The 103,949-nt window shown below is 40.6% G+C and overlaps 14 protein-coding genes, 2 non-coding genes and 4 pseudogenes across 20 annotated transcripts; 7 read left to right on the top strand and 13 right to left on the bottom strand.

The window, feature by feature from the left end:
- The first annotated feature begins 6,409 nt into the window (after positions 1-6,409).
- On the top strand, positions 6,410-7,277 carry LOC135625804 (actin-93-like; annotated as a pseudogene). The gene is made up of 2 exons (XR_010492164.1): positions 6,410-6,551; positions 6,636-7,277. The product of XR_010492164.1 is annotated as an actin-93-like (transcript).
- Positions 7,278-7,827: 550 nt separating this feature from the next.
- Positions 7,828-11,974, bottom strand: LOC135625534 (uncharacterized). Its single transcript, XM_065130464.1, has 6 exons — positions 11,848-11,974; positions 11,709-11,763; positions 11,538-11,588; positions 9,562-9,653; positions 9,409-9,486; positions 7,828-8,192 (listed from the first exon to the last, which is right to left on the bottom strand). Exons 1-6 carry the CDS (start codon positions 11,901-11,903, stop codon positions 8,042-8,044), a joined length of 483 nt encoding a protein of 160 aa, XP_064986536.1. The 5' UTR covers positions 11,904-11,974; the 3' UTR covers positions 7,828-8,041.
- Positions 11,975-13,091: 1,117 nt separating this feature from the next.
- Positions 13,092-15,934, bottom strand: LOC135625358 (transcription factor MYB59-like). The gene is made up of 3 exons (XM_065130063.1): positions 14,044-15,934; positions 13,819-13,948; positions 13,092-13,737 (listed from the first exon to the last, which is right to left on the bottom strand). Exons 1-3 carry the CDS (start codon positions 14,156-14,158, stop codon positions 13,302-13,304), a joined length of 681 nt encoding a protein of 226 aa, XP_064986135.1. The 5' UTR covers positions 14,159-15,934; the 3' UTR covers positions 13,092-13,301.
- A 109-nt stretch (positions 15,935-16,043) lies between these two features.
- Positions 16,044-23,889, bottom strand: LOC135625357 (uncharacterized). Of its 3 annotated transcripts, XM_065130061.1 has the most exons (10): positions 23,716-23,889; positions 23,234-23,292; positions 21,410-22,992; positions 21,049-21,275; positions 20,629-20,961; positions 19,843-20,089; positions 17,403-17,531; positions 17,108-17,323; positions 16,880-17,003; positions 16,044-16,482 (listed from the first exon to the last, which is right to left on the bottom strand). In XM_065130061.1, exons 3-10 carry the CDS (start codon positions 22,958-22,960, stop codon positions 16,244-16,246), a joined length of 3,066 nt encoding a protein of 1,021 aa, XP_064986133.1. In that variant the 5' UTR covers positions 22,961-22,992; positions 23,234-23,292; positions 23,716-23,889; the 3' UTR covers positions 16,044-16,243. The 3 variants fall into 3 exon arrangements, with proteins under 3 accessions (XP_064986133.1, XP_064986134.1, XP_064986132.1); XM_065130062.1 differs by lacking the exon at positions 23,234-23,292 and having other exon boundaries at positions 21,410-22,989; XM_065130060.1 differs by lacking the exon at positions 23,234-23,292 and having other exon boundaries at positions 23,716-23,888.
- Positions 23,890-27,571: 3,682 nt separating this feature from the next.
- On the top strand, positions 27,572-28,246 carry LOC135625359 (uncharacterized). Its single transcript, XM_065130064.1, has one exon. It carries the CDS (start codon positions 27,685-27,687, stop codon positions 28,243-28,245), a length of 561 nt encoding a protein of 186 aa, XP_064986136.1. The 5' UTR covers positions 27,572-27,684; the 3' UTR covers position 28,246.
- A 191-nt stretch (positions 28,247-28,437) lies between these two features.
- On the top strand, positions 28,438-30,273 carry LOC103969936 (probable ADP-ribosylation factor GTPase-activating protein AGD6). Its single transcript, XM_009383569.3, has 3 exons — positions 28,438-29,451; positions 29,579-29,668; positions 29,736-30,273. The coding sequence occupies exons 1-3, from the start codon at positions 28,438-28,440 to the stop codon at positions 30,129-30,131; spliced, it is 1,500 nt and encodes a 499-aa protein (XP_009381844.3). The 3' UTR covers positions 30,132-30,273.
- A 975-nt stretch (positions 30,274-31,248) lies between these two features.
- Positions 31,249-33,635, bottom strand: LOC135625356 (uncharacterized). Its single transcript, XM_065130059.1, has 2 exons — positions 33,452-33,635; positions 31,249-33,144 (listed from the first exon to the last, which is right to left on the bottom strand). Exon 2 carries the CDS (start codon positions 32,922-32,924, stop codon positions 31,389-31,391), a length of 1,536 nt encoding a protein of 511 aa, XP_064986131.1. The 5' UTR covers positions 32,925-33,144; positions 33,452-33,635; the 3' UTR covers positions 31,249-31,388.
- A 1,373-nt stretch (positions 33,636-35,008) lies between these two features.
- LOC135625803 (uncharacterized) lies at positions 35,009-35,631 on the bottom strand (annotated as a pseudogene).
- LOC103969306 (pumilio homolog 2) lies at positions 35,565-44,513 on the bottom strand. Its single transcript, XM_009382802.3, has 10 exons — positions 44,256-44,513; positions 43,439-44,122; positions 41,522-43,083; positions 40,617-40,758; positions 40,395-40,502; positions 38,396-38,608; positions 38,194-38,304; positions 37,088-37,282; positions 36,233-36,407; positions 35,565-35,989 (listed from the first exon to the last, which is right to left on the bottom strand). The coding sequence occupies exons 2-10, from the start codon at positions 44,081-44,083 to the stop codon at positions 35,925-35,927; spliced, it is 3,216 nt and encodes a 1,071-aa protein (XP_009381077.2). The 5' UTR covers positions 44,084-44,122; positions 44,256-44,513; the 3' UTR covers positions 35,565-35,924.
- Positions 44,311-46,909, top strand: LOC103969935 (glycerol-3-phosphate acyltransferase 5-like; annotated as a pseudogene).
- An 8,251-nt stretch (positions 46,910-55,160) lies between these two features.
- On the top strand, positions 55,161-61,513 carry LOC135625354 (protein IWS1 homolog 1-like). Its single transcript, XM_065130056.1, has 11 exons — positions 55,161-55,297; positions 55,406-55,889; positions 57,099-57,218; positions 58,134-58,354; positions 58,520-58,649; positions 58,854-58,916; positions 59,002-59,079; positions 59,410-59,501; positions 59,620-59,685; positions 59,817-59,970; positions 60,819-61,513. Exons 1-11 carry the CDS (start codon positions 55,278-55,280, stop codon positions 60,915-60,917), a joined length of 1,527 nt encoding a protein of 508 aa, XP_064986128.1. The 5' UTR covers positions 55,161-55,277; the 3' UTR covers positions 60,918-61,513.
- A 2,202-nt stretch (positions 61,514-63,715) lies between these two features.
- On the top strand, positions 63,716-65,338 carry LOC135625355 (expansin-A7-like). Its single transcript, XM_065130057.1, has 3 exons — positions 63,716-63,918; positions 64,004-64,322; positions 64,643-65,338. Exons 1-3 carry the CDS (start codon positions 63,771-63,773, stop codon positions 64,950-64,952), a joined length of 777 nt encoding a protein of 258 aa, XP_064986129.1. The 5' UTR covers positions 63,716-63,770; the 3' UTR covers positions 64,953-65,338.
- Positions 65,339-65,602: 264 nt separating this feature from the next.
- LOC103969303 (transcription factor MYB3R-3) lies at positions 65,603-74,975 on the bottom strand. Of its 2 annotated transcripts, none has more exons than XM_009382798.3 (9): positions 74,807-74,975; positions 74,343-74,535; positions 72,311-72,362; positions 71,399-71,456; positions 70,246-70,340; positions 70,052-70,155; positions 68,540-68,668; positions 66,388-67,535; positions 65,603-65,984 (listed from the first exon to the last, which is right to left on the bottom strand). In XM_009382798.3, exons 2-8 carry the CDS (start codon positions 74,510-74,512, stop codon positions 66,440-66,442), a joined length of 1,704 nt encoding a protein of 567 aa, XP_009381073.2. In that variant the 5' UTR covers positions 74,513-74,535; positions 74,807-74,975; the 3' UTR covers positions 65,603-65,984; positions 66,388-66,439. The 2 variants fall into 2 exon arrangements, with proteins under 2 accessions (XP_009381073.2, XP_009381074.2); XM_009382799.3 differs by having other exon boundaries at positions 74,343-74,528; positions 74,807-74,966.
- Positions 74,976-75,880: 905 nt separating this feature from the next.
- LOC135625954 (mitochondrial import inner membrane translocase subunit Tim9-like) lies at positions 75,881-78,874 on the bottom strand (annotated as a pseudogene).
- A 1,232-nt stretch (positions 78,875-80,106) lies between these two features.
- Positions 80,107-80,179, bottom strand: TRNAK-CUU (transfer RNA lysine (anticodon CUU)). Its single transcript has one exon. It is a non-coding gene; the product is annotated as a tRNA-Lys (tRNA).
- A 101-nt stretch (positions 80,180-80,280) lies between these two features.
- Positions 80,281-80,353, bottom strand: TRNAK-CUU (transfer RNA lysine (anticodon CUU)). The gene has a single exon. It is a non-coding gene; the product is annotated as a tRNA-Lys (tRNA).
- Positions 80,354-80,878: 525 nt separating this feature from the next.
- On the bottom strand, positions 80,879-85,041 carry LOC103969301 (very-long-chain enoyl-CoA reductase). The gene is made up of 4 exons (XM_009382796.3): positions 84,778-85,041; positions 84,456-84,495; positions 81,450-82,204; positions 80,879-81,270 (listed from the first exon to the last, which is right to left on the bottom strand). The coding sequence occupies exons 1-4, from the start codon at positions 84,844-84,846 to the stop codon at positions 81,202-81,204; spliced, it is 933 nt and encodes a 310-aa protein (XP_009381071.2). The 5' UTR covers positions 84,847-85,041; the 3' UTR covers positions 80,879-81,201.
- Positions 85,042-88,032: 2,991 nt separating this feature from the next.
- LOC103969300 (uncharacterized) lies at positions 88,033-89,507 on the bottom strand. The gene has a single exon (XM_009382794.3). It carries the CDS (start codon positions 89,011-89,013, stop codon positions 88,126-88,128), a length of 888 nt encoding a protein of 295 aa, XP_009381069.2. The 5' UTR covers positions 89,014-89,507; the 3' UTR covers positions 88,033-88,125.
- Positions 89,508-92,577: 3,070 nt separating this feature from the next.
- On the top strand, positions 92,578-93,823 carry LOC103969934 (WUSCHEL-related homeobox 5). The gene is made up of 2 exons (XM_009383568.2): positions 92,578-92,914; positions 93,456-93,823. The coding sequence occupies exons 1-2, from the start codon at positions 92,578-92,580 to the stop codon at positions 93,821-93,823; spliced, it is 705 nt and encodes a 234-aa protein (XP_009381843.2).
- Positions 93,824-94,084: 261 nt separating this feature from the next.
- On the bottom strand, positions 94,085-100,060 carry LOC135625353 (D-xylose-proton symporter-like 3, chloroplastic). Its single transcript, XM_065130055.1, has 14 exons — positions 99,777-100,060; positions 99,595-99,689; positions 99,430-99,508; positions 99,275-99,334; positions 99,113-99,179; positions 98,898-99,022; positions 97,712-97,813; positions 97,241-97,618; positions 97,109-97,156; positions 96,933-96,995; positions 95,544-95,624; positions 95,247-95,345; positions 94,855-94,992; positions 94,085-94,401 (listed from the first exon to the last, which is right to left on the bottom strand). Exons 1-14 carry the CDS (start codon positions 99,978-99,980, stop codon positions 94,267-94,269), a joined length of 1,674 nt encoding a protein of 557 aa, XP_064986127.1. The 5' UTR covers positions 99,981-100,060; the 3' UTR covers positions 94,085-94,266.
- Between the last annotated feature and the right edge of the window lie 3,889 nt (positions 100,061-103,949).

Genomic DNA, 103,949 nt, shown 5'->3' with positions numbered 1-103,949 from the left:
GTATATGTTTTATATATTGAATGCATGATATTTCCTGATATTGTAGTTTATCTTTTAGTCTTATCTAGATTAAAATATATTATCTGAATTTTTTTAGATTCTTTAATCTAAAATTTAAAATATGTTATTCTAAAAGGTTTAAAATTTGTTTGATTAGATTATGTTAATATTATTCATATATTGAAAGTATGATTTCTAATTCATGTTAAATTGAGAATGTTATTTCTTTGTATTAAATCTTATCTCCTAATCTTATCTTTTAATTTGTTGTTATGTTTTTTTTATATAAAATTATTTGTGAAGATATATTGTCATAATTTGATATGAAATCGGATAGGAATTAGGTTGAAATAGCTTGCAGGCCAGGCCCAACCCATTAGTTAGGCCGAGTCCGTAGGCCAAGCTTTAGCTCGTAGGCTAACCCAACCCAGCCCAACATGGACAGTCATGTGTGACTCACATGACTAGTCCATAGGCCAAGGATCGACCCAACCTAGTGCGGTACATGTACAGTCATGTGCAATGCATATGACCAGTATGTGGGCTAGCCCAACCTAGCCTAGTATTATAAAATTATTAGTGTTAGGATCGGAGCGACACTAAGAGGAGGGGGGGGGGGGTGAATTAGTACAGCGGTAAAATAACGTTGGTTTAAAAACTTTCGTACCATAAAAACCAATATCGATGAAAACCGATTTGGAAGCTTGATAACTTAGAAGCATAGTGACTAAGTAAAGAAGTTTGCAGTATGTAAATGGCAAGATTAGGATGCAAACCAGAGAACACAGTAGTTTTAAAGTGGTTCGGTCAAAATGACCTATATCCACTTGCGAAGCCTTCGAAGAGGCTCCCAACTTCCACTAGCAAATCTCTTTGAAGGGAAAGGACTAATACCCCTCTTACAACCTTTACAAGTGGTTCACACTCTTACAATTCTTTTTCAACAAGGAGGGAGGTGAACACTCAAGCAATTTGAAAACTATACTTGCTAAGACTTTGCTAAGACTCTTTTCTCAATCTCTTGCTTCTCAAATGTTGTTATCTCAGCTGAGAATAGAGGGGTATTTATAGGCCCCAAGAGGATTCAAATTTGGGCTCCAAAATTTGAATTCTCTTGAGTTTCCGAGGTTGGCGGTGCCACCGCCGGATCTCTCGGGTGCTGGGCGGTGCCACCGCTCAGATCTCGGGTTCTAGGCGGTGCCACCGCCTACACTATTTCAGCCCACTAGTTGGGCTCCAAACATGGCCCAAACTAGTCCGAACTCGGGCCCAATTGGCCCCTACTTGGGTTATAGGATTAACACCTAATCCTAACCCTAATTAACGTGCTAACTACGAATTTAAAGACAATTTATAAGCTATTACAAAGTCCGTAAGTCAAGACTTCTTCTGGCGAGCTTCCGGCGAACTTCCGACGGTCTTCCGATAAACTCTCGGAAACCATTCTGCGGACTCCCGGCAAGCTCCTAGACTTCACGATTTGATCTTGGTGAGTTCCAACGAGCTTCTTCGGCAAGCTCCGATCTTTCTTGGCGAACTCCGCGAACTTCCCACGAACTTTCGGTGAGCTTCCGAAAAACCCTTCGGCAAGCTCCCTACTCATTCTCGGCTAGTTCCGACAGCGTTCCTGACGAACCTTCGGACTTCCGTCGAACTCTTGAACTCCCAACGAATCCTTCGTGCTTGACTCCGCTCTTTGTTTCGCTTTATGTCTTCATCGTTATCGTAGTTAATCCTGCACATGCAAGCCAAAACTCTACTCCGATCTAGATAGTTATTACAACGCGAATTGACATTCTGTTGCCCGGCACGTCATTGGTTGGCGCTTCGTCCGATTCTTCAGCGCATCATCCTCTCTTGCGGCTTGTTGCCCAATCGGTGGTTGACCTCCGCAACCCCGATATCCTTGGCGTAATTCCGCTCTCCTTGGCCCAATGCCCGACGTCCAAAGCCTTCTGCCATCCAATATCCTAACGTGATCTCCTCCGGCGCAACGTCAATTCCTCCTGCAACAACTGTCTAATCCTAATCGAGTAGACCTGCATCACTCAAAATGTAGTTAAACATTTAAACACAATCAATTATTTTCATCATCAAAATTCGAGATTCAACAATATCCCCCTTTTTGATGATGACAACTAATTGATGACTAACGGGGTTAACCTTAACTCCCCCTATCAATATGTCATTGATAGAACACTTGGATTATCCCAAATCCAAGTAACATTCATCACATATTATGAAAAACATTTAATCCATCATGCAAATATATAAAATATTCAATTCAATGCATGAAGTCATCAATATACTTCTCCTCTTATGTCATCAACAAAAAGGAGAAGTAGCTCTAGCTATTTTAAAAGATATGCAAGTTTTTGCAACTTGAAGCTAGATTTTTATCAAAACATATAAGCACAAAAGCATAGCAAGATTTTTTAAGTTCAATCATAACAATTCAACACTTGAATTTTTGTGCAAGATTGCACTTTGCTTTTCTTTGCGAGTAACAATATTTATGATGTTTGATATAGCAAATTTCTTCATTACAATGATCGAGCTAGCAAATTCTTCATTCAAGTGTGCAAGCTAGCAATAACTTTCTCCCCTTTTGTCAATGTCAAAAAGAAGGAGAGGAACCAATGATTTAGACTTTTACATCAACTTTGCATCAATCAATATTTCAATCATCACATGATGCATACAAGACAATAATGCAAAGAAATCATTTCATGAAGAATACCAATGTGAAAATTCACCAGGGATCACATGAAACAATCGTAAATCATGATATCATTATGCGATACATCATGATATGATAATTTATCATATTAATGAAAGATATCAAATATTAAACATGATATGATAATAGTCTCAAAAAATTTAATTTGCGATACATGTGATACATTGTGATACACTAAAAACTTTATAGCGATGCTTTTAAGGATATCAATATATTTTTGATACAAAGCATGGCAAGAGCAATTTTGTTGCAAGTTTTCTAAGTTTTGCACTTTTTACTTCTTTCGATAGGTAATATCTTTTTCTCTTTTTGAGAAGTACAAGCTTGCAATTTTTACTTCTTTTGCAATATACAAGTTTCTAAATTTTACATCTTGAGCTAGCAATATTTCTCAAAATGTGTAGCTTAGCACTCATTGCTTCTCTTGATATTTGCAAGCTAGCTAGCAAAATTTGCTCCCCCTATGTCATTGTCAAATAGAGGGGAATAACAATACAATTAGTGTAATTCATTTCCCTTTACTATAATATTCAAATCATGACAAGGGTTAAGTGTCAATCTTATTTGTGCATCATTATATTTTCAAATTAAAATATGTATATTTTTAAAAACCTTATATTTTATTCATGCACGATATTGAATAAATCGATCGACATTACGAGGATATCATATATGATACTAAAATTTTTAACTATTTATTAACATTTTGATCATGATACCAAATAATCATCATTTAGAGCATTCATGATACAAAACATTAAATCAACATTTATCATTTTAGCAACAACTCATAGCATTTTAAATCATGATTTATATCATATGCAATACATCATATCATAATTAGAAAGCACAAGTATTGCATGCATCATTGCAAATCATAAATGTTTCATATCATGATGGTATCAATTTTGTCAAATTATATCCTACTATGCATGATCAAAACTTCTCCCCGTTTTATCATTGAAAACAAGAAAGAAGTAGGGAAGAGCATAAAAGTGTAAAATATTTCAATCATTTCAAGGCATTTATATCATAGATACAAAGAAATCATAAGAGCATTTGAATACCAAAAGACATGATTCATTTTATCAAATCTCTTCCTTTTATAAATAACAAAAATTGTAGATGTACAAAGAAGAGATTGTGATTAAAAAAGAATCTCAAGTAGTGAATCCAAGAAATCAAGATCATAATTTGAATACAAACTCATTCAAATTCAAATCGTTAAATTTATCAAAATCTCAACATTACTTTCAAGAGATTCAAAATGGTATACATAAATTTATCATAATAATCATCCAGATCAATAAGATAGAGAAAAATAAATTTTCAAGGAAAAAATATTTTTCTGTTTTTAGTTGTTTCAATTCATATGATTTTATTTCATTTATGCCAAATAAAAACATGGTTTCAAAATGTTTAATATTTTCATTACACAATTTCATCATTATGCATCATCATATTTTCAAATTCGAACATGCACAATTTCAAAACTATATCTTTCATTTTTCATGCATGATACAAATAACTCAATCATCAATATGGGCATATCATACATGATATTCAAGCATTCATGATATATCATTTTGGCAACATGATCATAGCTATTCAAATGATAGTATCTAAATATCAAAATTCATTACATCCTATCATGCATAATCATTAACTTCTTATTTGTATTTCATGCATTATTTTGTTTCAGGAATACCAAGAAGAGTTATTGGGTGATGAGATAAGTATTTTATAAGTACAAGGAATTGCATAAAAATTATATCATGAAAAGATAATAACAGAAGACACGTTTTCTTTTGAAAAATCTCCTCTTAAATAATCAAGGGAAAATCTTAGGAGATCATGATATAGATAAAATTCATACATTCTTATAAGAGAACAAGATATTAATTCAACCATATAAAATATCTCAATTCATTATGAAACATAAAAAGAATTGTGGTTCCGAAAAATCATGATTCATTTAGGAAAATTTTCTCTTTAGTGCAATGATACCAATCATAATTCATTTGGATAGTAGATGCTAAAAAGGAATATTGAGGATACAAGATCTTGATTTTTATAGAGTAAATCTCAAGTTATAAATCTTGAAAAATCAAGATAAAGCTCATTCAAATTCAAATCATCAAATCAAAATCATTTTCAAGATATTCATAATAAGATGATAAAATAGATTCATCAAACCAAGAATTTTCAAGAAAAATACTTTTATCTATTTAGTTGTTTCATATAAGCATGCCTTTGTCCTTTTTGTGCCAAATATATATATATATATATATATATATATATATATATATATATATATATATATATATATATATATATCATCAATCATTTAGGATCGAAAAATAAATTTCTTTATAAAAACCATCAAGATCATTATGTATAATTTTTAAAATCTCATGCATAAAATGGTATCAAAACATTTAATCTTTTTATTCCATCATTTTGCATTGGTTTTATTGAACATAATTTTGAATGATTCTTATAGATAACTAAAACTTCTTTAGTTTTAATTTATATAATTGACTTTATCTTAGCATGCTCAAATTTTATTCATATGTCAAAACCATACATCATGTTTGAAAACCAAATATAAGGTTCATAAAAAATCAACAAGCCTTTCATTCAAAATCCATGCATCAAAATAAATATGGAAATCATCAAAATATACATTCTTGCTTCTCAAGCATATACATAAGATTAATCTTACTAGGTGTATAAGCATTAGATTTATATCTAACATTTTATTGCATTAACATAACACATGCAATTTTTAAGAAAATTAATCCTAAACTAAATTAAAAATAACTCATGAAAGTATTATATAATTTCGAAATAAATTAGGGGGATTTCGATTACCTCGTTGTTGAAAGTGGTTGAGGCGTAGTTTGCCATCTCGCCTTTCTTGATTTTCTCCTTGTCTTCATAAGAGCTCAATTCATCCCAATTTTTGTTCTTCTTGCGTTCAAAGCAAGTAGTTCGATTCTTTTTGCTTTTTAATTTTTGTTTCATTTATAGTTTAAGTTCACCATCACTTGAGCTTATGCTCGAGTGGTCTTCATGTGTTCTATGTCCCAAATCCTTCCTGTCCTTTGGAAGGTTTTTCTCGAGTTTCCTTTTTGTCACATTGTTCATTTCGTAGGTCATTAGAGACCCAATAAGTTCTTCAAGAGGGAATGTTTTAAGGTCCTTGGCCTCTTGAATATCCGTAACTTTTGGATCCCAACTTTTTGGAAGGGATCTTAAAATTTTAGTGACTAGATCAGAGTCTAGTCAAAAGCAAACTTTCCTCTATCGCTAGATAGAGTCACTTGGATGTTTCTTCGAGTTAATATTACTATGTTCTTCGATAAATATTTTTAACTTATGATTTGATTAATAAATAAATTATAATAAATATTTATAAATTATGAATAAAATAATATTTATTTATTAGCTTTGAATGTGTGAAAAGATGTAATATTGTAAAAAAAAAAAAATCAAGATGTGACAAATACCATTAAGGTATTCCCTATTTGATATGATTAGAAAACTCAAAGGAATACTTGGTGTGGATGGGCCTTTGTATTTTAGGATCAATCAGAAAATATAAATAATTGAAAGAATGATAGTTGATCTCATATACTTCATGAACATTATGTATTTTAGCATCCTATACTGCTCACCGAAGCCCCTCTTAACCCAAAGGCAAACAGAGAAAAAATGGCCCAGATTATGTTCGAGAGATTTAATGTACCGGCTATGTATGTTGCTGTTCAGGCCGTCCTTGCACTCTATGCCAGTAACCGGACAACCGGTGAGTATCGTGCTTGCATGATGGAGTTGGTGGTCGATCCATTTTTGCCTCTTCGACTAAGGTGCTTATGCTAAATATTGGCAGGTATCGTGATTGATTCTGGTGATGGCGTGAGCCATACCGTTCCTATTTATGAAGGATGTGCTTTACCTCATGCCATTCTTCGGTTGGATCTCGCTGGTCGTGGCGTTACCGATTGGCTGATGAAGATCCTTACGGAGAGAGGTTATTCGTTCACTACGACTGCAGAATGGGAAATTGCGAGGGACATCAAGGAGAAGCTTGCCTATGTCGCTCTTGATTACGAACAGAAGCTGAAGACCGCCAAGACTAGCTCGGCCGCAGAGAAAAGCTATGAGCTTCCTGACGGGCAGGTTCTCACGATCGGGGCTGAGAGATTCAGGTGCCCGGAGGTTCTCTTCCGGCCATCCTTGATTGGCATGGAAGCCGCCGGAATCCACGAGACAACATACGACTCCATTATGAAGTGTGATGTCGATATTAGGAAAGATTTTTACGGCAACATTGTGCTCAGTGGCGGATCAACAATGTTCCCCGGCATTGCTGTTCGCTCGCATGAGAAAGGAGATCGAGGCACTTACACCGAGCAACATGAAGATAAAGGTGGTCGCCCCACCTGAACGAAAATACAGCGTCTGGATGGGAGGCTCCATCCTTGCTTCCCTCTGTACATATATATATATATATATATATATATATATATAACAATCGCATGTTTGACATTTGCAGATGTCAACCGAATGTGGCCCAGCAATATATATATAACATTTGCAGATGTTATATATATATATAACAATCGAATGTGGCCCAGCAATCGTCCACCGGAAGTGCTTCTAAGCTTTTGGTACGTGCTGCCTCTTTAGGGAGTTCTTTTGGGGCGCTCATAAGCTTAGACTTGCTTGGAGTGATAGGCTTGCTAAATTGGTGGTGGAGCTGCTCGAGACGCCTTTTGTGTACCATCGATTTGGGCATTTAGGTATGAAAAATTAAGAAATTATGAACCATCGATTTCTTCATAATTTTAATTGTTTTTTATATTATTTTAAAATAAGTTCATAAACTTTTATACTTCACACTTTTATTGGTGAAGAATAAAACCGTAGAGCCAAATACCCATCTACAGAAGATATTGGTGAAGAATCTCATCCGCTGGGATTCTCTACTGCAACTTTTATTACTGCAACAGTTACATAACTTGATGGGTAATGCAAGTAATTCAAAATAGAAAGACTGTAAACAAACTAAAGACACCATCTTTAACCATTGACTCGTACCTTCTGGCTATAGATTCAAGAAATTATTGATCCTACACATTCATGTTTTCAGCATACTCCAGTGTTGAGGATGGCAATCTTTGATATCTGCCGGGCCAATTTTGTGTCACCATATCGGCGAGTTGCAAAAATACCGCAATAAATACAAGAATGGCATCCAAAATGTTGAGCTGCCAACACATTGAAACAGAATGATCAGTTTTCTGATCCAGAGTTTGCTTTCTCTTTAGGAGATGCCCACTGTTGGCTTGCTCGAGACTTTGCCCACGGATCAAGAGGGGCTCTCTCAGGTGGTTGTGGCTTCGGAGGTTTGGCCTCTCGGAGCTCATTCTCCCTATCAACGAACCTGTCACGAGGTTATGAATTAATCAATCAAAATCCACACGGTCTAATCTAATGGTAAAAGATGTATTTATGATGCTGGGTTATATGTTATGTAGCTAAGTTTACACAACCGAAACAAGTTATACCATTTACGATAGAGTTAGTCTCTGTCGATAGCTTTATCTAATACCAAAATTAGATATGCACCCAGCATGCAAATATCAGATCTGCCTGTATGGTTACGGACATCTGTAGATATGCACGAGGTGTAGCTAACTTGCTATCAGTAAAAGCTATATTTAACCAACGAGAGGCATCAGGAATATGAACATCCATAGAACTTCCAGAATCTAGTTTGCCATAACTACAAAATCAATTGATGAATGAATACACAATGTATTATATTTAATAGATTGTGCTGAACTTTTGATCATATCATAGACATCAACTGATCAACTCAAGCTCATGCAACTATTGCTCAGAGGTCGTCAAGTTAGTTTTGCAAAATTGTTAGGAAAAAGACATGAGGAGAAGATATACCTTTTGAGTAATAAAATTTCTTCCCATACAACAAAAAATAATAAGACAAATTTCATAGTCTAAAGTATGTCAACACAGTAACATAACCTATAATGTAATGAGAAAGCATCTCGTAATAGACAACGAGAAAATGTGATCAGGCTTGCGTAGCCAAAGGGACCGCTGATACATACGCTGACAAAAACATCACAAATGGGTGACACATCATGACTACTTGCAATTCTGGTGAATGTACAATTATTTTGGCATTCCTTGGTTATATATAACACGAGGCACTAGGCAAACACATTACCATAGATAAACCTATAAAATGGTCTTTGTTACGGGTTGTAAAAGGAATAACTTTAGCAGTTTAGAGAAATAAAATACATAAGCAAGGACATGTAAATTGGCATATGGACCCCGCCAGAATATTAAGATTTGAAAGGAAAATAACAGATGTAAAAGATACCATTGAGGCTTCATCAGAACTACAGTTTAACTTATAGACTATTAAATGTACTGGTCAAATGAAAGTTGATTAAACCTGGCATAGATCTTTGAACGATAACAAAAGAAGATGAAGAGATAGAAGTTCCATATGTTGTGAGCATTAACAACACGAGTATAAAACAAGTACATTCTCAACACTATAAATTGTGTCGTCAATATCACACTACAAACCTCCCAGAAGGGCAAACCAAGAAAGAGAACTTTACTCGATATATGCCATTGGTGCAGCATCCCCCTTTCGTATGCGTGTTCGAAGCAATCTTGTATATCCACCTACTCTATCCCTGACGTTTGAACAATGTTTTTGATCAGATCTGGCAAAGGATCAAGCAAAACAAGTGAATGAGTTAAACATTTACTTATAGCGATAAGCAAACTCCGTGAACAATTTATGAAGAACATCATCTCCACGAACAAAAGCCGCAGCACGACGTGCAGCATGAAGTGTACCCTGTAAACAATCAAATTCTTGATATTATAAAACAATAATCACTTCCATCTATCTGGTTCTAGTTATGTGGATCATAGCATCTCCAAGTAAATAATGAATTAACTACAAGGAAATTAGAGCAAATATAGAAAATAATTTATCTAAACCAAGATATGCCAGACATGTGGTCTACTAATCAGTTATCCTGAAGATTACATAGATTTCTCCAGAATTTGCAACTAGATCACGAAGTATATTACATGATTAACTTTATCTAGCTCAAAAACATTGAAGAAAATAGCATCTGTATTAAGATTAGAAGCAGTCACCACTAAGGTTTTCTATGTCATGATCACCCACGTGACAGAAATATTTCGGATATGTGTCTTCTCATTTCTCACGTTGCTTCCAATCTGGTTTTTTACTTGATATCTAATGGTACAGAAGTAGTCAAAGAGTTACTCAGAATGTGCTTATTATATTTCACCATTGCCAATCTGGGGAATCAGACCTCAAAAATTATGCTCCAACTTGTTGACAGTGTAATCATCAGAAAGAAAATAAATTCAAGTTCCTAAAATAATCTTATAGTCATTACAACAAGATGAGCATTAGTTCCTAAAATAGCTGTCCAAATTTCCAGCTATTAAAGGCCCTTATATACCTAGTCAACATTCTCCCTCCATAGTTATGCCGCAACATTGGCATCACAATGACTTGGTTACCAGCATGAGCAGGCTAGCCACTGATCAAAAACATACATGCAAAGACCCTTGTTCAGTCAATACCACCATTGTTGTCAGGGAACCAGCTCAGCAAGGCACTGAGCTCAATGCCGATATCCTACTGGCAAGGCAGCACATGATGAGTCAATCAAACAACCAAATATTGCATAATAACAGCTCTCCTACTGTTTACTTAAGCAGTCGACAATGTGACCGCATTTCTCATCTGCAATCTTACTAACATTGACCCAGGGTAAATCTTAGGAGAATAAGCCCCATCATGCCACCCCCAGGTCCCCTAATCTTCCTCATTTTTCCCTCAGAATAATTGAAAAAATGAATACTACTGTTAATGCTTTTAATATAAAAAATACTACTAAAATGGACCTGAAACAAGATGTAAAATTAACTTTGTCAATGTGGTTCTTAATTCACATCATATATACTGTTCTTATCTTCTTAGGTTCAAGAGACATTCATGATTAAGTCCCTTCGACAGAAGAATAATAATTTTCTGCCCCTCGTTGTAGAGTCACCCCATGATCGTCTGCATTCAGCTTCGATCCTTTAGACAAGAGCTAACCTATGTCGAGTATCATAGAGGATAAAGAAGTCTAGCACCGCTGTCTTTAGAGGCAAAAATATCCCAAATAGCACCGTCTTTATTTCATATGTGAGTATTGGAAATTTATGATCATAAGACGAGTGGTAAATCCCTGAAAGAAGCATTGATAGTCAGAAATAGACAATCTGAGACCTACAGAAATCATATCTCTGCATAATAGATAACTAGGTTCTAGGGTTTTTCTTCTTGCTTCACTTTTGGAGATGAGCATACTGGCTAGCTTTTCAAAAAGCAAGACTAGCCAGACCTTTCCTGCCATTAACTCCGTTACCATGCCAGTTTGATCATTTGGAGCAGATAGTTTCATCTAAAACATGAAGTTCTCCTGACATGAAATTACAAGAAGTTACACCACCACCAACATTGTCACAATTTGCCCTTAATATCAGAGACCTCACTGAATTGATCAAAACTATATCTAAGTTTATGAAAGATTCATTTTAATACCGATTTTTTTCTTCCAAGCATACATCTAGAAAAATGAGGCATCTGGGAACTGCTGCAACGAATTCAAAGCCAAGAACTTCAAGAACAAGAAGACAACTTGTGCCTTACCTCTTTCCCCAGTTGCACCATGTTATCAGCAAGCCGTCGAACTTCCTTCGCCTGAGACCACGGCCAGCATCGAACAAGGAGGAGTAAGAGGTCGTCGTCAATCCACATGAAAACCAACATAAACATAAAGAAAAAAGAACACGACGACCACCAAGTGCCCGTCGAAATCACCTTAGCGATCGTGGTCTCGATGCGCTCGTGCTTGACCAACTGCGAGACCATCGTCCTGCGCGGCGGGACGGGAAACAGAGTGTTGGTGCGAGAAACCAAACGGAAGAAGGGGATAGGAGAAGGAGCACTCGAAAACGACCTGAGCATGGAGACGCGATGGGCGGCGTGGCGGCCGAGCTTCCTGAATTTGGTCATGGTGGCGGCGACGAAGCGGAGGGTTTTGCCCAGGGATCGCGACCGAGGGGCTTTAACTGGTCGAAGAGAACCGGTTCGATGTGGCGAGGTTCGGTTCGGGGTCAAACAAAAGCCGAGTCGGGTCGTTCGAACGCGGGTCAGAACCAACCCGGATGGCATCGAGTAATTGTAACCCCGGCCCATGTCAAGCCCGTTAACGAACCGGCTCGATCATGATGGATAGCAGATGACAACAGCTGGTGGAGTTCACTCCAGCTGAGAAGTTGCAGCTTCAAATGCAATAAATCTTAGTATTCTCTGAACATTCTTCAACATTAGGTGAGGAATCTGTTTCCTTTTCCTTAAGAAGAAGTTTGTGGCTCGATAAGCTGAGCTCATATGATAAGCAAAGGATTCAAAGATGGAGCACGAGACTGGAAAGTGGCCATGCTTGTTTCCCCTCTTTTAACTGTACATGCTTCTGAATGGAACTCTCGTTATCATGGATTCTGCCACCATATCACTTCAAAAAGCTGTTGGTCAAGATTTCACTGGGAGGAAGAAGCAGTAGTGTCATATCGTGGTGGCTCGGTGGGTTTTTTAGTGGAGCACTGACATGTTATTTTAATTAGGGATAACAGTGATGGTAAGAAAGAAGAAGTATCAGAGGAAAGAAGAGTAACCTGAAGCAAAGATCACCCCACCATCCATCAGAAAGGTAGCAGTAGAGGACACCTTAATCACCAATCTTTTAGCAGCCCTATCACCACTACCAATTTATATTACAATCTTCCAATCTGATCTCACTCTCCAATCCAAAATTGTCCAGCTTCTCTGACATGGCAAAAGCCAGAGGAAAAGTGGGGCTCTGTTGAATTACAATTCATCTCCTTCCCACGTTGATGTTTGGGTAACAGAGATAAAACATAGGTTGTTAATTCTGCACTGCTTTGACCCATCCACTTTGGTCAAAGTTGGCCATAGATAGATATTATATGAACCACAAGATTCTGATGTGCCAAATCACATAAGAATGGAAAGAACTTAATGAAACAGTAGTATAAATCAATCCTTCTTGTTTCTTATCTGTTGGGGTGAGCAATCATCGAAGCTATGTTGACCTTTCCTACCAGAGAAGAAGATTGGCTCCTGAGAGGATCTTGGATTGAGCTTTTCTTGACTAGAAATCTGAAGAGAGAATAACGACCAGGAAGAAGAAGTCAAACCGATTAGAACTCTGTTTACAGATCTCTAGAGACAAACAAGTAGGAATTTTTACAGTGAGCCTCACAACAACATCAACTTTTGTATCACAGCCCAACATAGAAGAGAAATGCTGCATGCTGACAGAGGTTGCCTTCAGAAGCACTTCGCGTCCATGGACATGGATGCGAGGAGAACTCGGCCCGGCGGATTCGATCAGGGAGCTTGGAAGCCCAAGTCCTCGTCGTCCATCTTCCACAGGGAGTAGGAGAAGTGTTCCCAGACGGGAGAAGGCATCGGGGGGCACGAGACGCGTTCGTTCTCGCGTTCCTGAAAGCTCAGCTCGCTGATCTCATCCCAGATCTCGTCCATGGAGTAGCAGCCATTGAGAGCATCGTCGTCGTCTCCAATCCCTCCGAGCGCCGTCGTCGTGCCGCTGCAGTTAAGCTCTTGACCGCCCCCCGGCGCGTCTTCCGACGGCGGTTTACCCGGGGCGGCGGAGTTATCGGTGAGCGACCAGGAGGAAGACGAAGACGACGACGGAGACGCCTTCCTCTTTCGTTCCTGAGCATTCTTTCTCATGTGGGTTCTCCAGTAGTTCTTGATCTCGTTGTCGGTGCGGCCCGGGAGCTTACGGGCGATGCGAGACCACCTGCGAACGAAGCTTTTATATCACGTGTGCGTGCATGGTGGACAGATATGAAGCCTTCGGGGGGAGAGGCGGGAAGCAGACCTGTTGCCCCAGTGAGCGTGGAGCTCGAGGATGAGGCGCTCTTCCTGGGGGGTCATGCGGCCGCGTTTGAGGCCGGGGTGGAGGTAGTTGACCCAGCGCAGCCTGCAGCTCTTCCCGGTTCTGTTGAGACCTGCCGACACAGAGGAACGAGCGGCGGGGTTAAGCGGCGAGCTTGGGTTGCCGGCCATCGGCAAAGTAAGCCTACCTAGCCTCCCCCCTTCAAACCTGAGACTTTGGCTATGGAATCCCAACGACGGTCACCGAATAACCCCACAAAGCATACCAGTTGCAGGTCCTCCTGCTCCGTCCACGGTCCCTTTCGCATCGCCATCTTGTTCATCGTATCCCTCCTCCTCCTCCTCGTCCTGGTGGACTGCGGCAACTACTGCGGTGGCATATATAGGCCGTGCCCTGCTCTCCGTGGTCGAGTGATGTCAGATGCTATAGCGATCGAGCCGGACTGCCCACGAGCACTGCGCGTGAGAAGGCGATATCAGAGCATAATGGAGGCTGCGTCGGGCTGCTTCATAGTTTAATAGCCATGCTCCCGGGATGGCATTAACTCTGTGCAGGACGACCTGCTCATCTCGACTCTTTTTCTTAATGCGTCGCCCGCTCCACCTCAGATGGCAAACACTGCCGTCCTTTACGAAGATCTCATCTTTCGTGTGCCACGGTATCCGAGGCAACAGCATATCCCAAGCAAACAGTCACATGGGGGCAGATATCATAAATTTGGGCTCCAATGCGTTCTCGATAAGAAATCACCTCTCCCTTTGGGGGGGTCGATTCCGTGCCGAAAAGCTGAGGTAGAAGACGAGTGTTTGCGGGGCGCGTGGAGCCAGCAAGTATCTGCCACTTGTCTTCTTCTTTATTTGATGCAAAGATGGGGTGGGGGTGGTGTGACGGACGCGCACCAACGCAGCAGCGGGCGTACAAGCCGGCATGTCGTTGGAAGGCGAAGACGCTGGTCCTGACTGAGGTTTTAGAGGAAGCAGCTCCACGGAAGCTCGAGCGGTGGATGGGCAGCCCACTTGTCCTTCCTCCCTCCAAATAGGTGCAGCGGCGGTTGAATCGTATTTGGAAAGAAGGAAAATACTCATCCTTTGGTAGATTTGACTGGGTCAGAAGGCGACATGATGGACGGAAGGGCGTGGTCGAGATCCCCTGGTGGTGCTCCACGCCATTGACCCGCTACTTGCGGGTTTGGTGGCATGCTAATGTCTGATCCCTGTAGTTGTCCGAGTCATCGATGGGGAGGAGGAAAAACACATGAGCCGAAAGGGAGAGGGGGTTGCAGCTTTGGTGCTGCTGTGGCAGGCCGCACTACCTGATGTCTAAGCTCAGTACAGAGGCTTTCCCTGCATCGAAGCTCCTCCATCATGGCCACGGCAACCCATCCGCAGCAGCGATGCCGAATTAGCCCAGCGATTGCCATCTCGGTTACCGTCGCGCATCGGCGCATGTGCAAGTACTCGAGGGCGTGGCTCACCTGTCTCCATCAGGAGGAGAGAACCTCCGTGGTCTCGCAGTCTGAGGCGTGAGGAGGGATCGACGACCGAGCAATGGGACCGGCGAGGCGGACAGTCGATTGAATTGGTTCGAGACTCGAACCCTATCGCGGCAGAGACAACAAAAGTGGGCCACCGTTCGCTTTGCTGGAGCGATGCAATCTGGCTTACGCCCATGTGATGGTAGCACTTTCTGGTGAGGTCATGCTAGTAAGCGTGACCGATGTGTCCTGCAACTTTGAGCCAACGGCAGGAATGACCTGCGACAGTTCTAACATCGGCCATGGTTTGGTGTGTCACGAGCTACACTCGCTGTGTCGACGGAGGCGAAGCGGCAACCGATGTCGTCGGCTGTCGCATGAGCGGAATCAGTTCCTTCGTCGATAATGTGGTCGCTTCACAACTCCTTCCATCCATCCATCCATCCATCATACCTTCTTCCCGTGTGGTGGCAGCACGTGAATGCCAAGATGATTCGCCTAATCATCAGCGCCAGGCCTGCTTTTCCGATTGGGGCTTTACGGTTGATGCTGAGGCGAGCAATGATGATTTGGGGTTTGGTGCGTAAACCTTCCAAGCCAACTAAATTACATGATGTCATTCCTCCCGTAATCGTGTGCTCCCTCCCACCTGCATATGTCTTCCACCCACCCATCCTGTCAGTGATCTCAAAGGCCAGGGGGTCGGTCTTCCAAAAGATAACAAACAAACAGGTAAGTCAATAGTCGACTTGAAACATAAATGCAAGAGCTACCAATTGTTCTGGGAAAAAAACAAAAAAAACACAGACCTTCGTCCACGCCCAATCATTATTGATATAACAAGCGACAACTCTGCTGTCTGATACCAAATATTGAGTATCATCGACAAACACGTAACAACTGGTTCTTTAATCGTTCGTGTGAAACATTACTTCAAAACGGGAATCCGATTGGTTCCGACTGCATTGCCTTGTGTAAAATCTCCTTCTGCTCTTGCACATGAACAGATAAGAAACCGGTTGCAGTGGCTGCAGAAGGCGCCCTCCCGACGTACTTTATGTCCTCTATATTTCCTCTGCTTATCGCCCTCATGGTAGTATATACACGAGGGTTCACATAGGAATACGCACCCATGTTCATTGGCTCTTCCTGGCACCAGACGATCTCCGCATCTGAAATCCAGAAACCAAGTTTCAATTGGTTCAATCTGCTTACTAGAAAATGCTGGTGATTAATGAATGTCAGGATACCACGAAATGAGGCTAACGATTTGAGTCATTACCTGTTTCGGTTGTATTAGCCACTAAATTTTCATATTGCGCACCACAGCATGTGTCTTGCACTCATGATAGAAGAACAATGTAAATTTAACCAGAGAAATGTATCTTGCTAATAGCCACAGGATACGTTTCTTGAAAGCATATGTTTAATGGATTTTGTTGAATTATGTTTAACAAAATTGCAACCCAAGGTGAGATTGAGTTAGTGTTGAGGTTTTTATTTATTCACACAAACATGCAAAACAACAAGGTTAAAATGTTCAGCTAAGTAAAAGTGACTGGCACGTACTTGGGTATCTTTTCAACTCTCGCTGAATGAGGTCATAAGGAAAAGGGCAAAGCTGTTCAACTCTACAAATTGCCACGTCGTTCCGTTTTGTATTTTTCCGAGCTTCATCCAGCTCATAATACACCTGCAGGATACAAATAAGAGTAACAATACTTCCCTCAACAAATAACAAAAATGTAACAAAAGTGGCCAGATAGATATAGAAGAGACATCATAAAGAACCATCACCTTCCCAGAGCACAGAATTAAACGATCAATACCCTCCTCTATTTCTTTGTGATCATTCCGGTCTTTTATTAGGCGCTTGAAGCGGGTTCCCTGCTTATCAAATCCAGGGTGGCCCAGGACATCATCAAATTCAGAGAGGTGTGACTTGCAGTCCTTGTGACGGAGAAGATTTTTAGGAGACATCACTATCAGAGGTTTCCGGAAATCTCTGTGTAGCTGGATACCAGATTGAAATAATTTACGTAACAATCTTGAAAACACCTTAAGAGAATACATGTTTGCCAACAGTCGTCACCTGCCGTCTCAGAACATGAAAATAGTTTGCAGGAGTTGTCACATTCACGACTTGCCAATTGCATTCCTGGATCTGTTTTCTAAGTGTTGGATCCATCTCTGGTATAATGTATGGGTTATCGTCACTCATCTGCAATTTCATGTTAGGTTTAATACTAATCAATTAAAACTGCAAAGACCAACAAAAGATGTAGATAATATCAAGTTATCAACAGTAGATTGTGAAAAATAAAGAAAAAAAAATGGTGAGATGTGGCTTGGAGTCAGCATCAGAACAAAGCATAGACAGAATTTAGACCTAATGTGGTCTAGCATTTGCATTTAGTAAATCAGAACATAGCTTAATGGAAGGAGAAAATCTTGCAATTCGAAGTTCAACAAAATAATACTACGTAATGGAAAACCCATAGGAGGAGAAGCTACAATACATTTTATATTGAAGCATATGAGGGGTATATTGCCTAGGAAAATCATGCTCTCCTGTCAACAAGATAATCACACTAAGCACAGGCAATTGAGAAGAGCCACGCCCACAATCAATTGCCAAAATGTGACCATAGGCATGAAACAATGCCCATGATGTGATGTTATGGCACCATTGTGATGTGTCACTGCAATGCCATCATGGTAGTATGTCGTGAACAGTAAATCCATCATATGAGAACTTGTAAATCTATATAATAAAATATGAAACCGAAGCTTGCATCGCTTACTACATCAATGGCCATTATAATAATTAAAAAGATGCTGTAGATTTGTTTGCTTACTGATTTGTAACCAATGAAATAACTGAAAAATCTCAGTATCTCAAACATCAATATTCTTATTTTCAAAGGCTAAGACATGTGCAATAAGAATAAAAAATAATACAAAGACTTAATCAAAATGGAGTGACCATCAAGATGAGAATTTAACAGCCTTAATAACAACAAGAGAAGGGCAACAATGATTACATAAGAGCTAACCTCATGACACAATGAGAAAGCATACCAAATGCAGCACATACCTTGCTGAGCATGCTTCACTAACTGGCTCATAAAAAATAAACAAGAGAACAATAGGCATTCCAAAAAAAAAAAATGTAGCACATACCTTGCAAACATAAATAATGCAACAATTGTTATGGGACCAAGTTAGAATTTAATCAGATTTAATTTAGTGAGTCAAAGTCTTGGTTTTATCATTTTCCATAATTTTCAGAGTGATATTTTCTTTCACTGATTTTTGGCCTAAATACAATGAACTTGGACTTGTTCTTACTTTGTTCAAGTCCGTACCAATATGGATATTGTTTGAGTCAAACTTTTTTTTTTTAATATTTCAAGTGTCATTTTGAGACAAAATTGAGTTTGGATTAACTGTATTAAATCATTTGGTAAAATTTTAGTTAGTCTTGCTTTTTATTTTGAGTCAGGTCTTAGAGTCCAAGTTTAGAATGTTTCTAGTTGCATATTGCCTCCTAAAGTTGGTGATAAATTGAAATTTTATTAAGATTCTCATTTATCAATCTAGAATTCAAATTTCCAAAAGAACTCAGAATAAAAATTAAAGGAATTTGGCCAACTACTCAAATCTATCTAAACCAACTGATATTTGAGTAAGAAAGACAAAACTCAACAACAGCAAGATCAATTGGGCAGAGAGGAGAAGAATTAAATCATAAAATATATGATGCATTTTCCTTCTGAAATGTGTTTTGATAAAGCATTATAATGTTTTGATTAAAGGCCACGTAGCCATATTTTTTCTCTTCTCCTTTTTAATTATCTCATGAAGCTTTTTTATCTCCATCTTTCTTGGCACATTTATCTATCTCCCAGTCTTTCACTCACTTTCTGGCTTGGTAGCCATACATATTTTCCTTGTCCATCTAGTAAAGAGATTTGTCCTTCTCACTCCATTTTCTCTCGCGTAGTCTTCTACCTCCCTCATCCCTATAGTAGTCTTCTCACTCCATATTTTCCTTGCCCATCTAGTAAAGCAACCATGCTTACATCAATAAATGGACAAGAGGGTTTTTTTTGCATACAATTAATATATCAATTCTAATTCTGGGTAGCCACCTCATTCAGAGTACGGTTGTTATACTGTACATTTATTGATAACAATAAATCTACAATGGTCCATTTGCAAGCTTGTACACAATTGACAAATCTTACAGTAGTTACTTCACCTAGAACATTAAGAAAAGTCTTACATAGGAATCTTAAAGCAGTTCTAGAGTATGAAGGCTAAATTGATGGAGAAAAGAATGCACAGCACTAATAGCAGCCTGTGCATACTGCCTGGAGCTGCATCACTCTTTCCACCCTGACTTTGCAGCTAAAGATGATATATTAAATGATCGAAATTGGCTAGTTAATTTTTGATGCTATCATGGACAATAACCATACAGGAGATGTGTGATGCATTAAAACCAACAGGACCCTACATGAGTTTACCTGGAGAAAGCGCTCGACTCGCCCACTTGAATGTTCTGGACCTTGACCATCATAACCATGTGGAAGCAACACAGCAAGTCCAGTTTGCCGCAGCCACTTTGCTTCTCCACTACTCAAAAACTGATCAAACATAACTTGAGCACCATTTGCAAAATCACCAAATTGTGCTTCCCAAAGTACCAACGAGTTAGGGTTCTCCATCGAGTAGCCCAATTCAAAACCAAGGACCCCAAACTCTGACAGTGAGCTGGAAGCAACAGGAGCGGGATAGCTTGGATTAAAGGTACACTATAAAATATTTGTATGATAGTCTACAGAATAAAATTCATATTCCAAAAGCACATTGTAAATATATTACAACTCTAGAAACATACAAGACACGTATGATTGGGCCCAAAGCACAAAGAATAGAAGTAATCTGAAGAACAATGTCTGCAATGACAAACACTCGTAAAATCTAGGGTCTAGAACACAATGCTGTGAATGAGGAGACATGATAAGCAAAAAGTACAGCAATGGGTTATGTTACATTTAGTCAGCAAGATTACTTCGCTATTTCAATATATGATTAAACATCAATTTTCTATGGCATGTGTGTATTTTGAACGCATGTGATGGCATATAAGGTATTCTAATTTTTTTCCCATTGTTGAGAAAAAGCAACCTAACAATCCTGAACACAAAAGTGCCCTGCACAATATGTTCAAAAAATGCAGATATAAACATCAATGTAAAGTGAAAAGTCATGTTAAATAGAAGCATAAAAGAAAATCTGGGGATACATACCTGTTGCTGACAGTGAACATTTCCTCATCTTGGTTTATAATAATATGATCCAGAGGGCAGTACATCTCTCCAGTTTCTTGATCATGAACCACAGCATGCCTATGACTAAATGTACCTCTCTCCACATCTTGCCCACTCAATCTGACATGATTACCTTCCACTATAAGGGTGGCGAAAGCAAGAGCCTCAGCAAGTGCCCAGTCAATACCTTCCTCACTTTCAATCATCTCAGCCCGCTGCTGAAAAATCCTCTTGATTGCCCTGTGAGGCTTGAAGTTCTCAGGAAGAGTTGTAATGGCTTGTCCAACACGTTTGAGTATCTCCGGCTTGACACTATATAATAATCCAGTGCTTCATGGATGAAAAGATGGTCGCCGAAAAACAATTTCAAGCTAAGGAAATAAAGGAAGTTAATCATACCCAGTATTACGAATACGTGAAATCTGTTCCGGTGATTTGAAGCCAGCCCAGTAAGCAGAGAGCCAGTCCCTTTTTCTTGGGACATAATCTTTACTGTTAATAAACTCTTCTTCCAGAATTTTACTAACTTTATTACGCATCCTATCAACATCATCTTTAGAGATCCGTCCTGATTCTAAAAGTTCCTTTTCATACAATTCAAGTGCACTTGGATGATCCTGAATTACCTGTTTCAACATGATACTGGTCGGTATGGCCATAATGATGTCCAGTGGCAATAGATGGCAGTTAAGATAAGACAAGTAAAGGTAGAACCAAGTTGAGAATGTCCAAAAAAATGATAATATGCAAAAGAAATTACCCGATACATTTTGGGCTGCGTGAAAGACGGCTCATCAATTTCATTATGTCCAAACCTACGGTAGCAGACAACATCAACCACCACATCAGAATGGAATGTCTGGCGCCATTCAGCTGCAAGCTCACACACATGGACAACTGCTTCGACGTCATCACCATTCACATGGAAAATCGGAGCGCTTAATGCTTTGGCAACGTCGGTACAGTACTGAGAAGACCTCCCATATTTTGGATCCGTTGTGAATGCAACTTGATTGTTCACAACAATGTGAATTGTCCCCCCGGTTGTGTAATTGGGAAGGGCGCTCAAATGCAATGTCTCATAGACAACGCCTTGCCCTGCAAAGCTTCCATCACCGTGGATTAACACCCCCATATTCCCGGTCCTCTCAATATCATTAGAATAGTATTGTTTAGCCCTCGCCTTCCCAACCACAACTGGATCCACCGCTTCAAGATGGCTTGGATTTGCGACTAATGATAGATGGATCATTTTCCCACCTCTGGTGGGCCTATCATACGAAGTACCTAGATGATATTTCACATCTCCGGTCCCTGTGTACAACCCTTCTCCCTCTTCTACAGGTTTAGTACCACCACTGAATTCACTGAAGATCTGCCGCAGAGGTTTTCGAACGACATTGCCCAGAACATTTAGCCTTCCTCTGTGAGGCATTCCAATCACAATGGACTCTACCCCCAGGTCAGCAGCTCTATCAAACATCTCCTTCATTCCTGGAATCAGAGTCTCGCCACCTTCCAGACCAAACCGCTTTGCAGCCTTCCACTTTGTGGCCAAGAAATTCTCAAACAGTGTGCTCCATGTAAGTCGATCAAGAATCACCTGACGTCGTTCCTGGCTGTACTCCCTAGGCTTCACGGTCTCAATCCTCTCCCTCAACCAATTGCACTGATCACGGTTGGGAATGTGCATGTACTCGTACCCTACGGTCCCACAGTAGGCCTGCTCGAGCCGTTCCAAGATGGACCGAAGGGTCTGAACAGGGCGGTTCTCCGATAAGAACCCCGACATCCTCCACACTCCAAGAAAGAACTCCCTATCCAGATCAGCCTCTGTGAACCCATAGAGGGCGAGATCCAAGTCATCCGAGATCTCCCTCTCCTCGAGATCTAGAGGATCGAGCTTGGCCTTCATGTGGCCATTTACCTGGTAGGCTCGGACGAGGAGGAGTAGCCGCATACTCTCTTGGATGGTCTGGCCGGAGATACCAGGTGAGGTGGCGGCCTGGCCGACAAAGTTCCGGAAAAAGTTGTCCCAGGACTCGTCCACGCTGCTGGGGTCGGCTTCCCATGCCCTCTGCAGCTCCTCCAAGTAGACGCTGCTGGTGCCGTCAAGGAAGCTGTCGGTGAGCCGCGAGAGCGGCACAGGGCGGGGGACCGGTGCGGCCCGCCGCAGCTGGGTCGAGTGGAAGCATCGGGCGGGCTGGAACCGAGGCAGGGCGCCAGCTCTCGCGACGTGGTAAGGGGTTCGAGCAAGGTTTCGCCTGAGGGCCAGTCGTGCGACCCCCGACGCGGCGCGAAACCATGCCATTGGGGATCGATCAAATATCTTCTTCCGCTCTCCTTATCCCATTGAAAAATGGAGCAAAAGAATTCAAGATACGTAATCGCAAAAACCCGAAACGATTCAATAAGAAAAACCAAAACGATCAAATTCCGTAGAAATCAATGAGAGAATAGCGTATGAAGATTAAACCCTATTAAGAAAATCAAGATTCACGTGATCGCAAGGACTTCAATCTCCACGTACGTCGAGGATTCAAGAAAAGAAAACCCGAAACGATTGCGTTACGGAAGCATTTACGAGGAAAAAATCGCCACGAAGAGGAAACGCTACTTTGCAGCCACCAGCGGCGAGAACTCCTACAAAGAAGAGCAAAAACGAAAACATCAAGGTTCACGTAATCGCAGGGACTCGTATCCAGTTCAACATCAAAACAATTCGAAGGATTCAAGAAAAGAGAACCCGAAACGATCGATTCCCGATATGAATCCATAAAAGCAAAGGGTATGAAGACTAATAAACCCTCATTTTCGGTCACTAATGCTGCGAATCCATCCCAAGAAAAGCTAGAAGCAAAATCAAGATTCACGTAACCACAAGAACACCAAAAGTTCAAGAAAAGAAAACCCGGAACGATTAGGTTCCGACAGAAACATACGAGAGGAAAGCGTAGTCCGGAATCGAAGGAAGAGCACGGACCTCGAACGAGGAAACAGAGCACGGAGAGAAGAGCGGGAAAGGGGGGGGGGCGGGGGTCGATGAGTAGGGGACCGTAGTAGTACCTAAAAGAAGTCGGGGAGGACGATAACGAAGAGAACCGCCGAAATCATCCGGAGATGGGTGGGGAAGACGAGAAGCTTCTGCTCTCGCATGCTCTGCTCATCCCCTCTTCCTCCTCCTCCTTCCTCGGAACACAGAGCGAAGACGCACACCCGAGCGGTCTTCGGAAGGCTCCAACCTAACGGATAAGATGGGCCCCCCTGCTGTCGCTTTATGACCTTTTCCCGCTTCGAATCGCCATGCACTGATGCCGGCAAGCATTTATCCCTTTTGGATGGGACGTAACTTTGTGATATTTATAGTCAGCTTTTCCTTTTCCTATATACCTTTAGATATATGATTGCTGTTGATATTATTAGTTAAGTGATTATTATTATCATAAAGCATTATAATTTCTATTTCAGTTCACTATTATTATTATCATAACAGTATTAAAATTTTAATTTTACGTCTGTTAATGTCAATCTTAATTGCAAATTCAATATGATGGAGTTGTCTCAATTTGTTTTTTTATTTTGTTGATTTTGAAAATCCACATTTTCATATTGTTAGCTTAATAGCATTGGCCATAAAATATTAAGTACATTAATGAGAAAAATATTTCATCTGCCCCCATGTGGATGATTAAACTTCATGTATTGATCATAAGGCGACGAAGGGCGCCGACGCGCTGGGCGTAGCGGTCCTACTTGAGGTAGCGGCCAATGCGGCCCACCGGGAACTGGAGGCCGACCTTCACTGACCGAGAGACGGATTTCTTCTTGGATCCAACGCCTCCCCTCCGACCGCCGGCGCCCTTCCTCGCCTTCCCCCCGGTCTCCATCTCCTCCGCCCTCGTACCGGTCTGGACAACACTCCCCGATATCCTGAGTCAACTTGGATATCTGAGTTCCACACGTCAGATGAGTTCCGATGGAGGGCGGGAGATTGCTTGGATGGCGATCCATGGCGATCGGGATTGGGCCAATCGAACGACGTCTTTCACGGTCATACCAGCCTGCCGACCCACTGGATGATTGGTTATATAAACCTACCTGCGTGTCTGTAAGAGATAAAGTCGAATATATATAATCATCCTACCCAAATCTTTCACTCCTTGGATCACTTTAAACATCTGTAAGAGATTAACTCATTTCATCCCAAAAATAACTAGAAAAATCCTTCACTGATATGGATTTCCACTGCTCGACAATATCCAATGATCGGCTGAATGCCATAACATTTTATACAAGTTCATTGATATCTGATTTATAAGGCAAATCACACTACGGGACTTAAAATGATCTAAATCAAATTTGATTTGATTGCAACAAAAGATTCCAGTAGAATATGCAATGCAATTGTCAAACATACTAAATATGATTGTTTATGAGCTTAACATACATCTAAATATGTATATTTATATATGTATCATGCAAACCTTTGACAAAGGTTTAGCATCTGAGATCAAGTGCATGATTAATTTCCAAATTCCTATGCTATACTGAGTGCATATATGTCTGTATACTTGTTAAAGAGGCAGAAAAGGTTGGATTCAGCCTAACAAGCAATCAACTGGACAAGGCAATGACAGGATCATAGCATAGGAAGGTAGAGGTGTTGAGGACTTACAAGTAATTTTGAGAGAGGCAGAAAGATATCCTGCTTCTATCTTTTGGCTCTTGACACCTTCCTGCCACTCAATAATAGTGTTGGGTCAATGCATGAGAGAACAACAACAACAACAACAAGAGGACATTGTTCTTACCCCAGCTTATTGGTACCACCTCCAAGTCTCCACCATTCCCATCTCCTTCTGCTGCTCCTTATCTCATCCATCCACTCTTCCAGGAAGATCTCCATGGAGAAAAATTCCGAGAGGCCAAGTCGACACCAGAGGAATGCGTCGCGGGGTGTCTTTGCTCTCCCTGAAAACTTCTCCAGCTCTGAAGCTCCTCCAGTGGAAGTTAGTGAGCAGAAGACGGCATGCAAGCCGGCCCAGAATCCACCTGATGGTCGTCCTTCAGCTTCGCTGCAACAGGAGATGAAGAGCAGTGTTACTAAAAAACACTGAGGCTGTGTGCTTAATCTGTGTCTTTGCACTCTTTGTAATAGATGCACTTTCCTATCTCTATAACGCCACAATAGTTTCACTGTCCTGTGAGTGCATGCCACCAGCAGTTGCTGCAATGCAAAATAAATGGACATCAAGAGCTAGTTCTTATGATTTATCCTTATCTTTCGCTATATAATGTCAGTAGATCCATATATAATGTGGAGCAATATGCTGTTTGACTGACTTCGATATGTTCGACACTGTCTTCTGATCTAGTGAAAGTTGTAGCTATTATGATACATGGTTCTGAATCTTCTGCTTGGTTGTCCTTAGAGCACTAAATTACAAGGATGTTCAAATGACACTAACTAAATAAGAGGGGCTTAGAATTATCTCTCTTTGAGTCCATTCGATGATGACAAATCTAATATTACTGTGGTTTGAAACAACACAACAGGACTAAAGACTATACAGATATAACACCTATTTCCATAAATCACCTTGCATTGTATTTAAGAAAGACCAGAGAAGATATCATGTTACTATATGCAGGAAACTAGTAGAATACTAAACTTCTTATGTAGCAAAACAAGCGAAGAAATTGGTTGCCATATACCAAGACCAGCTTAAAACTCACCAGTCCAGATGGAATTTCGTGATCACTGTCACATGAGATGGGAGAAAAATTAAGCAGAAGTTGTACTGCAATTAGTTCTCTTCCTTAATCTTGTTCCATCGATGGCCTTTCCTCTATGTTCCCTGGGTATGCGCAATTGCTGCAGCAATTTATCATCCCCAATTCTTGTGTCACGGAATCTGGAAACACTTCCCATCCAGCATACAAAACTGTACTCCCACTTTGGATCAGTTTGTTCATGTATTTTTCTGTCCCCTTGAGCCTGTGTTAAGTTTGAACAGCATACATGTGCAGAACAATAATATGTTCTTGCATCTTTTTCCTCGTCATCTGTTCAAGAATACTATATGCCCCTTCCAGAAAAAGCCATGGATCATCAAAGAGTATGTTGATGCAACAGGCCTAACACAACAACCAAAATTTGTAGCATCCTCCATGCTTCCCAATAGATTTCTAGAATCCAATTCTAAACTGCACAGTTGGAGCAAACATCTTAAAGAGAAGCTTAAATCCATCTCCAGCATCAATTATGCCATTTTGCAAAGATTTTTAGCATCACGACCATGACATCCATCACCTTCAAAAGCATTTCCTTTCTTCCTTTCAACCTCACAAAGCTTGATTGCCCCTTCTGCTCTAACCGCCTGGAGCAGTGCCTCCATGAATGACCCATAAGCACAAGTCACAAATGCAATGCTCTTCTCCAGTGCCTCTCTCAATGGCTTTCAGCCTATTCGACCCTCTCTGTCCAGCAAACGATCGGAAGTGTGCTCAGAACACTGTAAGTCGTGGCCTTCTCTTCGTCAATTTATCGAACAACTTGTGCGCTACCCTCAACTTCTCCGACTGGCACAATCCATACAAGAATTCATCGGCTTCCAAGTCGTTCCCCAACTCTACAAAAGCACCGGAACAGAGCACATTAGGCAATTCATCTGCTTCAAATCCCTTCTCCTCCATTCGCTTCGGAACAGTTCTACCCAACCGGTTGATGTCACCAATAAAGGCCATGTAGCCCTGCCTGCTCAGTCTCCAGGGACACCTCGAAATCCTGCGATAGAGTCGGTTGATGTCGGAGGCGTCTTCGCGGTGGCGGCGACAGAGATCGATGACGAAATCTGAAGCACCGTCGGAGACCCGATCGATCCCGAAAACATGCGGCAATTCGCATTCGATTTGAGATTACTTTGGGATACTTGATCGAATGGTCTGGAGAAGACGCCTCGAAGATCGACCGACGTGATCCGTCTCCAGGTGGGTTAAACCTTCCTGATCGTGCCACCTGGATAGGCAGCCCTGATGGCAGCGCGGTGGCGCGCAGGTAAACCGTCACCGCGTCGTTTAGACTCTCGTCTCACCACCATCGCCACTTTGCTCACCTACTCAAACCTGTTTCACCATCCCACTACTTTCTTCTCTCTCTATATACGCATCCATCTCTCTGCGAACCATAAAGCTTGCCCACCTCTTGCCACGATGACGCTCGCGTTCCTCCCCGAGGCATTGCGGGCGGTGCTCCTCGTCCAGCGGCCGCTGCTCCTCTACGCCGCGGCATGGGCGGCCTTCCTCACCGCGACGGTGGCCGTCACGTCCTTCGCGCCGGAGCTTGCCTTCGTATGGGCCGTCATGCCATCTTCGTCCTTCTCCAGCGCGTGTACTGCCGCGGCCGGCGGCCCGGCCGTGAGGGTCCCGACGGAGGGGCCGCCGCGGGAGGTGGTGTGCGTCCCGGCGGGGCTCTTCGCGCGGTCGCGGATGGACCTGGTGGTACCGCCCCTCTTCGCCGCCTTGGTCGTCGGCGGCTCCACTTGCTTCATCCGGGCCGTCGGTCTGTGGGAGCCCGAGGAGGAAGCCATCGCGTGAGGTGCGATGATTCGAGACCGTCCGATCTGTGGATCGAACGGCCCCAATGCTATGTATGCGCGCATTAGTCGAGGAAGCTTCTTTCTGATCCGAAATGGAGAGAGAATTAATCGTGTCATTATAAACATAATTATGTACATAAATTAGGACGCAAATTACTTAGCATAACAAAACAGTAGGCTGTTAAAGAGCATGCAACAATACTTGACGTTGAATCTGTTGCAGTCCACGAAAGCTTCCGAACGAATAGGCATCCATGAACGATGCAAGCCACAGAATCGAGAAGGAAAGGAGGAAAGCTCGCTCCATTTCCCCAAACCAACCCCTCCTTCCTCCTCCCATTACCATCATTCCCTCTTCCTCCCGAGCGCGAGAACAGACGTTTCTCGGATCGACCTCCACTTCGTTGCAGCTGTAATGTCGTCGTCGTCCTCCTCGGCCGCGCTGCGGCGGCTCCGCGCGTTGCAATCGGAGCCGGGCAACGGCACGTGCGTCGACTGCCGGCAGAGGAACCCGCAGTGGGCCTCCGTCTCCTACGGCGTCTTCATATGCCTCGAGTGCTCCGGCAAGCACCGCGGCCTCGGTGTGCACCTCAGCTTCGTCCGCTCCGTCACCATGGACTCCTGGACCGAGCCCCAGCTACGGAGGATGGAGTGCGGCGGCAACGACCGCCTCAACGCCTTCCTTGCCCGACGTGGGGTCCACAGGGGGGTAAACGTCACCGCCAAGTACAGCTCCGGCGCGGCCGCCGTCTACCGCGACCGCATCCAGGCCCTCGCCGAGGGCCGACCCTGGAAGGACCCGCCCGTCGTCAAGGAATCCACCGAACCCAGCGCAAGGAAGCCGCCGAAGAGTCCATCTGGGTGGGACAAGTGGGACGACGAGAATGACGACCACCTCTGCCGATCGTCATCGTCGGCGGCTTCGAACATGAGGAGGAATCAGTCAGTGGGCGACCTTCAAAAAGGGACCGGAGTTGGGTGCGAGACGTCGTTGAGATCTCGGTCCACGGAGGACCTCGTCACCATGTCGCAGCACCCGGGGGACAAGGAGTGCTTCTTCGCGATGAAGATGGCGGAGAACAAAGCTCGGCCGGAGGGGATTCCCCCCTCACAGGGCGGCAAGTACGTCGGGTTCGGTTCGAGCCCGACGCAGCCCCAACGAAGTGCTTCTTCTCAAGATGACTTGATCTCTGTTGTTTCTCAGGTGATGTCCATTCTCATGAATGCAGAATTACGTTCTTCATCAAGAAATTGTCATTGGGTGTGTCCTCAGATCCAAAAAGTTGAGAGATTGCACACAAGAAGTGGATTATTGTCTGCTGTTTTAATAGGGATTTGGGCGGCTTTCCATGGTTGCTGCTTCTGCTGCACAGTCTGCAGCTACTGTCGTGCAAGCAAGCACAAAGGAGCTGACCTCCAAGGTATTATTTCTCTTCATCGATCATCACCGATAGATCATAAGCAAAACCTCCGTGACGAATGCTACAGGTGATGGAGGCGGAGGTCAATGGAACGGTGAACACAGTTGCCACAAGAACCACTGAAATTGGACACAGGACATGGGGAATCATGAAGGGAGTAATGGCGATGGCGACGCAGAAGGTGGAGGAGTTCGCCAAGGAGGGAATGGCATGGAACGAGGACGACGTCGGTGGGCACCAAGAGGAGATCGGGCAGGCGAGCAAGGGTGGTAACTCCGGACAGGACCATGCCCCGGCGAAGCCCTCATGGGGTGACTGGGAGGAGGAGGAGGAGGAAGAGCACGGCAAGCAAGCCGACGGTCAAGAGAGTTGGGCGGGATGGGATGACACCGACGATGATGAAAAGGAGAGCGACGGTCGCAGCGCAGCGGGCAAGAGAAGTAATCAGAAAGCCAGCGGGTGAAGAAGGCCACTCCTCCTCCCTCCTCTCTGTCGCCATCGATGCAGGCTGTCGAGATCTGGCCGTGTGCGCTCTGTTGCGTCTCTCTGTCATTTGTTCATGTTTATTACTCTTTATACCATCAGAATATTACGTCTGAGAAGTAGACGAAGAATTAAAGTCATATGTGGTAGTAAATACGAAGTCGAATTATTACGGAAAAATAATTATTATTTTATGCCGTCGCCCGGACGACTCGGACCGGAGACCTTCAGTGAGTTATACCGACGTGATAACCAACTACACCACGACACTGTTTATTGTAAGTAATATGAAGGAAAGGTCCATTACAATGAAACAACAGAGCAGATTATTGAGGGACTTGCAGCAAGATCACACTACACCGGTCTGCTATCTTTAATTGGTGAAGATGATTCAAAGCTCAAGAACTTGCAGCTTAGGAACAGGACATCAACACCATGTTTGCAGCTAAGGAGCAAACATCTTCAGTGCATGAATAATGTGCAAAGAAGGAAGAGAATAAAATGGCAGCATATAAATCAATTTGTTGTTGTTACTGTCATGTCTGCCAAAAATGTAAAGCTGCCAATAAACTTATCACTGAAGAACACAGGATCTCTCTTCTTCTTCTTCTTCCTTCAAAATGCCATTCAAGCAAAATCAAATCTAGTACTCAATCTCAGGAGATGACCACAACCATTGCACAGCAGCTAAATATACAGCAAAAGTTCAAGCAGCACATTTAACAGATTGCTGCTTTGCAAGAACATTTATATTTATTTTGGAAACTGAGGAATTCTACTCTCACTGAAAAGAATTTATATTTTTTTCTAATTTAACAAGTAACAGCTGCATATCAAATTTTGACTACAGTAATCAGACCTAATAAAGGCAAAGAAACATCCACAAGAAGCACTAGTGATATATGATACCTATCATCATGAGTATGAACAAAAGATAAAAAGTTCAGCAAAAATTGACTAGACTCCATTTCTAATAAATCTCAATCCAACATCCTCATCGAAACCTTGTGACAAGATGAGAACATATTCTTAGAGTAAAAGCATCTGCAGGATTTCATTCAACAATCTCAATTAAGATGCAAGAAACAGCCAAATGATGCATCATAACTAATCAGTAAAACATTATCATTACTAAGGATGCACTTCAATTTGACAGATTTCCTTTTCATGGTACATAATTATTAACCAAAGAAAACATAACCATGAATCTAGTGGCAAGCATAATATCACCACTTATTCAGGTCAACAGAAGATCATTAGCCCCAAGGTGAGGGGGACGCATGCACACACGGACTTCGTGTTCTTCTGGTCCAACTCGGTGTTTTGGAACTATAATCTCGAGCAAAGCACCAGTCTCATCGTAGTATGCTTCTAGCTTAGCGTCTTCAGGGATACGTGTTGGTAGTGTTATCTCCCTTATGAATTCCCCCGGAGGGCAATGCTCAGGAGAGGGATCAGTCAGTTTAAATGTCCTGTCATGCCTCTTTACATAAGGCATCCGGGCAGTACTGGCACAAATTATCTTCAATATTCCATGTGTAAGACCGTTCCTCCAAGAAACTTTTACCCTCTGTCGATCGGCAAAAGGCAAGCTCACCATTATCAGATACCCCTCGTCGTCTTCATATATAGTCTTCGCAGCAGTCACAGGCCCACATGCATGCTTCATTACACCAGTGAATTCGTTCAACCATGAGGGCTCAACTTGGTGCATCTCCACATCTTGACCTCTCTCAGCATGTGGGTTCGTAGGAAAGCATAAATCCTCATCCATAACATGAGGGAAGAAATCTTTCCTGCGTTTACTGCAGACAGCAGAAAGGTCCATCCCATCGCCATTAGAATGATTCGACTGTGAAGACAAATTCAAACTCGAGACATTCAGTAACTTCTTGGGATGGGGATGTGAAGTGCTCTTCAGTGGAGGCCTCTCAAGCTCAAATTCGGTGCTGGGAAGATTCCTCCACGACTCAAAATCACTGGCCTCGAGCAGAATTGAAAAGTTCAGATCCCTGCCCACGAGCTCCACCCATTTCTTGCGGTCCACCTCGCAAACTACCATCAGATTGGGCGATCTGACAACCTCAATTCCATGGACACATTGAGGGTTTGAGAGTCCCCGATACTGCTTGCGCTGCATCCTGTGAGACCGAGCAAAACCCCTGTCAACACTGAACGGGAACTGAGGTTCGCCAAGACGAGAATGTCCATTCATGTAGCTCCGCAGTTGCATCTTCCCGAGCGCATTCTCAGGCCTCTCTTTGAAGACCCACATGTACATGTTCTCCATGTCGTGCTGGACCAAGAACACATCATGCCTGACATCAGACTTATCGAAGCCATTAACCCCGTTTGCATCCCAGATGACCTTTCCCTTGGACTTCTCCAAGAGCACAGGCTTGAAATAGAAGCTAAAGAAGAACCACGCACCCCAAATGCTATCCCCTCGCTTAGTGCACTTGCGGGCAGCGGTGACCTTCGGAATGTGAAGGGTGGCCTCTGAATCATAGATTTGAGGGCCAAGGCCGACATCCAAGATGTCACAAGGGTCTGAGATCCACGATTGCTGGGAAGGAGAACGCTCGGCGGAGAGGGGGAGATTGATGTCGGGAGCACCAGAAAGGACAACCTGCCGCCGCTGGATCAATAGCTCGCGATCCGAATCCTCGTGTGAGGACGAAGACAATACCGAGCCTCCAGATGGATCCATGGAGAGAAGTGTGGAGGGGTGATGGTTTTCCATGGATAAGGTAGTGAGGAGATCTTCTCCCATCCGTCATTAACTTCTTTTGTTCGCCCTATAAACCCTGTAATCACCTCCTCCTCCTCCTCCTGCTTCTCCTCCGGCTATCTGATTGGTGAATGTCGAATTCCTCCACCGTCAATGAACGCATCCCAGAGAAGACACTCACAGATCCATTCCATATATTCCACCACCGAGTTCTTATTGCACCAAGACAATGCCAAGAACCCCAAACCCCACAAAACTTCACCTGCAGAAGCAAAAAAATGACAATATCAGAGTCCAAATGGAACACTAAGAAACATAGAAAGCTCACGAACAAAGAAAATTGAGATTTGTCCTTCATATTGTTTTAGATCTACAGATTCTATCTCCAATAAAAGGTAGATAACAAAAAGATAAGCCTTTTGTCGATCTACATGATCAGGAACACGCAAAACCAAGAGAGGAAACCGCGCAAAAAGAGATGGAGCGGAACATCCAATTCCTAGACCAACGACTTCAGCAGAGAACGGGGGAAACCCGGAGCAAACGGGTCGGGATCTCTTCGAGATTACCTCTTGGATTCAAAAAAGGGATTGCTACGGTTCCAACTCGAAGAAGATGAAGCCCCTCGTAAGCCTCAAATCCACCATGGCTCTCAAATTGAGGCTTCCGTCGGACTCAACAGCGGGGCTGGGGAGGGGTCGAAGACGCAAACGAGAGGAAGCGACCGACGGCGCAGCCAACCGGTGGCGTGCTCCGTTTAAAGAGCCGCCCAGAGAAACGCCCTCCACCAGATGAGACCTACATCCGCCGTTAATTTACAGTAACGCCGTCAGCTTCACTCTCGCTTCTGTAAAATTACCGTCTTACTCTTATCCTTGACAAAAATCTCAACTTAATCCTCAAACATTTTCTGTTTTTAATCATACCATTTATTCTATTACAATTAGTCATCTCCTTATCCCCCATCACTAATAATAAAATAAAAATTAAATCAATACATTTATCCATTTAATTTTGTTATTTTATAACATTATATTAAAAAACAATTATATAATAATATAGCTTTTATGTATATATTTATATGCTAAACTCACTTTATATTATTAATTATATATAGTTTCTCTTTTAATTGAAGTCCTTACAACTCCTATAATGAATTATGATAATGAGGTCAATCTATCAGTGTGGGTTTGGTGGTTGTACCTTATCATCAACACCATGTGTACACTCCACCTATAAAGTTGATATGTTGACCAAGCGAAAGAGGGATTTACCATGAGAAAGAAGCTTGGATGATATATATATATATATATATATATATATATATATATATATATATATATATATATATATATATATATATATATATATATATATATCTATATGATATCGTAATAATTTAATTGGATAAGATGGATGATTGAAGAGTTGACCAGAGATTATCCGATTGATGTCGTCTCCTTAGACATTGCTTGTACGGAATTGGGAATGAGTAGGATAAATAGTGTTATAAGTAGTTGTTTATGTACAGTAGTGGTTGATCCGCATAAAGACTAAGATAGGATGCTTAATTATTGATCGAGATTATCTTTTTTTATTACTGATTATATTATCATATGTCGAGTCAATGATTAACATGAATATTTCTTCGATAATATAAATAAATAAATAAATGGCCATCCGTGGCCACTGCTGGGACCCACTCGCACGCGATTTGAGATGGCGCGTCATCCTCCGTTACATATCGTGTGGCCCTCGAAAGGACAACACCAACACCACCACCACCGTTCGACGCCTCGCGGGACTTTGTGATAAGGCGAGAGATATAGAGCCCGGAAGGAGCGTAAGCGACGGCGTCCGACGCACGGCGCAGAGAGGGAAGGAGGCGGCGATGGCAGCGATCCCAACGATTTCGTCTACCTTCCTTCCATGTCGATCTCTTTTCGGTGGCGTCAGCAGGAATTCCAGCCCCTTTCCCCGCTTCAGGAACCCTAAATCCTTCCGTATCCGAGCTGCCAAGCTTCCCGCTGGGGTACGCCGTCTCCCATCCTGCGACACTCGGCTCTTCATCTTCTCCTCCTCCTTCACCTGTGATGGATATCAAGAGGCCGCTTTCCCATGGATTCTCAGGTGGAAGCGCCCAAGGTGGAACCGAAGCTCACGGCGCCATTCCTTGGCTTCACAAGAACTGCAGAGGTGTGGAACTCAAGAGCATGCATGATTGGCATCGTTGGAACCTTCATCGTAGAGCTGGTGGGTTCTCCTCCTCTTACCTCAGTAGGAGTTCTCGGCCTGTCTTGAATTCTATAACTCAGCTCTCTTGATTGATCTCTCAGATACTTAACAAGGGGATACTGCAGATACTTGGAGTAGAAGTGGGCAAAGGACTCGACCTCCCTCTCTAACCTGAGCAAATGAACCGCAGCAACCACAGATGAACTGTGTAATCATGCAGATAAGCTGTACTCTTTGTCTCCATCCAATGCTGTGTTTCTAAATGCTGCTACTCTTTTATCTTTAGTTTATATCATGTTGATCAAAGAGGTTGAAACATAATTCATCAGTATCTTCATATCAAGCATCAATGAAATCAAAGACCAATCAATGTGCAGAGTGCATGCATGCATGCAAATGGTTTGGGCACTGAATCTGTAGATGACATGCAAAATGAGAAGAATAACATGTCCATCAATGATAAGGATAAACTGAACTGGAAACAAAAATTGTGTATCAAGACATACCATCCCATGATCAAATAAAAGGGGAAATGACCTTAAAATCCTAAACAAAGACCTAGTCCTCTCTTTTTAGCATCTCTTTACAGGGATATTAACCTTGTACAGACCATGTTCTCCTCTGTAGGGCATCATCAGTAAATATTAGCCACCTGAGCCTCAGCCTTAGCATGATTTAGCTAGATTTCAAATTACAAATGTACAAGTTTCGGTACACCACGACATTCTTATTTCCAACCAAGCTTGTACAAAACCTAAATAGATAGAAAAGAGGGAGCTAAAAGAAGCCTCAGTTAGCTGTACAACTTCATCCTTGCGCCATGTAAGAGGGGTAGGACGACGACGACGACGACTGAACTCCGATCCTCCTCTCTGCAGGGAAAAGGATCTCGGAAACTGGTTAGATAGATTAAATCAAAAGCAATAACAACAAGAAGAAGAACAATCTTTAGAACAATTTTTAGTAGCATCACCTATTTCCTACATATGTCCGATACTTAAGTTGAGAAAGTGGATATTGAGCATAGAACTTTTTGAGATCAATAGCAAGTCTTCTATACTACAACGATAAGTTCATGAATTAAAAGAAACAATTAGGGAAATCAATATGCTCACCTCCAGCCGCGACTAGTTTCTCTACGCGTGCAACTATATGCTTCCCGTAAGTATACTTTTTCAGTGCATTCAAGTGGACCTTTATCCGTGAGAGGATCAGTTCTCGCTGTTGATCATCGCAGGTCTCTAATACTTTCTGTACAACGTAGTTAGCAAATTGATCTTTCATCATCGCCTGCCACCCATGAAGGGAACAAAAAGGGCAAAGAACGTAAGTGATACAAACTGCAACATCATTCCTCTTTTATCTTTGGATCAAAATCAATTATCAACCACAAAACTAAGTATCATGGAAACAATTAACTTCAAAATTAGGGCTTCTTGCTATTAACGACACACCGGTACATTAAATGTTGAAACAATCAACATAAACCTGACATTTTGTTTCGGGGATTAAAAAATATCGGTACAGATCATGACTAATTACACAATCAATGAGCATTAAAAACTTAGTCAACAGGAAGGTCCTTCTATTAACATAATGCTTCAAAAATGTATAAAAGATGCTAAAAATAATAATGAAAGAAGATTATACAATCATATCTGAATGATATATCTATTTTTATGGTTGGAAAGATCCATGTAGCTTATCCCATATAGTTGAGTTATCGCAGCTGGTTTATATCTTTTTGACCATGAAAAGATCAACATTAGAGGCGAAAAAATGACACCACATGCAAAGACTGCAAAAAGTGTCACCTAATTTTTGCATAAATATCCAAAGTGCAAACAAGGTTATCAGCTAAAACAGTGTCCGAGAAATCAGCCATAATACATGCTCAAAACAGGGAAGTATATTCAATCAATAACATAATAGTTCAAAAAAATTGCATATCTTAGACATGGGTGACAAACCTGGAGAGGCTCATTTTCGTCGGTCGAGCCTAGCATCTCGTTCACCAAAAGTTGGCGTTCCTCGAGATTCCCGAATGTCAAACATTTCTCGACAACATTTGATGCAAACTTCTGTTGGCTCATCTGAACAATTTGCCCAGTTAATTTCTTAATGATCACTGACCGCTCATGAGGCTTCCCATGCTCCAGTACATGCTGTCAAGATTTAAGCTGTCAATCCAACGATATTTGAACAAAAACAGATATCGCAATTGAGTAAACGATAAACCGAGCAGAAGTTACATCCTCCTGTAACATAAAACAATACAGAGAAAACACAAGCTGGAAAGAGCAATCATACATCCAAGTCTTCAGGAATTCACAAACCAAAGCAGCAGCACTGAAGGCTCCAACTCACGAGGAAATATTGGATTAGTATGATAACAAAGATGTTTCGCCAACTTCCGACAAAGAAAGACATTCCATTACATTATGTACAAGTCTACTCAGTCCTTTGTATATATGTAAGATATCTACCAAAGATTTCTATAATTACTTTAGCAAAAGAGCAAAGCACTAAGATGAATCCATTGACCAAACATTAAGCAACAACTTAGCATGTTAAAATACGGTTAAGAAGCTTCGAATCCTAGGAATAGAAGATATATCGTGTGCCATCATAAGGTGACCAAACAATTAGTTAATCCATGTCTTGTTGGAAAATATTGAGAAAGCATCTTGGCAAATATTTGAAAAGCGCCTTATGAAATGTAACTTTAAGAGTCGCCGACAAATTGTTCCAAGGCATCCATAAGATTAGAGATAGTACACAGTTTATGATGTGTGTATGCATAATATTGTGCAATGACTAGTCATAAGGAAGCAATCTTAGCATGGATGGATATTTGTGACAGAATGATAAACGTATGAGAAAGAAGAAAAAACTCATGTTCTTGAGGTTCCTTAAGCTGGCTCTCACCCACCTTCAGAAAGTATGATTAGGAGACCATGTAAATTATCACAAAAAGGATGTTCGGAAGATTAAATAGTTCATCTAAACACATCCTTGGAACAAACTGATACCGGTTACGCAACTAGGTAACAGGAGTACTAGAGACATGACAAACCTGGACAACATAATTACCATACTGGTCCTTCGCCAACATGCAAACAGATTGCAAAATCTCTTCCATGACAATCTGCTGAGTGTTAGGATCATCACAGTGCTCCAACACCCTCTGAGACAAAAGCAACAACGAAGTGCAGATAAACCTGTTTTCACATCTAGTATCAACACATGGAAGTCTCAAAATGAAGGACTGGCTGAACCTGTATGACACGGCAACCGTAAGGATGAGTAGATAGGGTCACGACTTGACCGTAGAAGGTTGAGATGATAAATTGAATTGCATCCTCCGGAACACACTCAATACATTTTTGAATTACATGATTCCCGTTTTGATCACGCACACAGCGCAGGACATGCCCATCAAGCTCTGAAACCATTTGTATCTTCTGGTCCAAGTCAACTACTTCAATTGCCTGAAGCAACAGATAAAAGAGTGGATTGGCCTCGTGCAAAAATTATACTCAACTACTAGCATACTTTTAGATAATAAACATCTAAGGCCAATTACAATGATATAGAATCCTCAAATCAGCTTCTGAAGTTCATGATGTGTAAGATCTGCTATTAAGTATGAATTTAGACCGTGCAAAATGAGACAAGTCTAAGAACAATGAGGAGAATTCTCATATCAGCAAACATGCTTCCACTTTTGAAGCAACATTTTATCATTCCAGAATCAATATGGCACTTCTTTTAGCTTCACTAATTACTAAGACCTACTTGTCGAATTCAGAATGGCCGCTAAAACAAGGCACCATGAACAAGCCAAAAAAATTACAGTTCTAGGAGGGTCAATACCATATCCTGGCTCCCACTTTGTGTAGGTCTTAGACCATTCAGATCCTAGTGGCCATATGATTCTGTCTATGGTCTAAAGCTATTGAGCAATGGTGAGGCTATTGGTTCACATCATCAAAATCTAAAGCAATCAAAAGCAAGACTAACAAGAGGTTTTTTACCATAAAAGTTGGCGAGCCATTAAAACGATTCTCTGATGCACTGAAATTTACAAAATGAATCTGGCAGTTCCCTATTGAGTTGTTATATGTGAATTAAAAAAGGAGGGAATGGTGGTTGTACTTTTACATTTGCATTTTGCATGAATGCAAGTATGCTAAAGTTGGGTTAGAACCCACTATGATGGTCTGAGGCCTCCAGTATATTCCCTGAACATCAATCATGTAGGTTTAAAATTGAAGATTAGTTTTATTGGACATGAACTATGATGTCACAAAGCACATAGATGAAGATTCATGCTTTTTAAACATTCTAACATAAGCATTAAATGGACAAAAAGATTAGCACTTACACATCATAGAATAAATACTGATATGATAAAGAATAAGATGCATCAAAAAGTTCAAAAATTTTCAGTGTATTCATCTAAAAATATTTAGATCAAAACCAACTGTTTGGTTATTTAATCGGAATAGCATATATCATCTTTTTACACAACAATGCTTCTTACACCATCTATTTTGTGTTAGTTTCAAGAAAGCACAAGGTATGCAAATCATATCCATGTTTATAGATAAGTCACTGATTAGCTTCATTCAACAATGTTAGCCCCAAAAGAGCCATCAAGATATCTATTATTTCGGAGAAATTCCTGATAATTGGTTAAACTCCCTATTCATCTCCATGTCATTGCAAGTGCACGTTTCCCAACTTTTGATCGAATCCATGTTTTTTTTCGTAAGATGCCAACCAGCAAATCAGGAATTTCCTTTTCATCCATTTTCATAACAGTAAAGGTTTATATGAACAGCTTTCATCTCACAACAAGCCAAAATTTATAGTGCTTAGTCTATATATTAGGACTATAGAGGACTTCTTGACATCTCAGATGATGACAACAGAAAAATAATTACAGAAATTAAATTTGGATGATATATCAGCTGTAATAATTACAAATCTGTGTAGACCAATCTCATAATTATTAATTTCTTAAGATAAAGGGCAAATGAAGAGAATGAATGGTGCATGTCAATGAAACAGTAAAATTACATGTGCGTGAGCAAAGAAGTACATTTCACTCACATTAAAACTATTGCTCATCCACACAAAAGTTGGAAGTAGCAGAAGCAAAAGAGAATTAAAGCACAACAAAAAAGAATTAATTAATTAATTTCTTAGAAGATAGAAATATAATACAATCTAAAATATAAATTACTAATCAGATATTCGGAGCTACAATACCTTCTGGATCACTCGGCACCCATACATCTGCAGGCTGAGTGCCAATACATGCCCATTCAGCTGATTAGCTAATTCCCTTCTCTGAGCCACTGATCCATGATCAAAGAACTAAAAGGAGGGAAAATTTTGAACCCTTATGAAGTGATTCATCATAAAATATCCAAAAAATATACGCTGAAACAACAGAACTACAGAATCTGATTGTATTTGGAACAATATTACCTTCTGGACCACATAATTCCCAAAAACATCAGTCATCAGAGAAAGAGCATGAGGCACTATCTCATCAAAAACCATGTTTTTTTCATCAGTTGTAGCTGTTTCAAGTTTTTGCTGTATAAAACGGCTCCCATACTGATCAGCACTGCACATAAAGGTAAAAACTAATAGTTCAAGTATCCATAAGATCATCATAAATGTTAAATGTAACAGAGAACTAATTGAAAGAATTTAAAATGGTTGCATTCTTGAAAATTTTGAGATAGTACCAGGCAAAACAATAACATGAGGAAAAGATACTTAAGAGTTAAGATAGTTCGGACCAAAGTACTAGTTAGGGTGAGATGATCAGCGAGGTTAGCATTTCCAGGAGGTAGAAAAAGACCAATGAAGCCTTCGAAACAACAAGAAAGGACAAGCAACCGCAGATCATCTAGCTCATTAACTCTCTATCGATGGCAAGCAACAATCCATGATTCCACCGCCAAATAGCGGTGAGTAACAACTTGTTATCATTTGTTGTTGTGTTAGCTAGTAAATTAGAAACTCACAATATAAGAATGATAACCACTACCCTACACAGTTGAGAATGAAAACCAAAAAGAGTAATACAAGCAGTTATAAAGATACTTGAAAAAAGGCGTATTAAAGCAAGATCGGTAAGAAGTCACAAGGCCTTTGCCCTCATAATCCTTGGGTATATCTAATACAGAAAACCTTCTATACATGTGAACAATATACATATAGATTAATGTGGAACAAGGAAATGTAAATCAGCAAGATAACATGGTAATTCAATTTGTGATTCTTCTATATAAGTTGAAGATCATCATGTACATGAGGTATCATGATCCAAATCATAAGCGAAAGAAATTAAGATGTCAAGACCACATGAAAGTTGTGTATACCTGAACTCAACCACATGGCCAGCAATCTCAGCCAGCTCAAAGCATCTAGTCTTATTGCTCTTAAATTCATCCAAGAGGGATGATGGAAAACGTTCATCTATGTTACCAGTGGGATCAGAATGCCAAGAGCCCAAAACGCTTCCACTTAAATTTCTTAAGTTGGAGGAAAACCGCATGTTCCGCTCACTGAGATTAAGAGGGCTGCCGTGTCCAACTGGAGAAGCAATAGAACTTGCTAAAGGACTACCTGGATATAAATTTCCCAAGCCAAAAGCTGGATTACCATAGTAACTATGATTTAGTCTCCCAGATTTACTCAGAAATGGCATGTTATACTGATTCTCTTGTTGAAGCAAAGACTCAACATAAGCTTTCGGAATCCCAAGCAAATCTGCATAAGAATTTCCCATATAACCCCTCTCCAAGGAAGGATCACAACAGTTAGCTGCAATTTGTGCTGTATATTCAGCTGCTTTCAAGTACTGAACATAGAGTGGATCATTAAGGGATGTCTCAAGAGCTGCAGCTGCAGTTTGATTACCAATCCTACTAAGAGTTTGCAAGTCTGCTGGCCCAGCTAAATTTGGTGATGCAAAGAGTCCACCTCCTAAAGCCCTTGATTCCATTCCAGATGCAACTGCAGATGCAGCAACAGCACCTTCAAACAGAGGAGGCAGGTTTCCCGAGCCAACATGATTTAGCAAGGTTGTCGGCAATGTCAAATTCTCAGAGTATGCATTCAGGCCAGAACTTGCAAAAGCTCCATTTGCATTCTCAAGATTCTGGTAGTGAGGAGATGAACTGCCAGCAGTGGAAATATAAGGTGAAGGTGCTTGGAGATATGAATTACCAGATGGAACATAAGACCTTTGAGATTCAATTAGCCCATTTAACCCTGACCCTGAGTTTATCAGTTCCGCTTGACCTCCGGAACTATTATAGGAATCAGGGTAAGAAAACTTAGTTGACTTTGAAATAGACTGCATACTTGGATATTCTGGATCAGAACTTTTGAGGATATTCTGTGCCTTAACATTGTTTTGGCCAGATTGTGAAGAAAAAAGAGTGTTATGGCGATCGTCAAACCTCTGCTGAAGCTTTGGCTGTGTAAAATTATCATCAGCTGCAGTACCAATGTCTGACAGGTTAAAACCTGATAAGGCAGCTATCAGATCATTAGATTCGAGTGTACTTGATGAGGCAGCACCGACAGAGGATGAATCATTAGCCTTTTCATCAGAGGCTCGAGTCCTTGGACCTCCATGTGGAAGGCAAGGACTAGGTGCCCTTGCAACCAGCTGGGCATCAGGAGTAGTGCTTCGCCGCAGGGATGAGCCAACAACAGATGCAAAACTGTGAGTCAATGGCACACTAACTTTCTCAGGTCCATTGTTGCTTTGGGGATATGCACCAAATTGTTGCCCATTAAGCAATGCACTTTCTTTATGTAACGGAAACTGTGTAGTAGCAGAAGATGATGACTCGAGACCATTAACAAAGGCATTACGAGTTGCAGGGTGCGATTGATGGGCTGATATTGGACTTTTGCAAACAAGTTCATCCTAGAATAATCAATGGCCATATTATAACAAAGGATATAAATCAAGCAATCCAGAATGATATTCAAATTTCAAAGAGAGCAAGAGAGGAGAAATCAAAACTATGAACAATTAAAATTTATGTACAGAAGAAATAAATCGACTGATATATGTTTATCATCCAGAACAGGGAATGGGTGACGACATGGTCAATGTCCGAGGTTGCCCCTGTAAGCTGATGCATGGAGGCTGATCCTAAGGTTTGAATTCATGACGAGCAAGCCGATTAATACCTCTATTTGTCATATTACAAGCAGGATGTCATGCTAAAATGAATGGTAACACAAAGAAAAGACTTTTGTTTGCCATTGAGTGTCACCTGAACAACATCAGCAAAGCTCTTCTGGCGCCCAATCGACAGCCCAATCAAGCCATCTCCTTTATCTAGCCATTCCCCCGATCCTGCCGCCTTTGCCGGCTCCGCCGGGTGCTCCTCCAGCTGACCAAACACCGGTTGCTTCAGAAAGAGTGATCGGCCGTCCCCTTCCTCCCTGCAGTTTATTTTCCTCCTATCCTCGATCCCTCCCACGACCGAGCTCCCCACTTGAAGCCTCTGCGTGGATCTCCAGTCCTCCTTGGAAAGCACCGGCGGCGGCAGTCGAGGGTTCAGATTCACATGGGAGTAGTAATAGGAGACGTAAGCTGGATTGGAAAGGAGTTCCTCCTCTGTCGAAAACCCATATCCGTTCTTTGCCGTCGAAAAATCTGGCATGCCGGACGCGACCTCGCGCCCAAGGATTCCTCCCAAGGCGGTGAGAGAACCCTCAACCGTGGGTGGAGCGGAGCCACTCCGGTAAACGTTGAGCTCCCTCTCTCGATCCATCGCCTCTTGCCTCCTCTGTTCCCTGCGGAGCAAACCCAGCTCCTTCTCCAACTCCTCTCCGCCAAAACCATCCCCGCCGCTCCCGATCACGGACCGGACTCCCATATCCGACAGCATCGTCAGTGGGCTCTCAGTGACCATTCCACGAACACGAAAAGAGGGCAGAAATCAAGCCGATACCTGAGAAAAGAAGAAAACAAGAACAAGAAGAGCGGAAAAAACGCAGCTTTAGCAGTTCCCGACCTCACGAACTTCAAGAACAGTAGGGTTTCGCCAAAAAGATCGAATCTTTTCCATCAACACGAGTACTCACATCATTTCCCGGTCGCAGACCCAAAATCCTCAGCTCGAACGCGGCAAGAACGAGCATGGCGACGCCCGGGGGAATCGGGCGGTGCCAGATCCCACTTTTTCTCGGGGAATCCAAGAGATTGGTGCAAAAAGCTTCGATCTTTATGTCCGCAGCCTCAAATCGCCGGGCGATCGCCGATCCATTCCGCCATCTCTCATCGGGAAACCCCGTTCCGAACTTTCCCACTACGAGCCCCCACCGTAAGCTGCCATGGACACAGCAAGGGGGCGGGGTTGATAAAGGGCAAGGAACGATCAATCTGGGCCCTCTGATCAGCGTACGGACGGCAGCGATCGCTCCGAGCTCATACAAGAAACCCTTTAGGGTTTTATCCCAATTGTTTAATGAGCCGAAATGTTACTGAATCTAATGCGGATTCAAACCGCATTTCCCTTCTTTGATGAGTCCAAAAACCGACAATTAAATCCCAACTCTCGGACAATAAACCAGATTTATTACCTAATCCGTCACGTTAATGAAGGATTTATTGTTTTATTGATCGCGATGTAATCTCAGAAGCGACACGAGGTTAGAATTGGATTCTGTCACGTGTCTCACACGTGAGCGGACATGTTGGGGGCTCTAATTATTATTATTCCTGTGGATATGTTTTTCTTGAGATATTTTCCTAAAGGGAATCCCTGTAGCTAGGATTCCGTGTCGGGGCCCGACAGAGTTCAGGATTTTCCCCCGCAATCCCAATCGGAGCTCATCTATATGAGAGGAAAAATCCTGAATCGTGAATGGGAACGAATATCATATTCCTCGAGCCGATTGAGTCCATGAAACGATACGTGGAAGAACGTTGAAGGTGTTACGATGATGACGACCAAGTAGAAATCATCTGAGATAAGCAAGAATAGGTTCTCATGGGACTCATTCCTGATGTTTTCGTGTAATCTTAGGTGAGACCAGAAGCAATTCTGGGTCAAGGTTGGGTATCCACCGAGGTAGGAAGCAGAGAGAAGGTTAAGGAAATGGCGAGTAGATGATGTATGTTGTGGATTAGGTTTACGTATTCACCATCTCATTCCGGGAATTCTATTGGTGGTTGAGAATGGTTAACCTGCCCGATTACTTCCCTAATCCTCCTCACAACATTAAGCCCACGCCATCTCTTTTATCTCTCTCTCTCTCTCTCTCTCTCTCTCTCTCGATCCTCCAACTACTGTTGCCATTCCTTTCGGCTAGCGGACGTAGAAGAAACCATGGATGCTGACCGGAGCTCCAAGGCACGCTCCTTAATGACGTCGACCCTTTCCCTTACTTCATGCTCATCGTCTTTGAGACGTCGGGCTTGCTCCTGTGGCCCGTGCTACGTCTGCTCGGCCTCAGGCTCACGGTGTTTGTGGCTGTGGCGGGAGTCCGAGAGTCAGAGGTCGAAGCGGTGGCGAGGGCTGTGCTGCCCAAGTCCTATATGGACGATGTGGGTGTGGCGGCGTGGAACGTGTTCGGAAGCTCGGTGGAGCGCCGGGTGGTGGTGGCAAGGTGGGCGAGGATGGTTGTGCAAAGGGTTGCAATGGATCACCTTGAAGTGGACGAGGTGGTCGGGCGGGAGCTCGAGGTTGGCCGGTGCGGATACGCCACTGGATTCCTCAGGAGAGCTGAGGAGACGCTGGCGAAGCAGGTGGAGACGATCTGCGGAGGTGAGAAGGCTGATGTAGACATGCAGGCCGGAGTCGGCACAGTCGTTCTCATCTTTCTGCAAGCAACTGCACTGCACGCCGTTTTCTATTGACGCAACACAGAGCAGAGAAGCAAGCCGGCCAACGCCGGTCATCTTCCACGACGGCCGGCTCGTGCGCCGCCCCACGACGCTCACGGCCCTCCTCATCATTCTCTGGATTCCGCTCGGCGTTGTGATCGCCTTCATCCGAATCGCGGTGGGTCTGCTAGTCCCCATATGGGTAATCCCTTACATTGCTCGCTCACCGTGCGAGGTCGGCACGGTGGTCCCGCCTGTCACCGGCTCTACCACCGGCTTCCTCTTCGTCTGCACCCACCGCACTCTCATGGACATGGTGGTCCTGGCCACGGTCCTCGGGCGCAAGGTTCCCGCCGTCACCTACTCCATCTCCCGGCTTTCGGAGATCCTGTCGCTGATACGCACCGTGCGGTTGAGGAGGGACCGCCAAGCGGACGCGGAGGGCATCAGGGCCGAGCTCGCCAACGGCGACCTGGTGGTGTGCGGAGGGCACCACATGCAGGGAACCCTTCCTGCTCCGGTTCAGCGCCCTCTTCGCCGAGCTAACGGACCGCAGCGTGCCGGTGGCCATGAACTACCGCGTCGGCCTCCTTCACGCGACGGCGCGAGGGGGTGGAAGGCGACGGACCCCATCTCCTTCTTCATGAACCCGCGGCCCATTCACGAGGTTACCTTTCTGAACCAGCTGCCGTTGGAGGCGACGAGCACCGCCGGGAAGAGCCCGCACGACGTCGCCAACTACGTGCAGCGGATCCTGGCGGCCTCGCTCGGGTTCGAATGCACCAAGTTCACGAGGAAGGATAAGTACCGGAAGCTCGCCGGCAAAGATGGGACGGTCAACTTCAAGTTGGCCACGTCACCGATGGAGCGGGTGAAGGAGGTGTTAGGGTTTCTGCGCTGCACGACATAACATGTTTGCATAGAGATGTCTTTCAATTAATTGTGATGGATTTGACCTTTAGTGACATGCCATGGCCATCCCTTTAATATAGGGCATCATTAGAAATGGAACCTGCACACATGCAGCCCATGCTATAGCTTGCTAATTTTTTTGGCGCAGTGGGAGTCCAACGTCCCCCATGCATGCCTATAAATATATGTAAAATTATTGCGAATTAATACATGTGTACATGTTAAAAGTATTATATACAAAAATTATAATATATATATATATATATCTATGATTGATTTATTAAAATTGAAAATAAACAAACCGGAGGTTTTTTTAATATAATTTGGTCTAATTTCTCTAGATCGGTTTGGTCCAGAATTGAATTTGGATCTTGTCTACCCATATCACCTACGTACTATTATTTAATTTAACCAAAATATACAAGTTAATTAATTTAGGTAATGTGTCATTGACTTCAAACGCACCAAATCTCACCATCTGCTTATTAGTCCGACACAAATATCAAAATTGGGTCCCTAAAGACCAGCTAGTATTTATTGCAAATTCCCCTTGCAAACCCATGAAACTAAACCAAATGCCTGTTCCTCCCCAATTTTCTAGGTTTAGAAGGGCGCATCCCTGTGAATGCTAACTAAGATTGGAGCAAAGTAAGAATTGGACTGGATTCAACCTAGTCTTGTGTGGAAATACCATGTAGACACCATACTTTGGAAACAACTCCTTGGTGTGTGTTGAGAAATATACACCACGGAAAGACGAATTCTGGCCTTAAAAACAGAAGGTTTGCGTCGAAGTCAGCGACATCCCAAATCGCCTTGTCGATCACACCTCCACATCGGAACCCAAAAGAAACCATCACGTTCTCTACACTTTCCTCTTGCCGATCGTCCTTTGTTCCGGCGTCTACCACTTCCTCCTCGAACGGCATAGGTGGCCGTCGCCAAGAAAGGTAGAGGAAGAAGACGAGAGGACGGACGGACGTACGTAGACGTTGGCCTCCTCAGGGGTAGTCTCTCCAGCAGATAAGCATGGTGACGCAACGGCGCATGATATAGAATCTTGCCCGCTGCTCCTTCACGAGGCTCGCGCACCGGCTCGGGAACGACCGCGCCTCCACCCTGCGTCTGCTGCCACTTTCCTCCCGCACGCCGGCGGACGCCTTCAACCGATTGCCACCCTCTTTCCTGTTCCCCTTCTTTGACAGCTTCCACTTCTCATCCATGTACAGCTCCGTCACGTTCTCCGATCCCTTTAGAGAGGAAAGGCGGGAGGACACAGAGAAACTGTTGTGTGGTATAACGAGAACTGCGAGAAGAAGGTAGTGGAGAGAAGTGGGATGGTCTAGAGACTTATATATAGAGCAGAGGCGGCTTTGGGTCCTCACCCACACACCCACATTTCTCGCTCTAATTACTGCCGCTCGCTTTTGGTCCACTGATGTGAACGAAATCTTCTCTGCCTTTGCTTGTCGTAGTGTATAGAAACAATAGCAACACTAAGTCCAACCATTACTTTCGACTTGCCGCTGCTGGTGCACTACTTCCTTTCTCCTTCGCCTCCTCCATTACTACGGCGGTGGATACACTAAAAAAAATCTTGAGGGATTTAGAGTGCACCGGTGGATTGCATGGAGACCAGCGCTTGTCTACAGTGAGAGGCAACGTCATGGCAAGGCAGCAACAGTGGAGGCCGTGGCAATGGCTGACAGCCCCAGTAGATACTTGGGACACTAGTGGAGCCCGACACAGCGTTGCACTGCACGCCTCTATGTTGCCAGTGGTACCGGTTGCACGACGAGCTGGCAGCAATGTCCACCACGGGAGCACAATTGACGACGAGAGGTAATATTGAAAGCAGGTTAGGCAGCTTCCCACCTGCATCATCAAGTCATTCCTTTATACATGATAATAGCATCATAACCTCAATTGGAATGAAGGAAATGAACCGCAATTCTGTGTTGCAGTTAGAAGCTGATATGGGTGGATGCCGTACTCGGTGTGACCACCATCTAGACATCCAGTGTCCTATATGGTTTCGGTATCTTCTCTCATGCATTGGTAGCCATTCGTGTGCAAGGCACACACACGTGGATCCAGCTCAAAGTTTAAAACGAGACAAAAGTTGAAAAGACCTCTAATCATAGCTATCAAATCAACATCATTTGCCATCAAGGATCCATTATATATATATATATATATATATATATATATATATATATATATATATATATATATATATATATATATATATATATATATATATATATATGAAATTTTGAAGAAAAAAAAACAATGATCATTTTGACTTTTCCCAAGATATTCCATTTTTTCATATATCTAAAAGGTCATCCCCTATTTATCATAATCCAAAGATATCATTCTAACAAGATAGTTGAATCGGTCTAATCTATGTATAAGATTCACATTGTCAATCACAGTATTTTTTATACTTTCGATAAAACATTTTAACTAAATAATAATACTGTAACTGAACCAAATTGATTTGGAACTCAATATATAAAAACATTATTTCAAATAAATAATAACAATCAAATATAAATACTTTTATATTATTTATAATATTTTTAAATATGCTTGTAATGTTTTACAAAATATTGTAACTCAGGAAATGGATCGAGCCTTATGAACCAATCCACCAAAAGGAATGAGATTTGCTATTGTGGTTTGTCAATGGTACTTTGAAGAATATGATAAAAAGAGATTGATTGAGAAATATGAAAAAGAGGATATTTTTGAAAAAAAAAAAAAACTAAAGGAATAACTTTTTACCAAGATTTCGTCCTACATAAGTTGTGAGTTAGCCGAAAGAAACACAGGTTTTAGCACTAACACAGTGGATCTAATTTCTTTCAGAATATGAGAGTACATGCCGTGGTGACGATTGAGAGAAGAATGAAAATCTCAATGAAAATATAGTTCGACTTCAACAGATGACAACCAGAGAGACTGCAGTTCATTTTCTTGTCATTTAGTGGACCCGTTCAGGAAGAAAAAATGCTACTTGAGGGAGGATCGTACAGATCACTGTAGATAAAATGACAAATTAAACCTACATGTTACTGATTTGAGAGGCCATTCCTCGTGTCACAAATATGATTAATGCGATGCATCGAGCTCAATCGCTATTCACCAAAATAAATGGCATATTGTTTTACGATTTAATTCGTTATCATAGTGATTGGTTCCATAAAAATCGATGATCTGTTCTAATGTTCTACTAATATGACAACTATTTCATCTGTAAAGATCATCGGGTTGAGTCGCAGGAATGGCAATAATTCAATATGACTCTCCTAACATATTTTTGTAATTTGGAGAACGATATATTCTTATTCGACAAGAACATATATATTGAATCAATCATTGAGAGAGAGAGAGAGAGAGAGAGGAAAAATAATGATCTGACATGCCTGAAAGATCAAAAGAGAATTGGACCGATATAGAAGCATTAATTGACAACTTAATGAGTTTGATTTAAGAGACATGGATGAGTGGAACAGATACCGAACTCAGGAATTAAAATATAATGGGGCTCATATATAAACAAGACAACGGCGTAATCTCTTAGCAGTGGTCAACTATCAAATAATCTTGACCAATATAACTTGCATCATAAGCAGTAGTAAATTTATCTTTCAAAATCACATGTAGTACTAGCATCATGTTTCTTTTCCCTCAACACATTAATGTCTGGTTTTAAGATGAATTAGGTGTTAAAGTGTTGAACCAGTAGAGTAGAGCCATTTATGATGAGGGCCAAACCGAAAAAAAGGGGATAGAGATTGTGTTGCTGATTTATATACGAACTGAGTGGTGTTCAAATCTCAAAAACAATCTTTCCACCGATCTACAGAACAACAAAGTATGTGAAAGTCGTTCTTATTTTTATAATGTGTAATGCATATTTTTATAATCTTCTATTTGATCCTTAAGAGGATAAGGATTCTGACCGCTAAAGAGCCTACGAAACGAACGGAAACAAAATCCTATTATTTCTATTCACTAAAAGGCTGTTCGAGAGTCAAAAGTTTCATCATCCATCTCAGGCCATAACGTACTGATTTGTGTGGATTCGTGTGCCGCCCAAGTTAGCAACACCACTTTGTGTATGTTTTAAGGGGGTTTACAAAGGACAAGTCTTGGCCTACGGGAGATGAAGAAGAACTTTGGCATGGGCGCTGCGAGCCCCCTTGTCTGCCATGTGCTGGATAGAAGATAGACTTCTTTTCAAGTCTTGTCGTCGCAAAAAAGACACCGGCACGGCTCGTGCCGAGCAGCATGGGCCAGTCCAAGGTTTGTATGCTAATACTGCTCGTTGGCCCACGCTACACTATTTGACCAGCCCTTGGCAGAAACATTAAGTGGAGGAAGTTAATGATTGCCATTAAAAGATGGAAGAAATCGAGAAGACTTTGAGCTAATCAAGGATTTGCAGACATTATATAAGTGGGGATTCTTAGTTCGTGAAACGATAATCTAATGTGGTCCGCCACGAAATAAAACTTAACACCTAAATTAACCTAAATATTTATATTAATATGTGCTCTTGATTAAATTGGAATCAAAACTAGTTTCTAATATAAATTGCATAAAACGTTTTACTTACGGGAGGAAGGAAGCATTGGAGCCAAGGCAGCACGCGCAGCAGGTTTCTTCATCGTCTTCGTTTGCGTTGGAATAACAGCGAGGCATGTTGGGTATGGAGACAGAACGCCGCAATGGAAGCGCAATGGCTGTATGAGTTCCACATGACACCATGTGATCTTTATGACATAAAACATACTCTTCCTCCCTGGTTGGATGGATGAAAGCTTTTTAGATCCATGAAACAAGAAAGAAAAATGCAGCTCTAATTCTTTCCGTTAATAAGACAGCAAGCTGAGATAATAGTAAACGACAGGAGTTGATTCCCTTTTGGACTACATCAAAGGAGGAGATGGAACTATGGTCGTTGGCCAAAACCATGTGGTTCCTGTCCTTCTTCACATCCCTTTTCTGTAAATTAAGGGAGTAATGTCTTGTCCGCTAAGCTAAGCTTATAAGATAATGTCTTTGCTTATCAGCTGTAGCTGTTCATTAACAATTGCGCCTAAAGTTCTCTTTCAGAAAAAGAGAAAAAAAGAAGAAGAAGTGAATTATGTCAAATTTTTTAAAGGAAACCTCTCGTACAAAAGCCTAGTGAAGAAAATGAATTAGTCAATGCTACTAACTGGGATGCATTTTTATGCTAAAGATGCTTCGTTACTCATTTAATCTAATGGGCAAGAAGACATTTGTTTCTGCACCAGCCTGAAGGTTATGAGAAATGGCAACCTCCAAGTGTATGTTAAACCAATAACAATAATAACAAAGTCATAAGTCCCAACTATTTGAGATCGACAACATGTAATATCTTTTACCATATTGAGATCGGTCAAATGTCTTATGTTTAATGTCTACATTAAACTAATTACCAATAAATTAGGGTTAAAAAGAAATAGGTGTCAAATAGCCAATTTGAGGAAATCAAACTCATTTTATCTCAAGGTAACAGACGTTAAATTAAGAAAACTCATCTATTTTACTTCTAAAACTTGTTCATCTTTTTAACCATTTGGTGTAATAGTTATCATTGCATGTTCACTGTATTCTTGTGCAACAGTTTCTATTTCCTTAATTATTTCGAGATAGAAAAACTTAAGCCCAAGCTTTTCTTTTTTCCTTTGTTCAAGTCCTCTAAATGTCTCAGTGGTTGCGAACTATCAAATTTTTTGAGTTAGTAGATCATATAGAGTCAGATTCAAAAACCAAACCTTTCAACAAGTCACAATGAATATATTCGTTTAATTCCTTGTGCAAATAATTGAATTATGTTAATTAGTTGTTATTTTGGCCAACACCAGTAAGACACCAAGATGCATTCTAGAAAGCATTTTAGTCAATTCTATGGTTAAATGAAAATGCCACAAGTATTTCATTGCAAAATTTTACAATAATCTGCAGGTGCCAGCTTAGCTTTATGGTAGAGTCTTTTTGTTTCACCAAGAGCTAGCTGCATTTAAACTCTGCCTTAATCACTTCCTAAAAATAAAAACCAATTGGACACTAGTTTCCAAGCTAAGCAAATTGAATCAGGTTAAAGTTGACCACTCTATGTATGTGCTATGTTAAACTTAAGTTCAACAATCTGCAAGCCATGAAGTCTTGCTTAGAATAATTATGGCTCCAGAAAACCTGGCCACTAGACTCCATTTTGCTACCTTGCTGACCATGGTAGAACGTAAATTGATGTTAGCCTAGCTTTTTAAAGCACTCATATATATACCTTCTAAGTTCATCAAATCAAAGAATTTAATCTAGTATTGGTTTTCCTCATTGTTCATCTTTTAGATATATTCTTTTTTTTAGCTCCAAAAGATTTAACCTCCCTGTTTTGGCATCGTACTAATACATTAGGATGAGAAGCACCTTATACATAACAAATCTAACATCAAATGACCATCCAAATTAGTAACAGTAAGCAGTTAAGTTGAAGTTATGTACATCCAACCAACCTTTTTCAGCTCAATATTACAAAAATATAATAATTTAAAGTAACCTAATTTTATTTTTATTGCCGCTTAATTTCCGAAATATATGCAATAAATATCGTAGCAAAAATCAAATGCTTTTAAGAAGATGTGTGAAATATTTTTGTTTATGATGATCCTAAGATTACATAGCCTTTTCCTTTCTTCACAAGTGATTCAAAACACAATATATAATGCACATAAGCATGAGATAAGACAATTTAAACAAAAGGCTATTGAACTTTATAACTACTAGAACAAACTGCAAGTTAGAAAAACACAGTCAGATCACTTTGATTTAGTAACCAACATCTTTAGCTAATTTGGCTCTGTTACCAAGACAGACTCAAAATCCTTGTATTAATACAATCACAGCATCAATCATTTGAATTCATCATGAAGCATCAAGTGCATCATTAATTCTCAAGTGATCAGAACATTAAGTGCTTCACATATCTTTTCATGTCATTTTATAGATATGATCATCAAAATGCAAGTAAAAGTTCCTTGCACTTCGATCTACATGCATTGAGTGATAGAAAACGTAATCAGCATATACTCATCAGTCATTTCAATAGCATCAGAGATATCGATACTTCGTTCAACAACCAGAGATATTGAGCAGTACCAAAATTGTAGTTATACCTGCTATCCGTTATCTAGAAGACGCCACCATATTCGCCTAACTCAAGCGCAAGTTTCTCCTCCGTCGGCGCGAGGGCTAAGAGGCCATCGAGATCGGGCGGGTGAAAACAGTCGTCCTAGGGCTGGTTGCTCCTCTCGCCGAATGATCTGGCGAGGGTTTCTTCTTGGAAGGCAGTAAGCAACGGATCGCCGCTGGATCCGGCAATCCGCCTTCCAGCTTCCCTTCTCCATCTCCGTATCGTCGAAGCCGATCGGAGTGGAACAAAGAAGAAGAGGGAAAGAAGTTTTCAAATGAGGGTTAGGCGGGAAGGTTTCGGTGAATTTATAGAAAACAAAGAAAAAAAAAAGGAAATTAGATATATACATATGAGTTTATAAGAGGCGGGAATTGAGGCGGTGGGATTTAAATATTTCCTAAAATTATTTTTCTCTTTTTATTTTATGGCAACTAACATAATTATTCAAAAAGATTTTAGCTTTTCTAATAACTTCACAAATCTATTATTATCCCAACATTAATTTTTTTTAGTACATGCTAAAAAATATAGCTTTTCACCATATAGCTGTTTAAGAAATAATACCCACAATATTAGTTTAGCCTCTTTTGTCTATAAATATGTATCTTGTACTGTTAATGTTATATAAGGTGGAATGCATAGCCATCGTCGAAGGTCTGAAATGGGCATTGGCTGAAGAGTATATTAATAGCCAAACGAGACTAAATGACAAATGAGTACAACAATAAACATAACAATATCTTTATCATTTAAACATAACAATCAATTCTTTTACAATTATTTTTTTATTACAAACTGTCACCTCGTTTGCATCATTAAACTATTTTATTTTTCTGATAATAATATTAATCAGATCGAGTTGGCTTTGCCAAAAATAGAAATCCCTTTTTTCCTATAAACAGGCGGTCGCAACCCGGGCGTCTTTCATGGGTGTTCAAGCCGCAGCTTCTTATTTGTATGGTACCGGGTCGGACCGGACCGAACCAGGCCGGTTCGGCCCATTTATTATCTCCGAGGAAGCCTTTTGAAGAATCTGTTTCGGTCTGACGTCTAATAAGCATTTGTTCCACCTTCTCGGCCAGTTTCCCCCTTCTCGCTCTCTTTCTCTCGATCCCTCGCTGAGATCTCCGCTGCCATGGGTTACGAAAACGATCCGTATGCAATCCGATCGGAACCCTAGCTTCTTTTCCGTTCGATCGCTTCTGGGGCTTGTAGTCTTCATTTGCTTGTATTGATTTAGGGTTTCGATCTGTTTTTCTGCAGGTATATGGACGAAGATGGGGAGCCGCTAATGGATCCCGACATGCCCTCCGATCGGGAGCCCTCTCCGGAGCCCGCGTACCCGATCGAGGACGAGGACGAGGACGAGGGCGACTGGCGACGGCGGGAGCGGTCGCCGACGCCGGTGATGAGTTCTATGGCGGACGGTAAGGGTGGTAAGCCGAGGAAGAGGCTGGTGAAAAAGACCGGGAGCCCTGCGCCTGCTTTTGGTGAAGAAGGGTTGGATGATTGGGAGGACGAAGGGCTGTCTTCGAAGAAGATGAGGAAAACGTCCCCGTCTCTGAAGGAGGGGAAAGGTGGGAGTTGGAAGAAGGAAAAGGGGCAATCGTCTTCGTCTAAGGGGGATTGGTCTTCCGCTAAGGTGTCCAAATCGGCACCGAAGGGGTATGGCGGTGGATCGAGGGGTCAAGAGGCCGATCCAGAGATGGAGGAATTATGGAACACTATAGCTGGGGGTGATTCAGAGGTCTGGACGCTATTCTATTACCATGAACCTGAAAATTTTGCTCTATTATTGGCTACCTCTTTCTTTTTTTTCTCTCTTCTTGATTATTAATGATACAAGTTAACTTTCCTAGATGTTCAATGGCCGTTGATGCTGGTCACTTATATTGACAACCATGATGTAACTTAACTCATACTATCACATAAGTTGCATTTTTTACAGCATAGTGCTGTGAAGTTATATAATGAATTAATGATACTACACTTTTATGCTATTCAAAATTTCAATAGTTGTAATGGTTACTGAGTGACTTTTAGCAATTTAATGTAGTTTGTTGAGCTCTTGAGGTCTAGTATCAATTTAATGTAGTTTACTACTTGTCTTGACAATCTTTTTTTTTTCACTATATCATTTTAGCATCAACTTCTGTATACACTTTTAAGTCAGTAGTGTAAGATCTTTATGTTAAATATGAAATATGAAGGTATTTTTTTTATTTGAAGTATCAATTTCATTTTTTTAAATGCTTTTGGAGCATTTCCATTTTTTTAGAATACATTTTTAGATAGTTAAGACTGATATGATACTTTAGGCGAAATTAATTTAAAATGTGCCAGAATTGACTCTTCAAAACAATGCATCACATAGCCTCCCTGTGCACTTCCTTGCATATATCTGCTTTAAGAGACAAACACCCAACTGAACCAAGGATTGATTAGTCGGAGACAAGGATAATTGAATGCTGGATTTAAATCTATGCTCCATACTTGTCCTGTGCTGGCATGACATGTGATTGGTTGGCTGTTTGAATGCTGCTGGCATTATTGGAGGAGAAAACTGAGGAGAGAGCATGGGGTTAGAGGCCTCTGAAATTGGAAGATAAATGGACAAGGGATGACATACATGGACAGCATCCCAAAGTTAATGTAATTTGTTACATCTTTTTGTATCAAAACTTAATTGTTTGCTTGACATTTCTGGGTATCAGTTAAGACTTGTGTGTGAAGTGCCGATGACAACACATAGTCTATTGTTTTAATGTTTTTGTTTGTTTTAGCAGGAGGTTTTCTGATTCTGATGGTTTAACACTTCATGCACCTTTTGAGAACCCACACTAATCATGTGGACAAGTTGATCCATTTTTTAATGTATCATGATGTGTACTTTTGTAATTATGGCTGGTATTGTATGTTTTCTTGATATTCACTTTTGCCCTTGCATATGAATAAGGATGACCAAGAAGGCATAAGAACAGTGGATGATGATAACTTCATCGATGATAGTGGTGTAGATGCCGCAGATCGTTATGGAAGTGACAATGAGCCTGCTTTTGCTGGGGATGCACCTCAGGTTAGTGTCCTCATTGCTTTTATAGGTAAATTTTGCTTTTGTTACTTTTAGCTCGGCTCATAAGATTTAATTGTTGTACCATCCAAACAGCATCCATGCTTATAGTCTTTTAGTTGCTTATTCATTAATATGCATAATGTTGTTAGGATGTATTATATAGTGTTGTCATAGGCACTTGCTCGCGTACCTAGGCGTTGTTCTTATAAACCATTATATATATATATATATATGTCCATGTATGTTATTTTAATATATCTACACATTCTTTATATTCAGTTTCTTATTCTCTTCGAGTCTAATTTATGAGTTGTCTTCTAAATACACTACTACAGATCCTGAGATATATTTTGATGTTAAATTTTCGATAAGAGTATGTAACTATCACATTATTTATTTGCTAATTCAAAAAATGTTGAGAATGACTTCTTCTAAAAATTGGTGCTTGGGTTATTACCTATGAGCCTGGGTTACAGCCTAGGCTCTATAATTGGCGCATCACCTAGGGTTGCGTAATTTATTTGACAACTATAATATTATCTATGCCATCAATCATAAGGAGTTGCTAGGTTGTTTTTAAAGTTGATTACATTTTTGTTTCCTTCAGCTTACTGTTTTAGGTGGTGTGTGCCTCTTGTGCTAGCTGTCCATTGGCATGATATGTACCTTGTCACATGCCACTCATGTTGCAAAGTGTCTTTCTTGGCTGGCCTTTTCTTTTTTCTTGCAAATGTGCCTAGTTCAGTGGGCATAGCACAATTGATACATTGCAACTATTCATTTTTGTTTCTGTTGCTTGCATGACACTGTTGTGTGACCTACCTATAATTTATTATTATTTTTCATTGATGCAGTCAAGTCGATTTGGAACTGATAGCACTTTTGGTTCTGAATTTTCAATCACTTTTGTCCTTGTAGGCAGAAGAGGGTGAAGAAGATGATGAAATCAAACAACTCTTCAAGGGAGGAAAGAAAAAGAAGAAAAATGAGAAGTCGCCTGCTGAAATTGCTTTGATAGTTGAGCATCTTATGGCAGAGTTAGAAGTTACAGCTGAAGAAGATGCTGAATTAAACAGGCAAAATAAACCAGCCATTAACAAACTCAGGAAACTGCCGTTGCTTATAGAGGTTCTCTCAAAGTAAGAATATCTTATTGGGCAAGAAAGAGAGTTAGGTCATTTGAGCCATCATACTTCTGCAGTAGGAAGTTTGGAACACATGCGTTTTAATACTGGATAATCTGTTTGTTCTCAGATCTTGGAGTTTCTAGATCTGACATCTTGGAGTTTATATTTTATATGCAGGAAGAAGCTTCAGCAAGAATTCTTGGATCATGGTGTATTAACTCTTCTAAAGAATTGGCTTGAACCCCTACCTGATGGAAGTTTGCCCAATATGAATATTCGAACAGCCATACTAAAACTTCTTTCAGATGTATGTGTGAAAGTATTCCATATTTCTGATGAAAATTTTTTTTGTACAAATATGATCATTTTTTCTACTATGACAATCATCAAGATTTCAGAATCATTGAATTGGTTTTAGCAATGTGGAATTCTGTGCTGGTGCATGATATAACTAGTCCTTTTTCATATTTGAATACTCAGTTGTGTATGACAAATTACTTCTGTGATGCAGTTCCCAATTGACCTTGAGCAATATGACAGGAGAGAACAACTGAAAAAGAGTGGTCTTGGCAAGGTGAAACACAAATTTTGTTCTAGCAATTGTTGTCTCTTAAATACTTAATGCAAGTGTCAGAATGATTTCATATATTTGCATACAGGTGATTATGTTTTTATCAAAATCAGATGAAGAGACAACGTCAAACAGAAAACTTGCTAAAGAGTTAGTTGATAAATGGGTAATAAATCTCTATACAAGTAACATGCAGTCATTTTTCTTAAGCATATATCCTTTCACTTGGATCATTTACTGCATCAAGCAATGTTTTTTTAAATACTGGTCTAATACCAGTTTCGACAACTTGTCAGACTGGTGGGTGCCTGTTTTCCTAGAAGTTTACCGACCTATACCAGTATCAGTGAAAAATAATAAGAAAATGAATACTGATTGGTACTGAGCTATATGGTCTGGTGTGGCTTCAAGGCTGTTTGTCTTTTAGTTAATTTTGACTATCATGAAGTTGTTTTGATCTAGTTTCTTAAAACTAACATTTTAACTATTGGGGCAGAGTCGACCAATATTTAACAAGAGTACTAGATTTGAGGATATGAGAAGCTTTGAAGATGAGAGAGCTCCATACAGGAGACCATCATCTCAGAAGTAATTCCCACACTTCTCTAGGATGTCTTTTCTATTGTTTTAGCACTAGTGCATTTTATTTTGTGATCTTGATTGGTCATTCCCTAACTTGTGTTTTTTTTTATGTTTGATCACTAAGGCAAGTGGCTAAAGCTACTGGATTGCAATCTCGAGATGATGATGTTGATCTGGCTGAATTTTCACAGTAAGATAATCGGTTGTTGAATGCTCTACAATTCATTGGTGGTTGAAGCATTTTTTTCTTTTCATGTCGGATTGGTTTACAAACTAAAGCTGTTCTGTATGTTCTTTAAAATGTTCTATATGTGAATGCAGGGGTCGAAAATCTGGCAATGCAGCCGCTAGGCAACATGCTTCCAGACCTGAAGCATTGCCTCTGGATTTTGTTGTGCGCCCTCAGTCCAAGGTTGACCCTGAAGAAGTTAGGGCACGGGCAAAACAAGTTGTACAAGATCAGCGTAGGTTGAAGGTTAGTATTTTAGTTTCTGAAACATGTGGATTGTGTCAGTGTCAACCTTACAGAATTATCATCATAGATGTATTTTACATTTTAATTTTTTACTTAAAACAATTGAGCTTAGCATCTGTTTGTGTTTTTTTTACTACTTTTGAGCGTGCGACTGGTTCCATGATGTTTTTGTACTGGTTTAATTTCAACGGTGGATGATTTTATAACTTAAATATTGGATGATTTTCTACTAGACCAGAGCAGAACCTTGATTGCATTAGTACGCATAGATGTCACTTGCTGCTTCTGCCACTTTGATGCCTCTATTTCCAAAATGCTTCACTTGGTCCAAGTAAGCAACATCTTCAGCAGTGACCTGTGTCATTCCATTCCATCAAAAAATTAGAAAAAACATTAATAACCGACTGATATGGAGTCATATTGTCCACTACTGAGCCATAACTGTTGGTATATATATGTCCGATCCTTGTTTTAAACCTTTCAGAGAACAACTATTGAGGAAATTCTTGTGCCTTCAGCAGGTAGAACCATGAATCAGTCATGTCTCATTTTACATCTTCTCAAGTTGATGCTGATTAGCATGTCTAACAGACATTTGTTTTTGATAAGCTTATGTTAAATAAGAGATTGTTCTGGAAGTCTGCATTAGTTTGTTTCCCCAAATTCAAATGACAGTTTTGCATAATGTTCATTCTTTTGTGAACGGAAGGTAATTTCAGAAACAAATCGGTGCTTCAAACTTCTGAGATACGAAACACTAACAAAAAATATTACTGTTTCTGTGTCTACTTTGACCAAGCAAGGTATATAGATTGATTTGTTATTGACACGTTTTGTTCACGATGCAGATGAACAAGAGGTTGCAGCAGTTAAAGGCACCAAAAAAGAAACAACTGCAGGCTTCAAAACTCAGTGTTGAAGGCCGTGGCATGGTCAAGTACCTCTAACCAGCGATCGGTGATTGTTTGTCCGCAACAAATAAGTTTTAGTAGTATAAGAAAAATACATCACCAGTGTGCTATTTGGGTGACAGGTCTTAGTTTCTCTCTGGTTGACAGCAACATTACTTTTTGTTAAATCGTCTTCTTTCCCATTCCCTACCATAGCCTTGAACAACACCTTCTACCCATTTTTTCCTTCCATCCCTGATATCTCTTGATTTCTACCATTTATGACCATCAACGGAAGTAACGTGATGGCCGAAGCAACCATCTCATCTTACCATCTCTCCATGTATTCGTACCCATTATATATAAAACTTCTCTCAACTGCAAGTACACAATTTAATATCTCCAGAGCTTCTTCCTGTATTGCTGCACCATTACGAATATATTGCTCCCCGGATGATAAAAGAGCAAATGGATGGGAATTTTCTCATCCTTTGGCTCATATATATATATGTGTATGTGGTTTTCTAATTTGCAGTAAATTAGGATTTTATACATGATAAATCAACATCTTTTGGGAGGTGGTTCCTTGGGTAGTTAAAGCTTCAGCCTTCAGATTATTTATTTGTGGAAACAATATTTATAACTTTTGTTTTGTTTTGTTTTGTGGGTATGGTGTTGCAATCTTATTGTGTTTATGGCTTTGTTCTGAGCCCGTGGGGGACATGGAGATGCTTTTAATCTGAATGATTTGGAAAATCGAATAGTAACCTGCATGCAGTATCATGGTAATTAAGTAATTACTGATACTTTAATTACTGAAATTGATCAATAATAATTACATGTTATAGTGGTCTTAGAAATTGATCCTCATCTTAATTGTGTTAAGAATAGTATGTTTAATATGAAAGGTTCAACGTTCCAAATTTCATATGATAAACTTTGAAGGTGTAGGTTAGTTTAGCTGATGAAGATTTTAGGATTTTTAATATGTCATCACAGATGTGAATTTTTAATAGAGAGAGAGAGAGGGAGAGAGGCGGTTGTGTTTGGTCAGTCTGAACTAACAAGGGAAGGGAATTACTAGGGTGATTTTTTTCTCTTTCCGTTCTCGACTTTTTGACTTCATCATCATTAGAGGAGGATACATCGTACCAAGGCAAATCTATCGGTTGATCGAATGCATCGTTATCAATCATGGCATCATGTTATTCTAATCTCTGTAGTTGGTGGCTTTGTACCGCAACGGGGGGCGAGATGATTCAGCTGTTGTGATGCTGTCCGCTTCCATCATCGACTTTCCCCCAATAAACAAGTAAAGCTCTATCATCTTACCAGCATGTTCGATACGTTAAAGACCAACAAACCTAACGTCTAACCTTGCAATCAGTGAAACCATAAAAAGATAATATAACAAAATCTGAGGCGTACAATAAAACTATGGAAACCGAAGCTCTGGATGAAATGTCAATGTGAACCCAACCCCCCTCAGTTAGGTGACTCCTAACTCACCTAACAACAGTAATGCGTGCTCTAAGTGATCACTTAACACCGTATCACTTCCAGCATGATACGGGGGATGTGAAGTGGTTAGCTAGGCGTGCTACGAAGCACATCAGTTCCGGCACGAATCTCAACCAGATCGATATTATTTGTGCCCTATGCCGCCTCACCGACACGCCTTGCGACCGGTGGCGTACGACTTCCCGGCGGGGTGTCATCGCTGCCTCAAATCGCGAGGCAGGTATCGAACTGGGTGAAAACTAAACACGGCCAAAAGCATTTTCCAGGTGGCGGGAATTCACGCCGTTCACGGCGAACGTTAGCGTCCCGATGGGACGGTGCCCGTGAAAATAAACCTGCCCGTCTTCGATTCCCCACCACAACCACCCGCCCAAGTTGACCCCACACGAGGAAAGCCACGTGGCTCGGTCCCGCACGACAGCGACGCCCCAACGGCTAGTCACCCTCCTCCCTCTTCCCAGCTACCCATCCATTCCCGCCGTTGCGCACCCTCGACTTGCGTCTCTCCCATCTACCCTCTCTCACGACTCCCCCTCCTTTTCTACCAGTACTGTTATTGGCCCTTAGCTTAACCCCACCCACGTCCGTAAAATTAATCCAATCACAAGATCGATAGTCCGTGGGCTGACAGTCTCTGGCGTAACGCGACTTCCTGCAGTCTCCTTTTCTTATGCGGTAATAATAATAATAAGTAACGTTGGTTCTTAACGACCGACGCACACCGTCGTCCACGTGGAAAGATGGGACGATGTAGGTCCCGCTCGAGGTTGACTGGCGCGCAAAAGCTGGACCGTCCAATACGCGATGTGAACCAAAGCGAAAGACTAGCCCAGACGGGTGCTAATTTCCGGGTAACGGAACGTCGGGTGATTGCTTCTCTCCGCCAAATCCCCGAATTTTGATTCGAAGGAAAATTATTCCCCCCACCTTTTATTTATTTTCTTTCACGAAAATAAAAAAAAAGTCAAAAAGCGTGGATAAAAGGTCGTCTAATCAGAACCGTCGGTGGCGGCACAACTTGCGAGGGAAGCGATCCGAATACGATTACAGTGCCCCTCCGATTTCCCACTTCACCGCGACGCAACGTTCGTTACCCGTGGCTCGCCCCGATAAAATCTCAGCCGTTGGTTTCTCATCGTACGGACCACGTTGCAGACACAGCTATGATGGGAAAGTGGTGCGGTGGTAGCCCCCAATCCTTTAATCTTAGGAGAAACGACTCCCTCCATTCCCTTTTTTGCCCTATACCTTCTTTACTTAATTACTCCGAGTGCCATCGATTGATCTCACACTCACACCTCCTCTGCTCGAGCCTACAAATACCCCACGCTTGCCTCCCTCCACATCCCCCATCCTCCAAACCCTTGATCGCGAGTGAGAGAGGAGCAAATGGCGTTGGCCGCCTTCATCTCTGTTGCCTCCCTACTGACCCTTCTTGCCCCGGCGGGCGCGCGCATTCCTGGCGTCTACACTGGGGGCCAGTGGCAGAGCGCCCATGCCACATTCTACGGCGGCAGCGACGCGTCCGGGACCATGGGTAAGCCACATTCCTCTACCGGTGGCCGATCCGTCGCGTTGCACCTCGGAGGAGGCGGAATTTGATGGGATTTGGTGATTTGCAGGAGGAGCGTGTGGGTACGGGAACCTGTACAGCCAGGGCTACGGGGTGGAGACGGCGGCGCTGAGCACGGCGCTGTTCAACGAGGGGCAGAGCTGCGGGGCGTGCTTCGAGATCAAGTGCGCGGATGATCCGCGGTGGTGCCACCCCGGGAGCCCCTCCATCTTCATCACGGCTACCAACTTCTGCCCACCAAACTACGCGCTGGCCTCCGATAACGGTGGGTGGTGCAACCCGCCTCGCCCCCACTTCGACCTCTCCATGCCCATGTTCCTCAAGATCGCCGAGTACCGCGCCGGCATCGTCCCCGTCTCATACCGAAGGTATGTACCCCGACGGCCCTCCTCTCCACGATCTCAGATCGGCGTTTGTCGCGCTTTGAGATGAGCACGAAGACGCGATCTGCGTCATCGACATCCGCGCTTTTATGGATCTCTGAGACTGTCAGTTATACCATGCGTTTTTAGTGATCGGTCATCCGTTTATGATGTCTTCGAAATCGCTTTAATCGTATACGTTTCGTGTGATCCATCTTGGCTTCTCTCTCTGTCTCCGTTTTCTTGATCTATCTAAATTTTTGTACTCAAATAGCGACAATCCGGAATTGGTCGCCATGTGTTTGCTGATATGTCCGGGGCCGCAGGGTGCCGTGCAGGAGGTCGGGAGGGATCCGGTTCACCATCAACGGGTTCCAGTACTTCAACCTGGTGCTGATCACGAACGTGGCGGGCGCCGGAGATATAGTCCGCGCCAGCGTCAAGGGCTCCCGCACCGGGTGGATGCCCATGTCCCGGAACTGGGGTCAGAACTGGCAGTCGAACGCTGTCCTCGTCGGCCAGCCGCTCTCCTTCCGCGTCACCGGCAGCGACCGCCGCACCTCCACCTCCTGGAACATCGTCCCCTCCAACTGGCAGTTCGGCCAGACCTTCGAGGGCAAGAACTACCGAACCTGATCTCCAAGCTCAAACTCCTTCCCGCCTCACTAGTAGTAAACTCCTTCCCGCCTCACTAGTCCGTGATCTCCGCGCCAAGCTTTTTGAATTTGGTGGTGTGTGTGTGGTAGAGATATCAGTGCAGAGAGGCGTGCTTGTGTGTGACTGCGAGTCCTTTTTTTTTACCGTGGCTTTGGTGGTGCGTTTCTCTAAGCGACGACAGAGACTATAGAACATAAACATATATATTAGTTTGTAGCAGCGGCGGCTGAAGTGGCTGCAGATGGATAAAGAAAAGGTTGTAGCCCGCAGTTGCTGATATCGATGTTTTGGAATCGTCTGTTGCTACGTACCAAGACTTGTGTTGATCTTTTTTTATTCTGCTCAAAGAATATAAGTTTGAACACTCGTGTGTAGTTTCTATGAATTGTTGATGTATGGAGTGGCATATACTGAAAGATCTAAACATTTTAGAGGAATATATACAAACTGAAAATCTTGAGGAGCAGATACGCTATTTCCAAACTTGTGAAAGAACAGACGCACAAAAAAAAAACAAAAGGACAGGAGAGAGCCTAAAAGCATACTTTCTTTGCTGACTGTTTTAGAGTAGTAGTGTGGTGGGTCGCATGTGATGCGTATGGTTTTTAAAACACAGCAAACACAAGGTATAAAGCAAGAGGACATGAATTTCTTTGCATGTATCTTCTATTCTCCTCTTGGCAGACATCGTAAACAGTGTGAAGGTTACGAGTTGATGGGAGGGAAGAAATGAGCTAAGACAAGCTCTTATTCCACAGCAAGTAGCTAAAACAATTATTTGAACGGGGTTTATGTACAATTATGGATGCCCTAACATCTGGAGCAAAGCGAAGAATTACCTGTAGTCTGCACATTTCCAATGAGATAACAATGCGGGCTTCCATGGTTTTCTCGCCATCAGTTTGTTAATTGGAGCTACAGCTAAATTTGCTACTAGATTTTTGATTTTGGATCTACAGCGGGAAAGACTTTTCAGGTCTTTGACCTTCCTGATCCAAGTAAGACTTGTACCTACATGGACAAACAGAAGAAAGAAGAAACAAGTCAGTAGCTAAGTTGTATTCAACAGAGAACCAGATTCGGTTCAGTTGTAAGGAAGATGCAAACAAGGTGGCAGCTACAATAGCTTCAAAAGGATCTTAGTAGCAGAGGTCATCATCGTAATTGATAGCATACAAATTCATAATATCCACAATGAATATGTGAAGCAAACATGATTTCAAAATTTTAAAGGGGGTTGTTTCCAGTATGGTATCATTGTGGAATATAGATACCAAAATTTGAGCACTATAAAAACTAGGCCAAGCCGCCTCCTAGGTGAAATCTCTCTCTAAACAGAACTACTTGTATGAACCAAACCATGCATCAATTGGGGGGAAAAAAAAAAAGAAGTGAGGTCATAAGAAGTACTTACAACTGACGTATGAGGTTGTGGCCAACTTCGAATTTTTCTATATTTTTGCACTTTACAACACAATAGGACGCTCAATTAGTTCCCTCTCCTGTATGGTCGGAATGATGGTGCTGGAACTATGGGAACTACTGTGCATAGCCAAGCTCTGCGGAATGACATTACCATTACAATCATTTTTCTCCAATGTAAAATCAAGCTGTTTCTCCACAGATTTTATAATCGCAGTTCTTTTTGACCTCAACCTGTATGGAGGAGATTCATTAAAGCTCTTTCCATTGTATAATATGGCTCCTCTGTCACAAGGACTTGAATTGAATTTTGACAACAACGAGTTGGTTGCCTCTGAGTTGTGTCTACTCTTTCCTTCTGCAGAATCAGAACTGTCTAGAAATTTTATCCTATCCATCTGTGAAGGACTACTACCAGAAGCATGGCTCATTTCTGCTTCCCTTTTTCGCCTCCTGAAAATAGAGGGAGTATTTGGGAAACTTCTAGCTGCGCTTTTTAATATGGATTCAACACTTTGAACTGGCTTCTTCCCAGTCACAGAGGAGGGAGTCAGATAACCACTTGGTGATGTCACAATTGCTGAGCAGTATGATTGCTGCATAGAATCATACGTGGTTAACAGAGTAGAGGCTGCAGAAAGACAACCATGAGGTGATTCTGAAGGCAATGCTAATGCTGGCTGCGATGTATCATCCAGTTGATCGTTCTCACCAGTATTGCTGCATTCTGCCAATTCAGTTCCAGGATCAGATCTAGGACAGACATCAGACATTGGATCACGCATACTGTAGCCAGTATCTGGATCATTAACTCCTCTCACTGTCAAATTTGCTAAGGCTTCTCTGTTAGAATCTTGAACTGTTGACAATGCCAACCAACTCTTTTGGTCTTCCAATTTACATGGTTCAGCAGGCAGACCAGAATCCATGGAGCTGGCTGATCCAGAAAAGGCTCTGGTAATTATGTCTGAGCCATCGCTTGAACTACGAAGTGAACGTCCACTATCTGAATTTGCCATGTCCTTTGAACCCCCATGTGTTTCAGGTTTTGGAACTGGTGGCAGCTTACCAGTAACCAAGAATAAATCTAACTTCTTCTTCAAGGAACTATTCCAGTGATTTTTTATTGAATTGTCCGTCCTAACCACAGCGAAAGATTAGAAAATTACACTAGCAAATGAAGGACATAGACGAGGCTCTACTTAAGAGGGCAAGTAACTATACAATCAGTTGATATTAGTTGAAAGTTGCATTCTCTTATACGAAGTCCAGAAACAGAACGAAGATGTCTGTCGGAAACAGCATAAGTGCCCATAGATAATAGCTTACAAATATAACATACCCTCGACGCGATCAAAAGACAATAAAAGCACTGTCACAACAAAGGTAATACACAATAGCAGTTGCATTATGTAATGTAATCGATTAAACTCCATAAACTTCCGCAACATGTTTTGAATTTAGAACCAGTAATTTACAGTGTACTATGAAATTTATTTCTGCTCTTCAATTAGTGAAGTTTATACATTGGTGCTCTGATGAGGACATCAAGCTTTTGTGTTTCCAACCATTAAGAAATAATAAGATGATTGATGCTATATGCATATGCCATATGGTATATTATCTACTAATAACTTTAATTTGAACATATTTGGCTATGTATACGTGTCAAATACAAGTTATCAGATTAGTAATTTACTTTAATTATCCTATTAGCCACATAAGCCTTCTCTACCTTGGTAGTCTTTTCTGATGGCAAGACATGGGTTTTCAGTTGTGGAAATTGATGGCATAGTCACTTCATGATCTTATAGTAGTACACAATGATATGGGGGACATTTCTATGCACACTCACTAAATGTCATTTAACTTCCAACGGACACTTGATAATATGTTAGTTGCCCTATGCACTACTACTCTCTATTGTTTGCACAATATGTGCTGGTTGGTAGAAGCCAACAAGACCAACACGGAAATACATTCCCTCAAGCATTCTATGTTTAATAACTTTTTAAGCAACATAATGATACTTTATAAAAATGACAAAGCACTATAAAGGGAAAAAAAATGCAGTTACTGAGATTTTTAAAATTAACTTTAATGCACCTTAGTAAAACATAAACATGTTAGATGAGAGTCAATACCTTCCAGGTAAAACCTTTGCAATTTCTGCCCATTTATTTCCATGTACACGATGGGCATTCATGAGTGCAAGTTCCTCCTCTACAGTCCAAGCATCTTTCTTTATGGTAGGATCCAAATGATTATGCCACCTATAAAAGTCAAACGATGTTTCTTCAGAAGAATATTAAACCATAAGGTACATCCTAAAGAACTTAGAGACCTTAGGTAATTGTTATCAAAAAACATAAAAGTGCATTTGTTTATATATTAATTAGTGCTTTTGGCGGCATAAAGAATCCAATCAAATTAAAGATACATACAAAAGTTGGTGTAACAAGATATTGGTCCTCACTGGGTGTTGAGTCCATAAAAATGATTCTCTCTGATAAATTAGAAGTTTGACCGAAAATGGAAGAGAAAAGGCTCATCAATCATAATTGAAGCAAAACAAGAAACCATATCCCAGTATATCACTAAAAGCCAATCAAAGTGTATCTATGTAAGGATAACATATTGAAATCATATTAAATCATCTCGATAACTTGCTGCCCCAAAATCGATTTAGTCAACTGAAGATCCATTGCAAGATGTACTAAAAAGTTGAAGAGATGTACTAATCGAAGTTAAGACTGCAAACTGCATGAAGTATTGACTAATATATTCCGAGAGAACATGGAATGATGGAAATGACTTTGTCCCATATATGCAAATGGACTCAACTGACATTATGAATTATTTAAAAATAATACTTGTTGTCTCTTTTGCTACAGTGACAAATGGGCAAACAATAATCTTAATAAGAAGGCAGAGAAAGAAAATGTAATTCCTTCAGAACTCTTTCTTCTATTAGTGTTATCACATTATTACCAAGTTAGATGATAAGTAAAACTAATTTACCTCTTTTTCTTTTAACTCAAGTACATATATCTGTCAAGCTGAAGCTCACATAATTCTTAACATTTTACGTGAAAATATCTTTTAATTTTTCTCGACACATTTAATTTTTAAAAAACCTTTAATTTTATGTAAAAATTCTTAACATTTATAGAAACATCCCATCAAGAAAAAATCATAAACATTTATAGGAAAAGTCCTCATGAATGTCACTGACGTGCAAGAATTGTTGTGCTGAATGGCACCTGTCGGCTCAGATCAAAATGTAACATGCAGAAGGTACAGGACACCTCATATCAACCTGTAAAGGAGGTGGCAAAATATGGCTAAACCAACTTTTTAGCATGTGCCATCCAACATGGTAAACAATTGTGCCAGGTCAAAACAGTATCAATTTCCCCCTGTGCTGTAATGCAATAGTCCCTGCCAACAGAAACTTTAAACAGATAGCTAGGGGCCAGTTGTAAACTCCACAGTCCACACACACACCTTGTTTTGGTTATCTCATCCTCCTCAAACTTTATTATACCAAAGGCTCAAAGGGAGAAAGCACTACAAAGTAATATACTGTATAAATTTCTCAAAACAAATTATTAGCTATCCTTTTAGTAGCAACAAAGCAGACAATTCGAATTTACCTCTCCCGACATTGTTTCCCAATTCGACCAGGAAGTGATTTTGCAATGATAGACCATTTTTTAGGCCCATACTTCGCTACAAGACTAATGATTTTCTCATCTTCCTGTAATCGCAAGGAGATATGATAATAAACAATAAAGTATTATTTTTTTCTAAAGCTCCACCATATTAAGGAAAGAACTTTGCATCAAACCTCTGGTGTCCATGGACCTTTAATAAGTTCAGGATTGAGAACCTTCTGCCACCGATGAAGACATTGAACTTCTGTTCTATCTGGAAAAAATTCAGCTGCACAGACAGACATTAACATATGACATCAATACTAGAGGAAGTTTGCAATAACTTCATTTAAAAGTTGCAGATTGTTCTTCAGGATCCTAAGGCTTTATATATTTAAAATCACTAAAGCCGAAAGGATTTTGCAACAATTGTAATATACAAAAATAAATTGGATTCACCATGCAAGATGATTTTGCACAAACTGTAAATAGAAGCCTGGACAAGAGATAGCACATAATGTTTTAGAAGACGCAAGACGCATAAGATGATTGCTCGGTATACTGAATTTTGTTTAGTGATAGTGTAGGTTAGTATACTATCCAAAATCATATAAGCACCAAGTAATATTTCCTAGTTGCTACTTGCTGTCTAGATTTGCATGTTTCAAAATTTTTAAAGAGCCATCTTATATAATTCTTTCAAGATAAACTTGTAATGCTTGTGATTCCCACAAAAAAAACATTTCTCTTAAAAATATTCGAGCATTTGTGCTCCCTTTGCATCTAGTTTCTTCCCTATTTTGCTGCCGTAACTCCCAACTAACTGCTTGTCGTTGCTATATACTCAAAATATATCAGCCATTGACTAATAAATACAAATGCAACCTGCCAAGTTAATTTTGACTTGGACTTCGTGCTCCCGATTCTCTTAAAATTCTGCAAACTTTTTCCGGTCACAGTTGATATCATTCATGACATGCATAAATGTAAAAAAAGGATGGTCGATGCATTAGCCTTCCATCAATGTGGGGTTTTGGGGAGGGTCAATATATGTTGCTTTACAGTTGCAAGCAAAGAGTTTTTTTTTTTTACTTGAACCTGATCACCCAGGTTGCAGTAAAGCAATTTCACTATGATGCCAAGGCTCATCCACATAATATTATATGCAGTAAAACAATTTCACTATGATGCCAAGGCTCATTCACATAATATTATATGCATCTATCACGTGAAAGTACACACTACAAACTACAAAGCATACTTGGAAAAATGTAGACAAATGAAACTAACAAGGGTATCTTGGTCCAGGGCTCATAATGAATATGCAGTAGCAAGAAATCACATTACCTATTTTCTTCCAACTTCTTCCCTTGTAAGCTTCAACAGCTTTCCTTAATGTTTCATCCTACACAATGTAAATTGAAATTAGGAAAATTTGAAAAGGTACCATGAGAAAAACGAAAAAGAATTCTTTCATGTGTTCAGTAAATTAGTAATCATGCAAAAACACCTAGATCAAAGTTAAAAGTTTAAGCCAAGGACAATGAAGGAGCCACACTTGATACAAAACTCGAGCACTACAATACTACTTTATTGAATTCTCTGCTTCTTAGAAAACCTTTTAGAATTTTGGAGAAATGAGGACCTTCCCTCAAGCTAATACTTTTTGGTCTGATGTTCTTCAACTTTCCAGAAAGAAAAGAAGAATGTTAAAAAAAAATCCTCCAAAGCTAGACAATTTTAAAACTAACCCAAGATTTTGCTGATATTTCAAAATGAAAGTTAGAGATGTAATTACATTGGATCCATTTTCATTTAAAAAGCTTTTTATAGGCTTGCATCACAATATTGTGTTTGTAATATGAAACAACATGTGACTCATATAATGTCTTAGCAAATTCTCTCTCCTCAGTATACCTTATTACTTTAGTGTCCAGGCCTAATCAGACAGATATAAGCTTTGACTGTGATAGACATGTCATTATCCATGAGACACTGGTAATACACAGTACTAGCAAGAGTTATTGGGTGACAGCCTCAAGTAGTTACATATACCCAACTGGGTTCGGAATGAAAAAAAATGGAATGACTGGTAATTTCATATTTTTGGAGAATGGTAGATTGCATGGTAGAGAATGTGACTTGATAAGCCCGAATAAGATGATAATTCTAAAAATATTTAATTGACATCATAGATAGCCTATAGTTCTTAATGAACACAAACATTGTCGAACTTGAGAATAATGATAAACCAAATACCTCTTGTGGTGTCCAACCACCCTTAGCTCGCCTTATTGGACCACTAATTCTCCTAGATATGACATAAAGAACAATTATAATAAACGGAAGTTAGTACACAAATTTTCAAAAATACAACTCGTAACTAGTGTAATGAAAAAGGCACAACCATACTTCTTGAAGATTAAATCATCCAAATGAGCCCAATACATCAAAAAATTTGCAATTTCCCAACAAAAGAAAGAAGTATAGAACAAGAATAAAATCTTTTAAAGAAACAATATCCAGTCCTCGCATATAAACTCAGTGCACTTGGTCACTGGATAAATAGCTATTGCCTATTCAATTCCCTTCCCAAAATACAAGACGTTATGGATTACACCTAGAAGTATATATCACAAACCATAACTGATGCTTTTGTTCTTCTAGCAAACTTTTCATTTGAAGAAATTTTACTAAATGATATAATAGGCTATGAATGTCACAAGCAGATTTACCCATTTTGAGGAATTATGGACTTTCCTCCTAAGAACTAGATAAACCTCATAGGGCTTACAACACCCACAGGTCTCAACATGTAATGACTTTTAATCCAATATCCTAGAGATATGTCCCAATCAAAAGATAAGTATGTGGATAGTTAAATCACAAACTAACAAAAAAAAAATCATCAATACAACTAGCTGCAAAATTAAAAGGAAAAAGCTACTCGATCCAATCACTACATTCATTGCCCTTATAATTAATGCTGAAATGCTTTCAACTTTCAAATTTGCTTGTGCATGCATTAAGTGACCACATCATTTTTGTTCTCTACCATCTTTCCATAGTCTACATATAACAAGCACCTGGAAACAACACAATTTACATTGCTCAGAAATATACTATTCTGGTTGTAACAACTAAGTTTCTACAAAAATCATTGTAACACCACGATATAAGGCAATAAAATCATGAATCACACTAAACAGGCCAAGGTTGCAGATCTATGTTGTTTAAACTTTGATAAAAATTTCAGGTGTCACACAAATCCCAATGTCAGCATGATTTATGATATAATTTAGGATACATGGGTAAACTTAAAAAGCCCAAATTCAAGATAATGGCATGTCAATATATTGGCATGGATTTGTATATTTATAATATCCCTGATACGACCTAAAAAAATTATATATTTACAGATTTTAAATTGTAAAACAACATTATATATGATGAAATATGTGATTATTTATAATACTATTTCAAATCTAAAAATAGGACAAACTATTTTTAAAGTCAAAATTGAAATATTTTTATTCTTTTCTTTTCACTTTCTTTTTCTCTTTTCTTTCCCTTCTTTTCTATTCTCCTCTCTATCATATACTCATCTCTTCTCCTTTTCTCTAGTCTTCTTCACTTACTTTCCTTCTCGTCCACTCTTTCTTATCATGATAAGATATGGTTAGTTTTGCACATTGTAGAAGTGCTATTTCAAGGGTCCAAACCTTTTCAAGTATTGCTCCTTTTATACTGCTCTTGTAATTTTCAGTTTCTGTATTCCCATTTTTAGTTTAAATGGAATCTTGCATCACGAATCTGATTCCTACTGTTATTGTTTTGAGAAGTCGATTAGGTCCTTAGCCAAGGAAAGCATAGTGATTAAACGTAACATTTCATTAAGGTAGTTGCTTCAAAAGAATGTTAGGGTTTATTCTGAATTGTGATATCATCAAGAATGAAGAGCACTAAAATCTTGACATATTCTGGTACCATTTTATATAGGATTTCTGCTATGATAAACTCAATTTATATTTAACAACGGTTTCTCTAAAGAATTGATACAACGTCCGGATAAAAAGTGAAAAAGAACAAAACTCTACAATGATTAGCTGACCCAAGCTACATTCTCCGCATGCTCTAGCAATTGAACACAAACAAATATGCAACAACTCCCATTAGCTCAAAAAACAATCGCTCGTCTTAGACAATCAACTCAAATTCCAATGGGAATATAGGTATAAATCCGTCCTTTAAGCAGTATAATAGTAAGCATCCAAATTGAAATTCAACAAACCTCTTGGATGGTGAAGATGTTCGCGGGCTAGAAACAGCGGGCGACATCCTAGATAGCCCATAACTTCCTTCGGAGAGGGACGAGCTCGAGGCGGCCGCCGATTGCTTGTTCTCCACACAACTTTGCTCAACCTTCATCGTCGCGACGGCCAACAATCCACCATCTCCCATGCCCCAAAGATATACCCTAAACCCTAAAAGGATCATATCAAAACACAGCATCATCAACAATACCAACGGCCGAACCCAAGTAACAATAGATCCCGCAATCAGAAACCAGCAGCAACAGCGGCAATCGCCTCAAAGACAGGTGTCGGAGGCCAAGAAAAAGGAGACCGAGACCGAGAAAGATCGACAAAACCCCCAGAAAAGGATTGATCCAGAGCAATTCGAACGGAATCCAAGAACCGAAGATCTCTTAATCAGTGGCGCAAAAGGACGGAGAGAGATCACGGAATCAATCACCTTCACGGGACGAGGAGCGGCGAGGGGCGGCAGAAGAGATCGAGATCGAGATCGGATACGAAACCCTCGAATCGAAGGAAGCTCGCGGAACTCCCAAGTCGCGCAGGCGTTCGAAAGGAAACCTCGCCCGTTGAAGCAAAAGGGCAGAGAGAGAAGAGGGGGAATTAAAATAATATTATATATGGAGAAAGGGGCAGAAGCGATAGGAGAGGGCGGGTGACGGCGCCGTGACGGGGGCGTTAAAGATCAGGCTTGGAGGGGCGGGGATTCGCGGTAACGGCTGCTCACGGGCGGCGGCGTTACCGTTGGCAACAACAAAGTTTGAACCTCGAACGGCACTCTTCGCTTCGCCCTTTATTTATTGTTTACGGAGGGTTGAGGTGGGGACGGGTCGGTTGCTGGCCGTCGGATTTGGTGGGAACGTATTATTGTTATATTCTTCTGTTATTTTAAGTCGGGGATTACGAGATCGACTGCGTAACTAATCAACGGATTATAATTATTGAAACCGGGATTTGATTTAATGAAGCGAGGTAATAAATCGGCCTTTTGCGAAGACTGGCCTACAGGTCAGATTGGTAATTAACTACGAAAAGCGACGTAACAACATGTAAAGAAGGGTCGGATTTTGCGTCCTTACGGGGTGCAGGATCCATGCCCGATCCGACATGGGTCAAAATTGGTCAACCTTCGTGTTTGTATAAAAGACGGTGTGGTTATCTTATCGTCGCACGATTGAGAATAGATAGGCCTACGCTTGCTGGCTCCCATTCTCGGCAAAATCGCCCGCACTCCGATGGCCCCACCACCTCCGCCGCCGTGCAAACGACAGGATTGCTTCGGATTCTCCTACCCCGCCAATTGTCCGATGATCACTGACGCGGGTCAACCTTCTGATGGTAGCGTACAGCCCGCTGAAGACCCGCGTTCGTCACCGTTTGAAATGTTTGACTTCGGTCTGGCCTTTGCTAGCACCGACATCGCCGTCGCCACCGCGACATCCCCTCTCTCGCCGTCGCCGGTATTTCTCGTTTATATCAGAATGTCAATCACCATCATTAACCACAATGGATATTAAGAAACCCATTACCATAGTGCAAAATTTAGGAAATTCGAACCTCTCTGAGTCTTCAAAATAACCAAGAAAAATGCAAAATCAAAACTCTTCGTGCCATCTTGCAAGGAAGGATACAAACTTTTGAGCTGTAGAACAAAGCTTCTAAGGAGAGAAACTAAAAGAGATTTAATCTGGTGTGGCAGCGCCCTGGTTTAATTCTGCGAATCTCATGCCAACCCTCATCGAGTGCTTCAAGAACTTCTCGGCACATCTGCGGACGCATGTCTCTTCCTGCTTGTCAAGTGACTTGCGCCGGAAGGTATCCACGCAATCCGTAAAACACCTCTCTACCAATGTATTATACATCCTCAAACTGCAAGATTGATTTGAAAGAAAAAGAATGACAAATCAGCCAACAATTAATCACAGATATAACAATAATAGCCATAATAAGTGAATACAAATGCCAACGTAGCGAAAAGAGAAAGCCTGGACATTGTGAAACCTCCCTAGGATGCTAGTCTAATTAATAGTGTATTGAGCTATATATGCTAGTTTAATTAATAGTGTATTGAGCTATGTCTATAAAGCGCTTTAGCAGCTAGTTTGTGGCAGGAAGAGATCAAGCCGATGTCTGTCATACCCTGTATGCTTTACAACAATTTGATATTTTTTTTGTTTCAACATGCAATACCACCTGAGAAGATCACAAGACTAGCATCGATAAAGTCCAAAGTCCATTACGTAGGTTCCAAGTGCTTCTACGGAGAGCAAGAAATCTGGGAGGAGAAAGGACCCGGACCCCGCATAAAGCGAGTTCATAAGCAGGTTGTAATTAAGCAGTCTTAATCAATGAAACAAGAAGTACAGGCTAGCTCTGAGGAAAAATATGCCCTCAATCAAAGAAATCAATATCACAAAATAGCCCTAATGGAAACCTAATCTCCACACATCAAAGTAAAGTGATTAAAAAAACATTTGTTTGTCATACTTTATCAACACACAGGTCAGCCTATTCAATAGCCAAAGACATTCTGATTAATTCACAACCAAAGAAAACAATTGCTTTCATCGTAGCATTACAAGTGTCTAAGCAGTTAGGATCTTTTAGGCTGTGACAAAGTTTTTGCAATTTATTTCGAGCTGTCTTTGATAACATGAACATGAAATCTGAAATATCCAATCATCATCATTTCGTGTTGTAATATATCTATTGTATGGTTGACAATAGCTTGACTGAGCAGGTCAACTTATAGTGGTTGATTTACTAAACAAAGTCTGCTGAAGCCCAAGATATCAAGCACAATAATTGTAGACAATATAGGCACACCGCACACATGCTCTTAAAATGTCTAGCCAAAAGGACATCACTTCTCTAATTAAAATGCATCAGGTGTGATAAATAATTTGCCAATCTAGCACTAGACACAACTTAAGTCATTCAATAAAACCATAATGCACAAAAAAATAATAAGAAGGAAAAAATTGGAGCAAAAGTTAAATTGGCAAGGAACCTATAAAGCATGTATGCACGTGGAATTCCAATATCGCTACTAAGATACATCTAACTTGAGTTGATAGTATACACCAATAAAACAGGTACAATAATGAAAAATGTTTTAATGATATGATTTGTATATATTACAACCGATACAATAACAAAAATATTTCAAATACATAATATTATTATGACAAAGCATATCTTTTTTATCAACATTTAATTATAACAAGCATTCGTAGATTATGCAACATAGAAATATCTATTTTTAGCATAATGACCCAAAAATGATAAGATGCTCAAAACAAATAATGCCGAACGATATGTTTAGATACACATCATGTCCATAATCAAAAGATCAAGTGTTCAAAGGAAAACAAAAAACACCTCTCAAGAAGCATCAATGAATTATCCCACAACTATCCCATAAGTATCCAATTTTCTGAATAATTAAAAAGTGAATACTTTGAAAAATTATCAATACATATCCAAGAAGAATTTTAATAGAAAAATTTTGAGGATATAGCTGAGAGACTGCATGATGTATGCAACAATTATCGAAGCCCCACACATCTGATAATGACATAAGTAGTTTGAAGTATCCATGCAACACTTCGTACCCCCTCGATAATTAACAACAACACTATCCTACCAAAGCATTGTTGTGCTGTAATATTGTTCAAGGATTGTCTTGCCATGCTGGCCAATCCAGTTATAAACATTGATACATTTCTGATCAAAATAATGGGCGTGGCCTATAGCACAAGTTATTCTCAGATAGTGCTGGCCACTGACTTGATACTCTTTGAATGACAACTAAATCTATAAAGAAACCTCCAGGTAACATCAAGTTCTGTGAGAGAAACCCTTGTTAATGGTCATAGTCAAAACTGTATTGAATTGGGCATTGCATACAATAATCATGTTTAGTAATTTCATGAACATGAAATCCCTATCACGCAGCAAAAAGGTGCTCCATCCAGCCAGAGGAGAGCATTCCTGCTATGAAATTAATATGCCCTTCAATTACTAGAGGAGCATTACTACCATCACCACCAATCCTCTACCCCATGGTGTCTTGAGTACTTATTTCGAACCTTTTTCTCCTGGTCCATAAACTGAAACATCATAGGAAATTGTGATTTCAAGATTGTTAAAAAGGACTTTAAGCATCGAGACGCTTAATACTCACATCTGTTACATCTCTACTTCGAGACAACTATAACTACAAGCGCACCCCTCTTTTTTAGGGAAAGTATGGAACAGGTGCTTTCTGTCACAAAACAAGAAACGATGACACAGATCATTCGAAAACGTGACCGTTCTGACAAGCCGATTGCGTATCGAGCACGATGCAACAACCATGAACGAGAAGAAGAAGAAGAAAAAGAAAAGAGAAGAGACCTGTCGCGGATCTGGAGCTGCTCGATCATGGCGGACATCCGGACTTTGTCCTCTTAGGGAGCGAATCGAGATCGCCAAGCAGGCTCTTGTCCATCGCTTCTCCTCCTCGCCTCTCGATCTTCTCGGGCTTTGGTTGAAGAATCGAATCGACCTGAAGCTTTGCGACCAAAAACCCTCGCCTAAATTGTTGACTTGAAGATCGATGATTACTTAGTGTGAGCCGTCGGATCGCTATCTGACCGTTAGATTGTATTGCGATCGTTTCTTTGGGAAGAGTCTGTGAATATTTTCAATTTATATGGGTCACCTTTTGCTATTTACAATCACAACTCTTAATATTGGTAAGAAATCCATCTAAATTAAGACTCTTTTAATCCCTTTTAGACATCGATTTTCTTCTCATTCTTTTTCTTTTTATTTTTCTTCTCTTTTCAGGAAGAAGATACTGTTAGGATTTTTATTCATCACAAACGTCGCTAAGACTTTTAAAAGTGCATTAATCGTCGTCACCAACATGACACTTATTTTGTTGGAACACCATTATCTATCCATTATATTTCTGTCTTATTATATCTTTAGAAATTTCTTTATCATTATTTATGTTGACCATCGATCTCTAAGTCATCACCTTTGTCCTCTTAATGCCATGATTTTAACATTCTTGTCGCACATTTTACTTATTACTTGCTCGAGAAAAGAAGAAGACAAGAGGTGACGGGGCAAATGCAACGAGGGCAAAGGCATATGAGCGAGGATGATGATGAGAGTAAGGATGACGACAAGGGCTAATGGTAATCTAAATTTAGAAAAATAAAAGATGTTCTCTAGTAAAGAATAAAAATTTAATACATTTTACTATTTACAATCTCAACCCTTAGTATATTTTTTTATTTATTATTTAAATTCAATATACTCTTTTAATCTTTTATACAACCTATCATTAACTTATTTTTTATTTTTTTATTCTTCTTCGTCTTCTTCTAATCATTAGAGGAGATGTAGTTAGGATTTTTATTCCACACATACATCACTAAAGCTCTCAACAATGATATCTCGTTTATTGTCATCATCACTTTCACTCTACAACACTCACTTAAGTGAATGTGACAAAACAGATGACAACAAAGACGAAGACACATAAGCGAGGGTGAGTAATCTAAATTTAGAAAAATAAAGGGTGTTCTATAGCAAATATGAAAATATAGTTTTTTTTTAAAGAATTTCTCCAAAAATAGCAAAATAAGGGTCATCTAAATTTAGAAAAATAAAAGGTGTTCTATAGCAAATAATGAAAATATAGTTTTTCTTTTAAAGAATTTCCCCAAAAATAGCGAAATGAAACGCCCACCGTGGGGCTCGAACCCACGACCACAAGGTTAAGAGCCTTGCGCTCTACCTACTGAGCTAGACGGGCTTATATTAAATTCTCATATTTTAATTATAAGAATATCTTCGAAAAAGCAAAACAAAAGAGTCATTTTTTTGTAAAAATATCTTTAAAATAGCAAAACAAAACGCCCACCGTGGGGCTCGAACCCACGACCACAAGGTTAAGAGCCTTGCGCTCTACCTACTGAGCTAGACGGGCTTGTAATAAATTCTCATATTACTTATAAAAGAATAATATTAGCATATAAAACTCTCTTCAATAACACATGATTTCATGAATTTTTTTCATTTTAGTTTTTTACATTTTCAAGTGAAAAAATGGTATTTAGATTTCATAAACAAAGAAGTTTTTTTTTGTTTTTTTTCATGATGATAGTGAGAATTCTTTCAATATTCTATTGAAGAACATTGAAATAAAGACACATGAAAGTGGTAGGCAGGCCTTGAATAAGGGAACATTGTGGTCATGCAATCCTAACCTCAATCCCTTAATTAATCTCTAAAAGATGTTTATATGTCTTCTTTGATAGAATAATTAAACAACTTTGACATTCCAATTTCTAGTGTGGGAGTAAGATTCATATGTAAACAGCTAGTAGAATCACTTGGTTTCTCAAAGATCAAACTCAAAAATTGACCAAGACAAACTTTGGAGAATGACAGATTAACTTCATATTGCAGCAGAAGTACCATTGGTAGTTATACATATGGGAGCAAACAAAAATGGTGCAGATGCAAGTAGTAAGAACTAGAATTGCACAGCCAGCAGATTAACCTAAAAATGAACTACTTTGAGTGCAACAGTTGGTTAATAAATCAAACAACAGATTTCATAAAGCTAAAATGTGCATGCAGCAACAAGCATTTCAGTTGTGCATGGCAATTACATAATTCAGCTGCCTAAGATGAGTATTTTCCAACTCCCATAACATGTTTGGCTTGAAATTTCAGACTTTCGGAGCAAGTAAAATGTCTCTGCTTAGATGAATGGAGGAAGTATCGCCCAGCGCCGTGGATACCTAGGCTGTCCGTCTTTTCCATCTCTGCTTAGATGAATGGAGGAAGTATCACCCAGCGCCATGGATACCTAGGCCGTCCGTCTTTTCCATCGAATAACTACAACAAAGAAGAGTAAACGAAAAACATTACATGCACCAGAACAGACACTCGATTGATTTGTATGTAAAACAATATTGACTATGATATACAATTGTCACATACAGCAACTGAATTGAAATTGCACCAATTATACAGGCCGATGATCACTTTGCAATTGCCAAATACTGTTCGCTTACCTTCTTGAGGCGACCGTGTTTGGCGAGGGCCCAATTTGTCATGATGAGTGTAGCCACCACGAGGAAAACGTAACCTGCTATTGTTTGAGTAGCAATATTGAAACCAAGCCATTGATAGATCTCCGTTGTGTAGTTTGCACAAGTCACTATGTTGAACAGAAAGCCACGAGGAATCTGGTAACCACCATTACCATCAGGGCTTCTGAGATTCCTCAATATAAGATGGCAATAAAAGTTAGAGACTTGGCAAATCAACCCAAATCCAAATCCAATCTTCATTTGTAGATCACTGACAGGTGTGTACAGGGGATGATTCACATGATATGCAATGTATGTGCCGAAAGTCCAGTAATAGGCACAATTCCTGAACACATTGGAGAGAGGTGAAGTAGCATGACTGAATCTGTGAACGAAGAAAGTCTCCATAATACGTTTGAAGTAATGGAGGCACCAGGTACACGTAGCATATGTCTGGACTGGGTATATGACCCGTTCACCCTCATAACCAAAGTACTTGTACACTGGAAAGTAGTAGAAGATAGGATAGATAATTAAAGGACCCAGGTACTCCCAAAAGAAAAGAGTACTGTATAAAACCTGTACTCCAAGGTCCTTGAATACCACAGTGAGACTCTTGACATTCTCATCACAATATTCTACCAGTTTTTTCTTCGGACTAAGGACAACTGGCTTTCCCTGGTTCCCAGCTTGCAATGGCAGGGTGAGGCGCTGTCTTGAAGGATAGAATTTTTTGGCTGTAATTTGGGACAGTAACAGTTAGGTACGTACTCTTAGTAATATGACCCAAGAATTAGAGAAGTCAAGTCTAGCACAATAGACACACACTGGTACTGGTATTGAGAACTCCATATAATATAATAAAAAGACTCATCAGAGAGCCAAAGCAAGTAACTCGAATGATTGACTTATTTACAATAAAAGCTACAGCCTGTACTACTTGTATATTGTAAACTGAAGAGCAGCTCTTGTATCCACCATGACCGAGACAGCCAAGTTCCCAACAGTATTGACCAGTCCGGTGGGAATGCTAGTCCTAGACAATTTTCTACTTCTAGCCAATCTTCAGTTGTCTCACAATGAACTGATCCTCTAATCCAATACAACCATCTAATATTCACTTGTACCAGACCAGTGCTCATATTAGTTCTATGGTTGATCCCAAACTAATAAACTCCCAAAACTTTGTTATCAACCAACATCATGTCCAACAAAATTTAGAGGTGCTTCTTCTTTTGGTCTAATACTCTGGTATCCGTTGATATGGCCACTACTTTGGTCTAATACTCTGGTATCCATTGATATGGCCACTACTTGACAAGCATCGACTCACAAGTACTATGAGACACTAAGAGATGAGGCCCTCAAATTTTCCCTTAAGTGTACGTGAGAATAAACAGTTTTTCTACTCGTGGAAAATATATTTCAATTGTTTGATAAAGTTTCCCACGTGGAATGTATGGGATCAGACGATGGAGATCAGGCAGATGAAAATAAAAAGTAGAACAAATTCGATCAGTAGGAAACAATTCTGAAAACAGAAACAGAATTCACCATAGTTAACTGCCAATGACAACAGAGATCCAAAAACTTTACAGTGGTTGTTCAAAAATAACTTTTATTTCACTCTACATCTTGAATGCTATATATTTGTATGTCAATCGGAAGTTAGATAAATAGTTTAGAAGAAACAAAATACCAATTTAATATTCATCAAATTCGGTAACTTGCAAGATTAATATGGTACAACTCCGAGTTTGCATAAATAGAGTAACAAAATTACTCTTTTGAAGCAAAAAGGGAAAAGCAAAAATTAGGAGAAGTATCAGCATGACATAAGCTTTAAACAACAGAGCATACACAGGCAAATCATATAAGAAGATTATCATAGATCCATAGTACTTAAAATAAAAAGGTAAATTGACAAATAATCCAGTAAATCAAGAAAAAATATAACAGTAAAATAAAAAGAAAGAAATGCAGAGAATCATCAAGGCAAAAGACAAGTACATCTGAGAAAAAGACGCAACAAAAGCAATTTTACGAGAATGTAAAAGAATGAACAAGCATGATCTGAGGGTATGAGATAATGCCTTTACCTTAAAGAGGAAGAATTGCAACAGTTTAACATAATGATATCTCCTAATGCATGTAATGGTTGTCTTACATACTAAATCTCTGGCCAAAGGTATGACATGAAACCAAAAGATCATCATATAATTCAACTGAAATCCATGTAGGAAACTAATAACATCCACTAACTTGTCCTAGTGAACTCATCAAGATATACAGATCTCCTTACCAGCCAATTTGCTCAATAAGCTCTTAACTAGAACATGTAGAATGCATTATGCTTGTCAAAATTCCAATATTACATTTGAAACATCATGAGTATTAGATGTCTATATAAATTTTCATGCCAGAAAAAGTTATGCCAAATTATGTCTCGAGCAAATACAAAATAAGCTATTTTTAAGTTTCGATGTAGCTAAAAGTAATTGTTTAATTTTTTTTCTCTTATGTAACAGGTTTAACATAAACCACAAGGGAAAACCAGAGCACAATCTACAACATACTGAAACCTCTCATTGGTCATCAAGTATGTGAATCTAGAACTTTTAAAAGCACTATATCCGCTCAGCTTTTTTACAACCGGTTTCAAATCCAGACAACGAATTATTGTAAATCATCATATATAATATAAGTATTTCTCTAGTAAAATTGTGAGAATACTAAACATGTTATGTTCATGTGAGGAAGCAAAGAAGAGACAGAAAAGGAAAGCAAAACCATGATAGCAAAGAGAATTCACAAAAAAATTAACCACCACATAACAAAATCTAATATATTAATAGAATAAGGCAAAAACTTTGAATTTAATATGAATATTGAAATATACCGACTCAAGTTAAGAGAGAGAGAGAGAGAGAGAGAGAGAGAGAGAGAGAGAGAGAGAGGCCATTCAAGACGGGCTTCCAGATATCTTACTTCGGGCATAAATTGCTTCCTGCAGATCGCTCACAGTGGCCTGAAAACGCACCAAGAAAGGAACTTCTGCTTTAAATCCATGAGATATGTACAAATCTATGATAAAGAATATCAAATTCATACACTTCCCATTAACACACAATAAGGAAATGGAAGGGAATTAACACCGAACAACACAAGACCAGATTTTGACATACGAAATACCGGAAGTTTTCCCTAAAGACGAAAAAAGTAATCTTTCACCGGATCCCTATGCTAAACCCTCCCCCAAACAAATTAAGCATAAAAAACAAAACTTTTCCGACGAAAAATCCGATAATACCTCATCGTGGAGCTCAATCCCACCCTTGATGACCTCCTTTGCGCTGCGGGAAACAAGGATGATCTTCATTCCTTCCCACCTCAAAATGCTACCAACTCAACGAGGAAGAAAAAGAAGCGCCAGTTATACCGAAAGATTTCAGACTCCGGATGGTGGTCGGACCTGGTGGCGTTGGCCGGCTTCGGTGAGCGGTGTCCCGTTCCAAGGCACACTTCCAGTGATACGATAAGGGAAGGAAAACCGAGATCTTGCGGCAGCGCATCGGTTACCACTCCCTATGGTGATTAACAGCCGTTGGAAATTGCCGGTCCGTCGTCCATCCACCGTTCATCGTCGTCCGCGTTCGCATGTGCCTGCGAGTGTTACATTAACTTATATATACATTAACTTATACAAACTCTCAAAAAATATGAATTAACTTTCAACATTTGTTGAGTTTCAAATATTATTTTTATTGATTTAGAAAACAAAACTATATTTTAAAATAACTTCTATTATATTTATTAAATATTATAAATAGTGTAACAATAATTTAGGTGAGTATTTATTACGCCAAATTAGAAAGACTTTTCGTTTTTAAAAAATAAAATTATTAATTCTTGAATATAAAATATTATAATTTTCTAATTCATTATTTTTTTTATAAAAAGGATATATATATATATATATATGTTGATTATAATCTATACAACTAAAAAAATTGATTGTATATAATATTTTATTCTAATTCATTTCCTATAATATGAGTTGATTTGATAATGATTGAGTGGGATAGATTTCTTTAATTATAGAATTATAAAATTTTAAATTATGAAATTTAAATCTCTTAATCATGTGATTTTCTACACACCTCCTAAGTTAGCTCAAAGATGTCAATCATTCCTAACTATTTAAATCAAAATATCTTTGAAGTCCTTTGATAAGAAAATATAGAAACACGAATAATTATTTCTTTATTTCCTTTTATAAAATATCAATCTACTTCAACATGCTTTGCTATATAATGGTGCATTGGATTATGAGAAATATTGATAGTAATTTTATTATCACAATATAATCTTATACAAGTTTTAGTGGGTATTCATACCTTGTGCTACTATTCTAAACTCTGCTTCAATACTATTTCTAATAATAATTGTCCAATTCTTTCTAATAATAATCCAAGCAAGAATTGACTCACTATATTCACTATAATCGTATCTAAATATTATTTATATGGTGAATACATAAATTGACTCACTATATTCACTACAAATATTACATTTAGACGAGTAAGAGATAGATAAATCTCTTAGTCTAGGATATTTCAATCTATGATATTTTATTATATCTACCATGACTTTTCGAGAAGAATATCTTAATTTATGATTAAGATATATTGAGGTATTCATAAGTTTACAATCAAGCATATCTATTTCTTTTAAAAGGTTTAAAATATATTTTCTTTGTAAACAAATATCACATTCTTTTAACTATTCAATATTTTTAATTTCAAAATTTTTGTCTAGAATATACTTCAATTTCTCCGGTTTTGATATATCATTACTTGTTAGGATAATATGCTGTACATAAATTATAAGACTAGCAATTTCTTTCTTATTTTAGTGTTTATAAAACATTGTATAGTGCCTATGACTTTGAGTATATCTATGACCATAAATCTGACTTTGTGAACCTCTCAAAATATGTGTGTAGTGATTGTTTGAGACGATAAAACGATCTTCTCAACTTGCACATCATATTTATGCTATACAAATTCTCAAAGTCGAGTTAGATCCATGTATACTTAACCTTCAAAATTAATTGATATAAAGAGGGTTCAAAATTAATTGCATGAGATAATAATACTCAAATAGTATTTAGTTTTATAACGGAAGCAAATGTTTCTTGGTTATCAATACCATATGTTCGAGTAAATCATTTTATAACCAATTTGTATCTTTCAAATAATTATCTATCTTATATTTAACACTAAACACTCATTTGTATCCCATTATATTTTTCCCCTTTAGCAAATGCTCCAAGTATCAATTTTTTTTTAGAGCTCTTATCTCCTTCATAATTATCTCATTTTATTTTGGAATTAATAAAGTATCACTTATATTTTTTAGAATTTCTAAATTAAACAAGTGAGCTATAAAGGCTTTAATACATTTAGATATATGATGCATTATATAAAATCTAATTCGTTTTCAATTGACAACGGAAAAATCAAGATGATCGAATATTTTTTTGATATTAGATCATAATATTCGTAACTCTTTTGAGTCGGGGAGTAACCAATAAACATATACTTTAATGTATAATGATCGAACTTACTTCGACGATAGTTATGAATAACGATAAAAATAATACACCCAAATATCTAAAACAGTTAATAGATTCACATGTGAATAAAGAAAGGAAGGATAAACGATCAAGGGATAATTAAAAATTAAATATTTTGATAGATATCTGATTAATTAAATATGAAATAATAAGAATGATATCTCTCCAAAGATATTTAGGAACACATAGATGTTTATTTTGTTCCTTCTGTGATATCATTTTGGTGAGGCTATCAACCTAGACTAATGAATCATGATGGACAGTGATGATAACACAAATGTCATACTGTGGAAGCCAGCATGAGCCATGTTCTTGTATCATCCTCTAACAGTAGATGCGTTGGATCCATGTTGGACCACCATGCATGCATAGTTTATCTTCTACCTTAACCTCCACTGCCAAGAAAAATGATGCCAAGCTGCTTCATCACATGCTCTCCCTATTCGAATCATGAAATGAAGACGAGCTCAAATTCTGTCTTCCAAGTGTTTCAGCTTCTGAGTTGTCCTCCTCACCTCGTGACCATCCTCATGGATAAGTAGCAGACATGAACAGGACGACGTACAAGTGGGTCGCACAGAGAGACAGAGAGACAGGAACAGGGAACTCCAATGATAAGCCAAGAAAACTCGGCACATCGGCAGAGATGGCGCAGTCAGAGCTGATGTGCTGTGGGCAGCATTTCCCTTATGGGTCCTGAGCATCAGGTGCAACCCATTGTTCTGGATCAACAATTCCATGGAGGGTATACGACCAAGATGTATCAGAATGGGAGTGTCAGAGATCAAACAAGCATCACATGTTTGTTGCCGCTTCTCCTAGGAACCCAATCTGCATCTCGTCATCCGCCTCTCTTTGATCGGAGAAGCTCCCTTGTGGCTGCATCAAGAAGACGAAGAAGCAAGAAGAAAAGGAAGACAACATGCATGACCAAACATTTCCATTTCCATTTCCACTGCAAGCACAGAAACATGTAGATGTTTGAATTATATCCATGGTCACGAAATTTACAGACACATCTCATGCATTCGATGAGAATTCAATGGGGAACTCGTTGGAAATGATGAGATCTCGTTGCGGTTTCCCATTGGCTAACGGAATCACCTGCGGAGAAATGGCAGCAACTGGAGGAAGAAGAGGAGCAACGGAAGCTTCCTTCGTCTCCTTGCTTTCGACATGCCTGCTACGGCCTTTGTGAACCTTCAGTGCTTCTTCCACCAGCGTCTTCCGGTACAGCTTCTCCTCGGCATCCTTGAGGAACTTGAGCGTCGGAGGCGGAGACGACCACATCCAGGCCAAAGCTTCGTCCTTTGTGGGTTCGAACAGCGGGTTGAATCCATTTTGCTTGTAGCAAGCCATTGGAGTCAGAGGAGGAGAGAAGAGGGGAGGGGAGGACAGAGGGGTCAAGGTCGGAGTCTCTGATACGAGAAGCAGATCCCGCAGGCTCTTCCCTGTGCAACCCCGCCTGCTCCTCCCACCTCTGGCGATCGCATCCTCGGACTCCAGCTCTTCCTGCGCCTCCTCTTCGATGGTGAAGAGCGACCTGGGAGGACCGGCGAGGCACATGAGCTCTGCGTCCACCGTGTCCTCTCCTCCGAGTGGCTTCAGGACCAGATCATTACCAGAGATGGAACGGAGGTGGGGCTGCTCTTCCTCGGAATGAGTTGCTCCGTTCACCGAGATGCAGATTTCTTGAGGTTTGAGCGCAGTGGGGCTCAAAGAAGTTGGCTTCTTCCAGCAGAAGAGATCCGGGAGCTCCTTCACAGGGCTGCTGTAGTTCTCCTCTACGTCCCTGCTACTTCCTCGCTTCTTCCACCAAAAGAAATAGTAGAACTCTGCAACAAGAGCCAAGAATATGCAGCCTGAGATCAGGCTCAAGCCAACGCCCAAACAGCCCAAAGGTTTCATCTCTCCCTCAGCAGCATATCTCGATAGGAAACTGCCTCAGAATCGCCTCCCTTTATGGGTAAATCAAAGAAGAACCGCCAGGAAATGGAACCGAGAAAGGAAGAACATCAAAGGCTAACTTGCTCTCCCTCAAAACCAGACGAGGGTGGAGGAACTCCGACAAGACTACACCTTTAGCATCAACATCACGATTCGAGACCAATCACCCATGAAAGAATATCAAAGATCAGACCTTTGCCACCAAAGTCACGGTTTGAGAAACATCTGACATTGCTTCGACATCCCTCCATGGCTCCAAACACTCCGTGGATAGGACATTAGCTTCGTGTTGGAGCATCAAGGCCGAAAGGTCTCAGCTTTGCTGCAGAAGAAGCCACCAACCATAAAGGAAACCATGAGGGCGGGCCAGAGCATCACGGCCCGGCGCTGCCCCTGGGAGCTCGGCTGACGGCTCGTATGGGCGACGAGGATGCGTTGATTCCAAGAGCGGCTCACATGGGCTGAGGAAGAGCGCTGTCGTTTCCTCCCGTGCCATCACATTAAAGCATTACCCAAACGGAAACAATAGCCTGTCGCTCATCATCGCTGTCTTGAACAAATTGCGGCGGAAGGATTCTTACGGATTCTTTAGCTGTACGCAACCGATCTAGGGTTCAGGGAAGAGGAGCTCCTTGTTGGTTATCTCACCTTCTGGTTCCGGGTCCCACTTAGCCCACCAATGAGCATAGCCTGTCGCTCATCATCGCTGTCTCGAACGACTTACGGCATAAGGATGCTTACGGGTTCTTTTGCTGTGCCCCACCGATTGGGGGTTCAGGGAAGAGGAGCTCCTCGTTGGTCCTCCGACCTCACGGCTTGTGGGTCCCACTTAACCCCGCCAATGACCATAGACTATCGCTCATCATCTCTGTGTGGAACGACTTGCGGCAGAAGGATGCTTACTGGTTCTTTTGCTGTGCCGTACCGGTGCAGGGTTCAGGGAAGAGGTGCTCCCCGTTGGACCTCTGACCTCATGCCTTGGGGGTCCCACTTACACCGCCAATGACAATAGCCTGTCGTTCATCATCTCTGTCTGGAACGACTTGCGGCAGAAGGATGCTTACTGGTTCTTTTGCTGTGCCGTACCGGTTCAGGGCTCAGGGAAGAGGAGCTCCCTGTTGGTCCACGTACATGGCGGCTTGCGGGTCCCACTTAGCCCACCAGTGAGCTGGCTACCACCATCATCGTCAACCTGCCAATCTGTCTTCGGTCGGGGACAAATGAGCTACACTCGGTTTGATCGCAGCCAATTATTTGTGTGTTCTATTTTGACCAATAGAAGTCAACAGTGAGGCAATTAAAAGCTTTTATCGTTATTCTTTTTGTTACAAGCAAAAAGAATAATTTACTCGAGTTTGTCGTCAAATATATATCAATTTTCCAAATTGTAGTGAATTATCAAAAACAGCAATAATAAAAGGGACTATAAACCGAGTTTTAGTCAAGCTTATATAAGCTCATGCTCTGAGTTCAAATCAAACTTAGGCCCATCCAAATATATGGATAGAGATAGGGAGCCATTCCTATCTCTATCCATGATAGGCCCAAATGAGTCACTCTGTGGCCCGAAACTTTCGCAAGCTTACTATTAACAATATCTTTTTTTTTACTATCGATAATTTTGAAAAAAATATTTTTTTACTACTTATAGTTTTTATATTATCGATTATATCTTTTTTCTTTTCTTTTTATTCTTTCCTCACAACCTCTTACTTTATCATTGTCGACATCGCTTGGTATCATTCCATCTTTCCTCACAACCTCTTATTTTGTTGTTGGTAGAAAGAAGAAGATGAGAAAAAAGAAAGAGAAAAAGAGATGAAAGAGGAGGAGAAAAAAAGAGAATATTTATGTTTATTTATAAAAGAATAATTTAAAAATATTAAAAATTTATAAAGATTATAAAATAATAAAAATGATTATAAATAATAATATCCTTAAAAGAGTAATGGATGGGTTAAATATTAACCCCATTTTTAAAGAGTATTTAGGGTAGTTTAAAAAAATAAAAAGTCTTAAAATAAAAATATAAATAGCAAAAAATATTACAAATAATAATCTTCTTAAAAATAATGGGTTAAATATTAGTTCAAAATTTTTAATTATATTATTCTTTAAAATGTCGATTGGCAAAATGCATTATTATAGTGACGTAATTATTCCAATATTTGCGATATCCAAATAATCCTAATATCTGTCACTGCATGCCTTCGTCTTCGTCTTCGTCTTCCTGCACTCGGCCGACCGATGCTCGCAACGCTGTCCTTCTCCATGGTTGTTACCACCGCTGCTGGGTCTCCGCTGACACACCCACCCCCCAACAAATCCACATACTTCTCACTGCCGCTGCTGCTACAGCCTCGTAGAATCAGTCAGCACTCACGAGGCGAACACATCCTCGCCTCTCTCTCTCTCTCTCTCTCTCTCTCTCTCTCATCCATTCACGTACACAATGACTCCGTTCCCGAAACAGGCGAAGCAGGGGGGTTTGAAGGCCCTCCTCCCCGCGCTCCCCATCCATGCATGGTGGAGATATGCAGTATCGCCCTCGCCGTTTGGTCTCCCACTCCATGTAGAGATCGCCATTTCCCGACGCACCCACCACATCCCACCCGGCCTCGAATGACCTGTACCTCAGCTACGTCGCGGTGGAGGACGAGGAGGACTACCTATGGGCCAGTAGGCCAAACTCCGCTACCGCTGCTGCTGACTACCATGCACATCACAAACATGCCTCCCTCTTCCTCTTCTTTTTCCTCCCCCGCCTCTGCCTTCCTTTTCTTTTGTTTGCTGCACTCGGTCGCTTCCCTTCTCCTTCTCGATGAGCCTACGAATTCCCACCGGATCTCCATGCAGAAAAGGGCGAGATTTCGTGCCATTTGTGTGTCTTGGATCAGCATGCGGTAGTCTCCTCCTCTCTCTTCCCGAGATCGACGCCTCCCTCCCTCCCTCCCTCGGCATTAATTGCTTGACTCTTCCCCTCTGGTCTTTGTGCTTTCTTTCTATGTGGTTGATGCACCGACGAATGTACATCAAGAGAAGCCTGCATGGATCTTTAGCTGATCGATGATCATCACCAAGCAGCACCACCATAGGCAGAAGCGAACAAATCAAATCTCCAAGAAGGCCAATGGCGCAAGGAAAGAATACATTTCATTCCCGAGGAGGCCTCCTCGAATCCCATTTACCTGTAAAAGGCCTAACGCAGCAGCAGCAGCACCATCACCTCCCCACACACACCCACCATTCGATGGCCGTATCCCCTACAGAGAGAGAGAGAGAGAGAAAACGAAGCAGCAGCACCTGGCGCCACCCCAGCCGCTCCCCGCCATGTTTTCAGAGCTTTTCCTGCGCCCAGAACCATACGCATGTCAAACCCTTCACGTTTTTGACCCCACTACACGACAAGCACTACACACCATCTCACGCTCTTCCTCCCTCCCTCTCCTATCCTCTCCTCTCATGCATGCATAAAAGACCAGCGCCTCTCTCACTCTGTTTCTCCGCCGTAGCTGTTCCAGTGCTATGGAGGGAGGCAAGGGCTCGTCGTCTTCCTCCTCCTCCCCTTCTAGCTCGAGGTGGAACCCTACCAAGGAGCAGATATCCGTACTGGAAGGCCTCTACAAGCAGGGAATCAGGACCCCCAGCGCGGAGCAGATACAGCACATAACCGGGAAGCTGAGGGAGTACGGGAACATCGAGGGGAAGAACGTCTTCTACTGGTTTCAGAACCACAAAGCGAGGCAGAGGCAGAAGCAGAAGCAGGAGAGCTTCGCCTACTTCAGTAGGCTGCTCCAACGTGCCCCGCCTCCCATCCTCCCACCCACCGCTCCCTCTCTTCCTCTTCCTACTTGCACCGACGGTATATGTCCGTACACCTCCCTGATTAGGGTTCTTCTTTCCTCCATTGCCTTCCCCGGTACCATCCGGTAATCTTCTTGCTTGCTTGCATCTTGCATGCATGCATGCATGCATTCTCACCAATTATATTGGTCATCTCAAGTAAAAGAAACACCTACATGAAATCTGTACTTCTTCCCTTGCATGTGTATATAAGATCTTGTCTGGTCGTAGCCTCGACCATGTGAAGTCCTACCGCAAAGTACAAAGATCAGGTCTCGTGGGAAGACATTTCTTTGATGCTTTGTTATCCCTTGTCTCGTCCATGTGAAGTCCTCCCTGCTTGACGCCCTTTGAACGCACTTTTCCTGGAACTCGTCAACAGTCCCTTCTCTGAATCCTCTTATATACTTCATGCTTGTATAGGATCGGACGACAGTCCAAATCTCAGATACATCGTCTTCTTCATCATTTATGGTGCAGTATTTATCTTAAGAGTGCAAACGCTGCCTCTTCCTTCTCTCTCTGCTGTCAGTGTTCATCGTTCTTCATGTGTCTTGCAGTTGGTTGCAGTCCATATTACGTACCGGTGCCGCAGGTCGGTGGTGTCGGCTTCTTCCACCCGCAGTTCCCTAACGTGATCTTTCCGGCGGCTGCGAAGCCGACGGACTTCCAAAAGATGGGAATGATCCAAGGGAGAAACCAAACACCTTCTCGTGCTGGTTGTCGCAATAGGGATGAGAGCGGTCATGAGACGCTGCAGCTCTTCCCGTTGCACCCGACCGGCATATTGGAGAGGAGGTCAGGAAGCACTCCGACGTCGGCTTCGACCGAGATTGAGAGCGTAGAGGAAGACGAAGGAGAAGAAGAGGTGGGCGGCGAGAACCAGCCCTTGTTTAACTTCTTTGGTGGTGCTAACAAGCAGTCCTAAGGACAGTGTTGTGCCTCTTCTGCTCATCCCCGTTGCTTTATTCTGTTTTGGAACTCATTTAATCCGGTCATTACATCTCCTTTAAACTGCGAGAATTGTGAATCCTCAAAGAGAACTCTCAGATTTCAATGTGGTATCAGAGACAAAGGTCTGATTGCAGTTTGACACAACAACAGGAAGACAATAATTGAGCCAAGCCATTGTTTCTCTGTAATCCCTTTCCAACACATTTGGACCAAAAATAAATCGCATTAAAGACCAGAAAAAGAAAGCTGTGGCTGCGTCAATAAATAGTATGTAAAAAAGTGAGATAGAATTTGTAGAATGTACATTTGAGAAGACTATTGTCCACCATAGTTTGCTTACATTAAGCATGAGGCACATGAGCAACAAAAACAGTATTTACTGTCATGTTTGGATGGAAAGCAAGATGATTGAGGCCTTCAATTCAAGATCTTGGTTTCGATTTCCTCCAAACTCAAGCCTTTTGTCTCCGGAACATAGAAGTAGACGAAAGTAAGCGACAGCAATGCAATAGCCCCGAAGAGAAGAAAAATATTAGCTGGTCCAAGAAGCTCCTACATGATGAGATGTAAAAACATCAGTACCAACAAAATCATACATTAAAGGGTATTAAATCAAAAGCTAAAATGTACTTAATTTGAGTAGAGATCAGAAGAAGATTCAGGTAGTCACCAAATAACTAACCCGTGATAACATAGATAAGGGTAGACATGCCATAAAGGTTTGCTACCAATATAAATCCGAGAGCAGATTAAACATGAGAGCAAAAAATTATCCAAGCTAATAGCAAGTTAATTTTTAATAATTTTGAAATTTTCAAAGGACAACACAAACTTCATGGGTCATAGATATCGGCATTTATATTGGTCTAAACTATTTACAATGATCAGATATTGTCAGCATCAACTGGCTAGCTGGCTGCTAAATTAATCATTATAAATATGACAAAATGATATGTCAATAACATTATATTTTTCTATTAAAAAAATCCCTTGTAGCATTAATACCTTCAGGGGTGAAAAAGCAAATGTGACTAGTGCATTCGATCCGAAGTTAGTAAGAACCGCAAGACTGATTCCGCGTCCTCTTGTACGGAGTGGGAATATTTCTGACACCATCAGCCAACTAATTGGACCGAACGATACCTGGAAATCACACCACAGTAATGGTATTCAGAAAAGCATCTTGGTAGTCATTTTAACAGGCTATCTCTAAGTGATATAAGTTAAATGGAATCTGAATTTTAATATTTATCTCCCATCTGATTGCATTTGGAACATATAGTTGACTAATTTGGAACAGCTAGTCCTCCAAAGAATTACAGGTGAAAACACTGCCAAAATCAAATATATTCTCAGCACCACATTTGAGGATGCATATGGTGGGATAAGAAATCTACCTGGTATGAGCCAACGTACAGAAGCAAAGCACCTACTGCCACCAGGGGAAGGCTTCCAAGAACTTTGTAATATGCTGCAAGAAGGAACAAAGAGAGCACCTGCACCACCCGAGAAGAAAGGTTTTTCTTCATCTTTGTATAATGAAGCAAAGATATCAATTAACATCAAGTTTGACGCATAGCAAAGTCAGGATATGAAAGTTAAGGAACCATTCCGCCCAAAGGCATATGATCCACCATCATCAAGTTTGTATAATAAAACTTTGAAGTGGTAACAAAACAAAAATAAGTACGTACAATTCCACCAACGCCTCCTATCAACAACGGCCGTCTCCCAAGGTTGTCAACTTTTAAAACAGCTATCCCAGTCATCAGCAGCTGAAAAACCAAACCAACCAGAAAAATTCTCACTTCGTAGGAGCTTATGATACTTCTTTTATGTATTAAATATAGTGATATCGCAAACAATACCAAAAGTGACAAACAATAGGAAATTTGTATTGGAAAAAAATAAAAGTATCATGAAAATAACTAAGATTAAGATAAAACGTTATAACGTTAGACAAAATCAGGAAGCATCAAGTCACATTCAGAAATATCTACATGAATGACATGAACTTAAAAACCAAGTAATTATGAGGTTGTACTGTGGTCTGTTTCTTACTCAATTCCGTTCATGCTTGGTAATAACCATGCACAGTGTGATAGATGCATAGATACATATTAGAAGACAAGCATATGCCAGCGAAAGTAGCAGCTGCAAGTTGTGATGAAAATAATCATGATTATGTGCCAAATTCTCTTATATTATTCGTACATACAGTCTGCAGATTAATAATACAATCTCCATACAAACAATATCAGCTCATAGTAACAAATATTCACACATAAAACACAACGTCCATATGGTACAATCTGCATGCATACAGCATGTGCATATTGTAGCATGCATAAATGCATGGGTACCAAGGTCCATTGCATAGAGGATCAGATAAGTTATCAAAAAAGAAGCTGATAGACTCTCTTCTCTTTTTGGTAGATGGATAATCTAGACAGACTTCAAGTGGGCACATAATGTAGGTTAGAAAATAAAACTAAATTACATACCCTTAGGTGTATGAAGCATTTGAAAAACATCTTCACATCCTTGTTATTTTATTTTATTTTCGATTTTGAACTCTTTACTGCTCTTTAAAACATCTTCACAGTACACTTCTATTTATATCCCATTGATCATACAACAAGACGAATTTGGTAACATCCTGATTATGTCAATAAACTACAGGATAATGAAGCTAGCAAGAAAAAGCATGGTTTAGCAGACACTATTCCTCTTTGATGCAGGTTCTAAGCTACTAATGAAGGTATTCAGCTCTGGTGGGCCAGTAATGTTCGAATTTTCAAGTTACAGATGAGGTATGATAAACTTCCCTTTTTACTTCCAGGGAGAAATTGAAATGAACATAAAGATTCATTCTTAATCATGATGCAAAAAATTTAGGTAAGATATAACAAGATGATTATATGAGAATTGTTCTCCATTTCTGTGTTTATTTAGGTACTGTCACATTTGAGGTATCAAACAATTAATAATTGGTCAGATCTATCATCATATTTGTTTCTACATGTCTTTTAATCCATACTTAAAGTTAAAAATCTTAATAAGTGAAATTATTAAGGTCATACCTTAAATAGCCCAATCACAACAGAAACTCTAGCAGCATCAGATGCAGCTGAAAATCCAGCACTCTGCAAGGAAAAGAAGAAGAAGAAGAAGAAGAAAACAAAAACCACCAGCGAAGCCCAAAAGATTGAACAGATTAACTCCATCATCCAAAACATAGAAATTCCTTTCAAAGCACCTGAAGGATTGAAGTAGCATAGTACAAAACACTTGGTTGCCCAGTTATCTGCCAAAACAAAATTCAGTTTTCCAAAAGTGCAACTTGTAAGCCAAAGCTACATAGAAAATCTAAAACGATATAGCAACCCACCTGCTGGAAAAGGACCAATCCTCCTCCAATTATAAAAGCCTTCAAACTTGCTCCTTGAAATACCTCCAATAAACTGCCTTCAGATTCCTCCTCGGCATATGCAGCCTTCAGTGAAACCAGAGTTTCATCTATTTGTCTCTCGGATATTTTATCACCAGCTGGACGACCACGAAGCTTGGCCAAGGCATTCATAGCCTTTTCTTTATAATCCTCTAAAGCTCCCTTCCCTTGAACTGCCCTAAGAAGTAACCATCTTGGAGATGGTGGCAGAGTCCACATGCCCATAGCCATTGCAAGTGCAATTGGAGCACTCAAACCATACATGTACCGCCACCCTCCAACGGCAGTAATCTCAACACTTCCCACAAGATACCCCAACTGGATTAATATGAAAAGATCTTCTCAGTATCAAAAGTTTTCTGACTTCTAAAATGAGGGGGACGTCAGTCATCAAGAAGTAGAAGATGTTACCAATATCCCAAGAACAATAAAAAGCTCCTTGAGAGATATCAATGTTCCACGTATTTGCGATGGGGATGTCTCTGCAATATAAAGAGGAGCTCCATGCATGGCCTACAGTAAAGGCGTACAGACTTGTCACTGAAAGTAGTAAAGTTACTACCATTCAAAAGAACTGTTGATTATGTTGATCATCACATATTCAGAGTACACATGGAGAGATGACCCTACCAGTGTGGTTTGTGCTAGGATTGAATGCCTAAAACAAGGTTGCAGTACTAAACTTCCAAGGACAACATATGCTTACACAAAAGTTCTGTTATACCCTAATATCTTAACTTCCAAGGACAAGTTAAGATTATTGAATGGATAGTTCAAGTCTAAGAGGGAGTGCTGTGGTTACAAGCTTTGCACATACATGAATTATCAAAGAATTAGATATCACATAAGTGTGTAATTAAAGTGAAAGACCATCACATCAAGTCCTAGATTAAAATAAGTGTTAATTAGACAGGTAATGCTCCAACTAGGAGGCTAATTTTACTATAGTTCTGAGTCTCGTGAATGGAGAAAAGGAGGTTTAGTTCCTCTCTTCTTTTCTCTCTGTCTCTTATTTTTTTTCCACTCTCTCTCCTTCCTCTCTTATTTTTTTCGGTAATTTTGAGAATGTAATGTGGCACAAATGAACTAGTCTGGTCTATAATCTTCGTGATAGACCCAAATGATCACGCTTTTTGTGATAGACCCAAATGATCATGCTTATACACCAAATATTTCATCAGAAATCTATTTATTGCAATAGGTCCGACAATTTGAGGGTTGTAAAAACTAAAAAAACAAACTGAATTTTGAGAATGACATTTAACTCATAGTTGTAGAACTATCAATTCAATCTAAACTAAATCCTCATTTTAGAAAAGGTTGGCTTTGTAATGCATCTTGGTGAAACTGAAAAGCAACCTAGAGAAAAGAGGGCTGTTTAAAAAGTAGGATTGTAGCTCAATTGATGTTGAAGAAAGAATAAAAGGAGCCCTGAAGTTTAAAAGGCAACATATTGGCATTCTTTCTTCTTTGTGGGACTTCAGTACTAAAGGTTTGGAACACCATTATGATTGTCCTCAACCTTAAGGCCTTCCAATTTTACTCAATATAACAAACGATGCAAAAAAAGAAAAAGAAGCCAGTCTTTGGCACTTACCATACCTATACCAATGCCATAAATAAGTCGACCAATAATAAGAACAACAAGATCGGGAGCACATCCCGTGACCAATCCACCAACAAGATATAGCGCAGAAGCTGTGATCAATTCTCTTCTTCTTCCTACACCAAAACAACTGCAGTGAGTATCCTACAAACTACAAACAAAACATACTATTGAAAGTGCGACAAAGGATAAGGTTGTATATGTACCAAGAAAATCAGAAGTGGGGTATGCAATGAGGGATCCCGCAAGAGCTCCATAAAGTGAACCACTCACCTGAATCAACAAATTGCAAAGAAAATTTGCAACCCATATTTCTTTATAAAACCAGGAACGTGTTCCATTTTAAGAGATGCAAAATTGAATATTACCACAAGCCCGAGCTGCACAGCTGAGAGGTTGAACCAGGTGGTACCACTGAGCTCAGGAGACTGCGCAAGAATAATAAGTCGAGTATAATTCCAAAATTTTCCTTCTTTTTTCTATCTATCTCAATGAGGGATCATAAAATTGGAAATTCACTTACTTGGAGAGAGATGGAAGCTCCGGACGTGGCACCAATGTCATAACCGAAGAGAAGACCACCCAAAGCAGGGAACAAGAACCTAAATTTCGAAACTTGACCATCAAATTCACAACGTCAATTCTCAAAATAAAAAGAAGAAGAAGAAGGAGATCGTCGGGTGCTTACGGGATAACGACGGAAGACCAAGAAAAGGCGTCCTCTGTCGCATCATCCGAGGGGGACGGGGACGAGTAATCGGGGCCTTGCGCTTGGGGACGAAGCTTCGCTCTCAAAGGCAAGAAATTAAGAAACGAAGAGCACGAAGAAGGCAAAAACAGCAACGGAACGAACGAGAGAGAGCTGCGTACCCTGAGATTGGGCGTGATGACGGTGGGGAGGAGGGGAAGGCGGGAAGATTGTGAGGCGGCAGCGTTCTTCTTGCTCTTCTTCATAGATCGCAAGGGCTGAGGGTTATAGTGGACTTTGGTGGGCGTCAGCCGGGACGGAAGCGGCGACGCGTAACCGCCGGCGATGGGCCGGACAGTGGCGGAAGGGGCCAAAACGCTCGCCATCCGCGTGTAAACACCGACGTTTTCTCCTCCGTCGAATTCCAGCGAACCAAAACGTTTTAAGTCCAGAAAAAACAGACGCCACCTTCAAATTTAAGGACAAAAGTTTGCCCGTCCAAACTACCGTCTTATAATATGAAAGAGCACGTGCCATCCATCTCGTGGGGACACCTTTTCTTTCAATCACAAGGCAGGTAGCCAGGCGGGTACCGTTCAAACGGATATAGAAAACATTGAATTTGTCCAAAGTATCAAAGCCCATCATGCTGCAAAAAGCGGACGGCAGGTAGGAGAGGCCGCGCTAATCTTGATGCGCCATGTGAAATGCATGTGTTGACTGCAGAACAAGCCAATCTCATGAGCAATAATGAAGATGATGCAGAAGACGAAATAACAAGACAAAAAAATACAATGCGAAAACCTTATATATATATACACACACACACAAAAAAGATTTGATTTGACCTGAGAATGCTCATTTACTGACTTTACAGAGTGTTGACTTTAAGCAGATGAATGAATAGAAGAGATCAATTAGTTGTCTTCAAACAGTCAAGAAAAGACAAATTAATCATTAAAATAAGCATTTGGAGTCCAACATAAGAGGTCCTAAAATGCAAGCAGAAGCCATTGACAACTTCCAATATTTGTGGGAGAAGTATATGTAGAAGAAGGCTCAGAATGCAATGGAACTATCATGTAGTCAGTTATCAGAAGACTCAAAAGATGCAAGTATGTTATGTTCAACATCAACTCGAATTTAAGAAAAAACAAAGTATACGCGATGATAAACACCCAAATTGGCAGAATCAAAATTATGCCCAAACTGGTTTGAAAAGGTATATGAAGCAAACTTGCAGAGTAATTTTTTTAAGAAAAGAACATATCCTTTTTCGAAGTACAGCAACATTATGAGCAAGAATGGTTAATGATACCATGCTAATATTAGCCGAAAAGAACCACAAGCAAATGGAAAGAGAAAAAATTGGCACCATGTACATACAGAGTGATATATAAGTGGTACTGAAGCTAGCTAGTGACGAGGACAATATTTTTCCAAAGAACAAACAAAATATAACCTTGCTATGTGCACAACCTTATTAAAAACTTCTAGGGTCATTATCAGTGTAATAAATGTCTAATGTTGGCAGAACATTGTTGTGAACTGTATGTCATCGGCTTAGACAATCCGTCAGCATCATTCAGAGTTGTGAACTGAAACTAGGTGTGCCTGTGTTACTAGCATGTGTAAATTACATGGTGTATACCAAAGTAAAACACAAAAAACTACATTTGCATTTATCGGAAGAGTAAATTTTTTGTCCCAGGTCACATGCAGAGGAAAGTGAGAGGGACCAGCCCCTGCTAAGACATAGAAAATCTTGATTCTTATTTATCAAAAGAAACCACCAAAACACATCCTCTTCACCGCATTGATAAGGTTAATGGTGTTTGTTTATATAATCATTCAAATCTTGAGGGGAAAACACCCACTTCAATTTTAGAACCTCAGCTTTTACACTGTTATTATTGTCAATTTTGTTAGATTTTAGCTTCAAAAAGATATTTCACAATGGATCAACACAAATTATACAAATCTACTATGTACATTTCTTTAGCTGGATACCCTGTGGTATATTATACATGTGTATAACTAATATATAATTTGTATTATATTCACTAAATCCATGCTGCTGATGCCAATTCAGCTGGCTTCATGCAATAAAGAGAGCATGCATACCATTGCATCCATTTAATCTCTCACAGAGGAAAACAAAGTAAAAGGGCACTGAAATTGTCAAAGGGAAAAAAGAACATTGTTCCGAGAAATATAAGGACTGTATTATGCATTATAACTGGATTTCATGGATCTCATTGGGTCTTCATTAATCCAAATGTATTCGCCTTCTTTAACCCAAATGTATTAATTTACTTTGCCACCTAAGCTTTAATGAACCGAATAAATTCTGTATACTGACAATGGAGGGTACAATCATTTGAAGTGCAACAACATGGCACTTAAAGAGTTCCAGTCAATGAAAAGGAAGGATAAGGATTGCATCTACCACTGAGACAAAGAATGCATTTTACCATAAAATAAAGAGGCATAATGAAAAAAAGAAAAAAGGTTTGCTTATTGATTTTACATAAATATGAAATAGAACACAAAAACAAGTGAGAGTTTCAATTTTCTCAACTACAGAAATTTCTTCATGGCAATGACAAATAAATAAGAACAAATGAGCCAAATGTAACAAGAAACACAGGTCATCTTACAATGTTGTTTCTCTATTAAGAATGAAGCTTGAATTTTAAGCATAAATGATTGACCAAGCGGCTAATATCAGAAAGCCAGTATCATCAAAAGAGTACTTATCCATGGACATCTTCTGTTTGTGTTAAATGAAATCAGAACTACATTTTGTTAGGATCGGAGCAGCACTAAGAGGGGGAGGTGAATTAGTGCAGCGGATAAAAACTTCGGTTTTATAAAAAATCTTTCGTATGAAGAGAGCGGAACTTGACAAGTTTAATCTTGAAAGCGTATTCTTAAATATGCACAGCAAAAATAATAAGGAACAAGAACATATAAGAAGATTTGCAATAATATAAATAACAGTAATGAAACGCAAACCACAGATCACGTCGATTTTAGAGTGGTTCGGTCAAATGACCTACTCCACTTGCGAGGCCCCTCTTCGATGAGGCTCCCACCTTCCACTAGCAAGCTTCTTGAAATGGAAGGGTAAATACCCCTCTTACAACTCTTTACAAGCGGTTCACTCTCTTACAGATTTTCGAGAAGAGATGAGGTAAACACTAGCAAATTGAAAAGAAAGAAAGCTAACACTTTTCTAAGATTTTTCTCTCAAACTCTCGCTGCTCAAAAGGTTGTAATCTCAGCTGAGATTTGAGGGGTATTTATAGGCCTCAAGAGGATTCAAATTTGGGCTCCAAAATTTGGGCTCCAAAATTCAAATCCTCTTTGGGTTCCCGATGCTGACGGTGCCACCGCCCAGCCAAGCGGTGCCACCGCCCAGCGCTCGGGTGCTGGGCGGTGCCACCGCCCAGCCCAAGAGGTGTCACCGCCCAGCACTCGGGTGCTGGGCGGTGCCACCGCTCAGCCCAGGCGGTGCCACTGCCTACAGTGTTTTCAGCCCGCTACAGTGTTTTCAGCCCACCGCCTATAGTGTTTTCAGCCTACAGTGTTATAGGCCCATACTTGGGTTATAGGATTAATACCTAATCCTAACCCTAATTAACATGCTAACTACGAATTTTAAAGACATTATATAAGCTATTACAAAGTCCATAAGTCAAGACTTCTTCCGGCGAGCTTCCGGCGAACTTTCGGCGGTCTTCCGATAAACTCTCGGAAACCATTCTACGGACTCCCGGCAAGCTCTTAAACTTCACGATTTGATCTTGGCGAGTTCCAATGAGCTTCTTCGGCAAGCTCCGATCTCTCTCGGCAAACTCTGCGAACTTCCCACGAACCTTCCGGCAAGCTTCCAAAAAACCCTTCGGCAAGCTCCCTACTCATTCTCGGCTAGTTCCGGCAGCGTTCCCGATGATCCTTCGAACTTCCGTCGAACTCTTGAACTCCCAACGAATCCTTCATTCTTGACTCCACACTTTGTTTCACTTTATGCCTTCATCGTTATCGTAGTTAATCCTGCACATGCAAACCAAAACTCTACTCCGATCTAGACAGTTATTACAACGCGAATTGACATTCTGTTGCCCGGCACGTCATTGGTTGGCGCTTCGTCTGATTCTTTAGCACATCGTCCTCTCTTGCGGCTTGTTGCCCAATCGACGGTTGACCTCCGCAACCCCGATATCCTTGGCGTAATTCCGCTCTTCTTGGCCCGATGCCCTACGTTCGAAGCCTTCTGCCGTCCAATATCCTGACGTGATCTCCTCCGGCGCAACGTCAATTCCTCCTGCGTTAACTGTCTAATTCTGATC

This window comes from Musa acuminata, chromosome BXJ2-10 (assembly GCF_036884655.1).
Source record: "Musa acuminata AAA Group cultivar baxijiao chromosome BXJ2-10, Cavendish_Baxijiao_AAA, whole genome shotgun sequence".
Classification (NCBI taxonomy): domain Eukaryota; kingdom Viridiplantae; phylum Streptophyta; class Magnoliopsida; order Zingiberales; family Musaceae; genus Musa; species Musa acuminata.
The sequence above is the reverse complement of the archived record's forward strand: the minus strand, read 5'-3'. Positions and strand labels throughout refer to the sequence as shown.

Excerpts from the sequence above, each read along its gene's own strand:
- LOC135625534 (XM_065130464.1), bottom strand. The coding sequence starts at position 11,903 with ATGACCAAATTCAGGAAGCTCGGCCGCCACGCCGCCCATCGCGTCTCC. Across the intron at positions 11,764-11,847 it reads CATCGCGTCTCCATGCTCAG|GACGATGGTCTCGCAGTTGG; the intron begins GTCGTTTTCGAG and ends CCCGCCGCGCAG. Across the intron at positions 9,487-9,561 it reads GAGTTTGCTTATCGCTATAA|GGATAGAGTAGGTGGATATA; the intron begins GTAAATGTTTAA and ends TTCAAACGTCAG.
- LOC135625358 (XM_065130063.1), bottom strand. The coding sequence starts at position 14,158 with ATGAACAAGATGGCGATGCGAAAGGGACCGTGGACGGAGCAGGAGGAC. Across the intron at positions 13,949-14,043 it reads TTCCATAGCCAAAGTCTCAG|GTCTCAACAGAACCGGGAAG; the intron begins GTTTGAAGGGGG and ends CTGTGTCGGCAG. Across the intron at positions 13,738-13,818 it reads CACGCTCACTGGGGCAACAG|GTGGTCTCGCATCGCCCGTA; the intron begins GTCTGCTTCCCG and ends CTTCGTTCGCAG.
- LOC135625357 (XM_065130061.1), bottom strand. The coding sequence starts at position 22,960 with ATGGCATGGTTTCGCGCCGCGTCGGGGGTCGCACGACTGGCCCTCAGG. Across the intron at positions 20,090-20,628 it reads ATGTTCACTGTCAGCAACAG|CTCACTGTCAGAGTTTGGGG; the intron begins GTATGTATCCCC and ends TGTTGCTTCCAG. Across the intron at positions 16,483-16,879 it reads AGAGTTGAAAAGATACCCAA|ATGCGGAGATCGTCTGGTGC; the intron begins GTACGTGCCAGT and ends TCTGGATTTCAG.
- LOC135625359 (XM_065130064.1), top strand. The coding sequence starts at position 27,685 with ATGGCAGCGCGGTGGCGCGCAGGTAAACCGTCACCGCGTCGTTTAGAC.
- LOC103969936 (XM_009383569.3), top strand. The coding sequence starts at position 28,438 with ATGCAACAATACTTGACGTTGAATCTGTTGCAGTCCACGAAAGCTTCC. Across the intron at positions 29,452-29,578 it reads TGATCTCTGTTGTTTCTCAG|GGATTTGGGCGGCTTTCCAT; the intron begins GTGATGTCCATT and ends CTGTTTTAATAG. Across the intron at positions 29,669-29,735 it reads CAAAGGAGCTGACCTCCAAG|GTGATGGAGGCGGAGGTCAA; the intron begins GTATTATTTCTC and ends CGAATGCTACAG.
- LOC135625356 (XM_065130059.1), bottom strand. The coding sequence starts at position 32,924 with ATGGGAGAAGATCTCCTCACTACCTTATCCATGGAAAACCATCACCCC.
- LOC103969306 (XM_009382802.3), bottom strand. The coding sequence starts at position 44,083 with ATGGTCACTGAGAGCCCACTGACGATGCTGTCGGATATGGGAGTCCGG. Across the intron at positions 43,084-43,438 it reads GCTTTGCTGATGTTGTTCAG|GATGAACTTGTTTGCAAAAG; the intron begins GTGACACTCAAT and ends TGATTATTCTAG. Across the intron at positions 35,990-36,232 it reads GAAACTAGTCGCGGCTGGAG|AGAGGAGGATCGGAGTTCAG; the intron begins GTGAGCATATTG and ends TTTTCCCTGCAG.
- LOC135625354 (XM_065130056.1), top strand. The coding sequence starts at position 55,278 with ATGGGTTACGAAAACGATCC. Across the intron at positions 59,502-59,619 it reads AGGAGACCATCATCTCAGAA|GCAAGTGGCTAAAGCTACTG; the intron begins GTAATTCCCACA and ends TTGATCACTAAG. Across the intron at positions 59,971-60,818 it reads AAGATCAGCGTAGGTTGAAG|ATGAACAAGAGGTTGCAGCA; the intron begins GTTAGTATTTTA and ends TTCACGATGCAG.
- LOC135625355 (XM_065130057.1), top strand. The coding sequence starts at position 63,771 with ATGGCGTTGGCCGCCTTCATCTCTGTTGCCTCCCTACTGACCCTTCTT. Across the intron at positions 63,919-64,003 it reads CGACGCGTCCGGGACCATGG|GAGGAGCGTGTGGGTACGGG; the intron begins GTAAGCCACATT and ends GGTGATTTGCAG. Across the intron at positions 64,323-64,642 it reads GTCCCCGTCTCATACCGAAG|GGTGCCGTGCAGGAGGTCGG; the intron begins GTATGTACCCCG and ends CCGGGGCCGCAG.
- LOC103969303 (XM_009382798.3), bottom strand. The coding sequence starts at position 74,512 with ATGGGAGATGGTGGATTGTTGGCCGTCGCGACGATGAAGGTTGAGCAA. Across the intron at positions 71,457-72,310 it reads GTGGTTGGACACCACAAGAG|GATGAAACATTAAGGAAAGC; the intron begins GTATTTGGTTTA and ends TACATTGTGTAG. Across the intron at positions 68,669-70,051 it reads GGGAAACAATGTCGGGAGAG|GTGGCATAATCATTTGGATC; the intron begins GTAAATTCGAAT and ends TGACTTTTATAG.
- LOC103969301 (XM_009382796.3), bottom strand. The coding sequence starts at position 84,846 with ATGAAGATCATCCTTGTTTCCCGCAGCGCAAAGGAGGTCATCAAGGGT. Across the intron at positions 84,496-84,777 it reads GGATTGAGCTCCACGATGAG|GCCACTGTGAGCGATCTGCA; the intron begins GTATTATCGGAT and ends GTGCGTTTTCAG. Across the intron at positions 81,271-81,449 it reads AACACGGTCGCCTCAAGAAG|TTATTCGATGGAAAAGACGG; the intron begins GTAAGCGAACAG and ends TCTTTGTTGTAG.
- LOC103969300 (XM_009382794.3), bottom strand. The coding sequence starts at position 89,013 with ATGAAACCTTTGGGCTGTTTGGGCGTTGGCTTGAGCCTGATCTCAGGC.
- LOC103969934 (XM_009383568.2), top strand. The coding sequence starts at position 92,578 with ATGGAGGGAGGCAAGGGCTCGTCGTCTTCCTCCTCCTCCCCTTCTAGC. Across the intron at positions 92,915-93,455 it reads TCTTCCTACTTGCACCGACG|TTGGTTGCAGTCCATATTAC; the intron begins GTATATGTCCGT and ends TGTGTCTTGCAG.
- LOC135625353 (XM_065130055.1), bottom strand. The coding sequence starts at position 99,980 with ATGGCGAGCGTTTTGGCCCCTTCCGCCACTGTCCGGCCCATCGCCGGC. Across the intron at positions 96,996-97,108 it reads ATGCTACTTCAATCCTTCAG|AGTGCTGGATTTTCAGCTGC; the intron begins GTGCTTTGAAAG and ends TTTTCCTTGCAG. Across the intron at positions 95,346-95,543 it reads TAGGAGGCGTTGGTGGAATT|GTGCTCTCTTTGTTCCTTCT; the intron begins GTACGTACTTAT and ends CGGGTGGTGCAG.